The following is a 119,848-nucleotide window of genomic DNA, read 5'->3' as shown; positions in this document are numbered from 1 at the left end:
TAAAAAGAAACCATAAGTCTTTGCTTATATGTGCACCTAAAGAGTGAAACGTGTTTAAAAAGGGAATGTTTTCCACCACTTGGAAAGAGAGAAGCTCTGGAAGAGAGGGCTGATGTCAAATATTTTTCTACTCTGGATTCATCAGCAGGGTTCTGGCAGGTGCCCTTACAAAAATAGTGCACATACTTGTGAACATTCAAACATCCCCGTTGAGAGATGGCATTTCCACAGACTTGTTTGGGTTTGCTCAGAACCTGAAGTGTTTTAATGGAAAATGCAGGATATACTCGCTGCCATGGAGGGTGATCTTTTGCTCTGGCTAAAACCAAAGTGAATTGCCTAAGCAGGCTCAAAGGAGAATGGATGCTCAACCAAATCTGGAAAGGGGGAAAAAAAAAAACAACAACCCACCCAAAATGTGAGTTCTGTGTGATGGAAACAAAGTACCTGGGAGAGGAGGAGGCACAGGTGAAGCTGATGCTTTACTAGCACAGATGCCCAGCGGACAGGGAGCGCCGCCAGGTTAACCTGGAAGGGTGAGCTGCTGTCTCCAGCCAGCTGATGCTGTTGTGGCAGATGTGCCTGGCATCTACGGTGTGGAGCACGAGTTAGTAAAGAACTTGAGAAAATGCAAAAGATGCTGCAGTTTTGAGGCATTTAAGGATAAAATAAATCATCCCCGAATATTTCTAAGAGAGGTTTTAGTACATACTTCTATCTGCTCATAACTGGAGACCAATGGTTTCTATATCCCAGGCACTCGCAAAGACTGAATGTTGGCTTGCTCAAATAGAGAAACAGACTTTAGTCTTGCTCCAGAAGTATTAAGAGTTTTAGGTCTTTATTTATGGAAGGTCATTCTTAGCTGAAACCGGCCATAAAAGATTTATGCTTGTTATTAAAAGGGGCTGGTAAGCATCTTGTCACGAGATTAAAGAGCATTGTTTTCAACCGCGCTGTCTAGACCCTTTGACAAAAATGCAGGGGAGAAGAGAGCAGCCTAGCTTATGTACATGTCAATCTTATAAAATAAACACAAACTAAAATGCCTGTCTAGTTTCAGGCAAAATGTGAATTGCGGTTCCCAGAGCTATGCTTGAGGATGAGATTCAACAACAATAAAAAAAAAAAAAAAGAAATTAACGGTGGCCAGGGCATCATGTTCTCGATGCTCACAACAACTCAAGGGGGAGCTATGAGTTCTCAAGGAGATCTTTTGTCTTCACTTACAGGATGATGTACTATACCGTTTTTACAGGAAAATAGTTTTAAATGCTGGTCACTTAAGGACTGAAAAATCAAGAAGTGTTGTATACTGTTGCAAATGAATGGTAATACGAAGAGACCTGCTGAGAGTTGCCACGTGCACCAAAAATGCTGTGAAAGACTCTGCATTTTTCCTGGCAATCTTATGAAAAGCTTTTAGTTTGTTTGCTTACCTTACTTTTGTTGGGAGGAAAAAAAACACTGAAAAATACTGAAGCATTCTTCCAAGAATATTACTCTCTTTTGCCTCAGGCAGCCTTCCTAGCCCTTCCTAGAAACACTACAGCTAAACAGGCAGCCATGAGCATCGAACTTGATCTCACTAAGGGAACTACACCTGGAACAGTTTTGTCTTACAGCAGATGCAGTTCACTGGCCATAGGTTTAAGCTGTTTGGGTTTCAGGATACATACTGCTAGATCCTGCTGTTCCTCATTTAATGGGATGATTAATGTGTTTTCAAAGCGATGAAATGGACTCAGATGCCAGTCCACATTTAGTGATGTTGCATTTCGGAATGGAACCAGTGGTGCCCAGTTTTTTACACTGATCACTTTGTTCCTAAAAGAAAATGTGCTGTTAGAAACTGGTATCGGAATGACCACTACTATAAGACCTATAAGATGTAGAGTTAGATAAGGTAAAACACAACTTTAGATTATGTGGTCTGGCTGGTAGGGTCCTCTGAGAACATCTGCTACAACATTAAAAGGGAACTATGCTTAGTGATCTTGGGAAGCAGTGATCTCCTCAGCGGTACTGTCATCCCATGCTTCAGATGGACAGACTGACATTCCCGAGGAGGGAAGGAAGGGATGCTGTATTGGCTCGGTTTTCCCATGGATTTCTCACACAGCTGGTAACTGTACCAGAGTGAGACAACTCAGCCCCAAGAGACCTCAGCACAACAGGAGCTGTTGCCCTTTCCCCTTCCTAACGACAGAGTGCGACCTGCACATCGATGCAATGCGCCAAGACATCTCAGAGACTCTACGTTCGCAGGACATTTTAGTTAGCACTAGTGATGTTTTTAAAATTACACATTACGTTAATTTTCACTGTTAATTCTTGTTTGTGTTATGTTTGGCTAGGAAAGGAAAATATGTGTGGGACTGTGCTGTTGAGCTTCTGGCCAGAGCCATCTGGAAGAGGTTATCGCATCACTGATGTTATGAGATGGCAGTTACAGCTCAGACACTGAATGAAGCAGACCTCAGCAGACCTCAGACCTCTCCCACCTTTGAAAAAGGAGAGGGAACCCTCCCCAGCCACCAAGAAGTTGCAACTGGAATTCTGTCCTGGGAGGTGGAAGAAACAAGCCCTACTCCTTTTCAGGCAGAATTAGGGTTTGGGACCAAGTTTTCCAGGTGCTTGGTGCTATTCATGTGGCAGTAGGGCACGGTGTGTAGTTCAAACCGCTGCCTGTCATGTGTTATATCAAAGTAAGACAATATTAAAAGCTTGCTTATTTGGCAGTCTCCAAGAACACTTAGATCAATCACCACAGTCAGGTGAAAGCCCAGCTTGTGAATCTCATGGAGCTTAGGTGCTATCAAAATGCAATTGATCCTGCAAATGCCCAGCAGTTGTGCTCTAAGTGTTTTACCAGTTTTGCTGATAGAAAATTTGGTTCCATGATGTTTGGTGGGAGCAAAATGGATGTTTTAAGCATCTAAAGCTTGGACATAGGACCTTAAAGCATCAGTTACTGGCAAAGTCCTTGGGTGCATTCAGGTCTGTATGACTGTGTAAAAGGTGTCTAAGACTTGTCACATCCAATGACTTTGGGCTCGCACACCTATCGCCATACAGACCTGTGTGATTTGACTCTGCTCCTGCAGTTTGACAATGTCCTTGAGAATGTTCAGAGAGGGTGAACTTTAAAAAATGACAAGAACATCTCAGAAGGGTATTTGGCAAATATAGTTCTGGAGAAATGTGAGTATTATTTCTGATAGAATTTAAAAAAAGGAGATGAAGTGTTGAAAAAGTTAGTAGATGAGGACTTGTCTTTGTGAAGCAGGCTTTTTGTTCAGGAGTGCTGAGTGTGTAGTTAACTCTGAGATCCCTGACCTAAACACAGCATTCAGAAGCCTTTAGATTATGTCCTCCAGTGCCGAGGGTTCCTGCTAACCGAGTGTTGTACGTTATCTGCAGGAACATGGCGTAATTCACACATTCAGTCTTCTCATCCAAGGAGGGTAGAGTGAAGGTTGTATGACATAGCTTGTGCCCCTTATGGTTATATATTACACAATTTTTGAAATCCAAGGCCCAAACATAATTAGAGCTATAGTTTCAACCCTAGCTATGCACAGAGCAAACTTGTAAGAACACACTCAGTTATTTAACAGAGCCCCATTTTGTACTGTGGACTGTTCTGCACCTCCTCACGAAGACAAAGAAATCGTCAACGTAATCTAAATAAACTAGTGGATTTTGTGGCATAGTTGAGACCCTTGAAGTGAGAGTGCTGCTAGACCTGAAGTTTAGCCACCATCCTCAGCGTAAATGCTGAAGGTGTCAGCAGATGGTTTTGAAAGATGTGTTGAGTTGTCCATGTTTTTATAGGGTGAACAAAAGAGTTTTTATGTGCCACAAACGTCTTCCTTTATGCAACTCTTCATATCAAAGAGAATGGTGGGAAGGGTGTGGCTGCATTTCATTATTTTGTGGCTGGTGATAGTTACAGAAAGGTGCTGCAGAAATTCCGCTTAGCCATGACATCAAATCCTTTTATTTAGGAAAAAAAAGTCACTGCACTGTAAACGAGCCCAGGTTGTGGTTTGGTACACTTTTTACACTCTGGGTTTTATCCACTCCAGCTGTCAGATGGAGACAGGAAAAATCAAAACATTTGCACAGTATCCCTTCTTAAGGGAGCCCCTGAGGTGGTCAGGTCTGGATCCACCTCCTGTCTCCAGCGCTGGAGCACCTCTGCCAGTTGGCTGATGAATCAAACCTCTTTAGTCTAAGGCAATTCCGTGGGAGCAGACCGGTGCTGCGCTCATATGGTGGTTCTGGCACGCGTACAATGATTTTTACCATGTGATGGTGAGAAAAATCCAGTGGATCAGCAAGTGGATTATCGACAAGGTTATGAGGCGAGTTCTTCATCCACCCAAATGGATGCTCAGAGCACCTGCTTGGCTATAGAGCTGTTTCTCATGGTTTCGGTAGATCTCCACACACCTAAGATACAGTAAGCACTGCTACTTTCAGACTTGTTAGCTCTCCATATCCCCAAGTGTGTTGAGAAACACTGGACTTATGGAGCAATGAGAGTACTTGCTGTCAACCTTTTGCCACAATGAAAATTTGCCCAGTCTTTGCTTTCTCTCTCTTGCCTGTTTGCTGATCCCTGACAGAACTTTCCTCCACAACATGCCCAGCGAGCTTCTTCAGAGGTCTCGTGTGAGCTTTTGTTAAGCTTTTGGGAAGTCTATTTTAAATAAGTTAATTGGTTCTTATTTGTCTGCAAATGTTTGAATAATTCTAGGAGAGTGTTTAATTTTCCAGGCAATAGAAGTGACGTAAACAAGTTACTAAGAGACAAATTGTCAGAAATGTCATGGAGCGCCTGGTGCTGTCATTTTTTAAAGGTAATTTGGACAATTCCAGCCAGTTAGTGAGGTACGGAGCCCTCACGCTTCCCACCGATATGACTTGTGGGTTGAAACAGTTCAACCGTTGTATCTAGAGCTGGATATCCATGCTTAGGGGCCAATTTTATGAATATCTGTTATAACAACTCTATTTCTCTATTTCTTATTCTCTTACAGAGAGATGTATGATAGATTTTTATCTTCTCGGACATTTCACGTTCCTTAGGAATAAAGGGTTTCCTCAGATGGAAGCCTCCACAGACATGCAAAGTATTCATTTTATGACTATGTCTGTGTTTAATTTCAGTGTTCATCTTTGGATCTTTGCAGCATCCGATTGCTAACCTCTCACATCTCATAAATGTTCTGCTTGACCTACTAAAGCTCTGCCTGTGGCAAAGTTGCAAAACACCTGAAAAAGTACTTTATTTCCTTCCTCTTCAGTCATAACTGGAGATCTGCAAGATATATCTTTCCTGAGAAATATTTCTTTTCACAAACAGCTCCCTTAAGCGTGGGGTCAGTTTAAAAAGGGCCGGTGTCTGTCAACAAGCCATTTGGTTTCCTTTGAGCGTTTTAATTTGTTTATTCCTGTTTTCAAACAATCCCCAAGCAATATCGTTCCTGTAGCTGCGATCGTCATGAATTTGAGTTATTCACCTCCCAGAGGGTCAGACCTTTCATCAGTATGCCATTGGCACGACGCAGCCAGTGTTGCATATTCATTGTCCGAGACACCAGCTAGAGGGCCTCCAAAAAGCCTGACTTTTTCTTTTTTTTTTTTTTTTTTTTTGTTCTCAGAGCAAGGAAAACAATCCCTTCCCTTCTCTGGTCCCTTGTTAAGGGTTTCTGTCCAATAACGGTGCTCTCTGCTCTGAGGCACATTTAACTGTGAAGTTTGCAGCGGGAGAGGCTTTCCTTCAAGCTGTTAGTGTTTTATCCTGGCAGGCTCCTCGAGGTTGTTGTGAGGAGTCTCGCCAGTTGGTGAGCTTTGTAATCTAAACCAGCTGTCCCAGGCTGAGGCCCCCATTTGCATTGTTTAACATACTTAGAAAATGAAGTGTTCATTTTTAACATTCCTCCTCCAATTGGTTTAATGCTGAATTACAGAAGAGAACTAAGCAAAACCAGGTGCTTTCTCTGTATTCTCTCCAGTGTCTGAGGAGGTACAGACGGCTCCCGATCTTCTCCGTTACTTGCTATTTCATTCTTTGGACTATAAATGACTGAGGAACTGAAGTGCTAGCAGAGTGTAATGTTTGGAAAAACTTTCTAGTTATTCATCAGCGCAGCCTCTGGTTTTTTTCCACCTTTCCCCAACGGTTTTGGACATGCAAGGATTAAAAAGGTAAGTGGCGTGCGTGAAACTTCTTTACTTACTGAAGGGAAACCTGCTTGTGGAAAATCTCTGTGGCAGGGCTTCGGTTTGCCAATCCACTTGTTAAAGCCATTTGCAAAGAGATGGGATCTCAGTGGTCAGAGGTGGGGAAAGTCTGTTAATTAAAGCTGTTCTCTCTCTGATGCCTTCCTCCTTGATCTATGCTCATTCTCTGCGCTTCAGGAACCCCGGCATCCGCGGGAGTGCTGAACTGCGACAGCAAACCATCCCGCTGGCTACAGGGATTGATTTGAGGCTAATTAGTTACTATTGCAGAAGTTAATTGCTAGTTTAAAATATTTTGCCTGCTGGGCAAGCTGCTGCGACCAGCTGAATGTAGTGTTGATAGGTCGTGCTGCCTGTCTGTTCGTAATTCTTGAGGGGACTTGAGACCCAAAGTAACGAGCACATCGAGACGGTGGTTGTAGGCAGAACACGTCTGAGGCAGTAAGGTCACCCCCCCACCAAGAGGAACGAATATATCATCTCATAAAAACGGAAACAAAAGACCATCTAGAAACGTAGGAGTTTTGGCTGACTGGTTTTATAGGGGATTTTGTTAGCGTGCACCACTCTGCAATAATGTAGAGCGTAGCCCAGTTGCAAAGCACGTTAGCGTTCAGCTGTAACCTGCTGTATTTCCTCCTAGTGCTCTTCTTGCTCTAGGCAAAGGGAGTCTGCAGCCTTTATACCAGTGCATGCTTTAAAATCTCTTCGAAAAGATTTGAGGAATCAACAAATTAAGTGCAAGCCTAAATGGATAAAGTTGTACTTTGAACGCTTTGCATCCAACACTTAGGAGAAGTCTGTGCAGAATTTGCCTTTCCTTGCCACTCAAAAACTGCTAGCAAGCACGATCCGTCTCTGCAGCACTATGAACAACCATTTTAGGTTTTATGCTTGCTTTTCAGAGCTTGTGCCTCTCTCCTCATTTAAAACAAACTTGTTTGAATGTGTCGGTCACTGTTTGCATGTGGTTTTGCCTGATGCGTTTATAGGTCTTGTTCAGCAGCTCAGTTTGCACTGGAAATCAGACACAGCTCAAAGAGAGAAAGTTGGCAGCTTGCTGGTTAGCAGAATGAAGGCTACCTAAAATATCCCTTGCTTCCTGTACTGGTTTTATGGGAACGGATTGTATACAATTGCCATTCAGAACTGGAATCCAAGATAAGCAAGATGTGGGTCTAATTGTATTGAGAAGAAATTTTATATAAGGCAGCGGCAAAGTGCTGAGTACGTAGAAAAGAATGATTTCTTACTGTCCTTCCCTGGTTTTCTGTCTGTTAGTAAATACTTGGGGGTGGGAGCTTAGCTGACAAGAATTTTGGTGCTCCAGGTAAGGAGTTCTAAAGCTTTAGAGCTTGGTTAGTAAGGTATCTTCTTCTTCCAGTTGCAGTGAAGAGACCCAGTGGGTCCCACTAAGATGCTGTAAGTGGGGAAGGCTCCATTGAAGATAGCAGCTTCTAGTAGCTGATGACCTGGCACAGCGTGTCTGCTTGCAGAGCAACATATTACTCAAGACTGAGTAAAGGGACAGAATCTGGCCCTAAGAAAATGGATTAATCTCAAATGTAGTCTCCTGGGGACGAAAATGCGGTTTAGCGGTTAGAGTGACTGGCTTGGATTCAGGACCTCCTGCACAACGTGTCTGCAGCCCTGCCAACGCCTTGCACTGTCAGCTTAGGGAGGGCCCGTGCTCTGGTTTACCCATCTGTAAAATGTGCATAATGTGCAAGAAAAGCTTTGATGTTCTCAGAGGAAAGGTGTCAGAGAGGGGCAGAAATACTTCATTGACTATTACGCGCTTGTTCCTTAAGCAGCTGCTGCATGGGGTATCATAAAAAAATAGTTAATAGACATGTTCAGTCTTATTCTGATCCCAGTTGCGTAAAACCGTAGTAAAATTAGTGACTCTGAGATCTGAATCTGGCCCACAGTTTTATTACTCTCTCTCCAGGGGCCAAATTCACGTTAGCAAATCTCTGAAGCGTCACTGGAAATTAATTTGTCCATGTGTATTTAATTCTATATAATGAGCCTGGATGTCAGAAGGTTTTCAGCCTGTTTTCTGTGCACATTACAGGATACTGACTGCTTTCACACTGGCCGTCTGCCTTTCAAGCCCCGGAAAAGCACAGGTGAGAGGTGCACCCAGAGATCTGTGTGCTGGTTTGTACTGAAGCGCTGTATGGCATGAGATGTAACTGGCGAGCAGGTGAAGAGGAAGCTCTGTGGTCTGGGGTTTGCATGGAAAGGAAACTGTGTGGTCTAAGGGCTTAGAGGGGAGAACTTGGAGCCAGCAGGATTCGGGAGTTGAACATGGACTGAGCTTATTGACTCATCCTTGCCAGCTCAGCAAAATATCCCTGTAGAAACCTGGACCTCACGGAAAAACCTGAATCTGCCTCTGAACTGAACACTGCTGGGAAAATAAATAAGAAAAGCCATCCCACGAGAGCAGGGACAGCTCAGTTCTGTGGTGGGGAACATCCACGTTTGGAAAACTTACTCATATAAATAGGTATTCTCTGTGTATAGCAGGATCTTGTCTTAAGACTGTTTAATTTTGGACTGTGATCCTGAATGACTGCATCCTAGTTTTCGTTTTAATTTATGCCCGAAACCATTTTTGTTCAAGAGGCAGGGCTTTTGAGGGTGGATGGAAGTAAAGCAGTCCAGTTCTTGAAATAGCAGAAGCATTAGTTCTTTGTGTTCTTGGGCTCCAGTTGGACTTTAAATTAGGAAAAACAGTTCCCAAAGGCATGTTAAGTTTGAATTCCTAGTTGATAATCCAGATATACTCAGTGTCCAGAGCTGTGTTTCTGAATACCTTTGCCAAAAGACTCTGAAATGTAGTTGTTTTTTTTCTATTACATTGAAAATTTCCTGCACATGGCATGCTTACTGATATCTTTGTGAGCATTGGATCTGTATGGGAAATGCTTTACATGCCCCTGGAGAATTTTTGAGATGTCTTTAAGGGTTTGTTTTTATAATTCTAAAAAATATTGTTGCCATTGCTATTTTTATAAAAACATCTCGTACCTTAAATTGATTTTGAAGCCTAAGCAAAAAGCAACTTGAAACCAAGATGCCAGCAACAAACCCTTTCTGAAGATATTGAAACTGGTCATTTCAACAATATTCAAATCTTTTCTAGAATAAAGTTCCAGAAAGTTGTTGAAACCGTTCTACAGTAGTTTCAGGGTTTCTGAATCATCTTTTACTATCCGAAAGAAAATAATTTTGGTAAAAACTGTCTATCTTATCTTTTCCTGCTAACCTAGGTGTAGCGTATACACCCCAGAATAGAAAGAGAACAAAAAGTAGGGTATGTACATTCATTAAAACATGAGGCTGGTTATACATTCTCCCATCAGAATACCTTGGCTTTCCACAACGTGATACCGAAAAATCTCGGAATGCCAAAATAAATGAAGGCAGAATTCCTTCATAGTTGTTTGACACTTCTCGTAGTGGTTTTGTGTATTCATGTGTGCAAGTGGCGGATGCAGGCCAAATAGTGCTGCGTGTTTCACTTCATGTCCCCTCCCTAGTTCCTGCCACGACCCACTTCCACTGACTTACCCATCTCACCCCTTGTCTCCCATCTACAACTTACTACTGTTCTAAACATGAACCAAGTACTTCAGTCTTCCACTGACTTCTTCCACAAAGTCCAAAAATAAGTGTCTTTATCATTTAACAACAACAAAAAAGGAAGAATCTTGAGCACACTCCATCCCTCTGCCCTCTGGTTACTTCAGTGGTTCCTGTTTTCTGGATATCTCTTGCTTACATTCCTTAGTATAACCTTTTAAATGGCAGGATCCTGTGCTTGTGAAAACTGCTTGGCCCGCTGCTAAATACTTGGAGGCCCAGTGAAAAACTAGGGAGAGCAGGGAATCATTTTAATGGGCTTTGACACAACCATCACCAGGACTGTCACTGTTTTAGAACTGCTGAGGGTCACCAATGAAGTGCTGAAGACTCTGGGTTGCAGCCCTGGTATAGACCAGCGCTGTAGGATAGGAAGGAACAAGGAACCTTGCCAGCCTAGAGCAGGTGTCATGTAAAGATTTATCTTCTAAAAATCAAAAGGTCTGGTGTAAAGTAAAAGCCTTACTTTTATAAAGCTTGTTATGTTTTAACTATGGCTTTCATTCAGTCAGATGGCCAACATGTTGAGACGTACGTACTGAATTATCTGTATGTGGTGTTTTAGAGCCTGTTAGAGAAGTTGGCCAGTACCTTCTAACTGAGCCCCGCTGTTCTAGCAAAAATGAGATCCCAAAATAGAAGAACATACAACTGCATTAACAACTGGTATGAAGCCCATCACACATTATGTTTGGTTGCCCCCGGGGAGATGAAGAGCCTGACGCTGTCACCACCTGAGGGAACCACCTTCTGTTTGAGGGGCTGGCATATGTGCTGAGGTCTCAGGTTCGTCCCTTGCTGACCGTCCTTTGGGGAAGGGACTTCATTGTGGTGTACTGTATAGTGCTGAACAATTGTACTAAGCATAATAATCCAGATGAGCATTTGACTCTGCAACCCTCTCATTTCACAGTCACTGAGTGTCCTTTGTTTTCTCATTTTAGCAACAATGCACTAATGGGTTTGACCTGGACCGTGCCTCTGGGCAATGCTTAGGTAGGACTTCAATTAAATCAATACATTTAAATTGGGGTTCAGCAATCCTGACTTCATTGAGTTAACACTGTGCTGCTGTTAGTATGTTTTAGTTGAAAAGTTCTTGCTATGTGACAAATATGTGTGTTTGTGTATATGTATATACAAAAATATATATGTGTATATATAAATATGTGTGTGTATTTACATAGCACAAGTATATACCGATCTTTGACATTGTTGAGATACTAATTTGCTGCCAGTGCTTCTCAAATAGCTGTGATGCATTGGGATGAGTTTGGGGGCTCAGTCTAGTCGCCAAATGATAAGGGTTGTTTACCCTCCTCTTTCTCTTCCAGACTATTTACTATCTTTGCTGGCAGCCTCCACCTGGAGGCTTAGATAAAGTCTACCACTGCTCGGGGTTGAAACCCCAAGTGAGCTGTTGAGGCAATATAGGGAAACACGCGCTTTGCCCTATAGCATATTTTTATCCATGGCATTCAGTCTCCAGGGCAGCATCTTCTGCGCGCATTGAAGTCACTCAAGCAGTAAGGGCAAAACCAGCAGCAGAGTGCTTGCCCTGTCATAGCAACCTACGGCTTGAACGCTCCGTGTGGCTAAACCATTTGTATCGTTCTAAATTTAATTCAGCAACAATCTCAGTCAGACCAAGAAAGAGGCCTGAACCACGGCCCCAGATCTGAACATCCCTAACTTTTTTCTGTGGGAGGGAGCTCGGGAGTTCCAAATCGGGATCCAAGTTTCACAGCTGGGCAAACCAAACCACCAGTGTTTGAAATCCTGATCTGCATGTTGTGGTTTGGACAGACCCTCGAGCAGGAACAGGCGGTAGCATGCTGTAGCCATGTGTAAATCAGGGTTTAAACTGAACATTTATAGAATAACAAAGCAGGCTTTCCCCTCTCCCTCTACCCTCTAATAGTGAAGTAAAACAAGTAAAACATAGGATATGTTGAATATATGGGATGTTTCCTGTTTTAGTATGATCTAACTTCAAAGTGAGGTTCCACGAGGAAGGATTAGCTTTTCTCTTCAAAGAGACTATCAAATTTTTTAGCAAAATCTTGAGAAAAACATGTTAACTATTTTTCGGATTGGTCCCATTGAGAAGCAATCGCTCATTTAACTTTTGCAATTTCCTTCTAGATATTGATGAATGTCGGACTATTCCTGAGGCCTGCAGAGGAGATATGGTGTGTGTCAACCAGAATGGTGGCTATTTATGCGTACCCCGAACAAACCCAGTGTATCGGTCACCATATCTGAATCCTTATTCAAATATTTATCCACCGCCCCCAGCACCAGGCCCCGTTCCTAACTACCCGACTGTTACAAGACCTTTGATGTGTCGATTCGGTTTCCAGTTGGATGAAAATAATCAGTGTGCTGGTAAGTAGTAGAAATCTTTATTCTATATTTTTATTTATATTAAAGCTTGTCCAACATTGGAGAAATAATTTAGCTTCAGTTGTCCTTCAGTTACTGTATCACTCAAGCCCAGTCTTTTGAAGTTCAGCTACTTTTTTTAAAGGATGTGAGCTCTACATTTCATATAGTCATTATTCATTGCAAGCTAAGATGTGATTTAGTCCTATTATTTAATCAGGAAACCCACTTTTATGAGAGAAGTGATGTTTTTATGAGAGAATTGATGCTCTTACGAGATAAACAACCTTCTGATGGCAGGGGATTTGTCTGTGCATCAAAGGCATGCCTTTTATGTTTATGATTCTGTCCTTGAGAGAGAAGATAGATGGCCCTCCATTTGAAGCATTAGATGGGGACTGAGGAAACCTTGATTCAGTTCTTTGCAGTATGTGACCTTGTTCAGATTTCCGGACCTTGGTCTTCCTCCTTTAAATGGTATAAATAAGAGTTGTTTCCTCCCCTGCTTTGCATTCTTCACTTAAACTGTGAGCCCTTTGGAGCACAAATGTTGCTTATCTAGAGGGTGGTACACAACTGTTGGCACTACCATTGCTTTAAAGACTATAGACTTCAGCTAAGCCTGGAATTCCCTTGTTCCAGGCACTGTGCAAACACACAGGGAAAGAACCACTGCCCCAGCAGAGTGTTGACGTTGTCTTAGCACTTTCATATTCCCCAATCTCCAATGCAAAAAACAAATAACGCTATGAAAAAGTTCTTGAGTTGGTAGTTTTTCTACTTTTGCATCTTTTGCTAGATTCTGATTCCACTTACTTCATTTTTTTCTGTGTTTAACTTGGATATAAGCTGCTCCTGGGTTACTTAAATTTAAGGGAGATTTAGATTATATCCCTTTGGTTTCCTTGTTTTCGATAGTGTCGTGTTATGAAGGAATGGAGAGAAAATTTCTGAACTAAATTAAATTCCACTGGCCAAAATATTTCTTTTGATGCCAAACTTGGAATCAAGAGATCAAGATCAAACTGATCATTGGCAGCTGCTCAGGGTAGACGCTGGAGATGTAGCCCACAGGTCCACCACAGAGTTAATCTATAACCACTATTATTTCTGTGTCTCAGTTATCCTAATGGTAAAGTGAATTTTTTGGCTGTTATTATATGTAGCTAACTGTCTGAAGGTTTTGATCAAAATCTTTTTGAACAAGAACTGGTCTTTGACAAGGAAAAAAGCCCAAACTACAGAAGATACTGTAGTATCTGTCTTTGCCTGTCTGCGGAACTAGGAACTCTGTCCTCCTAGACTGAGGAACTGCATTTAACTCAGAATGTTTCTTTTTTGAATGCTGCTACAGAACAACACAGGAGCTAAAACTGACTTGTCTTTCGGTCTGATTCTGCCCTATTGTCTGAAATTTCTGGCAGGACTTGGTTTCAGATGATGTGCTTTGTTTGCTTCCCTAGTAAGGAGACCATGATGTTTCATGGGAGCTGTGAGGGTCTAGATTTAAATTCAGCTGGTTTGAGAAGCATTTTTCTGTATTTGAATCATTGCCGTCATTTTCCCCAAGGTGGGGAAAAATGTGTTTTCTAACCAACGCTAGTAGTAATACCTACAGGAAAATCAAAAAACCTGGTTTTTGAATGAGGAGTTTTGAAATCCTGGGATAACGGATGAGTTTGCTGTAAAAATATGCATGTGCACCATCGAGTCTTTTGAAAATTGCAACTAGTCCTTCTGATCTTAGCAAATTGATCAACCTCAGTTATTTTATCTACTGATTTGTAAGCTTCCAGGAGCATTTTCATTTTGTTAACTTTGATGTAGATGGATCAGGAAATGGGGCAGGGCGTGGAAAAGAAGTGCTGAAATCAAAGGGGAAATGAAAGCTCTGTATTTTACTCTCTCTGGCCTGCTGCACACAAGGCATACTAATCAAAACAGGTGGATTTCGGAAACTTTACAGTGGACCTTCCAGCCTGCAAAGGGCATATATGTTCCTATCCGCACTGGCAGAAATGTGAGGACTAATGCTTTCTTCAGTCAGGGCCGTTCACTTCGGTCACTTTAACTTTCAAATATGGGAATTTAACCGTGAGGGAAAGTTTGGTGAATAGAGACATTAACAAGAATGGATGGAAAAGGACTGACTGCCATTTGAGTACCACAGTTAGCTGGAAGCAGTTTTTGAAAGTCTACATGAGGTTTGAATTTGGGCAGATGATGGATCGTATTTGTGTTAGAAGAAGAAAAACAAAACTTAAAGAAAACAAGACCTGTCAGAGCGAAGGAGTCTCTGCTGGGGTTAGATTTCGTTCTTCGTTTAGTGAAATCCTCTGGAGACATTCACTGTATTAATGCAGTATTTATTTTTGTATCTGCGTGCCCTAGGATGGAAAGGGTGGACACCAAGGGAAGTGATACGAGCACGTGTCTCACTGCAGTGGTGGTAGGAAGGACTGATCCCCTGTTTCCAGGACTTCTGGTGCAGTTAACAGGGGTGATGTGCAGCCTCATGCTTGAAGGCCCTGGAGATGAGGCACCAGGGAACCTTGAACAGGGTCTTCAGAAACTGCCAAAATTTCACTCAGGTCATTCAAGAAAGTCTGAATCCCATGAGTCATGGCTCTGTCTTATTATATGTCATTTATAAGCATTGCATCATGTTAATAGTATTTCGGTTGCTCTGTGCTTCCCTGCTTGTCAGCACTCAGCACGCTTTTAGGATATGAAGTCCTTCAAGGGTTAATTTTGTGATGGAATCGTTGAAAAGAATAAACTGGAATCTATTTTGCCCAGTAGCTGAGCCACTATATAAGTTACAGGTTTGTTATGTTGATGTTCTGGCACTGCCTTCCAGAACCTTCTTTCCAAATAAAATTAGTCACAGGTATTTCCATTAGAGATAATGAGACTTTTTGCTATTGACTACAGGGGAACCAGAGCTATTCTAAGGCCAATGTTTCTGAGAAATCTCCAGTTTTTAACAGAATACACATTTTTGTCTGGTCAGATATGGGGTTACAGGTCTGGGCCACATTTTCTATAGCTAGGCCAAAAGAAATCTTTACTTTCTCTTTGAATTCCAGTCAAAACAGCTTATTAAACACAGGAACCTTCCCTGGGAGATCTGCAGCCTCAGCTTTGAAGCACTGGGCTTGTTCAAGAGACTTACAAGGTGAAACAGGATAAAAATTTGATCTGAAAGCTGTGTGAGACTTAACAAGCTCTTTTTTTTTTCTTTTTTTTTTCAATACCGCCCTTTGCTAGAGCTGACAGAAATGTAGGAAGGCTGTGAGAGGGTGGCTCTGTCCTGGGCTGGCATCTGGCCTGCCTGCCAAGGCTCCACGTTCCCTGGCTCTCAGAGGCATGTGCACCCCGGGTGGTTCGAATAACATTCCCCCTCCTGGGGGCTGATATATTCCAACACACAAAAAAAGAAATACAAGCCATTCTTCTCCCTTTCGAACTTTTTTTGGCTTCATCCTTTCTGACCTGGATGGGCATAGACAGGGGTTAGGTGTCCACACTCCTTCCTCATCCTGTTCACCACCCAATCTCTAACAAGACTCTTTTATCTCCAGATTTCATCCTTTGTGGGGAAAAAAAACCTTTCCTGGCACACGTGCCTCTCAGAGACACCCGTTGGTGACCACTTTGCCCACTCCAGTGTCCTCTGCATGGTGCAGAAGTAGCTGTAACCATTTGTGGCAACAGGCAGTGAAATATTCTGACAATAATTACCTTTTAAATCTTCTGTGGGTTTGATTCCTGATACACAGTATTTTTACCCCTGGAGTTGCTGAATGCTTTATATCTTGTATGTATAAATGTACTGTGTTTTCAACAGCACGATGTCTGTGTAGGCTCATTCCAAAGCAGGTTGGGAATAATTTATAACCACAATTAACGCGGGAATAAAAGACCACATACAGGAAAAAGCAAAGAACATTTAGCGCAAGAGCACTGCTTGAACTGTTTGTCTTCTAGTGCTACTTCTCTATAAATACAGAATGGTTAGTCATAATAATGACATTTTGTTCAAGGAACTTGGTCTAGTAACTCTTGGCAAGATTAAATTGGAGTGAGGGCCCATGTTCTTGCATTATACATTCATGAGCTGAGAGCTCTTTCCAATTTCCCTTCACTCCACCTTGCTGTTTCCTGATTTACAATGATCTTTAAAACATGCCTCAAACACAGATCCTTCTGGGCATTGTAGAAAGAACTGGAATGGGTGGGCTCTTATTTTTGCTTTCTCTCCCATTAATGCACATGCACAATGTGAGGAGACGGTGGGCGTGGAGAGGCATCTAAGAGGGTTGAACAATGGGATCAGAGAAAGCAGACTCAAAGACAGAGAAGCAGATGTTAGGAAAGGTATCAGCGTAAGGCAAGGTGAGTATGACCTAGAGACAGAAAGAAGGCAGGAGGCCAGAGGAGTTAATAAAAGTGGTGGGTAGACCCTGGCTGGATGCCAGGTGCCCGCCAAAGCTGCTCTATCATTCCCCTCCTCAGCTGGATGGGGGAGAGAAAACAGGACAGAAGGCTCACGGGTCGAGATGAGGACAGGGGGATCCTCAGCAATTACCATCACGGTCAAAACAGACTCGACTTGGGGAAATTTCATTTATTACCAATCCAATCGGAGTAGGATAATGAGAAAGAAAACCCAAATCTTAAAATAGGGTTTTTTCCCCCTTCTTAACTATGTTATCCCAGAGGTGCTACCACTGTCACTGATGGGCTCAGCCTTGGCCGGCGGCAGGTCCATCTTGGAGCCGGCTGGCATTGGCTCAATTGGATACAGGGGAAGCTTCTGGCAGCTTCTCACAGAAACCAAAAGGAAGAAGCACGAAACCAGAGGGAAATAGAAAGATACTCTTTCCAAGCGTAAGAGAGGATTGTTCTCCCAGGCCTCATCTGTGGAGTAGTCATTGCTTCACCTTTCCTCGTTTCTCAAAGACTGCCAGGACCTCCTACATTCCCCACCTACAGGTCCCCAGTCCTACATTTGTGAAGTGAAACTCCTTCCTTCAAAACATTACCTTAGCACAGATGGGTTTTAGATCATTATCATTTCTATTGCAAGCATACCTAAATCCCACATCCAAACCTGCGATCCTACTGACTTGCCCTGTGTGCAACCTCATTAAGAACAGCCTATGCCTAGATGAGTTTTCAAGCAAAATAAAGGCCCCAGATGTGCGTGTGTCTGGGGAGAGGAGAGGGAAATGCAGATACAGGGAGCTGAGAGGAGGTTCCCAGGTCTTGTGGCAGGCCCATGGCTGTGCGGGGGTTAGAGCCCAGGATTCCTCATCCAGTGGCTTAGACACTAAGGCAGGCTACCTCCTAACAGTGACTTTTCTACAGTTAACTCTTTGGGCATATAGAAACAGGAGGAAGAAAAGGAGGGGAATGCAGCAAAAAGATTATATACAATCCACTCCTGCCATTGCCTTTTTTAACCCTATTTGCTTCAGCTCTGTGTCTTTCCCTTTTCCTCTTGGTCTGTGAGACAATCTCTTTTGCTCTTCCAGAGGGACAGTTCCTGAAGGCTATGCGTGGTCCCTGTTTGGGCAGCACTGCCATCATGTCCAAGTTAACTAAAAGCAAAATGAAAGATTGCATGAAAATAAGTTCTGCAAGAGGTTGAGAGAAGCCTCCTGGAAGGATATGTAATTGATGTCAACTTCTGATTAAATTAAGGGCCATGATGTGTAGCCGTTATTCATAAGATGGTTTTCCTGTTGGGTTTTGTATGGGGAAATAGAAATTCAGACCTCATGTTGCCATAGCAACAGAAGAGTTGCCCCTGAAGCATCTCAAGAAGAAGCTATAGTTGGTGGCTAAGGCTTGGGTTGGAGGATTTTGCATTCGGTTCCTGACTTTGACATAGACAAATGTGCTGGGTATTTTGGGACTTCAGGTCATTCTGTGTAAACAGAAATAATAATTCATCTTCAGGATTGTACCAAGGATAATTTCACAAGTAGATGATAGGTGTTGAGATAACTCCCTGACAAGTTTCATGTAAAAATAAGTAAACAGGAGGAAAAAAAGGCCCAGTTTAATAATCCTACAACAGTAAAGGTGAAAGTGAGACGTGTGGAACTTATTTACTTGCCTACTGCACTAAACTGGTTGGAAATCACTGGGCACTTCTTTCTATGTTTCTGCATAGATCAGAGGAGAGGAGAAGTCCCAGAACTTTATCTGTATGCCCCCTTTTCTTCAGGAATATCTGTGCTACAAAAGCTTTCAGGGCTTATTTGATCCTGTTGTTTTTCAGTCACCATCTACTTATGCTGTGCTCATTTCATGTTTTAGCACAATTCAACATGGTTGACCCTTGATTATCAAATGTGATGAGACTAGACAAGCCAGCTAAAATAAAGACATGGAAAATACAAACTATGCACTTTAAGACAGAAGACCATATGCCAGAGGACTAATGGAAGAAGGATCATTAACATTGTAGAGTACAGACATACTTAACATAGCCCTGTCCCATTGGATAAACCCACATTCTGCAGCTCCAGGCAAACACAACCGTAATCCTTCTGGGTCCTGCCTCAGTGCTTCTGATCTGACGGCCCGATCTATTCACAAGCCCAACAATCTTCACAAAGTTAGTGACGAGCTGACCATAAAATATTCCTGGGTAAAAAGGTACATCTGAAAACACTCAGAGCTCCTTCCTCCCTCAGGAAACCATTGCACCAGCACGGAGGATGGACCAGGGCTGAGGAAAGGCAAGATTCAGCTAGTGCCTCCAGTAGGGTCCATCAGTAGGGCCGTTCCTACAGAAATCTGACCACCAATAAACGTATCCTCCCCCAGCAGAGTTTACCAATGAGAATGAAGGTGGAAATGCTACTTTTCACTGAAGTGAATCCATCTGTGGTGGAGGGGTTGGCTTGATAGGAAAAGTCGCTGTACGTATCTATCTGTAGCAAGGTAAACTGAGCCTTCTGTGGCTTGGATTATTCTTTCTCTCATTCCTCGCTAAGTGCAGTGTGGGAGGAGTACAGTCTGGTGGTTAAAGCACAGGCGAGTGCTTCGTTTATTTGTGAAGCTTCTACTACTCACAAAGAAATGAGGAAAATTGAACCAAGAAATATAACATGCAAGCCAAGAAGGCTGGCACGTCATTAAGAAAACTGGCATCTCTGTGTGCTGGAATGAAAAATAGCAGGCTCCTGGGTATGGCAAAGTGTAACAGTAAGTGCAAGTCCATCATTCTGCATGTCAGTGCCTTTCAAGCATCACCGACCAACTGTATTAATGCACGATGATGGGAGAAGGGAAAATAAAATAAACACAACGACAGTATAGCCACAAGTGAACTATAGTCATACCGGGTAGATAGCTGGATAAGTCAACTGGAGACAAAAACTCCTCTTAGACCTGTGATTATGGTCCCCCTTGACTTTGGTGAAGTTTTTAGGATCTTGGAGCAGAAGTTCTTGCAGTGAATTCATTAGGTTTAGGTTCATCTGTCTTGAGCCTAAGCCACTGATCATAAGTGTCTTATGGTCAGGGAGTTTGGTACAATATTTTCCTGCTGCCAGACTCCTGATACCCTGATAAGGATTTCTTAGGCATTGTGGGGCAAGAATACACAACAGGTCAGAAGACCACCTTATGATTAAAAACTGTGGTAACCAGGAGTGTTTGAATTTGCTTTCAACTTTAGCTTGAACTGAAGCGATTCTGCCTGTGGAATTGTCATTGCTTGCGTATTAGGGGTGATTAAAGGTTTTCTGGTTTCTTCTGTGCTGAGACTGGGAGCCAGGAGGGAAGCACAGTGGTATACAGAGGGGGACAGCTGAACGAGAATGTGTCGCATTACAAAATATAGCTGGTTTGTATGCAGAGAAGGGACATAAACACAGAAGGGACAACGTTCGTGTCTCATTAGATGTGCAGGCACCAGTCCAAGCACAGGAAGGTTGAAATCTCTGTGGACTGTGAACTCTCTAGCTCATGATGTGTTTCAGTTTTCCCCTCTTCCTTGGAGTAGTCTGATACTTCGGTGTACAAGGTGGCAAGAACCCAGGAACCCCATCTCCCTTGCGCTTTGGAGACTGCAGACAGAAAGGGTAAGCAAGGGAAAGAGGTTTAACTGGTACGCTGGGTTTTGGTTGGTTTAGTGGCTTCGGTTAAGCTTGGTCTCTGAATTTGGCCTTATTGGTCACTGGGCTCTGAGCCAGATAATACACAGAATTCAGTTGTCACCAAGAGCTAGTTGGCAGGAGGCTATATCTGACTCACGTCAGAGAAGCAGTAATGGTGCCCAGCCTGCCATATCCTCAGGCATGTGCTGGCCAGGGCAGGGCTCTCACCCCCGCTGTTAATCTCCGAATGATTCCTTAGGCTCACTGCTAACAGCGGTTTGATATGCAGGGCTTTGTGGCCGCCTTGCCTTTATTATGTCTTACTTCCTGGGATTTCAGCAGTGCCAGATCTGTTAAAGCCGCTATGTACCGATTAGCTCTGTCTGCTCTGAAGCAGATTTCGTGAGCTTTCCTTTGTGGGATAGCTGTCACGAAAGACAGTCCCGCCAATGAGACAATTACAGGGCTTCAAAGAAAATTAAGTCACTTAATGGTGCTGGAAGATTGACAGACTTCATGAATACCCTTTCCCAATCCATTGGCTCTGTGGCTTGTTCTTCTCTTGTTTTCCTGGAGGTGTCTGTTTTGGCTGTGGATGACAGTCCATGCCTAACTTTCTGCTGGGACCCTCAAGGACTTTGGTTGCATGAGTGACACCTTCTTTACCTCCCTGTGGCATAACGTGCAGACTTCAGTACGTGATAGAGTGTCTCCTTTTTCCTGGAAGGCTTATTTATTTTCAGTGCCCTTAATAGTGCCAGCATTCTGCTCAGGCCTATGTTCATCTTTGCTTGTGTTTGCAGCACCCACAGTGCCTAGAGGTGGCAGTCTTCTCAATGACTTAAAAGGCACCGTTTTTCTTGGCCTCTCCCTTATATTTTTTGGGTCAGCTCTGTTTCTTTTCGCTTGGTTCCAGCCTGAAATTGGCCATGGTTATATGTCACAATCAAGATGTAAAGCCAAAATATATAGAAAGTAGGAATTGGCTCCTTTACCAATATAAATCAGCCAAATGGACCATATGTTTTCCCAGACTGTATAGGCAGAGGTAATGGCAATGCTGGCATCGCTCCTTTGTCTTGTCCATAGGACACCAGACCCATGACAGAGCTGCCGCGCAGAAATATAAGAGCTGCCTGATGTTGTGTGGAGTTTAACATGCTTTGACACTTCCATCTGCCAACTGACTGGCTTCCCGTTTTAGTACTTCAATGAGATGACAGAATTATTCAAAGCAAATAAAGCTACCAGAAGATGAATGGGAGTTACGCATCGCCAGCCCAGCTCAGGGGAGTAGTTTCACTGTTCTGCCTCTTGGCTGGGACGTGCTGCCCACTAAGGATGACAAGATGCACTGAAGTCCGTCTTCAGCTTTAACGCCATCAAAACCCTCTCTGCTTTTAGCTCTTTTCAACCATAGCTCATGGTTGCAGGTGCCCCGTGGCATAAGGCTACGCTGCAGTGTGAGGAGAAGGATGGTCCAGCTGATAGGGCAGTAGTATAGAGCTGAAATGAAGGCCCAGGTCCCCAAAGCTTGGTCAGGTCACTTGCTCTCACTGACCTTCATCCTCAGTGGAAGCTCAGCATGCAAGTGCCCGTTGGTCTGGTCTGCAGTCTGCCACAGGCTGCCAGTGCGACCTCAGACCTCTTTGCTCGATATTTTTATTAATTGACTACGTATCTAAGGAATCACAATATCTGAGCGAGCAGCTGGAAACCCTTAAGGGCTCTAGGTTTTCAGCACTTTCTGAAAGTCAGGGTGTGTATGGTGTCTTCATTTGGGCACCTGCAAGTGTATATATACAAACTTGTAAACTTCCTTAGCTTTTCCATGGCTCAGCTCTACATCAATAACTTGCTGCTACAGTGAGAACAAATCTGTTTGTGTTCATGAGGCATTCAGATACTGAAAATACAAGAAGTCCTGCAGCTAAACAGGGAGAGCCCAGGAGGAGATGGAGAGGAGGGCATCATGAACTCGCAGGGCCTGAATGAATCCATGACCTACTGCTTGGTCTGACACTAACTGCGTTTTTTGGTCTGGGATTTTTTTATTTTTATTTTTTTTTACACAAAAATAAGCAATTTTAATGTCTGCTTTGTTCTAATATTTTGAGCTTGTTTCCATTTGCTAATTATTTTTTTTTTGTGAAGTAAAATTCTTGTTTTCCAGCCAGTTCTCTGTGTAAACGAAGCATTAGCTGGTGAGCTGGTAAATTGCCGGTTGGATCAAAGGCATTAACGGGTTTTGTGGTACAACCCTGGCATATCTATAGGTGACAGCAAATGGGAGGATTGTACAAATAGTAATACACAGAAGACTGGAAAGTCTACAATTGTGGTCAGGAAATTAAGGGACTGGAAACCCAGCAGTAGATGAAAAGATGACCTAACACATGGCCACCTGATGGAAGAGGAACAGTAGAAGGCAGTGATGTCAAGAGCATTGTATCATGGGGCAGTTTTGGCAGTGGTACTGAGACTTCTCATCACAGAACAAAGGGAATAGTCCTTTGATACGTTCTGCTGAGAATGGGTCCAACCTACTGTCATTAGGTAATTTACTACCAGATAAATGTAGATAAATTTATAGAAGTCTCGGTGTAGAGTTACAGTAAATTGGGAGAATTATCGAGGCTGACTGATTTAAAGAGCTAAGTATATTGTAAAGCTTAGGGTAAGATCGCAGCAGTTGTAACTGTAAATGTCAGAGAAGCAGAAGTTGTGTGTGGTGGGTGGTACAAAAGTGTGATTATTCCTGAATAGGGTAGAATTTGCTGAAATAAAGGAAAATTACTTTTAGACTGAACATAGTAAAGCCCTTTATGACAGTGCAGTGTATCAGGTTATACAAGAATACACTACGTATGTTGTAGTGGAGGAATAGTACAAAGTGTATCAGCAGAAGCATTTAAAAACTGCCTGGAAAAAATGTTAGGAAGAAAGAGTCTTGCACAAGTTGGGGGTGGGATGGATGTTATCAGGTATCTTTAAGTTGCTGTACTTTTGAGCCCTTTGATGTATTTCCAGCCTCCAGTGTGCACAGAGGCACAAAAAACTGTTTGCTTTATCTAACGCTGCAGAGAAAAGTTCATAGTATGGGTAAGAGCCTCCGTCCATTAAATAACAGTTATTGCCCCTGTGGTGGAGCAGCACAAAGTTGAGGTAGCTTAAATGGGTAGCCTGACATCCCCTTTCCGAAGGCGGAATTTCTGGCAGAGTCAGTTTGCCAGACTGATATTCCTTGTTCCTGGAGCAGGAACCCAGCCAGGGAGAGGAGATGGGGTCGGAAAGCTATAGCATGCTGCTAACGTCCTGCTATCCCAAACCCTGTGGGGAATCCCAAACCAGGCATAGGCTGGAGCAGCCTTGGATCATGCTCACCTGTTTCAAAGGCAGACTACAGCAACAGATACAACACTTCTTGCCAGAAAATCACTAGGGACTGCACCTGGAGCTTTAATTCAGAAGCAGATGGAAATTATTTTAATTAAAAGCAGGGCGGACTTTGTGATGGAATAGCCCAGAACTGTCTATTGACAGAGGTCAGTTGGTTTCATGCAGTCTTCCCAAAAGGCTGTAGCATGCCAGGTTTAGGAAGGAGGTGTTCTTCCCCACTGAATCAGTGCTATTTGAAGGCGGGTTTTTGTAAAACCCGTGTTTTGTTATTCAGCTACATTACATTGCAGAATTCTTAATTAAATCCGTGATTTCTTTTTTTTCAGCTTGTGACATGACAATTTGGCTCATTGACATTTTCGAGAGGTTTAACTAGTCATAGATGAAAAGTGACATAAGAGAATAATAAACTTTTACAGGGTTATACATAACACTTCCAACCCTGCCTATGATTTTAATTGAAAAATATAGCCACATTCCCCAGGCAATTTTGAAAACCCGAGCATAGATTTGAGCCCAGAGAGATATGGCATAGACATGTCCTGCGCAGACTGGAGAACACCTCTAAAAGTAATCAGCAGCTGACAATTTGTAGTATATCCATTAATGGCCCAGCAGGTCATGTATATTCTGAAGCTGATAAGGGATATATATCATCACAAGATACAAAACACCATCGCACTCTGCTCCGCCAAAATCTCAAGCTGACATCTAGAAGCTTGGGACATGAAACTGTTTCAGAAATACCTGATGCATCCATGGTTCATTCCATCTGACCTGGGGAGGGACATGAAACGCTGAATTAAGCACTGTCTGCAGTATTTGATTGGAGATGATTAGAGAAACTACAAATGGTAGAATGCTAATCATGCTAAGGATTGCTAGGGATGCTTCTGCTGGAGATGGGGCCTTCTAAAATGTGCCTGCTCTCTTGCATGACTGAGTGTGACCAGAGACCTTGTGGTAATAAGGGGCTAATAAAAGGAAAGTACTGTAATAAAGGGAAAAAAATGTAATTTAGCTTTTCACTACAGCAGGCCCACATAATGGAAAATTCACTGGGATGTGCCTTCTGGAGAGTAAGAGCAGGAGTTTGCTCCAGGAATAACCACAGACATAAAAATGTTCCTGCGGGTTGGGAACATTGCCTTTTTTGTTTATTTATTTACTTTTTTTTTTTTTTAATTACCTAAACAGAACGTGTTTTTTCAAGCCAGGCTACTTGGAATTGAACCGTTTGGTTTGGGAACACTCAATGTAAACATGCGTCTTTCTGAGCTTTCATGGGTTCTGTGAGAGCTGGTGGGACTGCCTGTAATATTCGTGATATGACTGGCCACGTGTTCAGCCTTTAGCTCTAGTCAGCAATTTCTGAATTCTGGCGCAAAGAAGGTAGACTTACCTTGAGGCTTTGGGGATAAAAATGTGGAGATCTGCATGTGCGAGTTGTACAGCATCTGATGAAATGGTTCTCCCACCTCAACAGTTTCTAGAGAATTAAGCAGAGCTTCACACTGATAACAAGGTTTACTACTAATCTGTGTATTTAAGAATTCTAAGTATTTTCTCTTAGCTACCTCCAGGGGATAGTTTAATGTGCTGTGGGTTCCTGTTGCCTTCACAGGCAGCCAATTCTCCCAGTCATACTGGTTCCCTGGTATAAGACATGGGCATACAAAGGGCGTCCAGTGAAGGATCACCATGGCTGTTAGAGGGTGGGAGCACAAAACATACAAGGAGAGGCTGAGAGAAGTGGGTTTACTCTGCCTTAAGAAGATGAGGCTGGTGAGGGACTTGTATTGTTTGCTGTCTTCAATTGCCTAATGTGAGTATGTAGAGAAGATGAAGCCAGATGAATCTCAGAAGTGCACATGGACAGGAATGGGAAAAAGTTGCAGTATGGGAAATTGTTATTCGATATAAGAAGAAATGTTATCACCATGAAGGTGGTCAAACACTGGAACAGAGGTTTGTAAAGTTTATAGCTAAAGGTTGTATCCTTGGAGAGATTCAAACCTCAGCTGGAGAAGGCCCTGAGCAACCTGACTGAATTGCCCCTTCTTTGAGTGGAGGCTTGGACCAGGTGACTTCTAGAGGTCATGTCCAACATGCCTTGTTGGTTCTGAGACTGCAGTGCCTGAAGTGCAGGAGCCTATGTTCGATACTGGTTCTAGCCTTTAATTTATCTGACTCCCATAAAATGAAAATTATATTCTCTTGGTCACGTAGACTTTGAGTTTTAGCATTGATTTTAAAATGCTGTAAGATCTTTGGATGGAAGGAAGCTGATATAGTGAAGTAGAAGCAATAATCAAAAGTGAAGGATTTTGTTCTCAGCTTTTAAGTAAATCTTGAGTTACACAGATTGAAATTCAGTCAAGGCTATCCAGATCAACACATCTGTTTTATGGCAGGATCAGTACAGGGAAGAAGATCTGCCTTTATCTTGATTTTATCTTGATTGATCTTGATCTGCCTTTATCTTGATTTATTGATTGACAGGTGGGGCCAGGACTCCTGCAAGTGTTAGGTAACTTTTATTAGACATCATCTTTGCTGCAGATTAAGCCTCACATCTTGTCCTGCCTGTGAGTTTCACAACCATTGAGAACCTGTCGTGGTCCTGCTCAAAACTGGCGGTTCTTGGGGCTAAATGAAACTCAGCTCTTTCCCTCTAATGGCTCAGCACATCTGCTTGGAGGGCTTGTTATCTCAGGATTTCACAAATCTTGAGAGTTTCTGTCTTAATTTATGCAATAAAGGTAACTGAATGGGTTTTAAAACAGAGAGAGAGAGAGAAAGGGAAAAAGCCCTTTGAGATGAAACACCTCTTTTTCAAAGGAGCCATGAACTGAGAGTAAGGAGAGCAGGAGAATTGCCAGTAGACATCCACATCACACACTAATTGGCACAAAGTAAACCTCCCATAGCCACACAGTTTTCATTTATCCAGGAAGGTCTGCAACCCAGTTGGCTGGCGGCAGTTTTGGGAACATTGCAAGCAAATGTGGCTCAATCATTATAGAACAGTGAATGCCAAATCTGAGTTAAAGCCAGTTATTTGAGCAGGGATTATAGGCATTTTCCAATGATCACCACCACAGAAATAAATAAATAGATGGCTTGCTATGTATACACTCAGAGGGGAATGTTGCCCAACATGCATAGCTCTTTGCTACTAACAGTAATGAGGACACAGCTGTCTGAGCCTGGAAGCCAGTATTTGCAGAGGATAATTCTCAAGAATTTTTCTTCTCCACTGGCTTTTGTCCACTACCCATTCTTTGCTTGCAAAAGAGCCCAAAAGGCCCTAACATTTATACGAGAATTACCTTGGCTTTGTGGTGTTTTTGAGATTGTTATAAAACACGCTGACACATGGACAGGTTTGAAACTCAGATGAAATACGAAAAACAATTTTCTCCCCTGATAAGCTCCCCCATGCCCCTTAATGCCAAGCATAACACACTCTTTGTAGTCAATCACGACAGCTCCCAGAGGAGCTGGCAGGGGTTGCTGCCATGGGCAGAGATCTGAAGCTCTGCCTTCCCAAGGAGGAATTCTAACTCCCACTGCCTGCAGAGCTTGTGGCGGTGCCGGGGCAGACAAGTGATGTGAGTGTTGAGTCATGTATAACTGATCGGCTCTACAGAGCCTCTAAAGCAAATATAAAACCACCCCGCTGTCCAGACACAGGCTCTGCAAGCACCGTTGGTAGGGCCAGGGTCTTTTTCCCTGGTTTTATCAGCTTGGTTCAGGGAATACAGTCTTAGATTCCAGAAGGAAGACAAAGCACTGTAGTCCCCATTGCATGTGTGTTTTTGACTCATGCAGTTCAAGTGACATGAGGCAATCTCCAGCCATGCCACCTGCAGCTGGAGGCTCCTTGTGTGCTCAAGCCAAGCAGCTTTGAATCCAGTCCATTCATGAATGAGATGCTGGTGATGATGCTGAAGCTTTGTGAGAGATTAGTTAGTGATGAATCTCATATTACTGTTCCAGTTCGCCATAATGGAGATCCCTTGTTTATATGCAGGCATGAGGTCCTCTTTTTTTCATATATCGTAAGGATTTCAAGGTATCATGTGCGAGTGACTGGAGCATCCATACTGAATTCTCTCTAGGGTTATGTACATATTGCACATCTAGAATCTCCCTTGTATTTTCAGGTCTTCAATACTCCACTCCCACAGTTGTTTGCACAACATGCTTGAGCAATAGTTAAAGCTTTTTTCATGTCACACATCAAAAGTGTCAGCATTTTAATGGAAGAAGCAACCCTTTCAATAAAAGTTTACGTTATATCCTGCAGGTGGATATTTGCATCCCTTGTTTTCATTGCGGCTTTAATATCTGGATCCATTTGGATTATTTTCTTCTGCTGTATTAAAAGTAGGGCTGTTCTCCTCTTTACTAGTTACTGTGGTCTATTCACAGTCTCAGACCTCTTTAGCCTGCCAAAACACTTGGAAAAGGAGCTCTTAATGACTCAGTTAAAATGTACGGTCAAGAAGTTCACTTATTAGAGGAAATGTAAACTGACCACCAATTGGCTAAACCAGCTGGCTGGACTATTTGTGCTAGTGATTTCTCAAAGCTCCCCGGGGAGTGAAAGTGGGAATAGCAGTTCTCTTCTTTTAGTTCTCTCATGCTCTGTACCCTAACAGAAAAGTCTTTGAAAGAATTCATTGGAGGAGAAGCCAATAGGATTTCACAGACATATTTAAAGGCTTTATAAATACTGCTTTAAACTCATATATTTTTAATATATTCCTTCTTACAGGGTCTTTTTAAATTATCCCATAGAATTGCAGAGAAAATATACAATTCAGCCACAGAAAATTCACTTTTTCAGTGTTAATGGTTCTGCTCCTCTTCTGTGAAATTTTATAAGCCTTCTCTAGGGGTTCTTGCATGAGACTATTTCATATCACGCAGCAAAGGGAGGACTGTAAAGATCTTTTGCTAGAAGTATGTTTTAATTTCTTAGTGTGCATTTCCTGGCTCTGATCGTGCATCTTTTTCTTTTCCATTGCAATAGAAAGTGTCACTTAGATAACCTCCCAGCAGCTGGGACTACTCTCAGTAAGTGCTCCCTCGCTCCTCTCACCACCCTACCAGCGGATCTCAGTGTAGCATATGATCACACAAAATAGGTCATTTTGAGAAATGGGTAGTACAACAGCAACGCTCCAATTATTCAGCTGAAAAATATGTTTCCTGCTAACGAAGATGAAACCATTGATGTGGGCAGCAGCTGTTTTGTATTTCCTAATTCAGCAGGTTCAATGTCCTCAGCGGGATGCTAACACATCTCTACCCCGCTCCGGTGGGATACTCAGGTCACTCTTGTTCTGCTCTACTACAGCTACTTGGAATAGTGCTAAGTGCAGCAGGGAAATAACCAAGTTTCCCAAATCACATGCACTGACTATGGGTTTCTTAAGTTGTGCAGAACCTGCACCAGGAAATCATGAACCCAAAGAATACAGCTATGCTCCATCCATGGAGTTTCCACGTTTAAGAAAAGCCCTTCATTGAAATCAGTAATTTGCCTCATCTCTGATCCCAGAATTAACATGCAGACTGTGCAAAGGCTCTCATGGGACATCGGGAATAGTCCCCACAAGTGGGTGTGGGTGTGATCTTGTACCAACAGGGAGCCCTGGGAGTTGATGGGAGTGAGGAGCTGAGCGTATGAATCACGCACAGGTCTGTTCTGAGCAGGAGGGGAAGAGGATGCTGCCCCTTCTGACCCCCTGCTTTACACTTATCTGCATGGCTGCCCTATAAATCTCGATCACAAAAGTGGGACTAGAACTGTGCTCAGAGAGCAGAGTCCTTTCACAGTTTAGCCGTTGTTTATCATCTTTGAGTAACGTTAAAAGGGCGCTAGCTAAGGAAAGGCTCAGATAGCTGGCAGGAGATCTAGAACCTGTGACACATGTTGAGCAATTTTCATACCAGGCAGAAGGAGCAGCATTACAGATTCATGCCTCACACTATTTAGTATCCACTTCCAGGCTAACCATCTATGTGAAAATACACTTTAATCCTTGTTTAGCAGTTGACCAATAACATAATCTATATGGGATGCAGATAGCAGATGAAACCGGTGATCAACGGCCGATCCTCAGACACCGAAATATGCAATTAAACAGGTGTTTAGGGAGTTGATCTTGGATTGTGTCCAAGCTCAGCAGGGTCAGTCCTCCTTGGGAAAAAAACACTGACCCCACACAGCAGCAGTTTGAATTTGGCATCAGTCTGCACTTTAGGAATGTGGCATTGTTATTTCTCCCCTTTTCTTATCAAATGTAATTATCTTGAGAAAAAAAAAAGTTTTGAGAAAACATGTGATTTCACTGAGTAAAAATCTACTACTGAGGAAATTATTTCTTTGTGTCCAAATAAGGAGTGGGGGAGAAGTTTGGGGAAAGTGCTCTGTTCCAGTAAGCTTGGAACTGATACCTATGTTACTGAGCTCGGATGTTTAGTCCTGGCCTGCAATTATTCCTATAAAAAAATAGACATCCAATCTTCGTATTATTTTAAAACGGAGCCCTGAGGGTTATAAATGACTGAACGAACTTCAGCGTTTGAGCAGACAGAGATTCTGGAACGAGCTCGCAGCCTCGAGCCTCTCTGCAAGAACTTTGTTGTCTCAAGAGCGGGGTGTTCTCCTGGGGTTGTGCTGGTACAACAGCAGGACTAAAATACAAACAGAAGAAAATAAAGAAGTAGGGCCCCAGAATCACCCACACCTCTTAGTAGAAGAAGACTTTCCATGGCAAACTTTTTTTTTGCTCTGCAAGACCTGTGCTCTCACAGCTGTCAAATTAATCTTCAGACTTACTGTGTTGGACCCTGTGGTGCTAATGGCTCTCAAATAATCATGATGGCAAAAACATACCCACTTTTGTCAATGGTTGGTCAAAAGAAGGAAACACAGCCATTGCTACTGCTGTGACCCACAGAAATTTGTGGCATGATTATCAGAATTCATTACTTAAGAAAGGAAGTCATGCATGCTAAATATGTTCCAAATAGAACAAAATGTAACAGTCCATCTGTGAAGCAGCGCACATTGCCAAAAGCATATCGTCTTGGAAATCTGCTGTCCACATTGGCTTCCCTCTTGAATATGGAGTCCAAGCAAAGTTTCTCTTCTAATCACCAAAGCCTCCAAGAATGTGGTTCTAGCTCAGAGATGGTAAGTCCATGTCCTTCCATGATAGCTCTCTGCTAGGGGCGTTATCACCTTGCCGGCCATCAGGGAAAGGAGCTCTCATGGAGGGAGTGGAACAGTCACAACACCCTGAGCACGGACCTCGCTTCTGGAGCGATAAGCTTGGTCCTGGATCCCATCACTTTCAACACCAGTGGATGGACATAACAGGGCAGTCGTCTCCCTTGTTCTTGTAGTAGCAGGTGCAAACCACCTCCTTGGGATGGAGCTTCTTCAGTAAGCTTTCCACATGCATTTTCTCTGGTGTGTGGTACGTGACCACATGCTCATAAATTCCAAAATGAAACTCAGCAACATATTCATCTAACTTTTTCCTCTTTTAAATGTAGCTTTTTGTCAAGAAAGTCATTTCTGGAAGGACTCTGATATTGTCTGTGAACAGATAAGTTGATCTTAAGGACTTTTGTTTCCTTCTGTATTCTTTAAGGCATAAAGTCCTGTTTATGCACAAAATCCTGTTTTTCTGAGCGGAAGAAAGGCAAGCATTGTTTCTTCTTACATTTTTTGAATCTCAGCTTTCAGTGGGCAGGTGCTTCCAGTTCCTAAGCACCTCTGATCCTCCTCTTCTTGTCTGCTCACTTTCTCCCCCAGCTTTCCACCTCTTAAAGTCACTTATCTTGCCAAACAGTCTCCTACTTCCTGCATGTCCACTTCCCCTAACCTGCATTTCAGTCCTCTCCGGGCTCTTTGATTCAACAGATTGTCTATGGTAATAACTTGGATTCTTCCTCTTTATGTTGCTTCATGTTTCATAACAATTAGATCATTCTGCATGTCCTGAAAGGAAGGTGGTTGGCATGCCCAACATCTTTAGGCTGATGACTCAACGTGTTCTAGTATAAGAATGTTATCAGCATTTTCTAAGTTTTCCATAGGTTTTCCGCAGTTACTACAAACATTGGAGGTACAATATCTCTCACTAAAAATCAAATGTATTGATAAAAGTACAAACAAATAATGAAAAATTGCACATGCATACATTTAAACCCGTGCAAAAGAGAAATCACTTGGAAGAACTTTTCAAATTCCTATCCCCATTTTCAGTAGTTTCGCTGGCCAAGATAGATCTCCTGATGGCCTAGGAAATTAAAAAAGATGTAAAGTAAGCAGAAAATCTCAGGTGTGATGGTTATGGATATGATATATAGATAAAAATAACTAAATTTTGAGTGGTGTCCAGTCATTCAGTGAAGACTGTAAGACACCGCTTTGATCACATAATCTGTCTTTTTTGTGACACAGAGCATAGAACCTACCCAGCATTTGATATTTCAAGCACACAGTTTTTTACTACAGCATATTTCAAAGAAGAAATACTCTTCAGGTATAAGGCCCTAAAGTAAAGAAACATCTACCGTGTGCCTTATTATGTTTTTCAGATGGTTAATCAGTAGAACTACGAAAGTCTGTGCTTTATTTTTATTTTGAATTTGTTTTCTAAAGACTGAATTTCATCCCATTGTCTTTTGCTAGTCTTAGTGACCATCTCCAGCTAAAACCTTTCCATGAGAATGTTTATAGATCACAGGCAAATATACCTTGAACCTTTTCTTAAATAGATTATTGAACATTATCTTGCTCTGAGACAAATGTTCGTGGCTTGGAATTGCTCTTTGGAGATTTCCTGATCTCTTTGCAATATTGCTTTTTGAAGTGTTGACAGCAGAAATGTATTTCAGTAATTACTTTACTAATGCAACATACAGTGGTAAGAACAATTTCCTGTGTCGACTCAGTGTTCTCATGTTTACGCTTGTCCCTTCAGCAGCGCTGTGTCAGGAAAAGTTTGTGTTCAAGTGATTATCTTTAATAACCCCAAAGTTCTTTTCATGACCAATATTTTTTACTCTTGAAATATGACCTTGCGTTTATCTGCCTTGAAGTGCGCTTTCAAGTGTGGCCACTATACCTAGCAAATTACTTTTATGTAAGAGTTTTGTTCACTTTTTAGTTCTTAACTCCACCAGCTTGTGATACTCTGTATTTTATCCCAAATGTGGAAAACAGTGGGCCAAAACCAGATCCTCAGGATCCTGTAGATACTCACAGCTTGATTCCACATTAACAATTCGCTCTTGAGATTTCTGGTCTCCTAGTTTTAGCCTCTTTTATTTGAGCAGTATTGAATATTGCTGCAGCTTAGTTCAATGCATGAGAGTATTGTTTTTCTTTTTTATGCTGTGATTTCTTGTGATATTATTGATACAAATGAGAGTGGTCTCAGTCCTGCATTCTTTGTGGACATGAGTCAGTATTAAAGGTCACTACATCTTCTGATAAGAATCCTCCCTGGTGAGATGTGGTGTTGTGCTGCAGTTTGACATCCAGGTTTTCTTTCTGACTATATTAACATGCTGCCCTGTTTTTTTGTATGCATGGCTTTTCATTTATTTCATCGTTTTTTTTTTTTAAATTTATGGACAATGAATTAAAAATGTCATTCATTGTTATATGATGTGGCTAAACTCTAAATAATCCATGAAGATTGCTGCTAGCTTTTACAGATAATAAAATGCAAAGCCAGTAATTTGCATGCTAAACACAATTAGTTCATTTATTTATTTTGACATTGTAAATGATATCTATCCAGTCACCAGGCATCCTGCCATCCATTAAAAATACAATCTGTACCAATAAAAACAAAGCATCAGCACATCACATCCCACAAAAGGCAGCCAGGCAGCCAGAAATATAAAAATTACACTCTCTCCACCCTTCCAATCCCCAAATGAAACCCCATTGCCCCAGCCACCTCACCTCTGTCAAAATGTCAAGTAAACAGAACATCACACCCCAGGGCTGCTAGACCAAACCACCACAGCCATAAATTTTTAACATACTGAGCTAAGAGAGAGGGTTGTGGTTAATTCTGGAGTATTTGTGCTCCAGCTCTTGCAGCAAGGACTTCCTCACAAATGTATATGGAGATGCTGCCTACCTATTCTCTCCTTTGCTCAGTGAACCAAAGATCTTTAAAACTCATGTCTTCGAGCCATGAGGCTCTGTGTTTGTTCCAGGTGGTATATCTAGGTAGGAAATACCTCCTGGTATTTCTCAGGAGGCAGAGAGCAGTGGTCTGGATAGGCTGTGTGGTTGCTCTCAGTATTCAGTTGGGAAGTAACAATGTGAATCATTCCCACTTCAGGTCAAATTTTAATTTCAGTCTGGACTTATGCCTGAACTTCTGCCTTTGAAACTAGCTGTGGGAGCAGTAATGTGAACACAACTGAAAGGATGGATGAGAGAGTAGAGATGACTGCTAATTTGATAACACACAGCAGCTTAACACAGATCCGAGACATCCAGGGCCAGCGTTGGCCAAGCACTCCTTGGCAAAAGAACTTTGGAACAGAGATCCATCCTGCCCTGCCTTGGTTGTCTAGTGTGGTTTAAAGTGCCCTCAAAATCAGGAACCCCTAAGGAGTCACCCAGAATCGCTAGTCACTTGAGAAAATTTGGTCTTATTCAGAATGATTAGGTATGACAATCTTTAATATCCTCTTGTTTTCATAGGTAATTTCACAGCAACAATCCCAGTCCTGTCTGTAAGGGTACGAAGAGGTGTGGTAGCTAGAAAACTTCTTCAGTTTGCCACTGACTGTGTCAATAGTTCTCTCTCAGTAACTACTGGAAACTTTGAGGTTGATGCCCCATTAGGGTAGGACAATAACATTGTGAGAAGAGTAGAGTTTAGCTGAAAGAGCCTTTGATGCCCCTGAGGTCTCCTGGTAGAACATAATGCTTTTAGAATGATGGTTAATTTTTTACTTTAGATCTCATTAGCCAATGTAGAGGCTGCACAAAATTTCTTAAAGGTCTCATCTTTAAGTGTTCATATAATAAGGGCAGGTTTTATTGGGCTATGTGAAGGACTACAAGTCAGAAATGTCTGTGACCTGTTCTTGCTTCTGTCTTGTTGAGTGATCGCAGACTAGTGCTTCAATTTCTTAGTCTTGAATTTCCAGGTTAAAATCCAGGGGCACTGATATTTATCACCAAGTGGGACATTGCAGGGTTTCATAGTACAAGTTTGATTTGTATGAGGATTGGAAGGCTTCAAATAAAAATGGACTAATTGTGAACTGTCTCTGTATGTAAGAGAACAGGCCCTGCCCTCACCAGCTGGTGAGGGAGCCAACTAGGGAAGGTGACCTGCTGGTCTGGGGAACTACAGGCCTGTCAGTCTGACCTCGGTGATGGGGAAGGTTATGGAGCTGATCATCTTGAGGGCCATCATGTGACACATACAGGACAACCAGGTGATCAGTTAGCATGGGTTTATGAAAGGCAAGTCCTTCTTGACTAATCTGATCTCCTCCTATAACAAGGTGACTTGTTCAGTGGATGAGGGAAAGGCTGTGTATGTTGTCTGCCTAGACTTTAGTAAAGCTTTGGACACTGTTTCCCACAGCATTCTCCTGGAGAAACTGGCTGCTCATGGCTCAGATGGATGTGTGTTTCTCTAGGTGAAAAACCGTCTAGATGGCCAGGCACAAAGAGTTGTGGTGAATTGAGTTAAATCCAGTTGGTGGCCAGTCACAAATGATGTTCCTCAGGCTCAGTATTGGGGCCTGTTCTCTTTAATATCTTTATCAACGATCTGGCCGAGGGGATCGAGTGCATCCTTAGTAAGTTCGCAGACGACACCAAGTTGGGTGGTGAGGGTAGGATGGCTCTACAGAGGGATCTGGACAAGCTGGATTGATGGTCTGAGGCCAGTGGTACGAGGTTCAACAAGGCCAAGTGCCGGGTCCTGCACTTGGGTGACAACAACCTATGCTTCTGTGCTGGCACTTAAGTCTAGTGAATCCATTATAGGTAATCTCTCGAAGTTTTATGGCTAGTTTTCTCCCCAGTGGAAATAAGTTGTGGTTTGTTTTTTTTTTCCTTTCCCAGTCAAATGCCTAGTTTTGACTTTATCAACCACACCAGTTCTCGCTGTATGCTGCACTGTGTCCGTGGGCTGGGCAAGGCACCCTCTGTCTTCCCAGCTCGGATGTTCTTCAAGAGGATACCTAATGGTTAGCCCATTGTTGCACCGACATTTTTCTCAGTGCATGAATATCAGCTTTCACTTAGTGAGCCCATGCCATGTAACAAACCCCTGGCAGACAGGCTGGGATTATACGACCTGATTGAACTGAGAACGCTGCTCGCCAAAAATCATTGATTTGATTTCATTGGCCGGGCCTGTCGGAGTTTAATGGCACATCATGGTAAGGGACAATCTTAGAAAAAGCCAGAGACGTAATACAGAACACTGTGTGTGCACTCGGGCCCAAGCAAGAAGATTTTATGCTACCAGTAATGCTGCTTATACTTGTTGGTTGCATAAAACTTCATTAATTAACTCAACGAGGTATGATTCAGTGTAAAACATGGGGAGTCAAGGTGTTTTGCATAGATAATTTCAGGTTGACGAGGTTTTCAGGGGCAGCAGAAACTCCACAGGTAGCCTCCGTTGTAAAAAATTTTGTGTTCAGAGGGAAATATGTCTCCAATACCACCACGAAAGGTGAAGACTGGGAGCAGGCAAAGAAATCTGCTTGGTAGATATCAAAGAAAAGAGGACTGATGTCTTACTTTTCCTCAGTGATTGTACTGCTGCCGCTCATGCAACTGCTACAAAGGTGTCTCAGGAACAAAACTGGTCCCGCAGCCACCGGTTGCTTTTGGTGAAGGCTGCATGTTGCACCCCTGCAAGAAAGATGCACCACAGCTTCTGTAGTCTTCAAACATCATTGCTACCACACGTGATAAAGACCCTGTCCCTCATTTTGTCTCTACTGGTCTTAACCTATTAATATTACTGGAAGCAGGGAGTATGGAAAATGAAAATCTCCTTTTTAAGCTCAGGGTAGGCTGGAAACAGCAAGGTTGGCCAGATGCCAAGGTCCCGCTCCTAAAACAATAAGCAAACGTGACGAATAGAAAGCTTTTTCATTTAGAAAACATTAATGTCATCCTTAGTAAATTTATGGTTAGATAAAATCTGTCTTCAAATACTGCCCGATTACGTGTGTTACGCTGTATGAAGGGAGGATTCAGAATTTTTAGCCCAATCACAGAAGCAACAGATGACCTGAACAACACATCTATGTACCTTTATAGTCTAGACTTGTTATCTTACTCTTTTCCCGCTTCCCCCACCACTTCGCCAACCTTTTCTGTGGCCAATAAATATGTGGGAACTGATTTCCGCCAGAGTTAATTACCTCTACTTGTGCCACTCTTGTTATCTCAGCAGCTTTGACTCACCATAAATTGCCCTGATACAGATGTTGGCGAGATAAGAACTCTCGACTCTCTCCATATATATAACATGTATGTATTTATTTATACACCCGACCATGTTAGATATGCTGCTGTGGTAGACTTGGAGCGGTTATTTCATGACTGCTGGGATTTTCCAGCCGACTGGCTGCTCTAGGTGCCCCAGAGGCAGATGCTGAGACATAATTCCTGCCCTTGGCTGCCTGCTCAGTGTGTTTGCAAGATACTTTCAGTCATGACCCAACGAAGTCTGGGTTAATAAGAATCAGGGAGGGATCAAGGGAGTAGCATTGCTGGGATGACATAGTACTTCGGCAAAGGCCAGTGCACAGTATGCTGGAATAAAAAATAGTTTAGGTATTAATAAATAAAACATAGAAATCTGAGTTGGCTGAAAAAACGACACAATTCATCTTTTGATATTTCCATTTCTGACATCTAGAGGCAAACCCGACGCCAGAAACATCAGGGAAGAGATTGAGCAGGGAGGGATTCAAATTGAACTTATGACTCTGAAAGGCATTTTTAATCAGTTAGGTTCCAGTGTCCTGGCTTATATAAATGTAGGAATGCTATTCACCTCCTATGCAAAAAAAAAAGAAAAAAAAAATCACAACAAAAGCACCCTAAGGGGTTGTAATAAAAAGCCAAATACATTAAAAACAATAAGGATGGTAAAAAAAAATACAAAGAAAAGATTTTTATTGCCAGGAAATTGATTCCAGGGAAGTATACAATTTTTTTGTCAGGTAAAGGTTGATTTTGGTTGAACTTTCTGTCGGAAAAATTACAGTGAGATAATCTGTGTTGGTGGGGGTAGGAAGTAGGGTTTTTTATATGTCTGAGTTGTGTTTTACATCTCTTGAGCTCCTGTTCATCTCTCACTCCGCAGTGGGGTTACATATCCCTTTCAGCAGCCTTTCCCCAGGGCTGAATGCTGCCCGGTAGCATGGAAATCCCAGTTCAGTGACAAAGCAAACGTGGAAGTAATAAAAAACTCGAGGTCATGGAATCCTTTTCTTGAGGAGCTCTGAGCAACACTGGGTCATCTGCGAAAGGGAGAGATGTGATGAGCACCCTCAGTTCTCACTGCCCTCAGACATTTATTCTTAGGACGTTTGGTTATGGTTGTTCTCTCTACTCTGCCACAGTTCGGATCCTCGCACGGACCCGGTGCGCACACTGTGAGCGCAAGTCCCTGTACAGTGTGAACAATCTGTCTTTGTTGCCATTTCTAATATTTTCTTGTTGTATTTCTGTGTTGCAGATGTGGATGAATGCGCTTCAGATTCTCACCAGTGTAACCCCACCCAGATCTGCATAAATACTGAGGGGGGCTATACCTGTTCCTGCACTGAAGGCTACTGGCTGTTAGAAGGCCAGTGTTTAGGTAAAAACCTCGGGCGATGTGAAATTTGCGCATCTGTGCATGTGTACCTGTGAATTGCTGAAATAATGTCACTGAGCGTCTTTGTCAAGTGCAGAGTTAAACCTTCGGCTACGTGGAAACTAATGTCTTTCATCTCTGTAAGTGCCAACAGTGTGCTTGGCAGAGAAACTCCCTCGTGGAACAAAAAGGTAGATGTCAATGCCATATGACTAGCGTCCGTGTTACACGTGGGATTTTGATATTCCCAGTCTGGAGGATTCCCTTTCATCTAAGATCAGTCACAGGCATGTATACGAAAAGATCTGTTCCCAAACAGACCTGTCCTTTCCAACGGCAGTCTGGACCCGAAGGGATCAGTATTTGACACCGAGAAACAGGCCGGTAAATCTCTAGATTCAACCAGCCCTGCTGCTTGGGGGTGAGAAAAAAATTACCTCTGAACTGGGTGCCATTTCAGTGGCTTCCAAGAAGTTTATTTCTGATTTATTATTTTTCTTGCAGCAATGTCCTGTTCATCCTTTTAGCTTAGCCCTGTTGAAAAAAACGTCTTTTTTTTCAACAAAAAGCAGGGGAAAACCTTCCAGCTCCCCTCTCCTCCAGCCCATTCCCCTCACTTGACATGCCTGTGGGATGAAGAAGTAGATGCTAATTTTAGGTACACAGATATGACCTAGGAGATAGGATACAACTCTAAAAAAAAAAAAAAAAAGTTTGCTCATTATTATTTTTTTCCTCTCGGCGCAGGCTGTTTGCCTGCCAGCTCTGCGGAGCTGGACTGTCCTGTCACAACACCTCCGCTGGAAGGAGAACGGGCTTTCCCTGCCCATTCATCTCGGGAGCCTCTCCAGTTATTTTCCGACTTTCTCCTCCCAAGTACCAATTCCAGTGAAGGACTGACTCACGGCTGCTCTCCTCGCTCCTGCAAACAGCTGCCGTGTAACTCACCGGCCAGGGACAGAGCTGAGCATCCTCCACGCGGGGTCTGCACAGCCATAGCTGCTTTGAGGAGTCACTGTCCTGTAGTTCCCTGGGATATGAAATCTCCAAGCCCCCCACTCCATAATCTCTCATAAATCCTTTTCTTGGGGAAAAAAAAAGCTTTTTCTGGGGGTTGTGCAGGCGTACGTGATGGGGTGGGGATGAGGGAAGGCAGGGAGGGGATTCTACTCTACATCTCTACATCCATTTACTTCTCCCATTTACAGCCCAAATTAAAGGGTTGTGTGCAGCATTTGGAATTTGGACATGGATCTAAAGTGCTTTAGGGCTTGATGGATATACCAGAGAACTGAAGTGGCTGCATTGCTGAACTGATCTGAGTATCTGCTTATGCCATTTAAAATAGGCAATAACATCCCAGTGTTGCCCACTTTAATAATCATGGGGTGGATTATTACAAGGCAATGCAAAGAGCTAAAAGCAAATTGCGTTTAGAGTCACTATATTTTTCCCTAAGTGTCAAAAAAGTCTCAGTTTCCCATACTTTCCACTGGCCTTGGAGAAGTGATTTTTGCTGGCATAAAGCAGTAAAAGGCCATTTAATGTAATCAGAGGGCTGGGTTGGGTTTTGAGAGACAGGCTTTTTTGGTGCACTGTTAGTAAACCACGGTTATAAAAGGCTATACTTCCCTCTGTTGTAATTATCCCAGAAAAGTTCATATGGGAGGAGCCAGTAGAGCAGTGTCTACATGACCCACCCACAAGAAGCAGCTCTGCGAAAGTCCTTATCCTCAAAATGCAGCACTCTTGAGATAACAGTCCTGCAAAAGCCAAAGATGTATTTGAAGTAATGTATCGTGTCAGCAAAATGAGATATTAATTTACTTATAACCACTGTCATTTTGTGCAGGATTCGGGCCAAGGCTGCTGCTGGTGTACATACCATAGCTGGCCCTGGCCTTTGGGTTTTCTTGCTGTTAAGAATGCAGTGGGAAATAAAAGCCAGCAAGGGTAAAACTGAGTGTCAGTGTCCTTGCTGGTTTACACAGAGAGAGCATTTGCAAGACTTTTGACATTTTCAGAATGGTTTCCTGAGACTTTCTATGGCAAAACTGCCCCAATGAGGCCAACAATATAAACTTGAATTGCCGGATGTAGCTACTTATACAACAGATTGACAACGTCGTTGTTTTTATGGTATTACCACATCATGTAAATGTCCGAGTTGTTCAAGAATTCAGTTTCCCAACACATTCTTAATATTTAATGCTAAAACAAGCAGCGGCCAAATATAGCTAACAAATAACGAACTGCTGGGGTTCATGCAGATATATATGTATATGTGTGAACCATTGGGAGAATACCGTCATTTTGATTTTCATGTGTGTTGGAACCTAAGGTGGGGGTCATTTCACCAAAACCTGTGCCTTCCTGCGTTGCTCCTTCTGGCAAACTGACTGCAGATAATACACTCGCTTTTCTACCGCACAAACTTAACTTCAAAGCTTTGAGAGCAGCCATTAAAAAAATCTCCATAAATCAAAAGCCAGATAATACCAAAGGAAATGTAAAGCCTTGGAAAGGACAACTACTCCAGGTGTTTCATTCCAGTTCTTACTCCAGCAGCAAAATTCTCATAGCAGTTACCAGCGTACCTACCTTACAGCATTTTCTTGTTCTTACAACAGTCAGCCGCATGTATATCTAATGCTGCATTTCAGCCCAAACTGCTATTTTGGCAGTAAATTTACTGTTTACATTTTAGACTCTATAACTTGTCAGTTAAAAATTCATATGAAATGTGAATGTGACTATTGGGAAAAAAAAATCTTTAAAGAATATCCTCTCTAAAAAAAAGACAAGTATTGAGTAACAAATACTTCTTGCTTTTCTAATGAATAGCTTTGCTATATATGGAGGTAAAAAAGGTTTCTATCTTGATTTTGACAAAACCTTGCTACAAATGCTGGCTGTGCTTGCGTTGACGGGCTGTGCGAGCTACCAGGTATGCTTCGAGGTAACCGCTTGAAGGGACTGACTCTGGGCTTCCCAATGACACCGCATTAAGTTGAAGGTCACAGCAATGACAGTCAGTCCATAGGACACACTGATAGATGCCAGCTGTGGATAAAAACACATTACTGCGTTCTTTTGAGTAGAGATGTATTTTAGCTACAACTCTGGGTCTGAACACCTGGAAGTGTGGCTGTTAGATCTGTACCCAGTATGCCACTATCGGTACCATTGACTCAACATCTTTGCTGCTTTGAACCTGCATGGGAAAAGGCAGACCACTCTACTTTCTGTCTTTCCCATCTGTAGATATAGATGAATGTCGCTACGGCTACTGCCAGCAGCTGTGTGCCAACGTGCCCGGTTCCTACTCCTGTACCTGCAACCCAGGCTTTACCCTTAATGATGACGGAAGATCATGCCAAGGTACCGTGTATGCTAAACCAGGACTGAAGTTTTTGGTCCCAACCCCTAAAACTTGCTTTGTTTTTAGAATACAAGTAACTTTCCCAACGTTGCTTTTGAAAATGTTCATAGGTTTGCCAGCCTGAGATGTTTCTGTAGCTTCACGGTACCTCAGAAGGGTACAGGTGCAACATGACCAGTGTATCAGGACAAATATGCACAAGGGCCCAAGCCCCCTAAAATATACATTTACTCAATTCACTTAAATTACTGAGAGTTTAGGTGCTGAAATTATTTTTAAAATCTGAGGCTATGTGACTCACCTGAAACAGAAAAAATCAGCAAATTAGATCTGAGTCTCCCAAGCTCCAGACTCAGGTCCTGAGCATTAGACCACCTTCTGCTGTGCTGTGCCACCTGAATCAAAGTCAGCACAACCTCTTCGTAAAGCCTCTCCCTTACCTAAGCAGGGAGCATCTTCCCACATGCTGAGGGAAATGGTCTGTGCTAATGATGTGAGGACTTTCCAGAAGCTGCTGATGTCCTGAAAGGAAAAAAAAATTTGTTTTGTCACAGCCCTAGGTTTCCATAAGGACCATTCCTCATTGTATTATCTTCCTCAGGTACATCCTGCTGCACTTCGTCTCAGGTCTGTTATGACAAAGTCAGTTTAATGGTTTTAAAATTGCAGGATAAAGCCAGAAGCATTTGTAATAAATATTTCGTCCCCATCTTCCATGTTGTTTTTTTTTGATTGAAGACATTCCCAAAATGCTTCATCTCCACGCACGTTGTCTTTCCAACATGCTATTTCCAGGCGGCAACCTGAATCCCAATAAACTAAACGATCCTGACTTGGTTATATTTTTTCGGAACAAATCATTCTGACTGTACAGCTAATCTCTTTGAAATGCTTTACAGTAATGAATTGAAAATAGAGTTTGGGGCGAAGTCACTGATGTGTTGGGCGTTGGTTTCCCGCAGATGTGAACGAATGTACAAGCGAAAACCCTTGCACTCAGACCTGCGTCAATACCTATGGCTCTTTTCTCTGCCGCTGTGAACCTGGCTACGAACTGGAAGCTGACGGAGTTAACTGCAGTGGTAACTGTCTTTATTTATTTATTGGTTTGGTTTCTTTAATTCTGTTAAGTTTTCTTTTCCCAGAGTATTGTTTTGTACATGCTTTTTAAAGCATTTTTTTTTTGCCTTGGTTCCTGGTTAGCAGCAGGATAGCTGCAACTCGTATGATCTTCCTTACAGTTAAAGCACGCAGCAAATACCCAGAAAAGCACAATGGAGGAGGGCTGCAAATAGTTTTAAAGAAATAAGCTAAATATTAAAAAGCTCCAAGATATCAGCAAAACATAAGAAAACGCTTTCTAAATGCTGAACGGGAAGCTTTATTAGAGCAAATAAAGAAGGGACTGTCCTGGAACATTCTTCCATGATTAAAGAAATACATTATATTAAGCACTTTTCCAGTTGTCTGCTGAATGCATGTATTCCACTTGCTCCTACAACTCCACACTTCTGCCTGAAACCTTCCCTAGTTTCCCCTGTATGGCTCTGGCTACACTTCAGAAATATATATGGTTTCTTAGTACAGCTATTGCTAATCTGTTCAGCACATAGCACAAGAAACTGTGCTTATGTCGCTGTATTTTTTCCTCTCTTGTTTTTGTTTTTATTTTATTGCTTTATTTTAATTGAAGGCAAAACTTATTTCTGCGCTTAATGTTCCCACAGCCTGATAAAATTAGAGAATCCAGCCAATATTTCTTGGAAGGAAAAACACACTGGAAAATACTTGTTTTTTAATTTACAGTAAACAGATGTAACATGCTGTTTCTGAGAGAGGAGACATGTGATATGCAGTATGTGTATAGATTAGTGTTTCCAAAGCTGTTCTTCCCTGCAAACCTCCTTATTATAAGGGAAAGAACAAAGACTTAAACCTCTAAAGGGTCTTATGCATTTAACATTTAGAGCTGCAACACCTAACTAAAGTTTTCTGCTTTCTAATGGGATTTCTGCTTCTAAGTTAGACTCCTGCACCTTTCTATGTGCTCCTGAGCTAGTTGGGGGCCTGAGCCAGTTAAGTTCAATGCAATGCCAGTACAACATGGTGACAGGAGAGGCGGTGCTTGAGCCTCACTCATGTCTGAGAGTTAAGCCAGAAAAAGGGACTTTCCACCACCCAGATTTAGAGCAGAAAACCTTTTCTTGATAATTCTGTGCAAGAAAATGCTTGTCAAAGCACGTCAATCCCTGGAAACATTCCAGGTCAGGTTGGACGGGGCTCTGTGCAGCCTCGTCTAGTTGAAGATGTCCCTGCTTATTGCAGGGGGGTTGGACTAGATGGACTTTAAAGGTCCCTTCCAACCCAAACTATTCTGTGACACTACTATGAGACACCAGGATCCAGATGTTCTTCAACAACCGCTGGATTAGTCCGTGGCCTAGCAGCCAGCTCACCTTGAAGATGGGAGGCATCCCTGCCCAATTCAAGGAGAGAGGCAGAGATTTCCACGTGGCTTTCCCAACATTGGGATTATTTTCTCATCACAGAGATCTTGTGTGTGCAGTAGATGTGCTTTGAAATGCCCACTACCTTGTCCTCTGTGGGTAGTCAGCAGAAGGCCAAAGTGTTTAGGAACAGCAAAGATGTGTCTGTCCTGGGTGGGCTCAGCAGCAGAAATGTAGGACCTTTGGGGCTTTAAGTCCCTCCAGCGCTTGACAGCAGCTGAGCACAGGTTATATGAGTCTGATGTGCTGGAGCGCTGGGCTAGGACACCTCAAGGGGGTGGGTGATGTCTCGGTCCCTTTATGGAGTCAGCCCTCGGTCCATGTTTTGTCAGGAAGGTGTTTTTTTCAGCAAACTCACCGGGGCAGGTCACACAAGAACAGGATGATGTAGATATAGAGTTCCTTTCATATCCCTTTTGATAATGCGGTTGCAGCCATAAAGCCCCCTTAACATATTTGGACTTCAAATACTTTCCAATCCATCTGCACAAAACACCAAAAGTGGATAAATGGACTGAGCCCAATTTAGAAGAAAGGGAAATTCAGTCTGAAGAGTAAAAGTGATTTGCCCGGGAGAGTCAACATGTCAGAGCTGGGAATAAGAACTTGGGAGTTCCTGGCTGGGACTCTGGCCTTTGTTTCGTTCTTCCCCTGAACAGGGAAGTAAGGAAATGATTAACTGCAGCCTCCCTCAGTCTAGCGCCTTTGCATGTGTTTTCCCCTCAGTCGGCCATGCATCCATGGGCAGCTCTGAAATTCGTCTTTCTCACTTGAGCACAGTTCTGCAGAACACAATGACTGGTCAATTCATGAGTGCAAGGGGAAAAAAGCACAATTTCTGCTTTCAATCAGAGATTTGACAGACTGCTTAGCTTCCTGGGTATCATCTGGGAGATGGCTGGGCCTTCCAGTAGGTCTGACCCAAGCTGGGATGAGCTCTGTAGTCTTGCTGGAATGCCTTGGAAGTAACTGGCTAGAGGCTAGGAAACATAAAACAGCCGGGGCTGGCTGCAGGAGTTCTGCTGGGACCCATGTGGCCCTGGGAAAGGGAAGTTTGCTCTCCAGAAAAAAGGAAAAAAAAGAAAAGAAAACCACCGCCAAGTCTCTCCTTTCAAATTACACTTGCAGCTTTGTTGTTAGAGTAGCTCTATCTCTGACGTAAAACAGAACTGAAAACATGGCCAACTGGTGACAGGTATTTGAAAAAAAAAAAAATAAATAAAAGTCACGCATTGTGTTCAGCAGCAGCTTTGCTTTCCCTAGGAGAAAAATGTTTAACCAAGAACTTGTTGTATAGCATTTTGCCAGCTTGCTGCAGAGCTCTAGGGAGCTGGAGGGTGCCAACCTCCAGCTGGGGTGATGGGCGCGTAGTCTGGATGGCCACCTGCCTGTGGGACTGCTCTTTTGACTGCAAAGCCAAAGACACTAAACTTTGTTTTACCACTGCAGACATGGACGAATGCAGCTTCTCAGAGTTCCTCTGCCAGCACGAATGTGTGAATGGGCCTGGTTCTTACTACTGTATCTGTCCTTCGGGCTATAACTTGCTTGACGATAGCAGAAGCTGCCAAGGTAAGAACATTCCTGTGCTGATTAAAACCCAAGGGGCCCAGAAAATAGGTCCTGTGTCTGGAAAGAGGTTTTTCAAGAATTGAGATGCTTGGTCTTGGCATTGCACGGTGAAATACTCATAGGGGCCAATTATGCAATTCTGGTAAGAATGTCATCACGTGAATAGTCCCTCTGAGGTCAATTGGTGGAAGTAAGACTTTACTGACTAGGAAACAGCTACACAGGAAAGGCCTCAGATGCTCTCCTCTCTGCTGCACGGCTCTCTCTAGTTTTCCCATTCTCTAAGGTCAGAGAGCTTGAGCAGCCAATTTCTTTTCTATTTTTGCAGCACGTAGCATATGGGAGCACTCCAGTAAGCAGAAATGAATGGAGTAAAAGCTGATCTTAAAAGAGGGGTTACCAAAAGGCCACTTCTCATGGTGCAGGAGTGTTAGGAATTTTGGGGCAATTCCTTCAGATGGAAACGGGTTTGTAAGAGTGCACATATTTCCCTGCTTTAGCCATTCTCTTATTTCTTGTGTTTTAGATATCAATGAATGTGAAATCAGAAACTTCACCTGCACTCCGCAGCAAACGTGTTTCAATATCCCAGGAGAATATAAATGTTTAGACCCAGTAAGATGCGAGGAACCTTATATCCAGATTAATGAGAAGTGAGTAACATACCCACAGCCACAAAAGCAAATTCTATCTGCGTGAGGTGTATCTAGAGTGAACCAAACAAGCTGCGTTTTTACAGCATGGCCATGACGTGTGTCTAGAGAGCTATACGTACATGCTATTGCTGCATTTACCATTGGTAAGCTTTATAAAAATAACAAATTGCAGTTCCTTACTAGGTCACCAGGTGGGATGTGATATGATATGATGTGATATGGTATGGTATGGTATGGTATGGTATGGTATGGTATGATATGATATGATATGATATGATATGATATGATATGATATGATATGATATGATACGATACTCAGATATGTGGGAAGTTAGACTGGAAAACCACTTAGCAGTGAGTAGAGAATACAGCGAGGTTTGTAATGCAATAAGTGACGTTTACTTACATTACTAACTGACTTCATAAACGCTCAAATGCAGCCTGTTAGTATGAGTATTTCCTGTAAATACTAACTACAAGTACTTTAAAATATTAGATGATGGTTATAGCAGGATAGAAGTAGTTTCCTACTGCTTAAAGGTTAAAAAATGCTGAAAAGTCCACAGACTGATTTGCCTTGTCCAGAAATTGTGTGTATCTGGATAGGGCTGTTAGCACTGATACTGTCTAAATTTGCAATTATTTGAGCAAGGAAAAAAAATAATCCCACATTTCTAAAAATTGCCTGTTTCTTTTACATTTTTGTAGGTACTTGCCTGGGGCTCAAAATATTTCAGCTCCAGACAGACCTATATATATTGCAGCCCATGGGATTTCATCCATAGTGTTTGCACTAAACCCAATTACTTGAGATTGCTTGGTAGCTTAATGTATTTTATAGAAAGGCAAGAGAAGAAGAATCCTCTTCTTTCTGTTATAATTTATTCATGTCTTTACATTGCTTTCTGAACTAGGGCAGCTGAGGAGTGGACACGTTCTGTTCTTCCAGTTCTGGGTTTACCTACCTTAAGAGGTGGTGGAGTTTTAAACTGGAAGTGGAAATATCTAAAGCCTCTGTATCTAAATCCCCCAAAGCCCAGCTGCCGAGTCCTCGCAGATCAGCTTGCACAAGAACTCTTGATCTCTGAGCTTTGTGTTTGGTGGCTTTGGCTCGTGCCTAGATGTGACTGCATTTAATTTGTGGCATATGTCTAGAAGTGGTCAGTATAAAAGCCAAGTGAATTCCATGCATCTGTGTTCTCTGTGGAAGGAATTGGGTGTTTATAATGCCAGGAACCTTTCTATGGGGGACATGCCAGAAGAACTGTCTGAAATTGGTGTCAATAGTGGAGGTTATAGAAAAAATAGGCAAAAAGACCCAACTCTTTTCCATTAAATTCCTCAGCTTGGCTTTTATAAAGGGACATCCTGCCTCAGAATTTCATTGGAGTTCTCTGAAGAAATGAGCAGCATGGGGCTAGGGCAGATGGGCTGATGCAGTCTGTTTGGGTTTCCGAAGGCTTCTAAAAAGAACTTCACATAACGTTATTATGGAAATTAAGCAACCGTAAGCAAGAGAGAAGTCCATGGCACAGTAGAATAAGAGGCTGAAAGATGAAAAATGAATAGACTATACTATTAAATTGTCAGTTTTCACAGTGAAGTTCTGCAGAGGTCTGAGCTGGACCTGCTTTGTCCAACACATTTGTAAGCAACCTGGGAAAAAGGATAAATCATGAGATGGGCAAAGTCTGCAACAGTATCTGAGGACAGCAGAGAAAAGGGTAGGCAGAAAAGAATTGCAGAAGGAGCCTCAATGACTGTGAAATACAAATGGCTGATGGAATTCAGTTCAGTGTAGATGAAGGTAAAGTAAAAAGACAATCCCAAATTCACAAATTAAATAAAGAGCACTGACCTGATTATAATCCGTCCAAACTGAGATTTGAGGGTTGTTATAGATAGTTCCATGAGGTCAGAAAAGCTAAGTGAATTTGAGGTGTTAATAGGTAGAGAATATCCTTAGAGCACATGCCACTGTGTACCCGTATCTTCAAGACTGTGCAGTTCCTTCCCCTCCTCTCAAAAGAAATATAACTGGACAAAGGTTCATAAAGAGCAATGAGGATGATCGGAAGTATGGAATAGCTTCCTTGTGAGAAACAACTAAGTTAGGACCCTTCAGCCATGAAAACAGCCAAATATGAGTTGTGAGAGGAGGCTGAGCAGGGATTGACTGGACGCTCTCCTGTTGATAGAAGAGCTGGGGGCATCAGACGAAGTCAGCAAGGGGCGATGCAGGGAGAGGTGGAGGGGGCCACAGGGGGCTCTGTGTGTGTGTAAGGGGAAGCTGGACGAGCTGATGGATAAGAAATGCACTAAGGGCTGATGACTCCACAGAAGACACCTTTGTTTCAAGAATTTCCTGAGTCACAAACAATTGGAGGCTCTTGGTGGAAGCGTCCTACGCTTGGCTGGCTATCCTGCTCTTCCTTAGGGCTCTGCATTTGATGCAGTGCTTCGGTTTGATCCAGGATGTCTTGTCATATGGTTTCATGTAGTATAGAAAAGATCGTTAAACAAGGAATACAACATTTCTGTAGCACCATCAGTGAAATGATCCAATAATTAACAATTCTGGGGACAATTCAGTGTAAATTACTGTCAGAACAAACATGTACCGTGTATCCTACACCTGCAGAGTTGCTTTAAAGTACAGATTATTGAGTGATGAAAGGAGACAAAGGGTGCCAAGATATTTTGGCCTAGAAGGCAAGATAAAGAAGGCAGGGGTATAGGTAGGACAGAACAGCAGGACAGAGAATACTAAAAGTGAGTAAATTCATTACAAGTTTCATTGATTCTTTTAGCTGGCCAACAACATTATTTTTATATTTATTAATGCAGCTTGCATATAAAGAATCCAATATTACAGCAATTTGTAATCCCTGATGACAACCTTATTTCTGACAGCCGCTGCATGTGTCCAGCTGAAAACGCCGGTTGCAGAGATCAGCCCTTCACCATCTTGTACAGAGTGATGGATATGGTGTCCGGGCGGTCGGTGCCTTCTGACATTTTTCAGATGCAAGCAACAACTCGCTACCCTGGAGCCTATTACATCTTCCAAATCAAATCAGGGAACGAGGGCAGGGAATTCTACATGCGGGTAAGTCTGGCGCTCACTGAGAGAAAACACGGAGTATCTTCTTGTTGGCTGAATATCCTTCCCATAGCAGAACTCAGTTTTTATGGAATATCATTTAAACCTTCAGTATGAGGCATTTTCACATGGAGACACGCGGAGTGCTGTACTGATCTGCAGGGGCTGCTGGCGCCTCCAGGAAGGTAACCTGCCTAAAGCAAACACGCTTGTTTTACGAGACAGTAGGTTCAGGGAAGTCCAGGGCTGTACCCATGTCTAAGAATAGCTCATGTCTCCTATGCTCAAGAGAAACTATTGTGCAAAACCTCTTTTCATTTGATGACCAATCAAAGAGTCAATGAAAGAATCAACATTTCTCATTTGTTTTTTTAAACTCTTCATTGGAAAATGAAAAACCTGAAAACCAAAAATGTAAGGAAAAAACCCCAAACTTTATCCCAAGAATTGACTTTCTGTGTTCTTTACTTTTATTTGTTATGTATTTTTTTCACTGAGAACACACATTTTATGTAGACACTGTTAGAGAAAACACAACTATTTTTTTTTTTAATTTGAATTTTCCTCAGAAGACGTCTCCGTTCCACAGTCACCTTCACTGCACCTTCTGACACGCAGGGGCAATAGGACGTGCCTGCACAAAACGGAGCACAGTCCCCAGGGATGCTGGCGGTCAGAAGGTTGATTTTTAACCCTAGGCAAAACCTGGCTTTGATATTCACAGTAAGTGATGTTCAGCGGTCCAGGAGTGATCGCTTACATCTCAGAAGAGCTTTCCTGTTGCAAAGTCATTGCTGATCCCACTGACCTTTTCCCCTCATCTGGGTCGATCTGCCGGATGCTAGGGCTCCAAGCAACCAGGATTGTTGCTCAAGTCTGCTAGTTTTCTTTCATTTATTTATCACGCCCCCATTCATTTTCTGATTTTTAAATGCTCATAATCCACTGTTCTGGCCAGGTATTTCAAAGGTCTGCTTCCACTTACTAAAAGACAGATTTTTTCTGAAGTGCCTTCACATATTTAAAGCTCTCTTCAGAGGGTAAGGTTTTGCAATATTAACATAAGCAATTATACAACAAACCCTGATCCTGTTCACATAGGAACATCTGTTCTCCAAGCTCTGTTAACGTAACCCCCTTCTTGGTGTTCGCTGCTTCAAAGTAAGAGTGTTCTTTACATCAAACAAAATATTATCTCACGCACACAAAAAAAGGTGCCACTGCTTGCGCGTACCCTAAATCTATGTTCTCATCTTTTTCCATTTGGACAATAGCAAATTTCTATGTACATTAGCTGCTTTTATGTGCAGGCTCCCAAAGGCTTTACAAACTGTAGAAGGTGATAGTTCATACAAAACACTGAAACAGAGCCAAATGCTGAAATGAAGCTCGCTCTCCCGTGAATTGCAGTAGCTTCTAACAATGCAGCAGAAAACTGTTACTTTGGCTGCTCAAAGACCATGGCCAGTGGTCTCACCTGAAATGACGGTTTTTCAAGAGCTGCTTTTTAAAATCCCACCTGCTTCCTCTTGTCTTGTGCACAGCAAACGGGACCCATCAGTGCTACGCTGGTGATGACCCGCCCCGTGAAGGGGCCCCGTACTGTTCAGCTGGACTTGGAAATGATCACCGTCAACACCGTCATCAACTTCAGAGGAAGCTCTGTCATCCGGCTGAGGATATACGTATCACAGTACTCCTTCTAAACCTGGAGTTCGTGCCCTGGAAACATTAAAACAAAAGAGACGGTTCCTTCTCTGCAGAACTCTCTCCTCAGAAGCCAGTACGTATAGCAGCTCTAAACCAAACCAGTATTTCCACAGACCCGGTGACCTACACCTGCCTGAGGAGGGAGGTCTCTCCATGCACAGTCCCTGCCAGGATGCAGACATCTGAAGATGTACCGTCAGCAGATCCCCTACGATTCTCTCTGTGGTTATGTATTTTAAGGACTCTTCTTTCCATTGTAAACACTTCTAGGGTATGAGTCTATGTTTGAAAGACTGTGAACCTTTGTAGCTCCAAGGCTGCTTAGCAAAAAGCACCAAAGAAACTGAGGAAAAAGCTGGCTTTTGCAATCTTGCCTTTTTTTTTATTTTTTTCATTGTAAATGGAAAGCAGACAAACAAGCAGAAACACAAACAAAAAGCCACCTATTGAAACAAGGGATCTCAGAAGTGCTAACTTACATTCCCAATTATCTCTGGAATTATCAGTCAGGCACTTTGTCTCAATTCACCCTGCATTTGTCTTAGTTTCACCTGTTTTTTTCTTTGATTCTATTTTATAGTTAAAAATCATTGTAAATTCATTCCAAAATACATGTTGTACTATGTAATCTTCTACTTTCTAACAAAGCGTCACATGTTTGGGTTCCTTCCTGTATTAAATCTTTCTATATAACAGAGTTCACAGAAATCTATCACTGGTTGGTATGTTTTACAATGTTTAGGGTGTTTTATCCTTATTTACACCCCGACTCTTTGACACAGCCCTCCACTGCCAGAATAGTGTCCAGGGACTTTAGAGCAGATGAGAATCAGAACTTTATCTTTCCCTGAGTGTGCTAGTTGCAAACAGTTTGTAATGGTTATAAGGTAGTGGTACTAATTGTAGTTAAGGCTGCAATTAATCTCCTGGTCAAGGACCACTCAGCTCAGACCCGTCCAAATTCCTTCAGAAAAAAAAATGAATTGTTCTGTTCATGCACAGTCTCTCTCCTACATTCCAAACACCGGGGAAAATAAGCTGAAAAGAACTTGGACTTATTGTTTGTGCCTCTGCCACAAAGCAGACCCCCACTATACCAGTACCCAGACCTCAAATGACGGGATCCCACAGTTTCCATAGGCAATGTCTTCTCAGGTATAACTGCTGTAACCAAGAGAAAGTTTCTCCTAAAGTCTAATCTGAATCTCCGCTGTTGTAATTTCAATCCATTGCTTTTTAGCCTACTTCCAGTAGAAATAGAGAACAGTTTATCTTCCCCTTTGCAGCAGTCTTTAACATGTCTGAAGACTGTTGTCATGTCTCCCCTCAGACTGTTTCTCTCTAGTCTAAACAAACCCAATTCTTTTGGTCTTTCCTCATACATCACATTTTCTGGACCTTTGATCATTCTTGTTGCTCTCGCCTGGATTCTCTCCAGTTGGTTCACATCTTTCTTCAAGTGCAGTGCCCAAAACTGTGAAAAGTATTCCAGCTGAGGCCTCACAGTGCTAAGCTAAATCGATATGTATGTTTAGAAGTTTGAAAAAAAAATAATAAATAATTGTATAGTTTGGAGGTATAATGCTCACCTTGTTGAAACCACTGGCAGTTTGGTCTTTTGTTTTAGTAGGGATGAGGGTTCATACGCCTCGTTCTTAAATTTCTCTGAAGCAAGCTCTTTTGCTTCTTCCCCCTGCTTTTTTCTTATTGTCTCATTTGCTCTTCAGCATCACCAGGGCAGGAAAGATAACCTTTGCTTTGTCTTTTTGAGGGCTGGAAGTGCTTAATGCTACTCGGGAAAAGGAGTTTATGAAGATTATAACGCAAGCAGGCTGGAGCATAACAGAAGCATTATGTGGGGTATTCATTAAAGTAGAGTATTAAATGGGAGAATACAGACTCAGAAAGTTACCACAACACAGGCTGCGTGACACAATCTGAAAATTGACCCTCTTGTTCCTAATAAGCTTTGTGAGTTAGCCTGGAGTTGTTTTTCCCTTGCTTTAGTAGAGACTCTGCTCTTTTTACTTGTACTCAGCTTGAAGGAAGCCCTGATGCAATGGCTCACAGCAAGGAAATGCTGAGCTGAGTGTGCTTAACAGCTTCCATTTCTATACAGTTTAAAGTTTTCTCTGTGCTGCTACAGTGTCCTGGGATCCTGTGGCTCAGAGCTCTGTGCACAGGCTGTCCTTTATTGTAGAAACAAAAAGGCTGGAGCCTGACTGCAGGGTTTAGTGGGCCAAGTTGAGGGCAGGACGCCAATGACTTTTGTGAGTAGCCGACTTGGAGGAGATAAATGTAGAGGAAACGTGCAGAGAAATATCAGAAACAAGAATGTGTTTCCTGAATGTATCATGGCTCATCGTACACCACAGTCTTGGAGGGGAAGAATAGAGATGACCAGGAAGGAGGAATGCTAGTTTATAACCGTGGGGCTAGAAGTGCTCATGTGTCCCAGGCGATGGAAGTGAGACGTGGGAAACAAGTCGGCTCTGGTGGCCCAGACAGCAGACAAGGGGCAGGCAGAGCCTTGCATTAAAGATGTTAAACTCTCAACATACTGAAAGTTTTCCCAGTGCTTAAAAGCCCCCTTTGCCCCCTTGTGTGCCCCTATGTTATGGCTTCTTCATGTCCAGTTGAGGAGTCCTCTCTCTTCCTGCCATCACATCACCTTCTGGAGAGGAAGCGCGCCCTTGTTAGACGTCAGACAGCTTCTCACTTCTGGGCTGTTCTCCCATGGCCCCCACATACCAACCTGATTTAACCCTAATTTAGAAACATCAAAACCCAGAGGAATTCCATAACAAAACACTTTGTTAAAAGAGTAGAGCTTGAACGCTTGGTTTTAGCAGGGTCCAGCAAGTACTCATAAAACAATATTACACTTTCTATATAAACATTCTGCGCCTTAAAAAAAAAAAGTGAAAAGTCTGGAAACAAAGGAATTCAGCCACTTCTCAACCGCCATAACATCTTTCATCACTCACTATCACTCCAGCCAACTTTAACTTTGCCAAAATATATGCCAATCTCAAAATAATAAATTACTAGCAGTTTATAACATATAAACTCTCCATTTCCTAGTCAGGGGTCTGTTTCCAACAGACCATTGCAGGCTCGTATATTACAGCAATTCCCACCAAATGAAAAAAAAAAAAAGGGGGCTATGCATGTCAGGTTTTTACAGCATGAAAGTTAAAAATGCAAACTTGCAACTGCTGTATACATTCACATTCTCCTTTGAGGCCGGGCCTCCCTAAAAGCAGACAGAATTCCAGGTCTGCTCAGAAAATGATTCTTTATTCCAACCTATTGCAGAGGATTTTCTAACACAGAGAGTTTTACCATATGGTTAATAGACAGTGTTCTGGAGGGCACTGACCCTGGTCTGGGCACGTGTGGCTTCCCTCCAGCTCTGCTCCGACACGCTCCTCGCTTGGGGCGGGAGAGCCGTTCCCTGGCCGAGCTGGGGTGGGACACAGCTCTTTGCCCCTCCTGCCTGTCTGCCATCAGGTCTGTTTAAACAAAGGTCCTCCGGAGAAAGATTGCCTCTCACTATGTGTTTGCACAGCACCCATTGCCAGTGCAATAATTGGAATAAAAGTAAACAAAAGCAGAAACGGCAGTAATCTTTGATACAGATCACAGTGATTGGGAAGGAGAATCTATTCTGATAAATGAACCCAGCGACTCACGCTAGTCAGGTTAGGTGCCAGAGGTCGAAGAATGGCAAGAGATGAATCATCCAAGAGATGAATGTGTCCTATCATCTGGCTTATTTGACTTTGAGGTGTTTTTAGGGGATTGACTTTTTTTGAGACAGACAACAAAATGTATTTCATCTATGAGTTTGCTGGATCCCACAGAATCACTTTTCAACTTGTGCTTCTCTGACAACAATAACTTTATTGAGAATAAGTAAGCTTCTTTGAGTATCTGGTCACCGAGCATCACCGAGTGGAGTCTCCAGGGCCATTCGCACACAGCTTTCTCCTTTTCAATTTGGGGGCCTGTACTCATATTTACCTTTTTTTGGCTCAGCTTTTAGAAGAGTAAACTTTCATTGTTTCATAAACATGGTATCAGCATCAGTTGAACTTACATATTCATTTTTCTCTGTCTAGAGCAAGCAGAGCAATAGAATCAGTACAGTTTGTGGTCATTCAAGTTCTCCAGTCTGGCTTATTCGCAGAATATGCTACTGAATGTCTTCTGTAGTGTGTAGCTGTATTAGGACCCACTGTTCTAAGATGTTAAAAAGAAAAAAAGGAATAAAAGTATGCCCTAACATTATTCAAGCCTGACAGGCACTCTTGTTAAAATAAATCTCTATCCTGGATGGACAAAACCTTCAGCTGCTGCTAATTTGCATGACTGCTGCTCTTTAATGGAAAGATAAAAGTCATCCTTAGGACCTTCCCTCTGTGTGTGTAATGCACCGTGCATGTATATCTATACAAGGAGAATTTACAGAAGCTAAAACTAGTTGTGGTAGCGTGGCTCTGCCTTTGGAAGTCAAAGAGTTGCAAGACAACACGGCACAAGCAAATTGTGTTTCCTCATCTGACGCTAGTGCAGACAAGTGGTTTACACCCATCACATTTTGTTGTTTTAAGTCTCTGAACCAATTTTGAATAGCTCAGCCCCAAAGCAGGTGCCATGCATGAAGACTGAGGCTGATGGTCATAACTTTCGGGGATTCCGCAGAAAGCCTGCCCAGAAAGGTGACCTGTGCTGACGGGTCAGTGCCGTAGGGAGTGTAATGGTCCAGGGGTATTTGCGCAGGGACGTTTCTGATCCTGCAGCTGCCTCTTTCCTCGCCTGTTTCAGTGTAGAGTGCATCTGCTGTCTGTAAGCGTGCACATCCGAGGTGGAAATCTCACCTGTTCCACTTCTGAGTTCAAACTTCTGAGATCCCTCTAGTGGTTTCCACTGGCCAAACTGATCCCGCCCCTACCCACCCCTCCCCCCCGCCATGTAACTCAACTAATATTGGTGAAGGCACACGAGGGAGTCTGGGGACAAGGCAGATAGATACACTTGTACACCAGCAAGTAAATAATGATGCAGTAACCTTGGTGTAAGAATGGAGGAAAGTAGCTGGGTAGCAAAGGGATCTTTAGAAAACACTTCAGTGACCAAAAATTCCTGAAATGTTCAATCTCTTTCAATTGAGAAAGCTGGGGAGGGGCTGTTTGCGAGGGCATGTAGCGATAGGACGAGGGGCAATGGTTTTAAACTAGAGCAGGGCAGGTTTAGATTAGACATTAGGAAGAAGTTCTTTACAATGAGGGTGGTGAGACACTGGCCCAGGTTGCCCAGAGAGGTGGTGAAGGCCCCATCCCTGGAGACATTCAAGGCCAGGCTGGATGAGGCTCTGAGCAACCTGATCTAGTTAAAGATGTCCCTGCTTACTGCAGGGGGGCTGGACTAGACGACCTTTAAAGGTCCCTTCCAACCCAACACATTCTATGATCCTATGAATTCCCTTTTGTATCTCAGAAGCCACTCATTCTCCCTTTTGATTTTGTCCTGGACAAGTGATCTCATTATGGTCACGCACTGCAAGCACATGCTGAGTGAGCTCCACTTCTCCTCCGGCACCACATAACATTTTTCACTTTGCTTTCTGGAGATCAGTTGTAGGCTATGTGTCTCTTCTAGGCTCTGACTGACCTCGGTTGCTTTTCTCATAGCCAAGGCAGATCATGCCAGGTTCCTCTGCACCCACCATCTGTACAACAAGCTCTTCATGTGTCTCACTGGAAATGCAGGCACTGCTGTTGGCCCATCAGCCGCTTTTGTACCCCTCTCCCCCTGCAGTGTCGGTAGGCACCCTTACAGCAAAGTATTAGGTCTGAATGGCCGAAGGGATCACGCAGCCTGCTGGCAGAGCCTGGCTTCAGGAAGAAGATTAAAAAAAAACAACCCACAAGCCCCCAGTTTTGAAGGCGATAGATGCTCTTTTAGGTCCTGATGAATCACTTTTCTCCTGAAATTGCGTCTACATCATGCTGGCTTGACAGTCTCAAGGCTTTTCAAGAAGGACATGCTTATGCAATACATCTTTAGGCTCTTCACACTTTGATGGGGTTTTCCCAGTTTGCAGACGGAGTATTTGGCCCAGTCAGAGAGAGTGCAATGTGATCACCCCGAAGCTGAAGTCAGTGATCACCTTACATCAGGTCTGGATTTAGCCGAGTTTTATTATAAGCCTCGAATCTCAGTGTCAGTGGTATAAATGTAAACAGATCTGTATTATTTTGACAGTAGAGCTGAAAGATTGTTTCCAGTAAATAAACAGTAGTATGATTGCAGTATCTCTTTCTCTGTGGGCACTGTCTTTGGGTACTTTAAGATTTCTTGAGATATCCTTTGGCACTTCAAAATTTCCTCTGCTATTTCAAGCTATTCATTGATGTGTTTCCGTGAGTGGTTCCTCGTCCCTGTTCTTCAAAGGTCAACGCAGGCACTTGACTCTACATACTGTTAAAACATCAACTATACCCAAGCCTTTGCAGAGTCATGACTCATGCATCGTTCATAGGAGTCGGTCCTCTCTGTAACCTATAAGGAATTACGTTGACTTCCTTGAGATTCTGCAGTGTTCAAAGTAATGCATGTGCTTGTGTTTTTCAAGACTGGGACCTTAGTCTGGAGACTGTTCATCAGCAACTTGCTGCAAATGTTCTGTATTCAACATGTGAAATCATAGCTACAAAGGTTAGTTTTGACAAAATCCTCAAAATATATGGTGCTTCCTGGCTGCCTACATATAACGCACACACAATTCAAAAGTCCAGCACCAGAGTTCTCCAGTGTTCATAAGAAATCATTGTTTTTAAGAAACATTTTGGTCAGTAAACTCATTTTGTAGATTATGTGAAATGCAAACAAAAAGGCTGCCAAGATTACACAGATTTGTGATTCAAATCAGTATCCCCAAGAAAACCTGAATGGAGTTCATAATTTTAAAAAGTTCCTTTGGACTATGACATCTGATGCCATTCAGGGAGAGGAAGGGGACAGAAAAACTGCCAGCTTCTGAAACAGCAGCTATTCTACCGAGATCCTGGGGCTCCTGCAGCAATCAAACACCCGTCAGCCCAAGCCTCCACCCCAGCCCAGTGAGGAAGGCGCAAAACTCATAGAGACATGTCCTCGGCTGGAGGAGAGATATCTTCATTGGCTTCTTAATGATGTCAAGTGGCGATCTGCTTCATAGCATGTATAAAATTTCTCATTGTGTTTACACATCTATGGAAAATTTAAAATGACAGGACCAAGCTGTTGCCTACCACATGCACACTACCTGCAGCGAGCTCCAGCAAATCCTGCTGCCATTCCCCAGGGCTGTGCTCACTTAGAATTACCCGCTCTGATTTGGCCTGAGTTATGATGGTGAAAATGACAGCATTCGGTTCACACCAGTGTAAAGTCATTCCCATAGATGGAAAAAAAGAGAATTATTGAGGGATAAAATTACAATTGAACCAGAAAGTTAATAAAAAAGAGCTTGCTCGTTAGTTAACCTTCAGTGCTTTGGTTATGATGTCATTGGTAAGGAGAAAAATAATCAACCACAAACCCAAAATATTAAAAAGGAGATTATCTCCTTAGAAAGATAAATGCCCATGTAGCCTATAAATAGCTCTGGAATGAAGACATCCCACGCAACATCTGGAAAAGGAAGAATTCACTCCTCTACCTCCAGCATCCCTGTCTCCCACCATCAGGATTAAGCACAGTTGATCCTTACTAGGATACAGCCACAATGGCTGGATGACGGATGGGCCAAGGAAGAGGCAGCCATGGCCAGAGGCAAGGGAAGGACAAACCAAGGTAGTGTAAAAGTACGGAATGCTCCCAGTGTGCAGGCTCTCTGAGACAAGTCTCTCTCTTGCTGTATGAAGCTTTTTAGCTTTGCTTGGGCCTTTGAAAGACAGAAAATTTCTAACAGTCACTTCAATAAAAATAGGAAGGCAGCATTCATGGGTTTGAATAAAGCATCAGTTTTCAAAAAAATCAGGCAGCTTGGGCCAACCTGTCACCTAATGAGATGCACCCGACACTGGTAGCCTCTAAGTACAATTTAAGGTGTAGCACATATAACACCACCTCATACCAACAGTTTCTCTGCAACCAGTAGAGGTGCAGGCAGAAGGACTCGCTGCCCAGCTCGATGGATGCACCACACAACTTCTGCTTAAACAGTCATTTCCCTAACTCTTACTTGCAGGCTGTCCAGATTAATAAACATGTTATATTTTGTAGTCTTCATTCATTTCAGAAGAATAATACTGTAATTTAAAATGGATGGTTTCAATGTCCCTCGTCCTGCCCCTTTAACCTATAACCATTATTTCATTTGTAGCAGAAAATGAGCTTTTAATTCTTGTATTGTTTTGCAACTTGTGAGCAAGTTACATTGAATACACCAGTAGGGACTACTTTAAAGCTTTTTTAAAATAAAAAAAAATACATTGCTAACAAAAATTATATCATTGCCTTGTTTAGTGATGATCACAAGATCATTGCAAGCATTCATGCCAGAATCGTGTCACCCCTGTGGAAAGCAAGTTGAATGAGGATCAATGATACTGGTAGGTCTATTGCTCATGAACACTAGTAACTTATATACAGCAGCAGAGAAAACTTCAAAGCAAAATACAATTAATTCTCAGGAGGCTAATTTTCTTTCACAGTTTTTATGTTGTAAACTTGCCCGTACTTGGAGGTACATGTGTGTATTTTACCTTCATTTCCTGCTGGGTTTATGCATGATAAGGCTCAAATTAACGTTTTGTGTAATGCTACTTTATCTGTACCAGGAGCTGGATGTAGCTGAGGCACGTCTTTCCCCTGAAACTCCACTGAAGGCTGAAGCAGGTCATAGCTTCTGATGGTGGGGATGGCTCCCTTGACCTGTTCCCCCAAGTCCCAGCCATGCGTTACCCAGCCCGTGTTCGGAGGGTGTAAAGGAAGGCGTATGGGCTGCATGCTGCAGTCTTGGAGGGGTTCCTGGAGGATGCCAGGAGATGAGCTCTCCTCCCAGCCTGGTGCAGTGCCACTCTCCCAGTTGCCCTGGGTCTTGGAGGCACAATGTGGACCAGTTGAAGGCAGAGCTTTGTGCAGTGAACATGAGGCTATGGGCAGAATTTGGCTTAACTCTGCAGAATAAACTTGTCTCCTTAATAAGAAGTGTTAATGTTAGATAGACTGAACTGGTTTCCTCGTACATAAATCATTAACTAGTAGCTAGTTCTCCCTCCCACCTGCTTGTGACTTCAGTAATGCTATAAACCAAGAAAGGTTTTTCCACCCACACCATACTCAAATGACCCATGCCTAATGAGGTTTGGCTCTTTGTTGATTGGGTTTGTGTTTTGCAGGTGGAATGTTCTTATTTCAGCAAATCACAAGGGCAGCCAAGCTGGGCTCTGTTTCGCTTTGTGGGAAGTGAATGAACTTATGTCACACAGTTGCTCTCGCATTCTCATCACTCAAATAACTCATGGCAGAGGTGAGGTAGGTAACACACCATTCACAGGGCCTGTGATGATTTACATACCACTCAGAAAGCCGATAAAGATCTTTATAGCTGTTTTGTGCTCAAGGGAACTGCCGCTGCTCATTTACAGTATCACGAGGACACGGCAGTTCCCTCCACCACGCTGCAAACACATTAATTCTGAATCACACGCTCCATAGAAATTACCCCAAGATGAAACGGGCACACATGCAAAGAGAAAGAGGAGAGGCCAAGTGCAGGAATCCTGCGCTGCAAAATTTCAGGAGAAGCGAACGGCTCTCTAGAACTGCTCCAAGAAAATGAGAAAGTAGCTCTGTGACCTATGACCAAAGACTTCTGGTTCTTCAGTCCCTATCTGTGTGCCATAGTGAAAGTGGCCTGACCAGTGAAGCGATTGAACGGCTGGGCTTTCTACTCACTTTGATGGAGAACGGACACTTTGAGAAAAAAGTTGCTCCAATTTATCTGTTGGCATACATAATCTGAGGTTTCCAGACCTAAGTCACTGCATCCTTCTTTCTCTAGCTGCTTACGGTCTGCTTTTCATGTTGTTCTTCTGATACATAAGAAGGACAAAGACCTGTTGGAGTGGGTCCAGAGGAGGCCACGACGATGATCAGAGGCTGGAGCACCACTCCTATGAGGACAGGCTGAGAGAGCTGGAGTTGTTCAGCCTGGAGAAGAGAAGGATCCTGGGAGACCTTATTGTTGCCTTTCAGGGGCCTACAGGAAAGACTCCTTAAAGGGGGCCTACAGGAAAGCTGGGGAGGAACTCTTTATCAGGCAGTGTAGTGATAAGACAAGGGGTAATGGTTTTAAGCTGAAAGAGGGGAGATTTAGATTAGATATCAGGAAGAAATTGTTTACTGTGAGGGTGGTGAGGCACTGGAACAGGTTGCCCAGAGAAGCTGTGGCTGCCCCATCCCTGGAAATGTTCAAGGCCAGGCTGGATGGGGCTTTGAGCAGCCTGGTCTGGTGGGAGATGTCCCTGCCCATGGCAGGGGGTGGAACTAGATGATCTTTAAGGTCCCTTCCAACTCTAACCACTCTATGATTCTATGGCACATGCTGTCATGTTTTTCTTAGATGGGATTGCACACAGGACTGACCAGTGTGACCCCCTCCCCTTTTATTGCACTTTTTGCAATGCAAGACCAACCTGCTCTGACAGCACCCTCACAGCCAAGGGTCTCTCCATTCCACAAGAGCTCTGCAGATAAGGCAACAGTATCTCCGGAGCTGACTCACAAGTGTGGACAGAAGGAGGCTGTCCTTTCTCTTCCGTCAGTGCTGTCCTGCCAGCTGTAAAGGACACTGTGCTGCTGGAGAGATGGGGTTTGGCTGGGCTGTAAAACTGATATCCTGCAGGGATTTAAACTCCTGCTGCACTTCCTTAAGGGTGAGCTATGAATCGTATTTCCTTGAGAAGTCCCACGAGCTGTATTCTGTGTACCAGAACCCCTGCCTCCTCCTCCCCTCTCTGTTTTTGGTGGCACCAGTTACTCCTTGGACCTGCAGGTGCTGCTGAATGCTGTTAAAGTGTCCTCCGTGTCAGCCTGCACATAGCCACATTGGCGACGGAAAAAATGAGCCCTGCGTGGTTTTTGCAGGAAGCCGGATGGCAGCTCCTCGTCTCCTACAGGTGAAGGTTTTCTCACACCAGTAACTCATTAGGGCAGCGTGTGTGAGCTCAGCTCGTTCCCACTGATGCAAGGATTCACAGTCTGTGCCCCTGTTCGTGAGGACTGTCCCAAATGGCAGCTGATTGCTGATCTTTAATGGCACCCCTGCATTTCCATTTTTTCTCTTTCTAGCCTGTGTTACTTCTCTGTTCCTGGACTCTTGCACAGCTCAGTCACCACACCATTACAGAATGATTGCCAAGGCCCCCTAAAATCCAGTACCGATCCATCTGCCTGCTAATAAAAATCCTTGTCAGTCATGGGATGACCACATCAGTTTAATCGAGGGAGCAGCCAGCGTGTTGGCTGAGAAACACCCAGTTAGGTTTCCGAGGACCTTGAAGAACTAGCTCAATAAATCCTTGCTTGCTTGAATGAGTGCACCTTCCATCTCCCACCACATTTTTCATTATGTCACTTGGATACAAATGCACGTGTTTTTAATATGAAGTTAATCCCTGAGCTGCAGTGAAATGATTAACCCTTTGCCCCTGAATTCCTTGCTACCATATGATAGACCTCTTATGGAGCTAAGAGTAAAAGCAATAGTGACAGCTGAACGTAACACTTGAGGCGAGGGGATATTTGCTCGCCATGGAAGGCTAGCCTTAGTCATACACATAAAAACTTTTCGGCTTGGGGAGCACAGGTAAACAACATGGCGAAGCTCCTGTCCCCTGCAAACAAATATTTGTACCTACAATTATTACTGCTGACTCAGGTTTCTTGAAAATAATCTGTCAAGAAAATACTGTAGAGAATAAACATCCTGCAGTTTGCAGCTGTTAAACTTTCTGTTAACACAGGTTCGTGACGCCATTCAGCTTGGGTGAGTTGTCCCAAGAAGGTAACCCACTTCAGTTTGTTCCGTGAAGCGGTCTCTGAAGAGCTGCGTGTTCTCCCCTCTCTGGATAGTTACGCATATAACCAAACATGAGTTAAATATGCATAATTCCCTGCCTTGGGGTGAGGGCGCATCCTTTTTCCTGCCTGAAAATCTCTACTGGTATCAGCCAGGGTTGTGGCTGCAGCACATTTGCTTCCCAGTGATCCTGGGTGCACTGGTGAGGAGCTAGCAAAGTGATGGCCAGGAGAGCGGGCAGCAGGTGGGCTGGATGTTGGTCTGTTTGGGAACATGGCCAAACACCCTGCAGCTGGGCAAAAGCATTGAATTAGGGTGGAGTGGGCTGGTAACCACTGTTTCTAGCTATGCTATTTCTCAAATGGTTTTAAGTACCAAGCCAAACTGGCCTGTTTCTGCCTCCTTGCCTTTCCCTGAGGGACAAGCCCAAAGCTTTAGCTGGAAGGTCAGCATGTGTTCTTGTTTTGACTGGAGCAATTTGAGATGGAAGAACAGCTTTCCAGCTTCTGTGGGTGACCAGTTGCTGGCCTCCATGGATGTTCTTTCCAGCTCCCTCATGTCCATAGGGCCGGCAGCCTTTAAAGTGTGGTGAGGACAGTCTGAGAGAGTTGGGGCTGTTCAGCCTGGAGAAAAGGCGGCTCCGGGGAGACATTATAGCCCCTTTCAGTACTTAAAGGGGGCCTACAGGAAAGATGGGGGCAGACTTTTCAGCAGGGCCTGTTGTGATAGGACAAGGGCTAATGGCTGTAAAGTAAAAGAGGGAAGATTTAGACTAGATATAAGGAAGACAATTTTTATGCTGAGAGTACTGAAACACTGGCCCAGAGAGGTGGGAGATGCCCCATCCCTGGAAACATTCCAGGCCACGTTGGATGGGGCTCTGAGCAACCTGATCTAGTTGAAGACGTCCCTGCTCGTGGCATGGGGTTGGACTAGATGGGCTTTAAAGGTCCCTTCCAACACAAATCATTCTGTGATTCTATGATTCTGTGATTTCTGGGATGGCTTTTTGCCCTCACCCTTATTTTAAGAAGCAAGGTAAATGAGGTTTGCTTTCACCTGAAAATAGAAGAAGAAAGACAAAAAAGAGTTTTATAACTGTAAGCAATACACAATTTTTATGCCTCACAAGTTTGGCCTGTTTCTTGACTCAGTCCCTTTTGGGAAGGACCTTGTGTGTGTTGCCCTTGCTCTGTGCGTGGTGACACCTGGCTGGCCCCTGCATCCTGGGGAGAGGAACATCTGCTCGTCCTTGGGCAGGCCTGTGTCTTTTTTTGGGAGAGAGGCCAACTCTGAGGCCTGGAGCAGACCCCAGAGAGACGATGGCGTGAAAACACAGGGCAGAGCAGCGGCACCTGGCCCTGAGGTCCCGAAGAAGGGATGGGAGGACAGGGGCTGAGCAGGTGTTTGGACATCTCCTGTCCCTGGGTTGACTGCCTGCTCTGCCCTTTGCTTGGGGAGCAGAGAGGAGAGCTCCTGAAGGACTGGGACGACCTAGAGAGCTGCCTCTCATCATCTCTTCCACGTTGAAAGAGGCATTTCTGGGCAGCATCACAGGCAAGTGGGACCGCAACAGTGTTTGGGGAGATACCCCAGAGGCACCCCAAGAGGTGGCACCATCCCAGCCTGGTGGGAGAGCACTTCCTAGGGATACTGGGCTTCACAGACAGCTGAGGAGCATCCCCCGGGTATCAGGAAAGGGCTGCTCCTATGGGGTTTTCACTGGTAAGAGAGGAGAGAGAGAGGATAAAGAGAGGGGTGATGGTCCCCAGCTCCCCACAGCCCTGGTGTCCCGCTGGTCCCTGTCCCGTCCCCAGCCTCACAGAGGTGCCTGATGCCCGGGGCTGGGGCTGCCGGGCTCCCTGGCTGGGGGTGCGCAGGGCTGGCCTGCCTCCCCCTAGCCCTTGGCTTCCCCAGCTCCCGCGGCTCCCTGCCAAGTCCCTCCTCACTCCCTTCATGGAGTGGGGGGCGTAGCAAAAACACAGACACGCATTTGTGCGATTCCCTGCGTTTGGACCTCTCTTTCCAGCCCATTTCTAACTGCAGTGCTTAAACCCCACAGATTTTCACTGTTAGCTGGTCGCAGCTATCATTCCTTGACGTGCTTTTGAACCAGATGAACTAAAATAGTTCTGAGATCAGTTATGTCTCTGGCTTGTAAAATGCAATAATTTCTTACTAGGTTATACTAGTCTTTCGTAATTCATTCTTAATATTATTCTTCAATAAAGCTGTGCACAAACAATCTATCCCACAGGAGGAACTTCTGCCAGATCCCAGATGTCAAACACATTTGCAAATACAGGAGTTCGTGACCTTTTATGTTTGCTAATGTGACGCCATGGAAATTATTTATAATAAATAACCGTATTTCAGAGTCAGGTGCTCTATGGGGCCTTTTTCAGTGATACAACAGTCTTTCCTGAAACAGGTCTTTCCTGTTGAGGTTTTTTTTTTTGTTTTTTCTTTTTCCCCCCTAACAATGAAGGTTTGGGAACAATTTGAAACCCTGTTATTGAACTGAGTCCAACTACTAAACTGAAAGGTAGACAGGAACTCAAAGACATCTCAGATTTCAAATCTTTCCTGAAATGAGCAACAGATAAGGTTCTTCCTTTCTCTTTTATCCCTTACCCTGAAAATGCATTTTTCAAACAGCAGACTGCACGGATACAGACAAATACTAAGTATATTGGCTTAAAGCACCAAATCCAACAGGAAACTACTGGAATTGTTTGGATCCAAACGACAGATTCGATATGCCAAGTGATTTTTGCATGTAGCATGCTCATTTTAAAGCTGGGGTAGCACCGTCTGCCCACAGTCTTGCAGGTATAAGAGCTGTAGAAAATATCTGAAGGTCTCAATAGGTTGGTAACATTTAATCTTACTATCTTTTTTCAGCAGGTGTGACAATGTCCTCCCAAACCTGTGCTGGGGTTAAGAGCAGCTGGCTCTTAACAAAGCCAGGCCAGAAAAGGATGCAATTGGGAAACAGTGGAAGGAGCATGCCTTGGCTCCATTTCACCCTTTTGTCAATTGTACACGAAGGTTTATAATGCCTCCTGAGTTTACTGGAATCCATCATCTTGGATTCCTACACAGTAGCAACAGCAAGAAACGCAGGAAACTGCACCTTTTGCTCCTGCATAAATATGCATCCGCAGTCACTCCTGTTTGTCCCTGCAGGCTGAAGCTGATGGCCTCAAAACTCTAGTCCAGGCCCAGCACAGCATCCCGGTGCCTCGGTGTTACCCTCCCAGGAACCTCACCTTGCCTTGGGCTAGTTTGGGGCTGGTTGCCATTTATGAGGCTGAAGGCTGCCATGTAGCTCAGAGGCAATTCCTGCAGCCCGCACAGGTGTGGAGCTGTGGAGAGACAGGACCAAAGCGTTCTGGCGCACGAAGGGTAAGCCCACCTTGGATTTATTTTCAGAATGTATTAACAATGTGTGCGTGTACAAAGAAAATCTGCCTTACAGCATCGGGTAAGACATAACAAGCCAGCAAATCTCTTTTCAAATTTACAGTACATCAAATCTAAATGAGATAAAGAGAGGGTCTCATTTGGACAACAAAGTGCCTCCATGCAATTGCTCCTCTAGGCATCCCAGCAACATTTTCAAAAGATGCCAGACATCGTGCAATAAAGCTGTTCTTCTGCAGTGCTGTGGGAGGAGGCAACTGGCTGCGGTCTCAGATGGTGGACAGAATTACAACGGGTTATGTCAGGAAAACATGATGTTAAACGTGCATTTGAAAAAAGAAGAAAACAAAAAAAAATTAGCGACGGACTGAATTATAGCAGCTTTCTATAATGAAGTGTGTGGACCCCACCCGGCATCTGTGGTAGAGGAGGGAAGGTGTCTGCTGAACCCAAAGGTTATGATGGGAATGGAAAAAGCCAGGCTCCAGCTGAGAGTAGGACAGGCAGGATGAGGAAACAGTTTCATGTTTCTCCCAGCAAAACCTCAGGGGATAAAGATTACTGCTGCAAAAACTTTAATGGTAGTAAAAGCCCCTGGCTGCAGAAGTTGTTTATAACGGAGGTGTATTAGCCGCTTAGAGAATTCAGCAGAAAAGGACTCCAGTATTTCACTGAAATCTAAGTTGTAAAATCCTTTTTTCTCTCTCAAAAAGCCTCTGCGTCAGAAAACTTAGTTTAGTGGCTACACATGGAGTTTGGCTGTGAGACGTTGTATGCTGTGTGTTGGACATGTCCTGATAACGCCCTGCTTTTAGGTCCCGATAGCTGAGCTCATCACTTGGCTATTGCTCTGCTCACTGGATTTTAAGTCTGATCATAAGTACATCACTTTGTGCTAGTTTCTGAAACTAAAATATTTCACAAGCAGCCGTGTTAGATGCTTGCTTGCTCTGAAGGATTCTCAGCAGAGCTGGGCAAGCTATTTGCAATCATCAGCTGCTTAATTGCATTTAATCTTTTGCAAAGAACTTCTAAGCAGTGATGTTTTCCACTCTTCTGCTTGAAAGATACCAGTGTGCTCTATGCAAACATGATTCAAGCTCTGAACCGCTTGATTTTTAACGTGGAAGTTGGCATGATTCAGTAAGTGTGCACCAGTAGTGGGATCAGGTTTCTGATGCAAAGGACCACGAGGGGGAATTCAAGCTTGATTGATGCAAAGCTGCAGCCTCCATCAGCGTTCCTGCTTAAAACCTTGCTCACTGGAGCATTTGCACAAAGTGAAGAAAATGGGTCTTAGTCTGTTTGAAAGCTTTTGCAGATCTAAAGAATTACTCAAACACATTTGTGTCAGTGGGGGTTTTTTACTGTTTCAGGTCTACTTCCTAAAGGTTTGAGACCCAAAGACTATTAATATGCGCTCCTGCTTGTAGCTGCTTTCTACAGTCTTCTCTTCTGGCTGCTCCTCTTTCACTGAGAAAAACATTGGGAAGCTGTAATCCAATAGCATAAACAGCCGCAGCAGCAAGCGAAAAAGCGTGCTCTGCAGAGGTTCAAAACCAATCAGACAGGCCTCGCTGGGGGATATGAGAGGTGAAGCGTAGCCCAGACTAATAAATTCTCCTCTGTTGGCTCTGCACGGGTCTGCTCAAGTGCCTCAGCCCTGCGCTTCTGCAGCTGAGCGCACCGCGGTTTGGCACAGCCCGCCAAAACCAGCCCGGTTTATTAAGCTTGGTCTGAGTACCGAGGGTGCCCACGGTGGAGGCAGCACGAGGAGGCGAGAGCGGCTGCGGAGTTTGTGAATTTGTTTGGAATTTGTGAGGAGCAGGGGTTGCAGTGAGAGTCAGGCATGGACGCAAGGGGAGAGGGGCCGAGAGCAGGCGGCAGTGAGGCAGGGGCACATCAGCAGGTTCCTCAAGCCAGGTTTACAGAGAGATTAGCAAGTGCGAGAGCAGAGCATGGGGCACTCTCTACGCTGCCAGGAGGCTGGCAGGGAAGGGACATCGTATTTGCTGCTGACAGAGAGCTCTAGGCAGCAAAGAATAGAGGTAAGTGGGCGTCACTGCTAATCTTCACACTAGATTTGTTTGGGACAAAAATCTCCTAAGGGAGGGACAAGGTTTGTTTCCCATTCCAGCTAAAAAAAATCACAGCACAGTAATGCTCTCCCCCTTCATGCAAAATCAGGTCGGACACATCCCTTACCATGAGCAACTGAATTTTGTGCTTACTGAAACAACCTTCCCAATTTTCAAGCAGCTGACAGCAGAATGGAAGGTGCAACCCAAACCATCCAAAGAGCCCTGGGGACGTGAGAAGGGCCCTCTCAAATGACAGAGGACAGCCTTCCCTTGACAAAGAAGGAAGGTAGTCTTGCAAGCTGGTTTTTTTTCCTTTAACTGTCTTGTCAAAAATACTATTTTTTATGTCCTTTCCTTCATCGGAGAGGCAATCTGCGGACCCAAAGGCTGGCTGCTGCCGCACTGCCGACTCCAGCAGCTGTGAAGCTGCTCAGACAGGACCAAAGAGCCTGAAAAACCCTTGAGGATGAAAAAGCTGGCGTAACCCGAGAGCAGCAAGATGCACACAGCCACCTTATTGGCAGTTAACCACCGCGCTTCTGTGAATGGTGAAAATAAAGCTGTTCAATCACGTACATTAATTCAGTCAGACGCCTTGCAATGTATGCTTAACACACACCTCAGGAGGACTCGGGTAATTCTGGAAGCATCCCAGGTTACTGGTATTTCTTTAAAGTAGTGACCACACGTAACCTCATGAGCTCCGTTACAGGAATCAGTGCTGCTCCGCAATGTGATACCCCCGTGCAGAGCGACTGGCTCAGTGCAGGGATGAACAGAGACGCTTTGTTTGCTCAAATATTACAAGTCCGTTCTTCTGGCAGAGGGTCTCCCCTTAGAGGGGCTCTGGAGCTCGAAGTAGCTGCATTACGCTGCATGATGACAGGCATGAAATTCCCAGTTAGCAGCAGGTCCGTGGTGCTATTAAATTTAAAGTAAAAAATATCGGCATAGAAAAACTACAGTCTTGGTGGATGGGGGATCCACCAAAGGCTGGAATTTGAGAGGTATTAGGGCGACCATGCGAAACTTCACTGCCTGGGAATTTTAATGCTCTTAGAGCATAAACAGCATTTCCTTGAGGAAATGCTCCCTTTTTCCTGCTAATGCAGCCCTGCTTCTTGCTCATGTTTGCCTCCTGGGGTATTTTAGCGCTTCTGGTTCTTTGTCAGAAACTGGAATCAAGAGGAGAGGAGAGGGAGAGGGAGAGGGACAGAAGGGGCCACCTTGAGCCTCACAGAACTTTTCCTTCCTGCAAGGAAATTTCTGAACCAGAATTTCCTGCTGAAATTTCTGAACCAACCCCCCATGTGTGATCCGTAAACCATGCTACAGACTCTGCACCCTAGGGCAGGGGCTTTCTCTCACATGCCTGCATAAAGCCTAACTTGACAGGGATCCGTATTCCAGCTGGACATGCCATTTACTAAGAACATTACACAAGTTTTGAAAAATTCCCTTTCCCTCTCTAAGGCATAGGCCTGCTTTTGCTTCTAGCAAAGCAAGGGACAGCTTCAGCACTGACTTTGCCAGTGTAACGGCCCAGCCAGCGAGAAGGACAAGGTATCGACAGCGGTTTGGAGGTAAACCTGCCCCTGCCCATAGCTTTGGTGCGGCCGGTGAGGGCCGGGCCCGCGGGGAACCCCCGCCCGCCATAGTGACGGGTGAGGAAGCGCTGCGGGCGCGCACCTGAAGGGCGGGAAGGGAAGAGAAGGGCGGGCGGGAGGAGGCGAGGCCTGGGCGGGCGAGGCGGCCGGGGAGCGGCGGGGCAGGGCAGTCCCGCGGGGAGCTGCGGGCAGGAGGCAGCCGGCAGCCGGCGGAGGGGCGGCCGGGCCCCCTCGCTGCAGGTACCGGGTTGGGGTTGGGGGGGGCAGTGGGGACGGGAGACCCCCGGCCCGCGGGGCTGCCCGCCGGCGGCTCTGTGAGGAGAAGGAGGCGGGCGGCAGGTGCGGGTCGGGGAGGCCGAGCGCCGGGGCGGGCCGGGGGAGCTGCCCCGGCGGCCGCGGGCAGCCCCAGGCCCCGCGGTGGCGGCGGCCGGCGGAGCCCGGTCCCCGGCTGTCCCCCCCTTCCCGCACCCCGCGGGGGGCGGTTGTTGGCTTTCCTTGCCCGGCCGCTCATCGGTCATGGAGACAATATGTCCAGCGGAACCATCTGCCCGCTGATCCCCGACGGGCTCGTGACTCGCGACACAGCTCGGTATCGCGACAGGGGCCGTGCCTGAGAGCAAATGGGAGCAAAACTTGGCTGTTGTGGGGCTGCCTTGCCAAAGCGACTCTTCCCTGTTTGTGACTGACGTGGATGTTACACAACTGCCGTGTGTATTGACAGTTAGAGTAGTGAAACGCGGTACTTTTTTTTGCAATTTGTAAGTTATCATTTTCTCAGCGTGCATTGAGTTTTCCTCTGTGCGTCTCGCGTTCTCACTGTGCGTTTTCCTGAGAAAGAAAAGCTAATGGTCTTTTTTTAGAAACCCAGATGTATTGGGCGTTGGAACTAGATGGTCTTTAAGGTCCCTTCCAACCCCAACCATTCTGTGATTCTATGATTCGGTTTCACCTGGTGCATACCCATGGGTTATACTGAATGGGACAGCAGGTTTTTAAAGTCAGGACTCTTGAAGGACGTCCACATGTCAATCTACACGTTTTTTCTAAAGTAGGCTAAAACTTGCCAGACGAATTCAGCTTGCAGCACGTGAATTGCAAAAGGCGGTGTTACCGGGCGGTTTGTGTTTCAGGTGATGCTGGACATCTGTGGTCCCCCTGCCACCACGCCACAGCATCGGGGGGGCGGATTTTGAGGTGAAGACCTGCCAGTGCCCGGGGTTGGTTGGTTTGTGACTGTACGAGTGTTAATTTGACAGCGCGCTTCCAAGATTTGGCTCAGGGCTGTATTTTTTTTATCAAGTGACAGACCTTGAGAAGTGGAAGCAGGTGGAAAAATAGCAACTATATTGAAGTACTGCAGAATTAAATCTTCCTATAAATTAGGTCCGAGGTTAAAGTGTATTTAAAACAGTCTCAAACAGGTACTGCTATAAGAAAATGTCCTTGTAAAATACAAATATTCTGTGCGAATTAACATCTAAGCATTATCATAGGCAAGAAGTAACTAATTGGATCACCTTCTCTAGGAACACTTCAGGTAATTAGAGATATGGTTTAGCCAGAACTCAGAAGGAAGTTGTGAATATAGCTGGATGGAGTTTCCCTTCTGTACTGGATGAAATTAGCATCAGAAAGTATATTATATGTACTGAAGTTATAACCTGCTGTATCCAAGAGCACTGTTAAAGCAGCAGTCGTGATCATAAACTGTTTCAAACTGTCCTGTTTAAAAGCCACAGTGTACTTTTTTTTAATGCATACCATACAGCTGGATTGCTGGGTGGTTCAGATCAGTCTGGTTATTAAACAGCAGGCTGAGATAAATACCATCTTAAATTAAGCTGTGAGGAAATTAACTTTTCTTCCATGTGGAAACGTGCCCAATGTCTCCTGTGAGGCATTTCTCTACATAAGAATGGAAAGGTGGGTATCATGGCCGTTCCTACAATGTACACCTGTGCAGAAGGAGAACTAGATCTCAAGGGATGTAGGCTGGGCCACAGCTGTCCAGTGCCTGGGCATCTCAATGATCCTGTGAGCACCCACTCCTCAGGGCTGGATCCTTGCAGTCCTAACCCTCAGTCTCTGATCTGTGCAGGCTCAGGTTTTTCCCAGTAATACTTGCTGAATGCATTGAGGTCTGCTGCTCGATGTGCCTTTAGTTTTGGCAGTGTTGATTAGGTGCTTAAGCTGTCCAGGGATCCAGAAGCGAGGTGTTCCTTGACAGGGTGCTCCTTGAGAGCCCAAGGGTCTTCAGATTACATACGGATGATCACGACCACTTAAAAAACATGCAGGGGAGTATATTGCCATGCTTGCTTTTTTTTGCCTTTTTTTTTTTTTTTTTTCTTCCTAGGCTTTGCCTAGAGCCATTACCCAGATGTGAAGAGCCAAGTTCTGAATTTGCGTCTTTAATTTCTCAAGAGAGTGCTAGAGCCATAAACCTGTGTGTTGTTCTGGGCTGGTGGTCTCTGACTCCTTACTTACGAAACTGTTCTGCCTTGCTTTCAATACAGAAATATTCATTAGGTGAGCTGTGATGCTACAACTCAATGGCGAGGGCATGAATCCAGGAGAGGGGAAGTTTCTCGACTTTTTTCCAGCTGTGTGTTAAATATTAAAAATATACTTGCAGAATACATGTGGTTAAGCAATATTGAATTTAAAGAAAAATATATTTATTATAAAAGTGTCTCTTGATTCTTGCAAATACTTATAAAAATCACACCTACTTAAAATGCTGCACCCAAAGGGGATGTTGGACTCCAGAGAAGTCCGATCAATTCCACTGCCCTTCCCTGCACTTAATTTAGGTGATGGATCCCCAGGTGATTAAGTCCTCTTTTTGCTTATGCTATGGAAAGAGTGAATGTGGGCAGGATTATTCAGTCGGTCATGTGTGTGTAGGCTATTAATCTACAATGTTGGAGAAAAACCTCAGACTCTCGCCTCTTTTTCTTTGTCCTAATCATTAGGCTTAGTCATTTTACTTGTTTGTTCTGTCACTTGTGTTCCGTATCAGCTGGTTTGCTTTTCCGTTCATCATACTCGTAGGTGTTTAGTTTCAGAAGCAGGTTATTCGGAATGCACTCCCCAGGGTTGTGGGTTGGCTGTGAAAAGGGCAGTCCTGCTCTGGCCCCCCCAGTTTGCCCACTGCCCATTCTGACCCCACCTTGTGCAGTCAGCCACAGGGGGAGTTGGAAAACTACCTTTTTCTTTTTTTTTTAATACAAGTGTTTGTTTATTTTAGTGGTTTAGTTTCACATTTAGTCAGTGAGCTGGGCCAACTCATCGTGCAGCTGCATGTTTACTAGATCCAACAGGAATGGTTGTTGGCAAGGGAGAGCCAAACTGCCCCTCTGGTAGCAGCCAGCCCTTTAGACGTCTTCAGGACAGGCGGATGCAGCCCCTACGTCTGCTGGGCAGAACCAGGGGACCTGCCTTGGAAGGGCAGCCTCCACTAGGAAGCCAGGCTTTGACTAGCTTAGGCCCACTGTCTTCCTGGAAATCCTACCTGCTTTGGTTTACACCAGAAGTACCCTTTGACGTTGGTGGAAACATTTCTTGAACTTGTTTGCTTGATTAAAATGCTACTTACTTCATTTCGTGAATTTTGCATGATGCATATCCTGACCTATTGCTCCCCTCTTTGGACTCTTGTTTAATTTTATAAAAGAACAGCTTTGTTTACTCTGAATTGCTATCTCCCAAGATACCTTAAATCTGGTAAATATTCTCTCTCTAATCTAAGCAGGACAACACCCAGTGTCCGTCAGCAGGGAACATAAGATCTCGTCTCTTTTAAAGTGAAAGGCAAAGTGGGCTTTGACTTTTAAGTAGGACAGGCTGAGTTTGGTTTAAGCCATGTTGTCATTCTGGTTAGTAAAGTTATTCAGGCTCCATCAGAAAGATTGCTTATGCAGAGAAAAATTATATTGATAGCCTTTTACGGCCAGGATGAATCCTCAGACCGAAACTGAGGAGCCTCATATGGGCAGAAGTTCAAATCCTGGGTTTGGTCTGAGCTCATCTGTGTCGCATCATATCTCTTACTCCCATTCGTACATCAAACCGTGCAGAATTAGTGAGGATGCTTCTCTTAAGCTTAGTACGAGTGTTTGTTTGCTTGTCATCGCAGCTGAAGTTTACATTAATTCAGTGCCAAAAAAAAAATGATGTCAGAAATCTGATGCTTATCTTTCCTGTAAATTGTACCCTGGTTATTTTGGTTTGAAGCTTTGTTTTTCAGTGATCTAATAGCCACACTTAAACTGGAAAGAACAGACAATTAGGCCCCAAACAAAGGTGTTTGGAGGGCTCATTGCAATGAGCTTTGGGTCTGGCCTCAGGAGCAAGTTCTGAAGATGCTGCCTTGGCAATTAAACCAGCTTTGAAGTCCAAGAAAGCAATCTGGAAGGACCATGACCCAGTGGCCTCAAAACCTATTAGGCCCTGAAATTGATTTGGCACCAGTACTTTGGATCCTGGAACCTGGATGTGGACTGGCACGGTGTGTTCCAGCCTGGGCAGGCGGGTGCTTGGCTCCCTGCTCAGTGTCCCTGGGGTGGCTGGAGGTGGCCCTGTCCACCCCATTTGTTGAAGCTGGGCCAGCATGTACAGCATCAGGCCCAAACCTTGACCAGGGCTTGGCAGAGGCTGGCAGGGGCAGATAAGCAAGGGCTAAGGGCAGGTTCTCTTCACAAAATTCAGGCATCCATTCTGCTGTGTGTCTGTGTTTCCATCATCCTGTGATGAGGAACGCGGCTGCCATACAGAGAGGAGGGTCCATCAGAACAATGTTTGAAAGTAGCTCGAGCTAGCAGTGCTGCTGTGGTTAGCGGTGGGCTGCTGCGCAAACAGGTTGTGTTTCCTGTTTTTGGGAGATTCACCAAATGTTGGTTAGTACTGGTCTTCTAACAAAACATTCTCAAGACCGGTTTCGTTTTGCTGTAGAGGAAAATGCAAAACCTTTTAGTTCTCGATTGGGTTTTTGTTTGGGTGGGGTTTTTTTTTTCCAATTTACTTTTGCAAAATGGGATTGTTGGCCTCTAGATTGGGAACTCACTGTCAGTCTCCCGTTCAGGTTCTCTGTTTGCTCAGCAGTGACCAGGGTAGCTAAAAAGTTTCTTCCATGAAACCGTGATTAAACACAGAACATCTCCCTGAATCATCCTTTCGTTCAGTTCAGCAGTATGTGTACTTCCAGATCTGGTTTCACCAATTTGTGAAATCATAGGTCAAAAATCTCTTGTGAAGAGTGTGGATTTAAACTCAGCAGGATAAAAAAAACCCCTATGCTTTCATGATGTAGTATTGTTCACTTTGTTGTCAAGCAAATTTGTCCTGAGGAGAAAAAGGGAATGGTTGAGTTCATGCTGCGAACTTCTGCTCTGAGGACCTCTGTCTCCTCAGAAGGGAGCAGAGCCCCACCACCGTGCCCCATAGTTGTTGCAGCATTTGGCCAATAATAATTGGGATGCTCCCGTAAAATAGGGACCGTTCTGATTTCTGCTGGTTTCTCCCAATGTCTATGCAAAATTCTTTAAAAATAACAATTTTATGCAGTGCCTGGTTCCCACTCATTTGCCTGGGTAGCTGTAACTACTCCAGCCAGTACAGCTCCCCAAGAGGCACTGCTGGGGCTGGTAAAAGTGGTTGTGGGACCCTGGTCTGGGTGGATTTAAAGCAAAAAAGAATTAATAGTTGCACCTCATAAAGGTGAGATCCTCCTGTACTTTTATTTTAAAGTGTGTTTAAGTGGCTTCCTGAGCTCAGTGCACGTGCCCTGCAGAGATATATTCCCAGTCTGTTTTGGATTTGAATTAATTAAGATCAGTTACCATTTCCTGTTCTCGAGTCATTCATTTAATCTGTTCTCATATGAGAGATGTACGACAGTCACCTGTTTCCTTTCTTAATTTTAGCCATGGTCTTTTAGCCTTCATTTATACAACTTATATATTTCCTTCCTCTCACCCCAATGCTGTAACTGGTTATAGAGTGACAGCACAGAGCAGAACTGTTGAACAGGGAATCCTCATCCTGTGGAAACTCCATAGGTTTTTTTGTTCAGATAATAATTTTATGTAAAATAACTATTAAATAATTAATGTAAAATAACTACAAAAAAAATGCTTCATCTAAACCAAAGCAGTAGATATGTGTGTGTGCACGTGTGTATATATATATGTATAAAAAGAAATATTCCATCTTGACTCTTGTAGGTCAACAGGGTTCCCTTAAAATAGTTTTAATGGTAATGGAATTGTGCTTTTCCATGCAAAACTGTTTGTGTTTCCTTCTTTCTTCATACACACAGGAGGAGTTATTTTTCATTAGCCGTCTGGATATTGCATGTGTATCCATGTGTTCTCTGTGTGGCTCCGTGGTCATGGCAGAGGCTGAGGAGTCCTGGGTGCCGTTCAGTGCTGTCTTTCAGTGTCACCTTGAGTTGGTTTCCAAGGGCCATCTTTCCAAAGCTAGACACACTTAGCCATTTTAGGGAACTCCACTGCACAGGCAGATGCTCTTGCCTAAAATACCTTCTTCTTGGCTGTCCTGTTGAAAAATGCATCCAGATGTTTCCAGTTCTCTGGTATCGGGGCTATAGAGGGACTGCCGACAGTTCTATTTTTGTGGCTTCCTGGCATTACTGCAGAAGGAGAAAAAATTGGATTAAAACCTGACACAGAATATATAAAGAAAGTCTTAAGTTTTAAGTTAGATTATAAAGTAACCATCGGTGATTGTCATGATTTTTTCCTAATCTGCTTAGAGCGAAGGACTTATCTTATGTTGAATTCTTTCCATGTTCTCATCAAAAGCCAAGTTCTTTTTACAGATATTTCAGTCTCTTCAGTTTTCTTTTCTGGTGTCCTGACTTCAACTCTTGCTTTGCTGTTTTCCATCTGAGTCCAAAATGATTTGCAGTCCAACATAATGGATTTCTTCTTTTGTGTTTACTGCCCCAATACATACCATATTGTACGTCCTCGTCCAAGTCAGTGAATTTATCTCCAGTTCACAGGAACAGTGTTGTCAGTTCAGTAATTGGATGAATTGGTTACTTGCCTAATGCAGCATTAGGAAGAAACACTCTCTATATCAACTTTTACAGCCCAGAGCATAGGGGATTCAGCATATTAAAATCCCGAATTTTAAGCTTTATCATGGGATAGATTTATAATGTTCCCTTCTTAATTCAAGTATAAATCTCGCATGAGAAAAATTGGCTCACATCTATGAAAATTGTTCTTTTGGCCCTTGTAAATGATATTATTAATCTTCTGCATACTGGGGCGGGCTCGGATTAAGTTTGCATTTAAGGGCTGCAGGTGCAAGGCTATAATGCAAAGCCAGAGCCAGGGTGTCCCTGGGGGCCGTGTCAGAAGGACGACTTTGGATTGTGTACTCGTGCCAGGGCTTGTTCCCCTTCTCCAAGGGGTGCCTGGAAAGCAGTGGCAGTTGTTCCACTAGCACAATAGCTCAAGCACACACACACCTGCTCAGCTTTATTTTTCATCAGGGAAGTAGGCAAGAGCAATTAGTTCTTCTTTGTGATGTGCTCTCGGTGTGGTGCTCTGTGCCTGGGCTGCGTGTGCAAATGCACTGGAGGCCATTTGGCCTCCTCCAGTCTGGAGCCCTGGGAAGAAGCAGCTGCTGAGCTGAAGGAGACCAGAGCTAGATTGCACAAGTGCTTTTTCCCTAGGGTTCAGCTCAGGGCCTGCACGAAGGCAGACGTAGATTAGATCATTGTCGTCTGGGCAGAGAAGCTGGAGGGAGAAGGGAGAGTTGCAGTAGGACATGGCATGGTCTCTCACAACTTCGCGTAGGAAGATGTGGTTGTTCCAGGCAGAGCTTCTGCCCTGGTTCGGTTAGAGCTAGACCTCCTCAACAGGAGAACATATAAAGCACTGAATAATATTTTTGTACAATTGTCACATTCCGACTGATAGCAGTGAAGTATTGAGCATTCCCACTGATTACAAAGGTTTTAAACTTTACGTGCAACTGTTATCTCTAGGAGAGCCCAGCAAATAATATTTTACGTGAACGCTATGGTAATCACCAGAGGGATGGGGAGATGCTCTCTGCAGGCTCCGATCCTCTTCCTCTTCTCCACTTGCTCAGAATATAGTCAGGAGGATGCAGAGGCAATGGTGGACCCGTAATACTTTGGCATCTCAATACAATGCTGTGGGTATGAGAGATATCTTGTGCTTACAAATATTAATTAATGAAATACGTTCTCAGATTATCCTGTGATGTTGTTGAGTCTGAGGTGCATAGTTCAGTTGTGGTATCAGCCTGAATAAAACTGGTCACAAGAGGGATAATGTTTTGAGAAGAACTATACAAAACAGACTCAAATGGTGTAAGACCTACAGGTGAAAGTTGTCTACATGGCTTGCTTTGGTCTACTTAGCTTATTGAAGAGAAACAGAAAAGAATGTTAGATCCTAATCTTTTAAGATCTTAATGAAGATAAGAGATACGACTGATAATTAACACCCTTAATATAGCAAAGACATAAAAACTGGGGGGGGGGAATAAACTGGAAATGGAGTTAAAATATTAACACTGAAGGCAATTAGCTATCAGAATGTTTTCTGAAATAAAACCCAGGTCTCTTCCTGCTTAAGTTGCTCAGTGTAGTGCAGGAGTAACCAGTTGAAATCCAGTGGTGTCAGTAACCACGGCGGGTGGGACAAGGGCCCATAATGGGCCCTCTGGTCTTGAAAAGCAAGGTTCTGCTTTAGCAAACTGCAGGTGAATGAGAGGAGTTTGCAGGGCAGAACCGTGCTGGTTCGGACCAGTGGTCCATTCAGTTCCGTTTCCTATTTCTGGGATCGGCAAGAGGAACCCATAAGGCTTCCCCCTGTGGGCGGTTGTGGCATCATTTCCCAGCACGGGAAGGTGCTTCCTGTACCCAGGCAGTTAGTGGTTTGTTTGCGTCACGGAGCGTGACACTTTTTCCAGCAACATTTTACTGTCTATTTCTGTGACCAGATTTAATGGTGTAACTACTTAAACAACGCCACTTAGGCTCTTTGCCCCAGGAAAGCTGTACAACGGTCCATTGTAAAATCCCCATCATCTAAACCAGGTTAATGATGCATAGCTATTTCTTTTTCAGTTTTAAATAGGTAATTACACTTTTTCTTCATTTATTTGCTGCACTGGGAGAGCTTTGCATCTCTTCCTTTTGTTTCTATCGAACTGTTTGTAAGATGTCTCTCACAAGAATGCCTTTCTGGTTGTGTCCTTCCAAAGCCTTCTCACAACTTCTCTCTTTCCATTGTATTTTTTCAGCATCTCCTTTGTGATCTGCTGCTTTCAGGGTGAAATCCCTTTCTCTTTCCAGGCACAAAAGAAAGGAAAGCCTCACGTTTTCTTCATTTCCGTGGAAGACAGAACTGGAATAATCTCCAGTGTGCAAATTCCCAGAGCTTTCATGCTTCTCCCTGAGTTGCGGTTACAAGCAGAGAAGGGAGGTATATGTACACACACACACACGTTACTGCAGATATCACTGTCATGGGGTTCTCCTGAAACAGGTACAGATAGGAGCCTTTTTATCATGCACTCAATAGGTGTGTATTGGCATGGTATTTTTTCCCCCCCCCTTTTTTTTTCTCTTCGTCCAGACAACTTACTATGCCTAGGTCTATAATGAATAGGAACAAAACCTTGTGTCCGGTCTTTTCACGTGTGCAGACCTGCACTTGAAGTGCCTCTCTCTCTTTCTTGTGTGGACGGTACAAATCAGACCTGCGTACAGTTCCAAAAAAAAAAATAGGGCTTTTTTTTTTAAACTGTGGGCTTTATGTCTTTGGCAAGAGTATGCCCGTGCGTGGCACTATGTGTGTAGGTGGGTGCATGTGCTGTCCTTGCTGCTACAGTAGAAAGTACCTGGAGGCAAATTTCTCAAAACCATTTAAGCTGCTTTACTAGCATTGACTGGTTTTGAGATGGAGTGGTCACACGCCACCCCTCGTCAGGTGAAGAGCTGTGCTCAGACTGGTGCACAGCTCCCAGGTGCTCTCCCCCAGAAACAAAACTATGAAACAGCTGGCTGTGGAAGTTAAACCTTTTGCAGCATCTGCACGGTCAAAAGACCTGCAGCAGAAGCAGCTTTTGCTGTGCTGTGTTTTTGTTAATCATCTGGAGACCTGCGGTGGTATTGCTATGTTCTTTGAAGGATCTGTATGACGGATTGACTGCATCTCCTGGATCTGAAAGGCAGAAAGGCACAACGGTAGCATAAACGTGGTGTTTGGCTGAGGTGTGAACCGGCATGCTTGAGCTCAATTTCTCCTCAGTGTCGTGGCTCCACTGGGGCTACTGGAGCTGTAGACACTTACGTCATTCGAGAATCTGTCCCAAATGCTTAATAACAACCGATCATCCCTGTTTCCGGATGTTTTCTTTTACACCTCCTGCTTTGTGAGGACTTGCTGCTACTAGAAATTTTGTCGTGATGTGTTTCTGGAACGTGGATCTGAGAATGCGTTTTATACATTTATGGCTGGCAATAAATTTCATAATGTTTGAAACCTCTGGTTTAGCCAGCTTTCCCAGTTTGAGATCAGCTATTTCACCTTTGTGTCTACTGTGTAGTTTTAAATGCATTACCTGATGAACTCCTACGGAGCAGTGCTGTGACTAAACGCAGTAAAACACATCAGCAGCTTAGAAACTTGTTGCAAAACACATCATCTCATCATAAGGCAGCAAAGACCTGACATTTCTTTTTAGAGTGCTTTCAGCTTTTTATATTTAATACTACAATCATCCGTTCTCTATCATGTTCTTCTTATTTAATGAGTTGTTGAAAATATTTACTTTCTTCTCCAAACATCTCTGTCTTGTAATCATTCTGGAGGCATCTGGAACTGAAGTCTTTGATACTCTGTTTATCTGATTTTAACTCATTCAAAATTTCTATCGGAGAAATCTGGAAATCATTAAGATAATTTATGTTCTCCATCTAAAGCCATTAAAATAGTAGTGATTGTAATTCTCTAGGCTCTGTGTATGTGTGTGGTTGGTTTTTAAACTGTTGTTTCCAGGATGTTCTAATAACCTTGGCTCTCCTTCAGCCTTAATGTGGAAGGACTATTGCTGTGTTACATTTGATTATCTTATTTTGGCTTGATACTGGGAAGGGAGAAATGGAAAAGCTTACTGAAATTGGTGGAAAACACTAAGAGAGAGAGAGAATTTGAGACAGTGACAAGATCTGGGTTCGGTTCCCTCTTCTGCTAGAAGGGATTTGATTTCTCTCAGTTTTTTGTCTGAAAACCAGGGATAATTCTCCGTTTCCTCCTGTCCTTTGATTTCTCAATCTAATATCTCCAAAATGGACCATGTCTTTGATGTATTGTCTAAAAAACTGATCCCAGAACTTAGACATAGAGTCAAGGTGTCTTAACTTTTTGTTAAGGTGGATGGCATTGCTGGGAGGTCAGTACTTCTTTGGAATTTGGTGGTGCACCAGACAAATGTCTGTGGGTTCAGGTTTATTTGGTAAATTTATTCCCAGAAAAATACAACCTTTTAACAACTGTTAAATGATATACTGAGGATTTTTGGGCAGCTGACACCAGCAAAAGGTTCTGGCACATGGGAGAATTTTAACCTTTGATAGAAAAGTCAGCTTCTGTCAAGATCATGAAATATTTGTTTAATCGCCTACAAGATTTTTGTTCATTTTCAGTTAATAAAATATACAACAGAACATGCTAAATTTCTCTCTGTCCCACATGGTTAAGACAAAACTTTTACATGCAGTGAAAGTTGTATAACTAACTGTAGGGAACTGGAAAAATACAGATATGAGAAAATAAAGGAACTGGGACCCAAGCCATCTAATTTATTGCCAGGATTGCTCTTCTGAACTAAAACAAAAAACAAAATATACTTATCTCTGTAGCTTAATTAAGTGAATTAAAACTTTAAAAAGTAATTGAGACCATCCATATTGTGATTTCCCAAACAAAGCAAAGTGCTCTAAGCAGAATGAGGGAGTGCTGTATCTAGATGGTCTGTCCCTCAGCAAATGCTGTCATTTTTTTTCTAAGGTGGCTGTGATATAAGTCTAGAAACACCAGCGCAAATTTTGTCACTGAAACCATTACGTTTTAAGCTTTAAAAAAAAAGTTTACACAGTGTTCTAGTCTCCTACTCTTGGGACTTTCTTTTCAAAATGCAGTATTTAAAGTCAAACTGAATTGGAATCTCTATGCTATGTGTCTATATGCTTTGGCATTGCCTATGATACTACCTTGCCTACAAGACAGTAATCTGTAAATAGTATACTCTCTTCTGTGCAATAGACAGTGATTAATTGCTTTATGTTTGTCTTCAGATAGGAAAAAATCTATGAATGTTTGCATATTGATAAATGGGGAAAAAAAGATAATGCTCATAGACTATCATGGGTTATTTGGTCTCTCTGTGAAAAACATGGTCTTATTTTAATGATAGAAGTACAAAAGATGTAGAATTGCGTTATTACTGTTATATCCTCAATACCTTTATGTAGCCCTTTCTTTCTAGATAAGGCACTCAACCTCATGATGGAAAGGCAACTGCTTGTGACAGACGATTTACATTTGTTTACTTGCTCACATTAATGGTACCAGCTACACAAGTCTGGGGAAAGAAATTACTACCATGAACTGAATTTTCTGTGATGCAGAAAAACTGATTTTTCCACTTTGTCTAGCTGGAAAGCAGGGCAGTTACTAACATTTTGGTTTCTTTACCAGGAGTAGCGAATAAATTCAATCTGGACATTTTGAGATAAAAGACTGTTTTGCCTGCGCAAACTGCCACTGAGGCTTAGATACTGTTGTTGCACAGTTTAGAGCAAATGAAGCAGCTGTTTCAGCCCAGTCTAAACATGGTGAACAAGAGTAAAGCATATTAACTCCAGCTGTGTACTGATAACAGCTGGGAAGGAAAATCACTGCAAGGGAACCTTAAAGTAAACTTTGAATTCTAGCAGGCTTAGCTATCGTGAGTGCGCCTCCGAGGGAGGAGCAGCGATGAAAATTTGATCCATAGAAACATGGAGAATTTAATAAATTCTTGTGCCTCTTTTTGTGCTTCTGCAAAGATGCAGTGCAGGTTCTGGAGTTGGTGGCATCACCTTTGAAGATTTTCGCTGCAGATCTCATACTAATGCTCACGGGCAATTTTGAGATCAGGGCAAGTACCATAGAATCACAAAATGGTTAGAGTTGGAAAAGATTTTAAAGACCATCTAGTTCCAACCCCCTGCCCCGGGCAGGGACACCTCCCACTAGACCAGGTTGCTCAAAGCCCCGTCCAGCCTGGCCTTGAACACCTCCAGGGATGGGTCAGCCACAGCTTCTCTGGGCAACCTGTTCCAGTGCCTCGCCACCCTCATAGTGAAAAATTTCTTCCTAATATCTAATCTAAATCTCCCCTCTTTCAGCTTAAAACCGTTACCCCTCGTCCTATAGCTACACTCCCTGATAAGTACTGAGTGATGGATTCTGTGCAGATTAGTGCTGTCCCTTTTAAAGCAAGATATTGCCTCCCTGCCCTGTCTGGTCGGAGACTACACTGTAATCTCTTTGGTAGGGTTCTGTCTTCCAGAGTAACATGTACCAATATTCAGGCTCCTTCTGCAGTTTTTATATTCGGGTCACTTGCATTTTGTTCATTTTGGTCTACTGAGTATAAAGAGCAGTATAAAACTAGAGAAACTAATTAATGTCACTTAGTGGTAAAACCAGCAAAAATTATTCAGAGAAATTGCATTAAACTAAATATTCCCTTAGGTCGCTGTTGCAGTAGAATAATGGTTTACTTGGGTTTAGATCTAATGGGAATATATTTTAAGAATTTCCTTCTAATCAGTACTTTGTGATAGCTCATGATTAAGAATTATTCTGGAACAGTTATGTAGTTGTAATAATAAACCTTGATTATATTTCACACTAGTATTTTAAACATAACAAGTAAATTCAAGGCTTCCTCATGAAGACATGTGCCCTCAGTGACTTTGCAAAACCCGTAAGTTAAAACATAAATAGTAATGCTGAGGTCCTGTAGAGCACAAAAGAGCAGGTCTGTAAGTATATGCTGTGTTTGGTCAGTATTTGCAAATTGAAATATCTGCTGATAACTTTCAGTTGCGCACTACCCATGGAAATAAAAAATGTGAAGACCAGAAAGCACATGTTTTCTAAGTTAGATGAAGTGTCCATAGCTTAATATCACCACTTGGCATCCATCAGAATTTTGAGGGGCTTTTAATGAAAGAAAAGTTTGGGGTATATTAGTGTGTATTACACTGTGTGGTTCCCTAGCTGCCTTTGAATACACATACAAAGAAAATAACAGTACTGTTCAAGCTGCAGGTGGGAATGGCTTCTGTGCTGGAGCAGGGAAGCTTTCAGCAATTTCTTGCAATTGAGGTAACTAAGCAAAAGTGTCCATTTTTGTGTAATTGTCATCTTCTCTCTGTGCTTTCCCCCTTTCTCTTACTTGTCTTCCCCATCCCTTCAGCTTATGTCCATGTTCTGTTTGGGTCTTCTAACCTCTGTGGAGCTGGAATCATGTCTTGGGTATGTTCTACAAAGAACCTTGTGTTCTTTAGGTACGTCTAAAAGGACTAGACTTAGACAGCCAGAGTTTTGGACAGGAGGCAATGCAGCTGTCTGTGTCCCTCTGAAAAGAGAACATAGGATATGAATAAAGACATTTAAATGAGGCCAGTTAGTATTGTCATAAAGTTCCTTTAATGTTAACCATCTGTTACAGGCTTGTTCTCATTCTTTAGTAGATTACATGCCTCTTATTTTGCTGGAAGTCAGCGCGCTCTATTTCTGTATGCATAGCAGACAATTATATAATAAAACAGGTCTTCAGTTTCATGTGTATACAATTATGAGAAAGCAGTAGTTCCTCAAAGAAGGCAATTTTGGCATCATTCATAAAGAGTGTTTTCAAATGTAAAGTATGGAGTATATTGAGTGAAAAATGTAAACGCGTATGGATGTATGTGAAAATAGTACATGAGTGAAAGAGGATAGGAGAAACATGAACAAGGGAAATGGAATGAAAAACACATCTTGCAAATGACTTGACAAGACCACATCAAAACAGCTATAAAGCTCAGTAAACTCCAAAGCCCAGTGGCACACACAAATATGAGGAGAATTTTAGTGTTCCTGAAAGACAGGGACCTGTCTGAGTGGGTCACTGAAAGTACTTGGATGCCGTAGGTTAAAATGATTTTTCTCTTTCACTGTGCTTTTATATAGAAAATAATTTGTCTCAGTAAGAAAAATCTGATGGCTCTCATCCTTTTATGACAGAAGTAACTTTCTCATTAATCCTGGGACTGTGTCCAATAAGCAATCACATATTAAATAACTGATAATATTGCATTTTTATTTCAGTTATTCCCAGCTAATATAGTTTGTTTTATTTTGTTTTTCAGGTTTGATAGCTACGCTGGATCTTTGATTGTGGTCTCCTCTAAATTGCAACACTGAAGACAATGGCAACAGAATGTATAAAAACCTGCTGTCAATGGTGTTTCTGCGTGGAAAAAGAAAAAAATCGTGAGTTCTGACATAATGACATTGACGAAGGCTTTTGCTGTTCTGGCATCATTAATGATGAGATTTCCCATTAATAAAATGACGGTGTCACCCCTGATAAACTTGAGTTCTTTTACAACATCCAAAATTCTTTCCATACCTCTGCTTGGAGATTGAACACATGCTTGTTAGTGTTATGAATTGGAATTGGAACTGAAAAATAACACTTGTCTGAAGTCTGCTCCTTGCAGCCTGGAACGCCGTCCAAAAAAGCCAACTTTTTTACCCAAGGCTGTGTAAATGTCTTGTATCTTTCAAACTCTAAGACTGAACACTTTTTTTTAAACTCCTTGTGGATTTGCTGTTAGGATTTTCTTTGGTGTCTTAGTTGTTTGAAGAACTCTTCTACGATACAAGTGCGCCTATTGTAAAAATTCAGTTAAGAGCAATGTAGCTATAAATATAGAAGCTTGGGCAACACAGAGTTTGCATCAGTACAGGTGTCACGAGGAGGAATGTCTTTTCCAGGTGCTAGTCCTGAATGCTGGTAAAACTGAATACTAGCAGCCGTTAAGTAATGTACCAAGCACAGACCCTATTAAATAAGAGAGATCTGTTCGTAGCATTGTTCAAAAACTTAATGCACATGTGGACTGTCCGTTTTTCTTGCTCTTTTATTTTTAGCGGTTTCCATGGTGCAGGAATCTGAAGCAGTAGCCGCAAGCAAGCCAACTATTGTAGAGAAGCCTCCATTGTCTTCTGTGTCAGTGAAGCGTCAAGTTGGCTGTTCAGAGGATTATCTGCTTTCTAAACTGCCCCTGGATGGTCAGGAGGTACCATTTGTGGTCCCTCCATTCAAATTGGCTTATGTACAGCCAAAGAGCCTTCCTAGTGCCTCACACGCTGCAGGGATTCAAGGTAAAACATAAACAGCATTGCCGAAACAGTTGTTTAGCTTCTGTCGCTCTTTGAAAGTCGTCACATATTCCTACTGAAAACATATGTTTGCAGAACTTTTCTAGGAGCCCGGTCTTTTCTCTTTGAACATCCAGAGAAGTTTTGGGAAGGATGTCATCCCACTATGAATCTCTGTGATGTCGCATGTATCAAACTGAAAGGGAGGACTGCACACCAGTGCTCATACTCAAAGTAATGGAAGACACTTAAAGGAAACAGAAGCTTTAGTAAAGAATTTATTGGAGGCAAGGAAAGACCTAACACATCCCCAGCATCCCCATTGCTCAAATAAAGGAGGGTGGTCTGGCTTTCATGTTTCATGTACTGATATGTTTTAACATACTAACACATCTTCCTTTTCAAATTTTGCCAATAGATAGCATGTGCTACTGCATGGCAGACTATTTTCCCCCTACTATTGCCTGCTCTTTGGGAGGTGTCACAGATCTCAGTGGTATAAAGTTGCACATGATACTATGAGTCTTTGATTCACAACAATCTTGTGCTTCAACCTCTGCCATTTAGTCCCCTTCTCAGACTGCCAAAATAAGGTACATGCAATTCAGGTATAGTGGCATTTTAAAAGAATAGGAGCCTGTCCCAGTAACATGAGTTACAGGGCATACGCCATCGCCGGGCTCTTGGTCCTGCCAGCAGATGCCTAGAATTAGGTAGGGGAAGATTTTGGCCCACGGACGTACCTGAATGGTTTTCTCTAGAGTTGCTTTGCTTCGAGGATGTGATAAGCTGATAATATGCTTTTAGTCCCATGTGACTCTATTTCTTTTCTGAGGGTGGAAACCTTAATAACTGAAAAAAGTCAACCACATGTTGCCTAATAACTAATGCAGTACTAGCTACCCTTTTTGTGTTTGTGTGGTTTTACTCCCACCCTTCTCTCTTCTCCCCAGGTCCTTGGCTGTTGCTTCTTTTCTCCTCCTGCATGCCTATTACCAAACTTCCTCCTCACCCACCCTTGTTGGTAGCACTAGAGCCAAGCTAATCAGCCTAGCAAAACTTTTCGGTATAGATTGGCCATACTCTGCCCAATCTTTTTAGTGGGCTTTATTTGTGATGCCTGCCTCACCACACGTGGACAGGCAACCTAATCGTTGGAGGTAGAACATGTGAGGTCCTCTTCATCTGTGAGCCTGCCCGCCTTTAGCCTCCCTGCTTCCCTGCTACTTCAGTAGCTAGTTCTCAGAAGTCCATACTTCAACAAGGTACAGAAATGCAGGACATGCTCCTGGTAATCCCCTTGCTCACTAGGTCTGGGTTCAGGCTCTGCGTTGCTTTGTCCTACCGCATCCTTAAGACACTGTACAGAGAAGTCCATCAAGGACTCTGAGGCATGAATGTTCTCCAGGGAGAAGGAAGATGTATCTAGCAACCTTTAGATAATGTTTTCTTTGTTCATGCTGTTCTACACAACCTTATCGGTCGGTGACTTATAAACCAGTGATTTGTCTTCATTGGGAATTCTGCTTCATCATCATTTCGGAAGGACCTGGTGAACAGAGTGGCCCTTAGGCTATAAAGCTGGTAGATCTTCTGGCAGGATGACCCGACTCTTCATAATTGTCTCTCTTGAGCAAATATTTTAAATTCTTGAACAAATATTTGAAAAGTGGCTCTTATGTTAAGTAGGCGACTTCCATGTCTCTTTCCAAAGATAAATACTTATTTTTTTAAAGTACAGCTTTTTAAGCCTTGTTAAAGTTGTGTTTAAAAATGCAAAGTTTACTTTTTATGGAGATTTACTAAATACAGTGAAGTGTGCTGTCATTCCTTCTTCACATTAGCCAAAGCACCAAGCATATTCAAAAAATGCCTCTAGAGTATTTGCTTCTTAGACCGTTGTTAAATATCTGTAGAAGTCCAAGTTCTGCTCTCAGTTCCACTCCATTTTCTGTGCGTGTCTGACCATTTTCCTTTAGTGAAACAGGACATGCTGCTCAGTGTTAGCTCTTGGCATCCCTTCTGAAGGCAATTAAGTTCTGGCAGCCTTTCTCTTCAGTACTCACTGCAGCATGTCTCACGCTCTCACAGAAGTAAGCTAGCAGGAAGAAGTGTGCTCCTGGTCTGGAACACTGGCTTTTCCGTCATCTGCTGTGTATCGGTTCTTTATGGCCTCACTTCTAGCGTTAATCCTAATTTACGTCATGCTCAAGCCCATTATACTTGAATTCTTGCTTTATCATCTCTCATGTTCCATCTCACTGTTTTAGTTATTCTTTTTTACTTACTCTACTAACACCTGGAGGAAAGGATTTTACGGCAGTAATAGTTTGCCTCTTACAGTGCAACACACTTGCAGAATTGAGGGCACTTTATAATGGGGTAAAGAACCTTTTAACAGATAGGTCGAAGTAAGCAAATGTCAGAGCTTGGCAGAGTCCAGGTCACCCCGTCTCCATTCTCTCCTGTGCTGTTACACATGGTTTATTTTTGCTCCAGACAGACAAAATGAAGCACTGCAGCAGTGTTCTTTACTGTTCTGCTAACCAAGATGTGCATGTTTTTTCTGAAATGATTATGAATAAAGGAAAGAAAAATAGGACAGCTGTGCTGTAATGGGCTGAGTAGAGGGCTGGGATTCAAGCATTCTCAGATCTGTCTACTTGTGCTTCAGCCAACGATTCAAGTCATTTTGGACCAGTGATTTTAGCACTGACAGACTTCCTATGGAAATTGGATGACAAGAAGGCTGCAGTCACAAGTTGCATTATCTTTCTGTACAAAACCCTCCTGAAGGTCTAGGGGTCCGAGTAGGAACGTCCTGGGGGTCAGTAGCCAAATAAGTCAGAGGTTTTCTGTACACGTGGCCCTACTGTTCCTGTTAATTTCTGTCTTGCTGTCTGTCTTTGGAGCCTTCTGTATTTTAACTAGTTAGGTATTTATTGTGGAACTTGAAGACAGGGTATGCATAGCTTTTTATGGCCAGTTTAATTCCAATGTTTGCTAGCACACTGTGGAAATCTGACATAATGTGTATGTGTGTTTTCTTTACTTTTTCTTTTTTTTTTCCCTTTTCCTGAAGCAGATAATGTTGAAATATTTTGTCCTTTGCCCTGAAGGCACTCTGCCTGCCTTATGAAGCCAGGCAGCATGTGTTATGTCTGGAACTCTTGTATTTGATGTTTACTTGTGCTCTGCAGAATCCGCCAGAGCCTCATTCGGTGACCGGAAAGCAGAACTGCACAGCGTGTACCAATGGCCTCGCTATGATGTGTACAACCCATTCTATTTGGAGCATCGGGTTTCGCCAGATCTGATTAGGCGCTTCCAAGCAAAATCAGATAATAGGAAATTATATGGATCAGGTGAGAAGGACCGCACCCTTACTTTTCTGTCTTCCTCCCTTTCCCAAGATTTATAGGTAAGAGAAGAAGGCCGTTCGTCTACAGAAGACGCATTTGAATATAGCAGTTCTCAGACTGGTCTTTATGCTGGTCTGTTGGAGCCAGCTCTGCTTGATTTCCAGCTGCACTGTTACTTTCTGTCTTTTGGGGGCTTAACAAGGCTTGCACACATCACATGAAGGTAGACAAATTGGCAAAGCAAACTAGCGTAGCTGCCCCTGATCCAAACCAGAATGCGGTACTGGAGATTCCAGCTACCAGTAACAGGAGTGAGGGAGATGGAAAAAGGAAGTCAGGCAGTTTGTTGAGTGGAGGAATTCCCGAGGAGTATCTAGATGGAGAGAGGAACTAACACCAAAAAACATTAGGGGCAGATGATAAGAACAGGGAAGTGATGCTATATGCCAGCTTTCTTGTAGTTTGCCTTTGAAGGTGCAGAAACGTCCCCACTTCTCATTGCGTAAGTGTGTTTAAGAACGGGGGAGGGCTGTGAGATGGTAAAAGTGTAGATAGAAAGTGTTTGGCTACCTATGTAAAAAATTTTCTCCTGTGCCCTTCATTGGTATATGTATCCTCTAACGAACGCTGTTTAGAGTAAAGTAGATGACAAAGTGTTGCTTGCTGTAAGTGATTGCTAAGGCAAACACATTCAGAAAACTCATACACTCGAAGAAATGTACACACCTCTCTATCGCATTGGAAGCCGGCAACAGCATGCATTTTTAAAGATGTTTTATTTAGAATGGTATCGCATGCTTATTTTGCAGCTGGGGGAAACATCTCAGACTGTGTCCTGTTTTAAAAATAATTCCAAATCACCATAGAGACTACATGAAAAGACTACTCCGTATATTTTTTTTTTAAAGAGAGCAAAACACACTTAGAATTATAGCAGCCTTTAATGCATATGGTTTTACTAGGCTTTGTAAGCACCTGTGGTGGGAGCCAAATGGGTTTTATAAAACTATCTTGAACATCTTCCCTTCAGTTCATCATCTCTTTTTCCATTTTTCTTCAAGCTAAGTAAACACTTCACTAGTTTTGTCTTGCTAAGCTTAAACACAAGAAAGGTCATTTAGAAATCTGCTCCAGACACACTTTAAAATGCCGTCTTCCTCCAGAGTTTTTCGACAGCTGTTTCAAAAGCTAGATGATTCTCTTCCGTGTGCATCTATAGACTATTTAAGCAAAACTCTAAGCCTATTTTATTGTAGGAGGTGCCATGATACTTACGCGCGTGGGCTTAGAGTTACAGAATGTGTTTATTTGGAAGGTATGAAGTGAAATTCTTGAATTTTCGTATGAAGTCCATCCTCTTCATTTAGGAAAAAAAAAAACAAAACGCAACAACAAACAAACAAACTGAAAAAGAAATTCATTAATATTTTTCCAAAATTCTAGTTATTATTGGTAAACAACATATGTTTATGGTTAAAATTTTTCTGCTTTTTTATATTTTACAGACAGCTTTCCCAGTGTAAAAATGGCCATTTTTTTCCATTAAAAATTTAAGTTTTTGAAAAAGGCAGTATCTTTTCCACCCCCACCTCCATGTTCTTTGAAAACTTTAACCAGGTTTACTAGAAACAGCAGATCCTACTGTCTATTTAAAGGGTTTCAGTGATTTGTAACCTGTAGGCTCCCAGTAGTTTGTGAAAGTCATGAGTACTACTGAATATGGAATTAGTTTCCATAACTATAATCAGTTTCAAATCAAGTAATGGGCTGGTCTCTCCTCTTTGCTCCCATTATATCAAACAGTGTTTCTAGACCTTGTATGATATTATAATGCTATTTCTACACCGGCCTCAGCGAACAACTTGGTCCTTTTGTTTCACGCACAAGAAAGAATTTGGAACTCATGTCAGACATAGAGACCTTCATTAAATTTTATCTAAATTAAGCTGTTATTTCCCTTTCTCTCCCATGGGTTGTCAAAACTTGTTGCTTTTTCTTCCTTGGGAAAAGAAAGAATTATTCTTTTTTTGTTAAATAACAATAAGCATAATAATTGGTTATTTCTTTTGATGGCATAAAAGGGAAATAAATTTTCAATAACGGGTTATGTAATTCTATTAAGCTATGTGAATTCTAATGGAGGTCTTCTGAAATACCATAACATAGCTTTGCAACAAAAAGCAATTCATTGCATCAAATAGTACTAGAAGTTAAACCATACTGCTTTCATTCATTTCCGTATGGGTCAGTTTTGAAGTTGGGAGGCTTTAAAAACGTCTTGAACATTACTGGAGTCAGCAAACATTCCTGAACCAGTGTCATTAGTTCAGCTTTCATTTTCTACTGATGCTCATAACCTACGTGCTTTAGCTCTGTATTGCGTTGAGGTCAAAAGAAAACTGATAGGATCTGCTTAACCATTGCTGAGGAAACTACCCTTCTATAAAAAAAGATCTTACTTTTGTGCTGTAATTATGCGTCATCTTAGAGTTAAGATTTGCTTTGTCTGAGCTCTAGTAAGGGTGCAGAGTGTGGTGCTTTGACACTGTGATCAGTAAAGCCAAGGAGATGCGGCCAAGCTTTAGCAGGCAGCATGTTTTTGTCACTGGAATCTTTACTGTGGAAACATTTAAAAAAGGAGACCAGTTCTGGATGACTAGATTTAAAGACAAAGCTTTTCTGTTTTGCTAAAGCATCTACTAAAAAAACCCATTTCTCTTGAGGAAATAACTTTGAGGCAGGCTCCCCATTCTACCAGAGCTACCAATGTGACCAAGTAAGTTTGATCTATTTCAAAGATGGAATTGATTAAGATATTTTAATGCCTTGTTCTCTGCATTTTGTCATTTCAGGAGAGTGGTTTGGGAAAGGGAAGTGGGGAAAGGTGCTGATGTCCTTCCTTAGATGTTATTTAGCTACGTTTGAATTCTACCATAGGTGTACTTAAATTTAAAAAAAGCTTAATTTTTTTTTTTGTAGCAATGATGCTTACATGATTTGTGTTGTTCTCTTTGTCTTTTTAGTTAGTGATTTAAGACCTAGTGCTTTGCCTGGATCCTTTGATGTAAGTCGTTCAATGTTTGATCTCAGAAGCCCACCTCATCGATTCATGAAGGTGAGTTCTCGTAACTTCGGTTATACTGAAAACTCAGTTTGCATGGTGTATCTGTTCCTGTTGCCTTGTGTTTTCTGACACTGAAGGGCATTGTACTATGCACGGGAAGGACTAGAGGGAAAAGTTCAACGTCTTGACCAACTTCAAGAGGCTCTTTTCCTGATGTCTCCTCTGATTACTGCTGTTCTGTCCCAACAGGGCTGTTGAGAAATCCAAGTGGGCTGTTAGGCAGGACAAAGCAGACAAGAGGTTGTGGTTTTTCATCTTGTGATTTCTCTCATCAGTTGAAAAGTGGAACACTAGAAGTTTCCATTGATACAAAAAACAGTGCTGCTTTTTTTTTTTTTCCCCAAATAATCATCTTTTACATAGAGATGAAGTTCCATATATATCAGTGAGCAAAAAAATCCACACTGGCCATGTGTGTCCTGTATTACCTCTTTGCGTCAAAGTAGTAATTCCATGCTGCTGGATCAAGAGATTAGTAGGGAATGAGACAATTATTTGAAATTGGATGTTGTTTTGTTTTCATCACGTCTTGTCTGATGGTAGATTCTCTCTGGCTTTTTGCATCTGTTGCTCCGAATGCAGTGACATGTTTTTTTTGCCCTCAGAGATATGATTCATTCTCCAGTGTACCTAGCAGTACCTCTTCCAGGAAGGATTCGCAAGGCAGTAACAGGAGTCTAGGTAATGTGTTTGTTTACCTTGTAATGAAATATTTCCCTTTGCACTTGAAACATTAAGCTGTCTGTAGTGTTGATGATTTTTTTTTTTTGAGATGAATCTGATTAGTAAGTCACTTTGGAGCTTACTTTGCAATTTGAAATTCAGAATTTTGGACTTGCATGTTTCTGTTGTCAGGAGATGGAGAAAACGAGCCTTTGAGGAGCTCTCATGCTTTTGAAAAATTCATCCCTGGATTTACTACCCCAGTGAACTAAGAAATTGCAGATGTTCTGTTAGGACAGAATGCAGCATCTTGGGCACTGCTCTAGTCTTTTTTCATGTATCAGTATTTTTCTGTGGGAAGTGCCTGGAATCCAATACCCATATTACACTGAGAATTAGGCAAGAATATTGCCTGCAAACCTAGTATCCTTATTTATGAATGAATGCTGAAGAAGTGGAGATACTGCAAAATAAACTGTCAAAAATATATCAAGTCCCCATGAAAGTCATCCTGCTGGAAGTCAGAATTTTACCCAGTCTCCTCAAAAAGATGACTGCGGGGCAACAGCCTAGTCTCAGTCATGACAGACAAATGCTGGATATTAAACAGGTCTTCTGACTTGGAGAAAAGCATAATAGTAAAATGTTTACTAGGCTGGAATTGAAATCTGAGAATGATAAAAAGCAGGCCAATTTATAACCTTTACAGTGAAAGTGATTAAGGGAAGTGATAGACTATGAATGTGTTCTGGGTGTCTCAGGCACATGCTTTTGTTCTTTCGGAAAGTTGTTTGAGTACAACACAAGTTATTAAATTCAGTAGGGCTAACTGAGGTAAACGTGAAACCTTTTAGTGATGCAGAAGGTAAGGCTACAGGACTTCATGGATATTTTGTCCTTAAAATGTAGGCATTAAGATATTTCAAACTTACTTTGAGACAAGTTTTCAAAGATAGGCACTCCAACTACTAATGAGTTCCCTTATTCTTGGAATGAACTTTTAAGGTACTGCATTACTTCTAAAAACAGTAATTGGCTTTCTTCCATAGATACTATTACATTATCAGGTGATGAACGAGACTTTGGAAGACTGAATGTGAAGTTGTGTTATGTTTCTTCCGTAGAACAGATTTGGATCACAGTTTTACATGTAAGCAAATATAAATAACTTGATTATTGTTTATTCAAATGGCTATTTTACTATACTTAGTGCTAATTCTCACTAAATTTGTCACTCTGTTACTTTAAGGAATACTTTTAGGAGAAAAAGAAAATTACTTCTTAGTATTAATATAAGCAAAGTTCAGTCAGGTGTAATACTGGGCTTTATTCAAAGTATCTTCCTCTCCTTTACCTTTTTCCTTTTGCAATCTCTGTTCTGCTGCAGTCAATTGTTAGAAGTAGTATAAACTCTTTATGTTACTATACATATGTTCTGATTGTGGAGTGAGGAACTGTTCAGCATAGATAAGAAAGCCGAGCTGGTCATAGGCTGGTCCTGCTGCGGAGATTTTCCTGTGGAAATTTGGAAGCAGCAAGTTGGAGCAGCTTCAGAGGCAGCATTTAACTGACTTTAAATCTAACAATTCCCTCACATCAGAACCATAATAGCACTTTGAGGACATGTAGCTTCTTGTGGCTTTTTTGTTAGCTAATGTGATCCTGTTATGCTGTCTGTTTTATACACTTCCAGGACTGTGAATAATTTTTAGGCAATGGAATTTTGAGTAGTCAGAAACCTCCTAACTACATCAAGTGGTAAATACTACGTAAGGGATTTCATGATTTATCTGTTGTTAAATTGCCACATAGTGAAATCATTAAAATCTACCAAATAACTTTTTACCCTCTGGTTGTGAAAATTAATTATTAAATGATCTGAGGCGACACAATCATTACACTGGCTCTGATTTATATTCAATATTACAGCAATTATGCATAATTCTAGAACAGCGTAGAAGACTCTTTCTAAGTTGTCGGAAGGCCAGTCTTACATTGTCTAAACTGACTGTGTTTTCAATGTTGCAGTGCAAAGACCTGAGCTGGCCTTCTAGCTGTGGGGAAAATCCCCGTATCTCTGTCAAGGGAATTCTCACATTGCCCAAACCAGTGCATTTCAGATCTTCTGCCAAAGAAGGATGCAATGTAAGTAGAGGCATGAAAAACACCAAGAAATATTCTTCCCCCAAAAAATAAAAGTGAACTGTAAATGGATTTTTAAAATGGACCAAACATCGATTCCTGTGCCATATTTGCTGTGGTAGTTGCCTAGGTTCAGATTGCTTCTCCCACCCCCAGACTTCTCAAAATCCAAGTAAAAGCCTTGTTCCACTTCCTCCCCCTATATCCTCTCTTGCATTGTACTGTTGCCTCCTTTTCTCCCAAGTCTGCAGGACAGATACGGTCATAGCAGACTGAACCACGAGCTGCTGGCCTTGGCAACTCAGTGGTGGGGGACTGGAGGAAGACCAGGCATACCTGTAGGCGCATGTTCACCCCAGGGGAGGTAGATGATTGTGGAATCACAGAATGGCAGGGGTTGGAAGGGACCTCTGGAGCTCATCTAGTTCAAACCCCCACCAAAGCAGGGTCACCTAGAGCATGTTGGACAGGAACACGTCCAGGTGGGTTTGGAATATCTCCAGAGAAGGAGACTCCACACCTTCTCTGTGCAGCCTGTTCCAGTGCTCTGGCACCCTCAAAGTAAAGAAGTTTTTCCTCATGTTGAGATGGAATTTCCCGTGTTCCAGTCTGTGCCTGTTGCCTCTTGTCCTGTTGCTGGGCACCAGTGAGAAGAGTCTGGCCCCACCCTCTTGACACCCACCCTTTAGATATTGATCAGCATTGATGAGATCCCCTCTCAGTATTCTCAGGCTGAACAGCCCCACGTCTCTCAGCCTTTCCTCATCAGAGAGGTCCTCCTGTCCCTGCCTCTCACTAGGGCAGGAGACAAAATTCATACTTCCTCTCTGCAGAAAGTCATAAGAATTGCTTGCATGGGACAAGACGGTCCCAAGCTACAAGATAGTGTCAGTAAAGAAATATTAAGGGGTTGGAAGGTAAAGCAACATAAACCTCCCGTAATGTGAGTCAAAGGTGAAAAAAAATAAAATTAGCAGGAGAGACTGAAGCAAAAGGCCACAGGAGAATTTGCTATGACAATGTGTGCGCTGTTGAAAAGCTCCAGAAGAGATGGCCTCAACTTGTTATGGTAGTGAAAAATAATCCAGAGTTTTGTCCCTCCCAGGGTGTGACAACGAGGTGGTGAATCTGTGGGGGCTTTCCACAGTAAAAGACCACTTTTCCATTGCAACCTCAAATGGTGTCTGGGAGCAGTGGGTATAGGACCAGGAAGCCTTGGTTTCTAGGTTTCGGGCTCAGTTAAACTCTTTTACAATGGTGATGTTACCCCTCTGTTTTTCTTTCTAGGACATTGAATTTATGGAAACTTTTGTATTTGCCATTAAACTGCAAAGCCTGCAGGCTGTCAGATTGGTATTTAAAATCCAGACGCAGGCTCCCAGGAAAAAAACAATTGGAGAGTGCTCCTTGGCACTGCGGGAGCTCAGCTCGGAGGAGTCAACTCATTGGCTGGATATATCTCCTCCTTCCAAAGCACCTGTAAGTGCCAATACTGCAAAAGTATGTTGTTATATCACCTAGAAGAATTTCTAGAAATGAAAGTAAAATAATTCAATGCTAATTCAATGCTAACAACAAACAGGGTTTGTCTGGTTTTTTGTGGGTTTTTTTGTGGGTTGATGGTTTCTTTTTTCCACTTTCTTGGTGAAAGGCATTTTGATGGGGGGGAAAAAATATCCAGACTTTTGAACTCAGCACATAGCTGTTCTGGTCATAAACTGCAGCTGTTTCTGGGAAAAGAGCTAGAGCAAGCTCTTCCACACCATGGCCCGCAGCTTGAGGGAGGGACGTTCTGGGGAAATATTCAGCAAAAGACACCGGGTAATTGCCTTTTCCGACCATAAAAGCATCAGAAGATCCTTAGGACTCACAGCACGAGCTCAGAGCAAATGGAATCTGCTTTTGTTACGGAAGAAAAGTGCTAAGATCTTCAGTGGCTTGAAGCTGCAGGGATAGCTATATATTTAATGTTCAGCTTGCATGCTGTGAAGTAATAATTCAGGCAGTTCATTTCCATTAGTGTAAGAAGAAGCAGGTGCTTTTCACAGTGGGATTTCTTTCCCCCTGCCCTTGCTTCGTTTGTTTCTTTTACAGATTGCGTCTAGACAGTTGTATTTTCAGCAAATTAAACTTGAATTAGCAATTCAAAGGCAAATCTCATCTAAGCATGGCTGAGTAATACGAGTGATACTCTTGATTTCTAACATAAGTTACACTTGACATTTTTTAGTTTTAACAAGAATAACCATATTGCTTCAAAAGCAGTAAGGTTAAGCGAAAGAGGAAGCTGATTTGATTTAGAAACTGCTTCATCCCAATGTAAATTCCTGAATCATCTCATAGTTTCTCTCTCTGTGTTGGCTTTCCTCACCATTATATCCAAGAGCCCTCCAGACGCTGCTGGAATCCATCCCTGTACTACCCTGTGTGGCAGCAAACTACCCCACTTGCCAATAGAGAGCCAAAACTCGGAGTCGAGTCAGCGGCTCCTTCTCAGGGCTGCACAGAAATTTTGTGGCTGAGCTGCAAAGAGGATTTGGGTCTTGATGAACTGGAGCCTGACTGCTCTTTTTCTGACCTGTTGCTCTCTCTCTTGGTGCATTTTGCTTCACTGAAGTGCGTTAAGGCTTAAAGGGATCCAGGACTAGCAAAATCCTTTTAAATGGAGGCTGTCAGGAAAGCTGGGTCTCTCCTGGCCTTTTCCTGCTGTTCCTACAGTGTTTGGAGTATGTTAATATCTGGCAGGAGAGTAATGAGGATGCCTCAGTGCAACTGCCACTAGCAAAAATTCTTAAAAAAACCAAAAAATTCAGACTGGGGATCTGAGTACATTCAGAGTGTGTGTGTGTGTGTAGGTGTGTAAAACACAAGTGCTTCCATAACGTAGGAAACTCCACAGCATTCAGTCACCCTAAATATTCATGACATTATGTGATGGGGCCTTGTATCTATGGAAATTATATCTCCATATTGCAAAATTCAAAAGTGCGGGAGCAGAACTCTGAAGGTTTTTGTGTTAGTAGAGCATACCTGGTCTCTCACATGCACACACAGGTTTAGCAGAGGTACAACTGTCTGGTTTTCCCTGTCTGTGTCTGCTCTTACCATTAAGGAATCTTCCCTAGGTGAAAACTGAGGACTCATTTATTTGTCCGGTATCTCTGGCTGCAGCCCAGGAGGGCCAGATGTGCGCTGCACATAAGCAGTCCATCAGCGGAGCACGTGTACTGCAGCAATGGCAAGTGCAAGATGCAGTTACTTACTGTGCATCTGCAGGTTGTGTATACAAGACACGCTTGTATTTCTGTCCAGGAAATCCCAGATAGAAATGCGGGAGCCCAACAGATGACAGAATTCCTGTGTTTCCTGAGTTTAGAAGCAACTTAATCCAGACATTATGGCAACATTCTTCTGCTTGTAGGTGTGCCGCGCAGAACTTCAAGTAGGAACTTGTTTTCAAGCAATAAACAGGAGGATTCAGTTACAGATTCTTGAAGCACAAAACCTTCCAATTTCATCTACGCCGCTGTCTTCACGTAAGTTCCATCAGCTGTCTCACACCTCCTGTCTAAAAGCATTTGTAACAGGTAGATTGCTGCTCAAATGGGTTGGCAATTCATAACATTCCTTACAAGCCTCAGACTAACATATTGTGCAGCAGATTTCCATTGCCAAGGCTTGTTCCCACAGATGTCTTACTTGATTACTTTTTGTTTGGTTTGAAGCTACTTGTTTATGTATTTTGGAAGATTTTTATACCAATATTAATCCTGACATACAAGCGCCATTAGCTTGCACTTGCTGTTTGGATACTGTGTTAATCAATTCAATATTATTGAACATACTCTGTGTGACTAGTCAGGAAAACTATTGTACAGTTCTTTTGGCCAGACTTTTGGGAAATTGTTGCAGTTTGAACCATATATGTGGATCTTGTCAGTTCCTTTTTGGGTGTGTTTGTGAGTAACCCTTTGTGTGCTATGCCGCTTTCCCTCCCTTTTGTTCTAGATTTCTTTGTGAAAGTTGGAATGTTTAGTACAGAAGGGCTGATCTATAAGAAGAAGACTCGTCTTCTGAAGTCCACTAACGGACAAGTGAAGTGGGGAGAAATGATGATTTTTCCAGTTAGCCAAGCTGAACAAGGAATTAGCTTTCTCATCAAGCTCTACAGCAGGAGCTCAGTGAGAAGAAAACACTTCCTCGGACAGGTTGGTTTCTGCTAACTAGCATGATAACCTTTACTTAAAATCCAGTTCCACGAGTTTCTTGGTGTGAGTTTTAAAATACTTTAAATAAGCAAAATAGTAAATTCTAATAAATTCTTCTGGATATAACCCAAGAAAGATAATACTGGGCTCTTAAACATGTGCTACCGTCAGAATGGGACTTAACGTTTGATTTTTCTTTTAAAAAGAAATCATTAAGTCATTTTTGTGTGCGTTATTACTATGTGAAAGATTCCTTCCTACAGATAGCTATAGGATCTCCTCCTTGCCTCTAGGCTTTCTAAAGAAAGCAAACATAGCGCTCACAGGGGCTCCACAGCCTGCAGGACTGTACAGAAAAGGCGGGTGTTGGCGTACCATACCAATACACTTACAAGTGGGTGCGTGTAAAGGGAATTATCAACAGCTACAATATCAGACTGCCTTCCTGGGTAAAATAATGCTGAAATTAGCATAATATTCTAAATATGTATGGTCAAGTGATAACATAGGTGACCAAACACAATTTTTATTTTTTGTTTTTTTTTTTTGTAACAGCTGGAACTTCAGTAGTATCACTTTGAAAGTATTTGTGTGATCATTTTTATTTAACCACCACAAAACTTGGTAGTCTGGTGCCTTTTTATTTGCTCTGTCCTCTTCCCCCGATTGTTCTAATTTACCATCATCCTGTCCCTTCTTTCTCTCCTTTTCTTCTTGGTATGGTGAGCTGTAGCTGTTCTTAATTCTATGTGCTTTTCCTGACCCAGCTAGATTTACCAGCAGAATTTTAATATATGCATAAATGAATAATGTAGAATTGATTTTGAGATGCCAACTGTAATGTCCCTTGTTAGATGAAGGACTGTGCTGCCCTTAGGTACGGAAAACGGTACTGTCCCATTCTGGTGATGTTTCTTGTGTCTGCTGAAGACGTGCAGTTATAGGAGATGCTGATGTCCTACAGAAATGATGTGCTAGCAAGAGTTATGTGAAGCTCCTCTATTTTCTGGAGCCTCACGTCACAAATGTTCCATCTTTCTGTGATTCCTGTTGGTGGAATTGGATTTGGAATAGGAAAAGAAAAAAAAATTTGTTCTTTTTATTTGTGCTACCTTGGGGCGAAAATGGCTGGGTGTGATTTTGCAGTCATTTAGCAATATGTGAGGTCATCTCAATCTGACAAATTACATTTAATCATGGATCTTATTTTTAGGGGGGAGGAAATGATCTACTTCTGCTCCTCAGAGGTTATTTGGAAAAGGTTGTTTCAGCTCATGCAGGCAGACATTGCCGCATAACACATGAAGACATAAAATATGGCTCAGGGAAAAATGTACTTTGAGCAATTGGCTGGGTAGCTGGAAAAAGATGAATATAGCTGGATCTATTAACTTTGTTCTTCAGAGAATGATGTTTAATTGGATGCTGTTCTAAGCAGACAATACTTAGATTAGGCTGCTTTTATAGGCATGTCTTTAATCATGAGCAAGATGTATATTGGATCTCTGTGGATGAAACATCAACTGTCTGTGGTATTCTGGAAGACATTATTCTCACTTCTTGAGGACTCATGCTTCGGCAGTGTAGGCTAAATGTACTTCATGGTGAAGGTTTCTAAGAAGTCTTAAAAAGACTCATTCTTGGAAGACCTGAGGAAATAGAGTCCTGTAAATAATGATACCTACTTACATAAGCAGAATTCATTTGGCAGTGGAGGCTGGTGATAATGTTCAGGGGGAAAATTTCCTACTTGTACCTCGTTTCCTCATTTAATGGCCACTATCCATTAACTGAATACTGGGAAGAAACGGACTCTTACTGCGTGACTACGTGTGGTATGGGCATGTTAGTAACCTCTGTGGAATGCAGGTTTGGCCCTGTCTGTTGGAGTGTGCAATTTGAAATGCTTGTGAGCAGGCTGGACAGCTCGGGAGGCCAGGTGGATTGCAGCCAACTGGAGTTAGAATGCACAGAGCCATCGATGGCCCTCCTGAGCCCTTGACCCCAGCACATGCATTTGAATGGAGCAAAGAATGCTTGACTTAAAACACCGTATTAAGTAGAGAAACATCAGTATGTAGTGAGTTCTCTAAACTATTTTAGAGGCTAAATTTAAACCCAGACTCCCCGTGTTCCCAGCTGAAAGCCAAAATGTGTTGGTCCTAACAGAACTGTATTTGCTGCTGTTATGCTTTGGTCGCAGTCTACACGTTGCATCTCGCTCTACGCTTCCATGGTATTTATATGGACCTAGTAAAGCCTGGGCCTCTGTGTTACCTCAGGTAAACTCAATTTTATTTTTCTTTTTGTTTCTTACTGCAGATCTGGATAAGTTCTGATAGCAGTAACAGTGACGCAGTAGAGCAGTGGAAAGATACTATTGCCAACCCTGAAAAAGTTGTTATTAAATGGTACAGCATTGGTCCATCTTGAAGACTGGAGGTCAGGACTCATTTTTCTACAAAGATACTCCTACGCTGTTTAAATAGTATAAAAAAAACCCCAAAATATTGTCTACACAAGTTCTTCAGAAGTTCTCCACGGCATCAAACCTCCATGGCAACTGGGAAAATTCAGTTTCACCAAGAGAAATACTGGCTAAATATTACTAAGAGGAAGACAGGAGCTGGGCAAAAGTGCTCATTTGATTTTAAAAAATCCACTTTGAAAAATACATTTTTGCCCATTTCAGGCTCCATAAGAGCACAGAAATACAATTTTGGAGAGAAGCAGCTTGAATCGGCATCTTCCTCACTAGTCACTGACATCGTCCTCATCTGCAATCTTGTCTTTGGCAGACTCCAAAGTCCATGGCAATCAGTGTGGTCCGTGGCTTGATCCCAGGTACCTCTGAGCCTCTGGGGTTGCACCCGTGTTGGCACCATTTGATCGGAGTAATGTGTGTCTGAGTGAGCGGGAAAGCTGTGGCAGTAGAAGGTACAAAGGGAACTATGCAATCAGGCAGTACCCAAAGGCTTTTCCAGTCTCCGTCTGTGATGAAGCGTTGTTGAAGTACCCTGACATGCCTGAAGCTTGGGTTCTCCCTCATCCTTCTCTCTTACCAGAGAGATGGAAAGATAAGAGTTTCTCTGACTAACTGTCATCTTTGCAAGTGAGGCCCTCCAGACTTGCTCTGTTCGGGTGAATTCTGGTTGGAATCAATGGAATAATACAAACAGGCAATGTCCCTACCTGGGATCAGAGCCAGTATTTTTAGATAAATTACTTTCTTATATAGAATTCTTATGCGTAAACCATTTCCTATCTAATCAACAACATTCTAGCATTTGCTTACATTGCTAAACACTAGACTAATATGTACGAAGGAGTAAGCAAATATTTACTGACCTAAGTGCTTTTTGATATTAATTAAAATGCTGCGTGGTAAGGGACTGAGACGTTGTTTAAAAGACGGGCTATTACTGCAGAAGTATTTGTTACATGTCTACGATGCTGAAAAATTATGTGTGGCAGTATATTTTTGTTACTTGTTTCTAGCAAGAAGAAATTACCATATTTTTATTGCAAATTATATTTTTCCTACAAAATCCTAAGTTTATTTTTTTCTATTAGTCCCCATATTTTCAGGGGTTTATTCACAGTTATTTTTAAAGTGGGAAAATGCCATGTATATAATCGATAGTATATGTATCTAAAAGCACAGACCTCTTTGCGCTACTTTAACTACTAAATTTAAAATATATATATTCCATTACATCCACTACTTACACATTTACTGTTGTCTGTTTGGACTGTACAAATACGTGTGTTCATATAGACACCGAATAATTGCATCTTTTTTTGTAACTTGGATCCTGTTCAAACACCTGCCATGACCTAGAGTGGCAGTGAGAGCACTCGCTGCTGGAAGGCAAAGGAACAGCGGGGAGAAGAGAAAACACAGTAACAGGAAAGTATGTTGTATTTAATCATAGAGCTTGAAGCATCTTTATTTTAACTTTTTTGACTTTGAGTAAGGGTTAAGAAAAAATAGAATCTCTTAGATTATTTTTTTTTAATCCGCCAATAATTGAAGCTTTTAAAACTTCAACCATCCAGATTTTTGTTGTTGGAATTTAATATTTTGAAAATGGGCAAACAAAAGGATTTTCCCAGGCTCTTACATGTTCTGCTTTCTGACTGTTTTTTATAAATGAACTGAAGAAGTTTTTGCATGTTACTCAGAGAATAAACATCAGTTCCAGCTCTTACTGACGCTCTTTTCAAAGCTCCCAGTAGGCCCAGAGGATCTTGACTGGCAGTGTTACCTTCCAGCCAGTTACAACACTCAGGATGCACCTGTCTGTTGGGCAAAACAAAAAAAGGAACTGGACTGAGCTGATACTCTTGGAGTATCTTTACTTGAATACATGGATCTTTTTTATTCATTGTGGCTGAACTGCAGTAAACAGAAGCGCAAACTGTTTCCCAGTTACATCCCAGTGTTGTGGAGGCTTCGATTACCACGGAAGTGGTTCTACAGAGATTGCCAACTCAGTGGATACAGTGTAAAATGGACTTCTGGGGCTGTTTTGGACGCCTAGGCCTAATTGGTAATGTCTCCTTTTTCCTATGGTAATATTTAATCTATATGTTTATAATAAAAGTTATGAACAGAAAATATTCCATCTTTCTTCCTCCCGACCCCCCCCAGTTGTTGATACCAATGTTTACCAGCATTGCAAACTGAAGTTCAAGTCCTAACGTGTGAGCCGATGCAGGAACAACCACAAAACCACAGATGAAATGGAAAGAGTAAATTTAATGTCGATCCCTCGCAAAGTGGGGGATCTCCGAAGCAGCGCCTGGGCAGAGGCACACAAGCGGGAACGCAGGCACCGCAGAGCTCAGTCCTTGCTAGAGAGTGTTTTGAACCCGCTGGTCTCACCCGTGTATCAGGGATCCCCGCAGGTGTAGTTTACCACTGTGCTTTGATCTTTCCGACAGCAGGACAGGAATCTCGGGAATGTTTGATAAGGTGCCTCTGAGTCTATCACAGGCCCATGTTGTCTAAGCACAGATGTTCAATTTGTCAAGTGCACAAGACTGAACAATGTTATATGTGGGTTTTGACACCTCGGCTGCAAGTCACCTGAGCGTGTTTACAGTCCTCCTCACCAATCTTCAGTTATTTTCCCACACCCTCCTTTTTCTCTGAGAAAATGCCAACTAATGAACTATATCTATTTCGTGTTGCATTGCGCGTAGGGGAGTTGACTGCTGACACATTGAGGAGATACGTAGGGCCTCTCTTTGCAAGAGCACTCTGAGGAAGGTACGCTGAGGCACGGCTTCACCCTGTGCTCACTCCCAGGCCTTGGGCTCCTCTGTGTGTACATTCATGTAAGAATTTAATGAATTCTTAATAGTTGCCTAAAGACACAGTGCTTTTTTTTTTCTAGAAAATTGGAGAATTTAAGTAGCTTGTTGCCCAGATTTATTCCTCAATTTGTCCAGAGTACTACAGTGTTCTTGAGAAAAATGATTTATTTCAGGTTTAGAAAGCAGCCCTGTTATACGTAGTGGGGTAGAGAGGGAAACAGGCAATACTCAGCTGCAATAAGATGAGGAAAAGAGACTTATGTTGCACTGTTTTGGCATTTTTCTTTTTTTTTAAACTGCTGTGTCCTACTTGTGTCCTGATTACTGGCTCCTAAGATCCTGGGTGGAAGCCAGGAATTCTCTTTGCTTTCATTACTGAGGAAAATTGTCTAGAGATGGAGAGGGACCTGCCCAGCTCAAGAACCAAGAAATACCCATTCATCGCATCAGCATTTGCCTTGCCAGGAGACCAAAGCTGTACTTCAAACAACCCGTCATCACCTGAAATAATGGGCCGGTCGTCGTAATAATGCCTGTTGTGGTGCTTCAGAGGATGCCTGCCAAGTAGAGGGGTTGTCCAGAGGCTCGCTTACAGTGGGTTGGAAAATGGAACTGTTCTGGAGGATGGAGGCTGTCAGTGAGTTAATTACATGAGGTTATCTGTCTAAGAGGTGTTGCAGAGGATGTATGGGAATGGAAAACGGCTGGAAGGAAAAGTCTTTGTGGATTATTTGCTTCCAAGCGCATGTAGAGAAGGCAGTGGGGTGCATACACACTGACTGACTCTTGAACAGAATTGTGAAAGACGGAAGATAATTTGTGCTGTAATAGAATTGACCAGTTACACTTGCTGTACAAACTTGCTGGCTGTCACATAAAGCGTTTTTCATTGACGATTCACTGGGTCTGGAGCTTATCGGTATGGTTGTTATGTTACACAACAGTCCTGAAAAAAATCCATGAGATAACACATTTTTACATGCAGGTTCCTAGCACCAGTCCCAAGTACAACCGCCTTTAAAACAGGGTGTTCCAGCAGGTGTTATTTCAATCTGAGTGTCTTAAAAGGCCAGCTAGAAATCACCTGAGATGTCTTGTCTTTTAAGTGCAGAATAGTTTGCTTTACTGCTTAGTGACTGCCTCAGTGTAAATGCATGTGAGACTTTGGCTCCTCCAGATTCAGCTCCTGGCTTATTTGAGACTAAGGCAGCTTTCCAGAAAAGGAAAATGATGCATCATTTCAAGACCAATTTATGACATAAATTAGCAAAGAACTTCATGTACTCCAGGATACATGAAAGGAGGAGGAAAAAAGGTGTCTCAGGGCAATCTTCTAATGGTGACAGCTGTATGTTGTCCCTTTAATGCATGTTCAGCCACTACTTTGATTGTTACATCCAAGTTTACGGTCATCAAAAATACTGTTATGAAAGCTGTTTTGTCAGTTCACTTAATTTGTAGATAGAAGGCATGCACGGTTTATAGTTGGATTTGCTGTTGCTTCTAGTTAGGGACTCATTCAGCTTCCTAACTTATAACGATCTTGATGAAAGCAGCAGAGGTTCAGAAGCTGCACTGATTTTATTTCAATTAAGGCCAAAACGGATGTAGGTAAAGTGGCACAACAGTTATGATCGTACCTTAAATGTTATTCATACAGAGATCTGCGCCTGCTCAGTTAGAAACCAACCATAGACTAAAATCAATCAGATTTTCCAGAATGTGTGTATATAATTTCACTGGTTAATCACACAATTCTGGCTTATTTATTTATGACTAATAGCATTCTGTATGTAAACGAGGCCAACAAATTTATTTTTCGAGTCTTTACATCTCAATGGCACGGCATGGCATTCCATTTAAGGAAAAAAAATGTAAGATTCTACCTCAAAACCTGAGTGGGTGTAACAGTTTGTAAACCACATTAGCATAAACCGTTACTTGGAAAATAACTGTATTTGAGTATCCAATCTTTTGTGATCATGACATAAATAGTGCCCTATTGCTAAATGCAATAGACATCCCTGGTTTGTTCTTTTGTTGGCAGGACATTTGCATAAAACAAAAGGTAATTTTGTAAGCATTCAATTAAGCACATATGCTCTTTGACTTGAAAACTGTCTGCCCGATGGAGGTTGCTTTTTGAGTTACTATTTTGCAGCCAAAGCATAAGGCTGTCTAGAAATTGGGAGCAGGGCTGTCCCGCTTCTTACTTTCATCCTGCCAACATGTGTATGACATGGGAGGAAGGCTGCAGAGTTGTGGAAAGCTTGGCATAAATCACGCTGGACATGATAACACCCTCCTTGTTTTTCCAGCTTCTGCTGTAAAATTACATCACCATGTAAATACAGCCGCGTACATGATCTCATGCTTGGTGCATGGAGAAAGCCGTCGCTGAAATCAGCACCATGTTCCACAAACACTGCTGCGGCAGACGTACGTTCTTTTCTCTAGCTTGCTCCGAGGGCTGGGCCATCGTCTCACAATCCGTGGCAACGCTCCCATTGCATTCAGCAGAAGCAACCAGTCTTCAAAGCCGGTTTAGTTATTTCAGCATTGTGATGGTATGATTTGTCCAACAAAAGGTTTCGCACAGCTTAGGGGGTTTTTATATTTTTAAAATAGATAAAAATCCGTTCACAGTGATGTTTCTGTAGAAAATGAATTTCATTGAAGGTGGATATGCACCTCTTAAGCATAATGCAATTCTTCCCGTAGATTTCAGTGGCTTTGAAAGAAATCCTCTGTGCTGATTTTTTTTTCCCCATATTTCTGACTGTGCAACTTTTCCCTTCTTTTATTTGCGTGTAGACTGCTCTTCTTCTTCCTCAGCATAAACAAGTCTTTAAATGATGTCTGCTTTTTGCAATTAACTTTCTGCTTTTCTAGGAATGTTTCCTTTCTTTATCTAGTATTGGGACCAGCATTACACATGTCCTACTTTTGCTGTTTAAAGAACTAGCTACAAGCGGGAGGGTTTCAATCCGAGGGCTTGGATCATGTCTGATGCTCTGCATTTCTGAGCTATGTTTGCTCGCAGTTTTGATGGTGTGGTTCTTTTGGAGCTCCCTGAATTTCTGTGTTGTGTACCACCACTGAACACAACAATGGGACAAATCAGTTGTAACTTCTTCTGTCTACCTGCATATCTTCACTTGCCTTTCTCATCCACCAGAAATTACCTTAGGAAATTATTTTGGATGATGAGAAGGAGCAAGCTGCTTGTGCTGACCTCGAAGGACAGTATGATTCTTTGCCTGCCGTTATCTGTGCTGTGAGACAAAAGGGAAGGCTCAAGGAAGAGTCATGAAAAGCTGCACCTTCAGGTGGAGGGAGGCTTGTACCTCCTGTATATGTGATCTGGGAAACACTTATTAGCCCGGGGACTAGAATCCCATGCCAGATACCCAAAGGGAAGGTCATAACTTTGTACTTTTTATCCTTATCTTGCAAAACTCTCTGGAACTATGGAGCAGATAAATAGGGAAATTTTCAGTAGGAGGAATGGTATGGTTCACGGATTTCTATGAAGCAGAGCACTGACTGAAAGATCTTGGGAGTCTTTGAAAGCAACCCAGTCATAGGAATGTACTTGTTAGTTTTAAATATAGCCAAGCTTTGTCACTTGTCATAGGAGAGGAGTGAATTCTTAGTTTACTGTGATTCATAGCAGCAGAAGAAAATGGCATGTACAACCAAAACAGGGCTGGGTCTCCTCTGCATTGGTATTCATTAGTCCTTCAAACACTGAGGTGGAACTCTACGTGCTGATCTGCCCCTCTGCAGCAAGGACCGGTTGGGTGGGGGATTGCTAAGGGCAGGTAGTGAAGGAGGCAAAATAAAAGCAGCGCTTTTGTTTTGGAAAACATTGTTTTTCAAAGCAATGTAACGTGCCTGTAACTATTGACAAAGCTTTTATTTGACGTGACTTAAGATAGGTGATTACGCATTTAGATATTTGCTTAGGTTCTCTCAGTACTTCCCTGGCATGAGACTGAATTAATTCTCTTTGTATTTAAATGCTTCATTCCGCTGTGTTCATTGACCTTTGAGCTCTAGACCTAATTATGCCTGATTTCCTATGGATTTGTCCTTCATGGTTGATTGGCTTTGGTGTGCAAATGGCAGTAGACCTTCTTGAAGCTTTTTGCTGCACATCAAGTAGTTAGAGAGCTTCTCTCCCAGTTGGATTCTCTAATTTCTAGTAAGAGGCGAGGTCATGACAGCTATTCCTTCACCTGGGAAACTGGCAGCTGGCTCTCCCTTGTCTACCCGAATGTTGTTGGGTTTTCTTGAAACCTGTGGAAACACAATTATCTGTGGCATCTCTAACATCAGTCAAATTTGGCTCAAAAATGACTGTGGGCCTTGGAGAGATTGAGAGAAAAGCTATGCTGCGTCAGGACCCTGGGGCTCAGCTGTGTTTTCCTCTCTTCTGCCACAGGCCAGAGCAGTGCTGATCACGATTCCAGCAATACTAGTTCTCAAGGCAGCTCAAGCAGTTTCTCTGAAGACAGGTTTGTTAAAGCATGGATGTTTTGGAGCAGTATGCTTTGGAGCTGGCCGCTTGCTGTGCTTTCACAGTTTTAAAGGTCTCGGTGAAGAGCATTTTGAAGTTCCTTGACATTACCACTGACTAAAAGCAGAAGCAGGGATTAATTAGGTTAGTATGAAGAAATGCTTTAAAAGCTTCATTTTTACATTATAAATCTATTATCTAAACCTAAATATATAAATCTAAAAAAAAAGGATTATAAAATAAACGCCTTCTAATCTCCATCTAATTAGGACTGCAGTAAAGCTCACAGGCAATAATAATCCCTTTTTTAAACCACCAGCCTTGCTACATTTAACTCGGTGCTGAGATTGAAAAGCTCCATGTTCTACTGGCAGAGCGCTGACTCTGACAGCTACAAACTGCCCTATGTCCAGGAGCTCCTTGGTCATCCATGCAGGCCCCCCAGTGTTTCTGCCTCTTTGTTGGGATGCATCACTTCTGAGTCATTAACATGACTGGGTCAAGCTGATCTGCCTGTGTGGGGAAAAAAGTGGGTCAGTATACCCATTAAAGAAAGGTAGGGAAAAATGGATAACTACAGAGAGAAAGGGCTGCAAAAATCAGGTTTAATATACTCCCCTAATTTCAACAGCAAGGAAGTAGAGGTGATGTTAGGGGCACTTTAACCAAGCTCTCGTGCTAAGGTGAAATAGGTCTTGGAAGCATAAGAGGATCTCTGAGGCTCTAACCCTTTGCTGTGATTTGTTAGACTTTGCTGTCTTTCCACATCACACATTTTGTAGACTAAACGCAACCCTGCTCATTACTGTTCTTTAGTGTAGACAAATTGCATTGTGTGTATAAATTAAAGCCTTAAGTGTGGATTCAAAAGTATACCACAATGGGATTTCTGGTATTAACTCTGCATGGAATGCCAAAATTCATAGAGAAGGAAATGTAACATCAGTGTGGATTCAGTATGCTCTGTCTAGCAACACTGTTCCTTGCTGTGGGAGTACAAATCCTACACGTACCCTTTTTTAACAGTACAGCAGGTGACGATATTCTGGTTGAACTGAGTGGTTTTATGGCATCTACTTGTTCTCAGCTACTTAATGTCACCAGCACTTTGTTCCCTTTCCTTGTCTGCACCTTTCTTAGTTGCCTAAGAGACAAAGCATAGTCAAACACATCCAGCTGTTTTACTTCCTTTCATCAGCCCCTGGAAGGTCATCGGAATGACAGGTTTCTCCTGTGCTTTAGAAACGTGTGTCAAATCTGTTTGCAGATGTCCCTCTGTATGAACAGATCAAAGCACTAACCTGGTCAACAAAAGCAACGAGCAGATCAGCCGTGCCAACTGCCTCAACGCTTGAGCAGGAATTTTGGCAGAACAAGCCATGGATCCAGTATTCAGGCACGGAGCCTCAGCTGGTGCAATGTAAACCGGACTGTGCGTTGGTAGATCTGAGCCAGCTCATCTTAGCTGGGGGTCTGGACGTGGAAGCCACAGAAACGACGATCTACTGCTAAGAAGTAAGAAGATTGCGACTGTTGCTGTTCATCCCTTGGCAAGCTTCAGTAGGCTGCATCAGGGTTTCAGAAGGAAGTGTTCAGGGCTGGAAATTTCAAAGTCCTTTCAAAGCATGCCCAGGGAAGTGGAAGCCTGGAAATGGGGGAAGCCTGGCATTTAGGTGCCCACAGCCTCCTGAGAGCACACCTGACAGTGCTTGAGGCTTTTACTACTTCTTAATGGACATCTATTTTCTAATTAATGGAGATTAACCTAGGCCATCTATGAAACTGTCTTACAGCAATATAAGGACTACACTACATGTAAAAGTGAAAATTACTGAATTCACATTTTTAGAAAGAGAAGGTGAAGAGTATTACAGTCTTTCAATTTGGAGGAGTTCATTGAGGCCTCAAGACCAGATCATACCTGGAAACTAAGATAAACTGTGACGCTACAAATTCTACAATTAATTTGTGATAAAACCATTGGACTCTGCAGAGCAGTGGCAGTCATCCAGCTCACAGAAGCTCCTGCAGAATTACCAAGGCTATGACAGCATGTATATAATAGGCAATCCCAAATACAAGAAGAAAAGAAGGTTAAAGAATAAAGGTGTGCAACACTAATGAAGAGGTCATAGGAAAAAAAACCCATGGTGATTCCCCATGCTGCAGCAAATGGGTCAAGCTAAGACAATGCTTAGTGTACAGATGAAGACAGTGGCATTGCTACCACAAAGAATTTCTTCACGGGGAAAGGACGAGGGAGCCATGCTGTGACAGAGAGAGCACATGGTCCTCATGAAAGCACACTGGCTTCTGACTGCTATTAAACAGTCACAGAGGGAAAGCTGAGAAACTAACAGGACTGTGTTTATGTTGGAAACTGGCATCCAACTGCCTGGACATCAGTTAGAGCCAGACACAGCAAAGAGGAAAGACCCTGATATTCTGGAGTTCTGGGACCTGTCACTTACTTGGCATCATACATGCATTTACATACACACAAATATATATATATATATATAGACACATGCAGACTGGGAGACAAATGGCCTTGGCAGCAGCATCACAAGAGGTGGTGCTGTTGTTGAGTGAGCTTGTTACTGTGAGTAGAAATAAGCCAGCCGAAAAAGAAGGTGACGCTTTCTTCAAATCCCACACAGCAAAACAGCCCATTTTGCCGAGGGAGACAGAATTCATATCATCTGCCTCAGTGACGTTGGCATCTTTCTCTATAAATATCAAGCTGGCAGTCATTCAGTTCCGGACGCGTAGTCCCCACAAACCTATACTGAGTACTTCCATGGAAAAGGCTGTCCAGCGCTTCGGCAGCGGATCTTTTTGTTATATTGGTTGTAAATGTAGAAAGAAGGTGCAAAATAACGTGAACTGCAAAATGGGCATAGCTCAGTATCAGGTTTGTAAGGTCAGGTATGAAAGGGGGACACTATAGACTCAGCCAACAATCAGACAGAAAGGCATATCTTCGTACCACCATCCCAGCCACTGGGGTGTGATGACAATGGCATTGATTCTTTATATGCCATTCAATTTGGAGTGTGCAGTCATGGCAGGGATAATATTCCAGGGTGCTGAGGTTAATTGCTGTTTATCCAAGCTGATTGTAGGCCTCCCAAATTACATTTACTTTAAAAACATTGAAACATTTCCTGATGTCTGTAATAAATTAGTCTGCTGTTGGAATTTACAGGAAGGAGGTAGTGAAGGTGAAACTATAGCATACTAATTTCTGCAGGTTCATACTGAATGCAGAAATTGGCACAGTGCACATTTTCAGAGGGTCAATCCGGTATTTTGTGCTTCAGAATAAAGATATTTGAACTGGCAATATAGTACTGTTGCAAAAATGGGAAATACCATCCTGAGACCAAGAGTTTAGCACAGATGACACAGAGCTACGCATCACTTCCCTTGGTGCTGGGAAAGCCCCTGCTGGAGGATGGTGTCAAGCTCTAGTTATCATCTTTCAAGACAGATACAGGCAAAATGGAGATTCTTTCGAGGAAATGACGAGATTAAGAACAAGAAAATCTGACCTGTGAGTAAGGAGTAAAGGCACTGGGTTGTTTAAGCTGGAAAAGAGAAAGTGTGGAGATAAAATTCTGATAGACTAATATGCAAAAGTTTGTTGAAAAGGAGGCCGAAGAATGACTGTTGTCTCTGTTTGCCAGAGATGAACCGAATACTCACGTCATGACAGCTGACAAGGAAGTTTCAGCTGGAAAATATCTGCTTCAATTTTTCAGGCTGCCCGACAACGTGTTAATGTCTCTATGAAATACTGAAGCAAAAAGAATGTGCTCGGATGTAACCTGCGTCTCTTAAAACTTTGTTTATTGCTGAAGATGAATATAAAGGTAGTTTTCTTTACTTCTTTAGTTTGCTGGCCTGCAGAAGAGTCTTTAAAAAACAGTTCTTACCAGCAGCCCGAAAATGGTATATGAATTTTTTTTTATTAAATTAAAATAATATCTCTTTTCATCTGGCTTTTTAATCCTTTCATGAAAGCTTGGCAGTTCTCAGAATGAAAACCAACTAAAAGTTAATTTTGCAAAGGGCATGTGAAGCATTCGCCTCCCTGATGGCGAGGAAATAACCACCTCACATAATTTACCCATTGGGTAGATATATTATTTCTGATACAGTAATGGGCCACGTGGTAAATATAATGTTAGTATTACCATAAAGCACAACTTTCAGCAAACACAGCTTCTCTCCCTTTTGTTTAATCCATTAATTCCTTATTGGCTATTCTGTCCCATAGACGTTGATTTGTAAAAGCTTTCCATTACATCAGGTGTGAGCAAAAAGCTAAAACAAAGGTTCATTGACTTCCTCAGCCAGGGGCCGCCAGGCACGTTCCTTGGGCGCCTTTCACTGCAAGGGCTGTGTCACGCACGCACAGGGCTCCTGCTCCCAGCACCGGCTGGAAAAATGGCTTTATAAAGTACTATTGAAAAGGCTGAGTAAGTGCTGGGGTGGTTTTATCTCATTTTGGAAGCTCCCTCAGTGATTTTCACTGTCCAAGCCCACTTTCATCAGTTTAGTTAACAGCGACGTTTAACGGAACAGGAGGAAGATGCCGGCGATAAAATGCCAGTGGTATACAACTGGGCAGGAATTTGTTCCAGTTCGCTCTCCAGGAAACAAGCAGGACCACACTGAAATCAGTGAAAATGCTCTGAATTTGTTTCTTTTCTTTTTAAGTCTCATCCCATGGTCCCATCAGTTTCTTTTTGACTTAGCAGCTGGAATGTGATATTTCTGTCTATGGGGATGGCGAGGATTTAGGCAGAGTGAAGAGCTAAGCTAATAAAGTGGAACAAAACACTGGCAGCAAGAAAATACATTCTGTTCTTGGTTTAAAGCTGAATCTGCCTTAAATTGGTGAACTGGTGCCTGCTTTGAACTTGAATGTGTTGTGACTTATTAGCATGTAAAAGGTAATCATTCAAAACCCCACATTCTATGTTAATGGGACACACGCATGAGGTGAAGTTTCAGAAGGCAGCTTTTGCTTGATCTTCTCTCATGTTACTGTAACGCACAGTTGGAAGCTCAAGCAGCACCACCAGAGACTTTTAGAATTAATTGGTTTGCATTTCAGTCCCAACCTATTCACATTTATAGTATAGTCTATTTCTAGATGAAATTGATTGAGCGCATTCTGTGTTCACTCATATTTGTTAAGAGTTTGACGCACAAGCAGCTCAGTGCTGATTCCCGAATGAGTCCAGGTATAACAGGACCGGGCCTACCATGTCTTCTGTTGATTTTCTGATTATGGTATTTTATTACACTTAATTTACGCACTGAAACCATTTTTTTTTCTTTTACGGAGCTTCCTGTTGGCAACGCAACATTGTGCGAATGGCATATAATCTTGACTCCTTTTGCAATATCGTGTGGTCGAATGCCAACTTTTTGTTTAAAAAGGGTGTGAAAGGATTTGACCTATGAGAAAATGATGCTAAACATTAACTGTGACATCGTTTGAGCACCTGCCTCATGAATAACCCCGGATACTCTCACAGATGCAGAGCAGAATAGAATAGAAACTTTTTAAAATCAATTTCAGCAAGAATTCTGCCATAAAATCCCATGTGTCCTTTCTGCCTTGAGTTTCTGCCTTAAGTAAAAGTTTTGTTCTTGTTTGATGAACAAAGAATTTTCAGCTGATACCAAATACCTAAATACTATAAACTGTATGCTCTGGACAAAGGCCAACTATGATAACCATACTTCGCTTTAGTAATTAATTTTGTAAGCTTTTTAATGTGGTCATCAATTTCCCATCTCCGCTGTTGTGCAGCGTTGCTAAGGTGCGCTTACACCACCTGTGACTCACCTCTGCTCAGCTGATTTTGTGAGTTTTCCTCTGGGCACAGAAAGCTTTTAAAATGCGTAGGTTGCCTTTCAGCAATAGAAACACCACAACAGAAATCATGAGTGGAGATTTTTACAGATGAAAATGAATAAGCAGAAGATCTTGTTTACTTTCTATTACTTAGACCTTCTGCCTTGGAATGAGTATTTACTAAAATAAAAAAGTCAACGGCCATGAGTGGTTCCAAGGTTTGTATGTGAAGCACTGCATGAAAAATGGAACAGAATTAAGTGACTTGATTGAGTACTTATTGTCATGTTCTCTTCAGAAGCTGATTGCTTGTGGAACAGACGAAACAAAATATTATTTTATTATTCAGCTCCACTGCTAATTATTTGTAAAAGCCTTAAGTCTTAAGGTAAGGTCTCAATGTGAAAATCTCTGCTTTTCCATCCAGCCATTATTGCACAGATTTCCTCCGAGTGCTTCTTTGTGCATAGCTGAGGGGAAGAAAGGGAATTGCACCCAAACCTGCAAGTCTTTGGTTTTAAAATATTATATCTCATTCATATAAAACAAAGCAAAAAAGAATTTTAATGATACAACTGAAAATAAACTTTGGGGAATGGGGTAGAAAGGACTAGCTCCATCTCACCAAATTCAGTCGCTGGGGAGGTCAAAAGACAGCCCCAAACCACACTGTAATTGAATGTTTGCTTTTTGCATGTCACAGGAAATCTAAACTCCTGTAGTAGAACTGTCCTCTTTGAAAACAGCTTCCACCTCCAGTTATTCTGGGCAGAGTTGTGGTTGAAATTAACTTCAGCTGAGGGAGGTGTTCCTCCTGTCAGAGACTGAGGAAGGTGGTCCTTACACTCCCTTGGAACACCGAGTAGGAGCCATTTTAAGAGAGCACCTTTTCCACGGCCCTTGGAAACCAAAGGAGTCACTTCTGAAAAGTAACTTCTAATGCTATGCTATTCCCAAGGAAAAGATATTTTGTATTATGAAATTACTGAATCCTGATTGATTTTATATATTTTCTTGATAAACTATTCATTGCACCAGGTATACATTCCACAAGGACAGAATAAGAAAGACGCAGAAGATTTAAGAATAAGCCATGCCCAAGTGAATATGGGGTAGCAGAAAGCTGATGTCTGCTTCACTGCCCGTGTGAGTTTACGCATTTGGTTTATGTGTATCTATACCTATATTGAGGTACCTGTAGAAGGAACTTTAGAAGAAACTGGTAGAAGGACCGCAAGGTAGTTGTGTAGAGAGTCAGGCCTGGGGAAGAACGGAGAAGCCCAAAAGGTAGCAGGCAGCTGACACTTGAGCAGTAGAGCTGAGCTTGGCTAGACATTTGTGCTTCTCTGGCAATACCAAGTATTTCTGAAAACTATTTGATTAGTCAGTGCGCTCTGGCTGTTTTAAGATGCTCTGGAGTAAATCAACCCAAATATAACCTTTTTTCATAACTATCAAGTTACAGTATGAGATGGCAGAGACTAAAGTAATTTTCATGCTCAGATGATATATTTTCCAAATCTTTAATGTGCTAGATTTTCATTAACCTTAATTCTGGGTTTCCTAGGTTTATCATGTTTAGTTTAGGAATAATAACAACATCGCTCTATAGTCATCTGGAAAAAATTGTCTGGATTTTACTCTACATTATGAAATCCATTTTCAAGTAGTTTTGTCAGGGAATATAATTCCCAGCATTGGTTGAGACAGTTTTGGCGGAAAATGAGATGTATATCAAATGCACATTTTTAAACAAAAAGCCTGCTTTCTGGGGAAAACCTTGTTTTCTTTTAAATTAACTAATTAAATACTCAGAACTAGTCTTATAGGCAAAAGCTGAAAAGCCTCACTCTGGAAATACTCCCATCTCTTCCCGTGGGAGTTGTAGCTCAAATGCCTGGTTGTCGTCCATTAGGACTTGCTCTCTGCAAGGAGCCTGCAATCCCAAGGAAGCCCTGCAGGCAATCGACAAGACAGGAGACGGACAGACATAGTCACAAGCCAAACCTGCACCCTCAGTTACAGCTCCCAGGACCCAGCAGGATGACATTTTCTAGACTCAAGCTTTTGGAATTCTTAGGAAATAGCTGGAAATGTGACTTCCTCTTGCGTTCCAAGATACAACACTCTGCAACATAAAATTTGCAAGAGCAGTGGAAAAAAATTACTATCGGCTTGTCTTCCTCCTCGCTCCTTAGAAACCAGCATTATTCATGTATCTGAACATGGGAACTAAACAAGGTTTTGATGTGGTGGGTGTTTGGCACCTGGTAGTACTGGCCCCACTGTCTTCCAGAACTGTCAACTGACAGTTAACTTAAATCATGTTATACCCAGTGTCTGTGAATTTGTTTGTGCATACCGACTACAATTTATATAACCCTTAACAATACTGTAAAAGAAAGTTCACCCACAAAATACCCATCAGCATAGCTTAACTAACAGCCTTATCTTCATTTACATTAGGCTTCCACTCTTTCCCATTCAACATATGGTTTCACTTTGAATGAGCAGACTTATAGTAAACTGTGTCAGAAATGCTGTAATTCAGAACAGTTCGTCTCTTTGAGGAAGCTTTCCCATGCCTAGTGAATGCTTAATGACTTTTTAGAACACTAACTTTCTTTATATATTTCGACACCGAGTACTGTATATAGGAAAAGAAATGATGGCTCTTGCCCATCCCTCCAAGAATTTTAGCTTTTCATTTATTTTACAAATACATGCTGGTGTTTGGATACTTAAAAGAGATGCTAACCTCAAGATCCCTTGTACTGAAGAGACAATGGGATCTTAATTCTACCTCAATGCCCCTGGCTTTGCTGCTCTTGTAATGTGGCAGGTTAGAAGTTCTGAATAGTGTAATTTACATTTCACAGTGCAAGTGTGGTGGGATCATGAGGTCTCACGTTGGGTGCTGGAAGGTTTCTGAAAACCTACTGGCCCAGCTGAAGACATGGGCCTGCCTGTATGAAACATTTTGCTTGGAGGTCAGCAGAGATGCAGAAGCGACAGAGTCATTGGGGTTTTTGAGGTTCCTTCAGACTTTTTTTTTTCTTTCTTCCTTTTGTGAAGCAGCAAAGCTGGACATCGCTGTGAGGTGAAGAAGCCATTCCCAACTGAACCATCAGTGCCTTTTGCCCCAGGGAGTGAAACAGAGCCCTGCAGTGAGACTATCACTCTGTATGAGGCAATTGTGGATGCATCTACACAGCCCCAAATGGAGGCAAACCACACACCCCCTTAAAATAACCAGGCTAGTGCAGGTCAATGCCCAATGCTTCGTTCT

The 119,848-nt window shown here is 42.7% G+C and overlaps 2 protein-coding genes across 2 annotated transcripts; both read left to right on the top strand.

Moving 5' to 3' along the window:
- Window positions 1-5,750: 5,750 nt before the first annotated feature.
- On the top strand, window positions 5,751-60,092 carry FBLN5 (fibulin 5). The gene is made up of 11 exons (XM_063332556.1): window positions 5,751-6,219; window positions 8,333-8,387; window positions 10,854-10,905; window positions 12,055-12,297; window positions 38,603-38,725; window positions 41,987-42,103; window positions 43,067-43,186; window positions 46,061-46,183; window positions 46,710-46,836; window positions 49,753-49,948; window positions 51,487-60,092. Exons 1-11 carry the CDS (start codon window positions 6,203-6,205, stop codon window positions 51,646-51,648), a joined length of 1,335 nt encoding a protein of 444 aa, XP_063188626.1. The 5' UTR covers window positions 5,751-6,202; the 3' UTR covers window positions 51,649-60,092.
- Window positions 60,093-70,973: 10,881 nt separating this feature from the next.
- Window positions 70,974-105,451, top strand: TC2N (tandem C2 domains, nuclear). The gene is made up of 12 exons (XM_063333812.1): window positions 70,974-71,082; window positions 86,324-86,447; window positions 87,111-87,344; window positions 90,542-90,706; window positions 93,727-93,818; window positions 94,433-94,508; window positions 95,540-95,640; window positions 96,519-96,635; window positions 97,920-98,111; window positions 100,054-100,168; window positions 100,641-100,840; window positions 103,163-105,451. Exons 2-12 carry the CDS (start codon window positions 86,384-86,386, stop codon window positions 103,271-103,273), a joined length of 1,467 nt encoding a protein of 488 aa, XP_063189882.1. The 5' UTR covers window positions 70,974-71,082; window positions 86,324-86,383; the 3' UTR covers window positions 103,274-105,451.
- Window positions 105,452-119,848: the final 14,397 nt, after the last annotated feature.

Source organism: Chroicocephalus ridibundus, chromosome 4 (genome assembly GCF_963924245.1).
Source record: "Chroicocephalus ridibundus chromosome 4, bChrRid1.1, whole genome shotgun sequence".
NCBI classification, from domain to species: domain Eukaryota; kingdom Metazoa; phylum Chordata; class Aves; order Charadriiformes; family Laridae; genus Chroicocephalus; species Chroicocephalus ridibundus.
The sequence above is the reverse complement of the archived record's forward strand: the minus strand, read 5'-3'. Positions and strand labels throughout refer to the sequence as shown.

Bases quoted from the DNA above. Each gene is read 5' to 3' on its own strand.
- TC2N (XM_063333812.1), top strand. From the start codon at position 86,384: ATGGCAACAGAATGTATAAAAACCTGCTGTCAATGGTGTTTCTGCGTG. The intron at 90,707-93,726 runs GTGAGAAGGACC...TTGTCTTTTTAG, and splicing joins TAGGAAATTATATGGATCAG to TTAGTGATTTAAGACCTAGT. The intron at 100,169-100,640 runs GTAAGTTCCATC...CTTTTGTTCTAG, and splicing joins ATCTACGCCGCTGTCTTCAC to ATTTCTTTGTGAAAGTTGGA.
- FBLN5 (XM_063332556.1), top strand. The intron at 8,388-10,853 runs GTGAGAGGTGCA...TTCTCATTTTAG, and splicing joins CAAGCCCCGGAAAAGCACAG to CAACAATGCACTAATGGGTT. The intron at 46,184-46,709 runs GTAAGAACATTC...CTTGTGTTTTAG, and splicing joins CGATAGCAGAAGCTGCCAAG to ATATCAATGAATGTGAAATC.